The sequence below is a fragment of the Pseudophryne corroboree genome, chromosome 12, assembly GCF_028390025.1.
Source record: "Pseudophryne corroboree isolate aPseCor3 chromosome 12, aPseCor3.hap2, whole genome shotgun sequence".
NCBI lineage: Eukaryota > Metazoa > Chordata > Amphibia > Anura > Myobatrachidae > Pseudophryne > Pseudophryne corroboree.
In genome coordinates, this window is record NC_086455.1 from 120,258,893 (window position 1) to 120,388,474 (window position 129,582).

At 46.9% G+C, this 129,582-nt stretch overlaps 1 protein-coding gene across 4 annotated transcripts; it reads left to right on the forward strand.

Moving 5' to 3' along the window:
* The first annotated feature begins 15,339 nt into the window (after positions 1-15,339).
* SNAP23 (synaptosome associated protein 23) lies at positions 15,340-121,532 on the forward strand. 4 transcript variants are annotated; one of them, XM_063947929.1, is made up of 10 exons: positions 15,340-15,448; positions 61,487-61,639; positions 90,294-90,409; positions 92,885-92,926; positions 93,837-93,885; positions 107,708-107,825; positions 112,058-112,087; positions 115,314-115,460; positions 119,140-119,284; positions 121,366-121,532. In XM_063947929.1, exons 3-10 carry the CDS (start codon positions 90,353-90,355, stop codon positions 121,426-121,428), a joined length of 651 nt encoding a protein of 216 aa, XP_063803999.1. In that variant the 5' UTR covers positions 15,340-15,448; positions 61,487-61,639; positions 90,294-90,352; the 3' UTR covers positions 121,429-121,532. The 4 variants fall into 4 exon arrangements, with proteins under 4 accessions (XP_063803999.1, XP_063803998.1, XP_063804001.1 ...); XM_063947928.1 differs by lacking the exon at positions 61,487-61,639; XM_063947930.1 differs by lacking the exons at positions 15,340-15,448; positions 61,487-61,639 and adding an exon at positions 51,579-51,701.
* The last annotated feature ends 8,050 nt before the right edge of the window (positions 121,533-129,582 follow it).

Below are 129,582 nucleotides of genomic sequence, written 5' to 3' on the forward strand. Positions count from 1 at the left end.
TGTAAATGGCTCTTAACTCCAGGATATTTATGTGAAGTGATGTCTCCAGGCTTGACCACAAGCCCTGGAAGTTTCTTCCCTGTGTGACTGCTCCCCAGCCTCGCAGGCTGGCATCTGTGGTCACCAGGACCCAGTCCTGAATGCCGAATCTGCGGCCCTCTAGAAGATGAGCACTCTGCAACCACCACAGGAGAGACACCCTTGTCCTTGGGGACAGGGTTATCCGCCGATGCATCTGAAGAAGCGATCCGGACCATTTGTCCAGCAGGTCCCACTGGAATGTTCTTGCGTGGAATCTGCCGAATGGAATTGCTTCGTAGGAAGCCACCATTTTTCCCAGGACCCTTGTGCATTGATGCACTGATACTTGGCCTGGTTTTAGGAGGTTTCTGACTAGCTCGGATAACTCTCTGTCTTTCTCTTCCGGGAGAAAGACCTTTTTCTGGACTGTGTCCAGGATCATCCCTAGGAATAGAAGACGTGTCGTCGGGATCAGCTGCGATTTTGGGATATTGAGAATCCAACCGTGCTGCCGCAGCACTACTTGAGATAGTGCTACTCCGACTACCAACTGTTCCTCGGATCTTGCCCTTATCAGGAGATCGTCCAAGTAAGGGATAATTAAAACTCCTTTCCTTCGAAGGAGTATCATCATTTCGGCCATTACTTTGGTAAAGACCTGGGGCGCCGTGGACAATCCAAACGGCAGCGTCTGAAACTGATAGTGGCAGTTCTGAACCACAAACCTGAGGTACCCTTGGTGAGAAGGGTAAATTGGGACATGGAGGTAAGCATCCTTGATGTCCAGAGACACCATATAATCCCCTTCTTCCAGGTTCGCGATCACCGCTCTGAGTGACTCCATCTTGAATTTGAACCTCTGTATGTAAGTGTTCAAAGATTTTAGATTTAAAATAGGTCTCACCGAGCCATCCGGCTTCGGTACCACAAACAGCGTGGAATAATACCCCTTTCCCTGTTGCAGGAGGGGTACCTTGATTATCACCTGCTGAGAATACAGCTTGTGAATGGCTTCCAATACCGCCTCCCTGTCGGAGGGAGACGTCGGTAAGGCAGACTTTAGGAAACGGCGGGGGGGAGACGTCTCGAATTCCAATTTGTACCCCTGAGATACCACCTGAAGGATCCAGGGGTCCACTAGTGAGTGAGCCCACTGCGCGCTGAAATTCTTGAGACGGGCCCCCACCGTGCCTGAGTCCGCTTGTAGAGCCCCAGCGTCATGCTGAGGACTTGGCAGAAGCGGGAGAGGGCTTCTGTTCCTGGGAACTGGCTGTTTGCTGCAGCCTTTTTCCTCTCCCTCTGCCACGGGGCAGAAATGAGGAGCCTTTTGCCCGCTTGCCCTTATGGGGCCGAAAGGACTGCGCCTGATAATACGGCGTCTTCTTATGTTGAGAGGCTACCTGGGGTAAAAATGTGGATTTCCCAGCAGTTGCCGTGGACACTAGGTCCGATAGACCTACCCCAAATAACTCCTCCCCTTTATAAGGCAATACTTCCATATGCCTTTTGGAATCAGCATCACCTGACCACTGCCGCGTCCATAACCCTCTTCTGGCAGATATGGACAGCGCACTTACTCTTGATGCCAGTCGGCAAATATCCCTCTGTGCATCACGCATATATAAAAATGCATCTTTTAAATGCTCTATAGTCAGTAATATACTGTCCCTATCCAGGGTATCAATATTTTCAGTCAGGGAATCCGACCAAGCCACCCCAACACTGCACATCCAGGCTGAGGCGATTGCTGGTCGCAGTATAACACCCGTGTGAGTGTATATACATTTTAGGATATTCTCCTGCTTTCTGTCAGCAGGTTCCTTAAGGGCGGCCGTATCAGGAGACGGTAGTGCCACCTGTTTAGACAAGCGTGTGAGCGCTTTATCCACCCTAGGGGGTATTTCCCAACGTGCCCTATCCTCTGGCGGGAAGGGGTATGATGCCAATAACCTTTTAGGAATTATCAGTTTTTTATCGGGAGAAACCCACGCTTCATCACACACTTCATTTAATTCCTCAGATGCAGGAAAAACTACAGGTAGTTAGAGCCCCTGATGGTCTTTGAGACGCCTGGACAGGCACAAGCTGAGTAGCCGGCTGTCTCATGTCATCAACCATCTTTTGTAAAGAGCTGACACTTTCACGTAATTCCTTCCATAAGCCCATCCACTCAGGTGTCGACTCCCTAGGGGGTGACATCTCCATTATAGGCAATTGCTCCGCCTCCACATAATTTTCCTCCTCATACATGTCGACACAGTCGTACCGACACACAGCACACACACAGGGAATGCTCTGATAGAGGACAGGACCCCACTAGCCCTTTGGGGAGACAGAGGGAGAGTATGCCAGCACACACCAGAGCGCTATATATATGTTGGGATAATAAGAATTTACTTACCGATAATTCTATTTCTCGGAGTCCGTAGTGGATGCTGGGGTTCCTGAAAGGACCATGGGGAATAGCGGCTCCGCAGGAGACAGGGCACAAAAGTAAAGCTTTCCGATCAGGTGGTGTGCACTGGCTCCTCCCCCTATGACCCTCCTCCAAGCCAGTTAGGTACTGTGCCCGGACGAGCGTACACAATAAGGGAGGAATTTTGAATCCCGGGTAAGACTCATACCAGCCACACCAATCACACCGTACAACTTGTGATCTAAACCCAGTTAACAGTATGATAACAGCGGAGCCTCTGAAAAGATGGCTCACAACAATAATAACCCGATTTTTGTAACTATGTACAAGTATTGCAGATAATCCGCACTTGGGATGGGCGCCCAGCATCCACTACGGACTCCGAGAAATAGAATTATCGGTAAGTAAATTCTTATTTTCTCTATCGTCCTAGTGGATGCTGGGGTTCCTGAAAGGACCATGGGGATTATACCAAAGCTCCCAAACGGGCGGGAGAGTGCGGATGACTCTGCAGCACCGAATGAGAGAACTCCAGGTCCTCCTTAGCCAGGGTATCAAATTTGTAGAATTTAGCAAACGTGTTTGCCCCTGACCAAGTAGCTGCTCGGCAAAGTTGTAAAGCCGAGACCCCTCGGGCAGCCGCCCAAGATGAGCCCACCTTCCTTGTGGAATGGGCATTTACATATTTTGGCTGTGGCAGGCCTGCCACAGAATGTGCAAGCTGAATTGTATTACACATCCAACTAGCAATAGTCTGCTTAGAAGCAAGAGCACCCAGTTTGTTGGGTGCATACAGGATAACAGCAAGTCAGTTTTCCTGACTCCAGCCGTCCTGGAACATATTTTCAGGGCCCTGACAACATCTAGCAACTTGGAGTCCTCCAAGTCCCTAGTAGGTGCAAGGCACCACAATAAGCTGGTTCAGGTGAAACACTGACACCACCTTAGGGAGAGAACTGGGGACGAGTCCGCAGCTCTGCCCTGTCCGAATGGACAAACAGATATGGGCTTTTTTGAGAAAAAAACACCAATTTGACACTCGCCTGGTCCAGGCCAGGGCCAAGAGCATGGTCACTTTTCATGTGAGATGCTTCAAATCCACAGATTTGACTGGTTTTAAACCAATGTGATTTGAGGAATCCCAGAACTACGTTGAGATCCCACAGTGCCACTGGAGGCACAAAAGGGGGTTGTATATGCAATACTCCCTTGACAAACTTCTGGACTTCAGGAACTGAAGCCAATTCTTTCTGGAAGAAAATCGACAGGGCCGAAATTTGAACCTTAATGGACCCCAATTTGAGGCCCATAGACACTCCTGTTTGCAGGAAATGCAGGAAACGACCGAGTTGAAATTTCTTTGTGGGGCCTTCCTGGCCTCACACCACGCAACATATTTTCGCCACATGTGGTGATAATGTTGTGCGGTCACCTCCTTTCTGGCTTTGACCAGGGTAGGAATGACCTCTTCCGGAATGCCTTTTTCCCTTAGGATCCGGCTTTCCACCGCCATGCCGACAAACGCAGCTGCGGTAAGTCTTGGAACAGACATGGTACTTGCTGAAGCAAGTCCCTTCTTAGCGGCAGAGGCCATAAGACCTCTGTAAGCATCTCTTGAAGTTCCGGGTACCAAGTCCTTCTTGGCCAATCCGGAGCCATGAGTATAGTTCTTACTCCTCTACGTCTTATAATTCTCAGCACCTTAGGTATGAGAAGCAGAGGAGGGAACACATACACCGACTGGTACACCCACGGTGTTACCAGAACGTCCACAGCTATTGCCTGAGGGTCTCTTGACCTGGCGCAATACCTGTCCCGTTTTTTGTTCAGACGGGACGCCATCATGTCCACCTTTGGTATTTCCCAACGGTTTACAATCATGTGGAAAAAACTTCCCGATGAAGTTTCCACTCTCCCGGGTGGAGGTCGTGCCTGCTGAGGAAGTCTGCTTCCCAGTTTCCATTCCCGGGATGAAACACTGCTGACAGTGCTATCACATGATTTTCCGCCCAGCGAAAAGTCCTTGCAGTTTTTGCCATTGCCCTCCTGCTTCTTGTGTCGCCCTGTCTGTTTACGTGGGCGACTGCCGTGATGTTTTTCCCACTGGATCAATACCGGCTGACCTTGAAGCAGAGGTCTTGCTAAGCTTAGAGCATTATAAATTTACCATTAGCTCCAGTATATTTATGTGGAGAAAAGTCTCCAGACTTGATCACACTCCCTGGAAATTTTTTCCTTGTGTGACTGCTCCCCAGCCTCTCGGGCTGGGCTCCGTGGTCACCAGCATCCAATCCTGAATGCCGAATCTGCGGCCCTCTAGAAGATGAGCACTCTATAACCACCACAGGAGAGACACCCTTGTCCTTGGATATAGGGTTATCCGCTGATGCATCTGAAGATGCGATCCGGACCATTTGTCCAGCAGATCCCACTGAAAAGTTCTTGCGTGAAATCTGCCGAATGGAATTGCTTCGTAGGAAGCCACCATTTTTACCAGGACCCTTGTGCAATGATGCACTGTTTTTAGGAGGTTCCTGACTAGCTCGGATAACTCCCTGGCTTTCTCTTCCGGGAGAAACACCTTTTTCTGGACTGTGTCCAGAATCATCCCTAGGCACAGCAGACGTGTCGTCGGGATCAGCTGCGATTTTGGAATATTTAGAATCCACCCGTGCTGTTGTAGCAGTATCCGAGATAGTGCTACTCCGACCTCCAACTGTTCCCTGGACTATGCCCTTATCAGGAGATCGTCCAAGTAAGGGATAATTAAGACGCCTTTTCTTCGAAGAAGAATCATAATTTCGGCCATTACCTTGGTAAAGACCCGGGGTGCCGTGGACAATCCAAACGGCAGCGTCTGAAACTGATAGTGACAGTTCTGCACCACGAACCTGAGGTACCCTTAGTGAGAAGGGCAAATTTGGGACATAGAGGTAAGCATCCCTGATGTCCCGGGACACTATATAGTCCCCTTCTTCCTGGTTCGTTATCACTGCTCTGAGTGACTCCATCTTGATTTGAACCTTTGTAAGTGTTCAAAATTTTTTTTAGAATAAGTCTCACCTAGCCTTCTGGCTTCAGTACCACAATATAGTGTGGAATAATACCCCTTTTCTTGTAGTAGGAGGGGTAATTTAATTATCACCTGCTGGGAATACAGCTTGTGAATTTTTTCCCATACTGCCTCCTTGTCGGAGGGAGACCTTGGTAAAGCAGACTTCAGGAGCCTGCGAAGGGGAAACGTCTCGACATTCCAATCTGTACCCCTGGGATACTACTTGTAGGATCCAGGGGTCCTGTACGGTCTCAGCGCCATGCTGAGAACTTGTCAGAAGCGGTGGAACGCTTCTGTTCCTGGGAATGGGCTGCCTGCTGCAGTCTTCTTCCCTTTCCTCTATCCCTGGGCAGATATGATCTTATAGGGACGAAAGGACTGAGGCTGAAAAGACGGTGTCTTTTTCTGCAGAGATGTGACTTAGGGTAAAAACGGCGGATTTTCCAGCAGTTGCCGTGGCCACCAGGTCCGATGGACCGACCCCAAATAACTCCTCTTCCTTTATACGGCAATACACCTTTGTGCCGTTTGGAATCTGCATCACCTGACGACTGTCGTGTCCATAACATCTTCTGGCAGATATGGACATCGCATTTACTCTTGATGCCAGAGTGCAAATATCCCTCTGTGCATCTCGCATATATAGAAATGCATCCTTTAAATGCTCTATAGTCAATAAAATACTGTCCCTGTCAAGGGTATCAATATTTTTAGTCAGGGAATCCGACCAAGCCACCCCAGCTCTGCACATCCAGGCTGAGGCGATCGCTGGTCGCAGTATAACACCAGTATGTGTGTATATACTTTTTATGATATTTTCCAGCCTCCTGTCAGCTGGTCCTTGAGGACGGCCCTATCTATAGACGGTACCGCCACTTGTTTTGATAAGCGTGTGAGCGCCTTATCCACCCTAAGGGGTGTTTCCCAACGCGCCCTAACTTCTGGCGGGAAAGGGTATACCGCCCATAATTTTCTATCGGGGGGAACCCACGCATCATCACACACTTTATTTAATTTATCTGATTCAGGAAAAACTACGGTAGTTTTTTCACATCCCACATAATACCCTCTTTTGTGGTACTTGTAGTATCAGAAATATGAAACACCTCCTTCATTGCCTTTTACGTGTGGCCCTAATAAGGAATACGTTTGTTTATTCACCGTCGACACTGGATTCAGTGTCCCTGTCTGTGTCGACCGACTAAAGTAAACGGGCGTTTTAAAACCCCTGACGGTGTTTTTGAGACGTCTGGACCGGTACTAATTGTTTGTCGGCCGCCTCATGTCGTCAACCGACCTTGCAGCGTGTTGACATTATCACGTAATTCCCTAAATAAGCCATCCATTCCGGTGTCGACTCCCTAGAGAGTGACATCACCATTACAGGCAATTGGTCCGCCTCCTCACCAACATCGTCCTCATACATGTCGACACACACGTACCGACACACAGCACACACACACAGGGAATGCTCTGATAGAGGACAGGACCCACTAGCCCTTTGGAGAGACAGAGGGAGAGTTTACCAGCACACACCAAAAACGCTATAATTATATAGGGACAACCTTATATAAGTGTTTTCCCTTATAGCATCTTTTTTATATATTTCTAACGCCAAATTAGTGCCCCCCCTCTCTGTTTTAACCCTGTTTCTGTAGTGCAGTGCAGGGGAGAGCCTGGGAGCCTTCCCTCCAGCCTTTCTGTGAGGGAAAATGGCGCTGTGTGCTGAGGAGATAGGCCCCGCCCCTTTTTCGGCGGCCTCGTCTCCCGCTCTTAACGGATTCTGGCAGGGGTTAAATATCTCCATATAGCCTCCGGAGGCTATATGTGAGGTATTTTTAGCCAAAATAGGTATTCATTTGCCTCCCAGGGCGCCCCCCTCCCAGCGCCCTGCACCCTCAGTGACTGCCGTGTGAAGTGTGCTGAGAGGAAAATGGCGCACAGCTGCAGTGCTGTGCGCTACCTTTAGAAGACTGAGGAGTCTTCTGCCGCCGATTCTGGACCTCTTCTTACTTCAGCATCTGCAAGGGGGCCGGCGGCAAGGCTCCGGTGACCATCCAGGCTGTACCTGTGATCGTCCCTCTGGAGCTGATGTCCAGTAGCCAAGAAGCCAATCCATCCTGCACGCAGGTGAGTTCACTTCTTCTCCCCTAAGTCCCTCGTTGCAGTGATCCTGTTGCCAGCAGGACTCACTGTAAAATAAAAAACCTAAGCTAAACTTTTCTAAGCAGCTCTTTAGGAGAGCCACCTAGATTGCACCCTTCTCGGCCGGGCACAAAAATCTAACTGGCTTGGAGGAGGGTCATAGGGGGAGGAGCCAGTGCACACCACCTGATCGGAAAGCTTTACTTTTGTGCCCTGTCTCCTGCGGAGCCGCTATTCCCCATGGTCCTTTCAGGAACCCCAGCATCCATTAGGACGATAGAGAAAACACTATACAGAGTGTTTTTCCCCTTATAGCTGCTGTTTATATTATACTGCGCCTAATTAGTGCCCCCCCCCTCTTGTTTTACCCTTTTCTGTAGTGCAGGACTGCAGGGGAGAGTCAGGGAGACGTCCTTCCAGCGGAGCTGTGAGGGAAAATGGCGCCAGTGTGCTGAGGAGATAGGCTCCGCCCCCTTCTCGGCTGACTTTTCACACGCTTTTTATTAGGAATCTGGCAGGGGTTAATATACATCCATATAGCCCTGGGGGTTATATGTGATGTATTTTAGCCAGCCAAGGTGTTCATATTGCTGCTCAGGGCGCCCCCCCCAGCGCCCTGCACCCATCAGTGACCGGAGCGTGTGGTGTGCATGAGGAGCAATGGCGCACAGCTGCAGTGCTGTGCGCTACCTTGGTGAAGACTGATGTCTTCTGCCGCCGATTTTCCGGACTTCTTCTTGCTTCTGGCTCTGTAAGGGGGCCGGCGGCGCGGCTCTGGGACCGGACTCCGAGGCTGGGCCTGTGTTCGGTCCCTCTGGAGCTAATGGTGTCCAGTAGCCTAAGAAGCCCAAGCTGGCTGCAAGCAGGCAGGTTCGCTTCTTCTCCCCTTAGTCCCTCGATGCAGTGAGCCTGTTGCCAGCAGGTCTCACTGAAAATAAAAAACCTAAAACTAACTTTTCCTAAGAAGCTCAGGAGAGCCCCCTAGATTGCACCCAGCTCGGTCGGGCACAAAAATCTAACTGAGGCTTGGAGGAGGGTCATAGCGGGAGGAGCCAGTACACACCAGGTAGTCCTAAAGCTTTTCTTTTGTGCCCAGTCTCCTGCGGAGCCGCTATTCCCCATGGTCCTTACGGAGTTCCCAGCATCCACTAGGACGTCAGAGAAATATATATACTAGGGACAATAACATGGCATCCTTATCTAGGGGTTAAACCCATACTTGCCTACCTAACCCTCTCCATGAGGGAGAAAATGCTCTGTTCCTGGACTTTCCTGGTAATGTATGATTGCCATCACCTGTGGTGAGCTAGTTAATTGATAAGAAAGGTGTTTCACCACAGGTGATGGCAATCATACATTACCAGGAAAGTCCAGGAACAGAGTATTTTCTCCCTCATGGAGAGGGTCGGGTAGGCAAGTATGGTTAAACCACCGCTGATAAGGTATCTGACTACGCTGTTACAGCGCTATAAACCCATGCCGACACAATCGCCGGTCTGAGTAGTGTACCAGAATGTGTGTAAATGGACTTCAAAGTACTTTTACTGCATGCTATCTGCAGGATCCCTGAGGATAGCTGTTAAGTCAGCGCTACCTTTGTGGGTAAACGTGTCAATGCCTTGTACTCCCTAGGGGAAGATTCCCATCTTATCCTGGCCCCATTAGGGAAAGGATATTCCCTGAGAATTTTTTTTGGGAAGCTGCAGCTTCTTGTCTGGAGATTCCCGCTCTTTTCCTTCATGAGAGGAGGGAAATTTACCTCAGCTTTCTTCCCCTTAAACATGTGTACCCTCGTGTCAGGGACAGATGAGTCATCAGTGATATGCAAAACATCTTTTATTACAATAATCATATATTGAATACTTTTCTGCCAGTCTTGGCTGTACTTTGCATTATTGTAGACGACACTGGAGTCAGACTCCGTGTCGATATCAGTGTCTATTATTTTGGATAGTGAGCGTTGTGAGACTCTGAATGTCTCTGCGACATAGGGACAGACATGGGTAGATTCCCTGTCTGTTCACTAATCTTTTGTAATAAGTTCATCTTAGCACTTAATTTCACATATCCAATCAGGTGTCGGCGTTGTCGACGGAGAGACCATGCACCCACACAGATTTTCTCCATCTCTTCCTTAGGAGAGCCTTTTACCGCAGACATGTCGACACACACGTACAGACACACTCCACACACACAGGGAATCTCTTATCTGAAGACAGGTTCCCCCCTAGGCCCTTTGGAGAGACACAGGGGCAGATGTATTAACCTGGAGAAGGCGTAAGGAAGTGATAAACCAGTGATATGTGCAAGGTGATAAAGGCACCAGCCAATCAGATCCTAACTGTTAATTTACATAATTGAGCTGATTGGCTGGTGCCTTTATCACCTTGCACATATCACTGGTTTATCACTTCCTTATGCCTTTTCCAGGTTAATACATCTGCCCCAGAGAGAGAGAATGCCAGCACACACCCCAGCGCTATATAACCCAGGAAAAAACACAGAATGTTTACCCAGTAGCGCTGCTGTAATGTATAATCGCCAAATATGTGCCCCCCCTCTACTTTAAAACCCTCTTCACCGTGTGTCAAGCAGGGGAGAGTCCGGGGAGCTTCCTCTCAGCGGTGCTGTGGAGAGAAAATGGCGCTGGCGAGTGCTGAGGGAGAAGCCCCCTCGGCGGCGGGCTTCTGTCCCGCTCAAACTTACTAAAATATGGCGGGGGCTCTTTCATATACATGTACAGTGCCCACCTGTACATGTATATATACTTTTTGCCATAAGAGAGGTGTTATATTGCTGCCCAGGGCGCCCCCCCTGCGCCCTGCACCTTTACAGTGACCGGAGTGTGTGAGGTGTATGGAGCAATGACGCACAGCTGCGGTGCTGTGCGTCAGTGGCGTGCAGTGTGGTCAGTGGCTGGTGAGGCACTACAGCCATAATGTCCGCCGAATCCTGCCGATGACCCCTACCGTCGCCGAGCCAATGCCTCCTACTGCCTCTAGGCCGATGCCCACTGCCACCGCCAAATGCTTACAAACTCGCCCACCATCAACTGACCCAGTCTTCCACCACTAATTTGCATCTCACTTAGTGATGAGCGGGTTCAGTTCCTCGGAAACCGAACCCCCCGAACTTCACCCATTTTACACGGGTCCGAGGCATACTCGGATTCTCCCGTATGGCTCGGTTAACCCGAGCGCGCCCGAACGTCATCATCTCGCTGTCGGATTCTCGCGAGATTCGGATTCTATATAAGCAGCCGCGCGTCGCCGCCATTTTCACTCGTGCATTGGAAATGTTAGGGAGAGGACGTGGCTGGCGTCCTCTCCGTTTATTAATGTTGATGCAAATATTTGTGCTTATTGCTTAATTGTGGGGACTGGGGACCAGCAGTATTATATAGGAGGAGTACAGTGCAGAGTTTTGCTGATCAGTGACCACCAGTTTTATCCGTTCTCTGTCTGAAAAACGCTCCATATCCGTGCTCAGTGTGCTGCATATATCTGTGCTCACACTGCTTTATTGTGGGGACTGGGGACCAGCAGTATTATATAGGAGGAGTACAGTGCAGAGTTTTGCTGACCAGTGACCACCAGTATTATACGTTGTCTGCCTGAAAAACGCTCCATATCTGTGCTCAGCAGTGACGTGCGGTGAGGTCATTGGCTGGGGAGGCACATATTATATATATATATATATATATATATATATATATATAAAATTATATACACACACACACACACACACACACACACACACACACACACACACACACACACACACACATTATAGCACACTGAATGAGCCGAAATTCACATTGTAGCACACTGAATGATCCAAAATTCACATTGTAGCACACTGAATGATCCGAAATTCACATTATAGCACACTGAATGAGCCGAAATTCACATTGTAGCACACAGCATGAGCCGAAATTCACCTTGTAGCACACTGAATTAGCCGAAATTCACATTGTAGCACACTGAATGAGCCGAAATTCACATTGTAGCACACTGACTGAGCCGAAATTCACATTGTAGCACACTGCATGAGCCGAAATTCACATTATAGCACACTGAATGAGCCGAAATTCACCTTGTAGCACACTGAATGATCCGAAATTCACAGTGTAGCACACTGAATTAGCCGAAATTCACATTCTAGCACACTGAATGAGCCGAAATTCACATTATAGCACACTGAATGAGCCGACATTCACATTGTAGCACACTGAATGAGCCGACATTCACATTGTAGCACACTGAATGAGCCGACATTCACATAGTAGCACACTAAATGAGCCGACATTCACACTATACCACACTGAATGATCCGAAATTCACATTGTAGCACACTGAATGATCCGAAATTCACATTTTAGCACACTGAATGAGACGAAATTCACATTATAGCACACTGAATGAGCCGACATTCACATAGTAGCACACTAAATGAGCCGACAGTCACATTGTAGCACACTTAATGAGTCGACAGTCACATTGTAGCACACTGAATGATCCGAAATTCACATTGTAGCACACTGAATGATCCGAAATTCACATTTTAGCACACTGAATGAGCCGAAATTCACATTATAGCACACTGAATGAGCCGACATTCACATAGTAGCACACTAAATGAGCCGACAGTCACATTGTAGCACACTGAATGAGTCGACAGTCACATTGTAGCACACTGAATGATCCGAAATTCACATTGTAGCACACTGAATGATCCGAAATTCACATTTTAGCACACTGAATGAGCCGAAATTCACATTATAGCACACTGAATGAGCCGACATTCACATAGTAGCACACTAAATGAGCCGACAGTCACATTGTAGCACACTGAATGAGTCGACAGTCACATTGTAGCACACTGAATGATCCGAAATTCACATTGTAGCACACTGAATGAGCCGAAATTCACATTATAGCACACTGAATGAGCTGAAATTGTGACAGCAGGGACAGCCAGAGTGACGACAGGGAGAGAGAGAGAGTAACGACAGGGAGAGAGAATGACGACAGGGAGAGAGAGAGTGACGGCAATGACAGCAGGGAGAGAGAGAGAGAGAGTAACGACAGGGAGAGAGAATGACGACAGGGAGAGAGTGACGACAATGACAGCAGAGAGAGAGAGAGAGAGTAATGACAGGGAGAGAGAGTGACGAGAGTGACAGCAGGGAGAGAGTGACGAGAGTGACAGCAGGGAGAGAGAGAGAGAGTAATGACAGGGAGGGAGAGTGACGAGAGTGACAGCAGGGAGAGAGTGACGAGAGTGACAGCAGGGAGAGAGAGAGAGAGTAACGACGGAGAGAGAGTGATGAGAGTGACAGCAGGGAGAGAGTGACGAGAGTGACAGAAGGGAAAGAGTGACGAGAGTGACAGCAGGGACAGAGTGACGAGAGTGACAGCAGGGAGAGAGTGACGAGAGTGACAGCAGGGAGAGAGAGAGTGACAGTAGGGACAGAGACAGTAACGACAGGGAGAGAGGGTGACAGCAGCGGAACATTACCTGACTGTGGTCGGCGGAGGCACCCATGGGCAGCGGCGGTGAGGTCCCGCTGACGGTGACTGCCATTTGTTGCAGATGGCGGTGGGTGGCTGGCGGCGGTGAGCGGTGGGTGTCTGGCGGCGGTGAGCGGCGGGCGGCGGTGAGTGGCTGGCGGTGGAGAGCGGCGGCTGGCGGCGGTGAGTGGCTGGCGGCGGTGAGCGGTGGGTGGCTGGCGGCGGTGAGCGGCTGGCGGCGGTGAGCAGCGGGTGGTGGGCGGCTGAAGGTGGTGATCGGTGGGCGGCTGTGAGCTAGTACATATATATATATATTATATATATATATATATATATATATATATACACATACATGTGTGAACTGTGAATAGCCATGTGTCAGTCAGTGAGTCAGTGCCTAAATCATAGTAGCCAGCAGGACTCTCCTGACCTCAGGTGCTGCTGACTCTGTTCTGTGTGGCTTCCTGCAGTTCGGGGCTTCATTCAGGGTGCGCATGGGTGCCGGGGTGGCGCTCCAGTGATGTCACACGTCCTGACATCACACTATGTATGCGGTGCAGGGAGGCCAAGGCTAGTGAGCAAGCCTTCCCACTGCGCCGGTATGACCAGCGCACAGTGCCGCAGGAGCGGATTAAAAGGGGGTGGGTGGTCGCGGCCGCATGGACGGGGGGGGGGTTTGGTGGTCACAGCCGGGGGAAGGGGGGGGGGCTGATGTATCGAGCGTCCCTCCCACAGTGCACTCTCCAATCCGGACCTGACTGCCTCTATGCCCGCACCGCCTCCGCATATGCCCGCCCCGCAACCACCCAGTGATGATTGACAGCGGCTCCAGTGACGGAGCCGCTTGCCAATCACATCTCTCCTCACTGACAGGGGCGTGCTTTCATGGGTGAAAGCACGCCCCTGTGTCACAGCGGCACTTCTAATGGTGCCGCTTCTTCATTGATTTCCAACGGGCTTCTACAGCCCGCAGCATGGCCCCGCCCCCCGCTTTGTCCCCTGTCCCATTGACTGCTGGAGGCACCACTATCGGTGCCTCCCAAAGTCAATTTACAAGCCAAGTTGCTTTAAATACTATGAAGCAGATACTTATGACACAGAATGTGTCATAAGTATCTTCTTTATATTATTTTAATCATCAATGGAATCACTAATGGCAGGGGAGGCACTGCCTCCCCTGCCTCCCCTGACTGCACGTCCCTGCTGTGCGTTACCTCAGTGAAGCTCTGAAGGCTTCTGCCGCCTGAGACGGTTTCTCCTGGCTCTGTGAGGAGAACGGCGGCGCGGCTCTGGGGGTGGACGCCCAGTAAGAACCTGCGTTCACCCCCTCTGGAGCTAATGGTGTGCAGTAGCCGAGGAAGCAGAGCCTATCTTAGACAAGAAGGTCTGCTCCTCTCTCCCCAGTCCCTCGATGCAGGGAGCCTGTTGCCACCAGTGCTCCCTGTAAAAATGTAGAAAAAATCCAAACAAAAATGCTTTCTAGGCAGAGAACTCAGGGAGCTCCCTGCAGTGCACCCATCTCGCTCTGGGCACAGTGTAAAACTGAGGTCTGGAGGAGGGACATAGAGGGAGGAGCCAGTGCACACCTAGAATCCTAAGCTTTCTTAAAGTGCCCTATCTCCTGCGGAGCCCGTCTATTCCCCATGGTCCTTACGGAGTCCCATATATATACACATAGAATTGCATCATTTTGTTGTAAAACTAGAAAAACTATTTCACACTAATAATTACGTTTTGTGACAGACTTTGATGCCAACTAGGCAGCTAGTAATCATGCTATCATGCTAATGAGCATATTTTTAATTGGACCTGACCCAATGTCAGTCGACTCTGGACCAAACTGTGCCACACAGTAACTAAACTTACATTACCCCCCTTTTCCCCAGTGTAACCATCGCACGTGCACCCTGTCACTCCCTAATGCAGGATTGCCTGTCAGTGTCAGCCTGGTCATGCTGGGACGCAGAGCCACAGTCATTGGCTAAGGCTTTTCCTGCGCTCTCTTTACCTCACAATCATCCGTTTACTACTGTACATCCTTTCCACCCAGCTGTCCCCTGACCGACCGCCAGAGGCGCTATCAGACTCAGCCTGTCACTCACACTGCACGGACTCTGCTATTGGTCTCTCCTGTGCTGAGTGGTGATTGGTTAGAAGTGCGGACGGTGGGCGTGGCTTGGGAATTCTGTCTGAAATTGCTTCATAGTAGTTCACGGACAGTTTCCGGCGCCCATATTACTTTCTGGTGTCTGCTGAGCGGCGGGGGCTGCGGGACTGCGGGACTGTGACCCGGCCGGGGTGAGTAGTGTGGTGGTTACCTCTGGTGTTGCCTGGAGCTCAGCATAACATGGTGCGGACTCTGTGCATGCTTCCACTCACTGCTACAGTAGCTTTGCCACTTGTTACTAGGCTGAGACTGGCAGCTGGAGAACGACAAGTCCCAGCATGCAGCCACGGGTTCTCTTCCTCACAACTTCCGAAGTCTTCTGTATAGGATGTGTGGTAACAGCTGGTTATTGTGTCTCCTCTCTTCTGTACCTGGCTCATAATGTGCTGTATTCTGTATTTCTATTCTATTTCTCGCAGCAGGACAGGATTTAGGGGCTGACTGTGGGTAATGGGGCTAAGTGGTCCTCCTCATCTGTCACTGATACCCCCTAGCACAGAACTTTCTCAGTTATTAATGTCATTCCCTGTATTATGCTAGGGTGGTAACATACAGCCTGTGGAGCTGCATAGGATGTGTATTGGATGATGTCATTGCATAGTGGTAGGGGATGATGATGTCATTGCATAGTGGTAGGGGAATACCCTGGCAACACTTCATTTCCGGTATTTCTGCAGTTTGAGGCAAGAAGGTGGCTGGCTGTATGCCTGATTTATAACTTTACTTTCAAGACATATTGTTATCAGCTGTTAATTGTATGATTTCACATCTGCCCTATTTGTGCTTTTTACTTTAGAAATATCTATAGAAGGCATGTAGAAGTGTTAGTATATTTGTTTACAGTGAGGGACATTGCCTGGGCTGTGCTCAGAGAAAGTCTGAAACAGATATATGGTATAGTATGGAAATTAATGTTGTATTATGAAAATTGTTGTCCTCCGTATGACCTGTCATCCTAGTCTGAGACATGTAGCGAGCACCTGCCTCGCGTTTTCTAAACCCTTGGTGAAACTAAAATAAAATGTTAAAAAATAATTATATATATATATATATATATATAACATTTTTTTTTTTTTTTTTTTAAATGGCTAGCATGTACACTCTGTTGAGCACATTGTATGTTCTCTCCATGAAATGTAATATACTGAGGAGCAACAACTGAATAACTCAGTTGAGCGCCCCCCAAAAACATTAATTCTCCCCCATAGAGAGCGTTTTCAAATGGGGTTTTTATGCACACTCAAAGTTACGGGCACCCATCAGAGGAATTCAGTTGTTTCTCTGGTTGGGCGCCCATTGCTTTATATGTGCTTAAGTAGACCGGTTTTAGCCGTGAATAGCGGCTAATCCCGTCTAAAATCCTGGTTAGGGCGCCCAAACTCCCGTTTTGAGCTCCTAAACTTTGGACTTGGCACTCATTTCTTCTCACACCTCAGGAGGCTGCAAGAAGAAATGTCACTGACGCAGCTAATAGGCATCTAATGGAGCAACAATTGACTTCCTGCATTTTGGGTCCCCTAGTGGTAGCCGTGGGGGAAAACAATTGAATCGGCCCGATGGTCTGTCTCCACATAGTATGTGTGATAGATAGTGCCATGTACCCAGAGCATAGTTTCCCTGGTCATTAAAATTGGTGGATGGATAACATGTGCATTCGTCTCAATGGATCCTCAGAAACCATGCTGTGTTCTAAGGGTATGTGTGGTGTGTACCACTGCATAAGGATCCATGTATCCCCTTCCACTTACAATCCAGATGCTTTCTTCATGACTGTGACCTAGAGGCCTAGTTATGAAACCCAGTGGTGTAATGCTTAGCATTACTGCCTCACAGTACTGAGGTCATGGGTTTGATTCCCACCACGGCCCTAACTGTGTGGAGTTTGCATGTTCTCCCTTTACTTTCAGGGTTTCCTCCCACTATCCCAAAATATAGTAGTAGGTTAATTGGCTCCCGACAAAAATGAATCCTAGTATGTAAAATTAGGTAGACAATTACAGTTTCTGCTTAACGCTATATGTACAAATTACCTACGAAAAGGCTAATTAGCGCTTCAGACAGCAGTCCCTATAATGGTTGGTGGGGGCTACAGACTGACCCATGTGTACCAAACTCCAAAATTCTTGGCGTTTTCAGAATTTGGCCTCCGTGGTTAACGCCATCTTCCTATGGTGTAAACGGTTTTATGCCTGTGGAGGCATTTTCGCAGTAAAGGGATCTTACAGTTCTTCCCCTGGAGCCTCCGTCCAGCTCTGGTAACTGACATAGTGCGCACACACAGTGACAGACTCATAGGAGTAGTCTTTTAAAATGGAAGACTCCTCCGATGTGCCCGGGATATAACTCGCAGGGGCAGTGGGTCTCGCAATCACTGTACTACATACAGTAGCTGGGGAAAAAATGTGATGATATGGAATGAAGAAAAATCCCTGCACTATGGCAATTTTTATTAAATAGGCGTCATAATTTATATGGGTATGGGACTCGGGGTCGACAGTGTCTAGGTCGACACCTATTGATCGACAGTGACTAGGTCATCACAGGAAGAGGTCAACATGAGGGTTTTTTTTTTGTTTTTTTTGGTGTCGTTCTCTTCGTAAAGTGACGGGGAACCCTAATTAGTGCACACTGTCCCCTCGCATGGTCTTCGGGCAAGATTACCGTTCCCAATTGTAGTCCACGTGGATCGTAAAGTATGAAAAAGTTCAAAAAATGAAAGAAAAAAAAAGTGAAAAACTCATGTCGACCTTGTTCATGTCGACGTATGTCATGTGTCGACATAATGTCGACCTAGAGTCCGGATACCTATTTGTATGGCTTGAGGGATAATTTCTGAAAAATGTTGCTCGAAAACCATTTCTTCAGAATTCTTAATATGCAGCTTTACGTTGCACTCCTTCCACAGCCGGCTTATGTCTGGTAAATCCATACTGTACTTTGGATACTTTGAATTTTCTCATATGTTAGTTGAGAAAACTAAAATAAAAATCTTGTTACATTTCACATGTCTTTAACCACTGACCTTTTGGTTTTCTTTGCTGCCCTGAACTTAAAGATGTACGGCTAAATTTATTAGCCTCCGAGTCTGTGTTTTTTTTTTTTTTTTTTTTTAAAGCAGCAATCATTTACAAGGCAAAATCTTTTATGTTGGGTACACACTAGACATATAGGGGGAGTCCAATTGCGGTAAAAGTTCTTGTGCCTGTGTGTTAGCGTGGAAACAAATGCACTTTACATCAGTTTCTGTTCACACAAAACTGCTGTGCGAATTTGGCCTGAGAACAGGCCGTGAGGGGTGTGACATGAGGTGCTGTTTCCAAGACTTCATCCGCAATTTGTTTCCCCCTTATAAAACTTGTTCTAGTGACAGACTATATATTTGTAGTGTGGACAAACAATATGTCTGTGTACGATGTCCTTGCCATAGGTCAAAATGCTTGCCCAGTTGTGATGTTTGGCCTGACATTCCCAGCGCCAGTTGGTAAGTGTGTATTTACCCGGCCTTAGAAAAGCATAGAATTATAATTATAAAATATAAGCACATTATTAATTATAAAATATAAGCTGTCCTGTAAAGCTGCAAAAATAAAATTTTATACTTTTTTTTTTTTTACTGTTAGGGGGGAATTCAATGGCACCCAACAGAGCAATTCAATTGTTGCTCCATTCGTGCATGCAGCGGGGAGACTCCTTTCAGCTCACAGCCTGCTGAGGTGCAAACTTTAATGCGAGAAGACTCTGTGGTTTGGACCCTCAAACGGAGTTTGAGCACCCTAACCAGGACTTTAAACGGGTTAAGCCTCTATGGGCACTATTCAATTCTGAGAGAGTTGAACAGCGACTGGAATTAGCTCCCAGTGCTATTCAATACAGCCCAATGTAAGACGGAGAATGCCTGTTCTCCCGGACTAAACAGGGTGTTTTGTCGGAAGAACCTGCATTCTCCAACTTAAATGCCCGACACGATGCTGTTTCCTCCGTGCTAAGAGCAGAAATCGGCATCGCGCTGCCACACTTGTCGGATTTCTGCTCGCACCCCTCCGAGATAAAGTGGATGGAGGTAAAGTAGCAGCCAATCATCTCCTAACTGTCATTTTTCAAGCACAGCCTGTGATATGACAGAGATGGAGATGATTGGCTGGTACTTTATCTCTGCCCACGTTATCTAGTCTTAGCCAAGACTTAGTACATAGACCCCTAGTTATTCAAGGGGTGTATACAGTTGTTTTTCGCTGCTGCAGCTCCTGTCTAATGAGATGGGAATTGTTTGATTGTTTGTGTCACTGGGTGCGTGTGCTTATTTCTGATGATGCGCATGTATGCATCGGGATTAGACATGTAAAGCGACTAGATCCGTGTAAGCTACTGGGCGTGCTGCTGTTTGGGTGGCCAAAACCAGACTTTAGACTGATCTGTGCACGCACTTCAGGATACTGTGAACAGATATACATAACAAGTAATGGGCACCAGTGGCACAAACAATTGAACAGCTCCCATCACTTTATACAGCGGCTGCAGCTGCAAAAAAAAATCAATGAATTCTGTTCCCAAAGTATCATAGTGATTAATCATGTGTGACTTGTTGCTTTGGTAGAGTGAGCACAGATGATTTGTGTTCCCCTTTCCCCTGGCCATGAGGGCATGCAGTTATGTCGACATTAAGGTTGGCGTTCTGTATAGACTTATTGCACAATCACATTGTTGACATTTCATCAATGTCGACATGGTGAATGTCTACCTAATATACCGACTCCAGCTACAGCTAGGAGATGAGGTTACAGTGCCTGCTGAAACCAAATGCCACCAGCTTACAGTGGCAGCCATATCCACTTCCCTGAGAGATTCTGCAGTGGGAAGACTGAGTGAAAGGAGGACATCTGTGTGTCCTGGTTACAAAGGTACGAAACCTGCTATTTAAAACACATTGTTTAAATCCCCCTTACGGTTGTGCCCACATAGTCTCTTTTGTTGTTTAATTATGGATGCGTCTTGGTTCTGCTTTTATATATTTCTGTTTTAATTTGTTTACTATTATGTGGAAGTCGTTCATTGCATTTTGTTTTATAGAAAAAATATTCTTCATGTCTTTTGTAATTCGTGCTAGAGAATATGATGCGGGATTTTTATGGACATTTTATGAAGGTGCTAACATGACCCTAATACTAATATCCAAAGCCTGCTACCCTAAGGGTGGGTACACACTAGCACGTGTAGTGTGAAAACCCTATTGTGCACTCCCACTGGTCACATACCACATCTTCTGGTCAGCCGTGATGCACAGCCCACCGGGAAGATATTGCATGCGACGCTCTGCAGTGTATTGAAGGGCAGAACAAGATTTGGTTCGTTGTGTATTACATTGGGCTTGTGTGTAATGGCAATCCGCGGGGTGAAGAGAAATCGCCCCAACTGTCGGCCCGATTGCTGATTGTCCTAATATGTACTCACCCTATGACTGGGTACGCATTTAAATGGCCGGCAATCTTGCAGATGGTTAGGACGGATTCCCTTCATCCCTTCCCATCCAAGATTGCCAGTACAATCTCTCGTCCCGTCCTTCATTAACATGCACAGCTATACGATATCTTTTGATTGACCATGTAGCACTGTCAACCAAATGATCACACATGTGAACTGCAGGAGTGTTCATTCTTGTACAGGTTGAGTATCCCATATCCAAATATTCCGAAATACGGAATTTTTTGAGTGAGATCAGGGCCGTAACTACGTGTGTGCCAAGTGGGCCTGGCACACAGCGCAGTTGCCCTGAGGGCGCACGGCCAGCGGCATGTAATGAGTCAAATTGACTCATTACATGCCGCCTCTGAAGTCTGCGCCGTGTGCCGCCACCGCACTAGGGAGGAGAGCTCCATCCCAGCATCCACAGCAGCGCAGGGCAGCCAATATGGAAGGAGAGGGGACTGCTGCAGCGGCGCTTACTACCAATGAAATAGCGCTGCTGCTGCCCCAGTCCCCCTCCCTCCTCCTTCTCACCTGCCTGCACCGAGGGAGCTGCACGAGGAGCCTGACTGCCAGCGGGGAGATGGTAAGTTTTTCTCTCTCTCTCTCTCTCTCTCTCTCTCTCTCTCTCTCTCTCTCTCTCTCTCTCTCTCTCTCTCTCTCTCTCTCTCTCTCTCTCTCTCTCTCTCTCTCTCTCTCTCTCCGTCTGCCGCAATGTGTAAAAAGGGGGACTGGCTGCCGCAATGTGTAAAAAGGGGACGCTGGCTGCCGTAATGTGTAAAAAGGGGACGCTGGCTGCCGCAATGTGTAAAAAGGGGACGCTGGCTGCCGTAATGTGTAAAAAGGGGACGCTGGCTGCCGTAATGTGTAAAAAGGGGACGCTGGCTGCCGTAATGTGTAAAAAGGGGACGCTGGCTGCCGTAATGTGTAAAAGGGGACGCTGTCTGCCGTAATGTGTAAAAGGGGACGCTGTCTGCCGTAATGTGTAAAAGGGGACGCTGTCTGCCGTAATGTGTAAAAAGGGGGACGCTGTCTGCTGTAATGTATAAAAGGGGCTCTACCTGGTGTAGTGGCGCTACTGTGCAGCGTAATTTGAATAATGGAGACTACTGTGCACCGTAGTATGAATTGCTATTATTTTGTGGCCACGCCCCTTCCCCATGAAGCCACGCCCCTATATATTTTTTGCACGCCTGCGGCGTGCACTGCCCCTATCTTACATGGAGGGGCGCCAATGTCGTTTCTTGCACACAGCGCTAAAATGCCTATTTATGGCACTGAGTGAGATAGTGAAACCTTTGTTTTCTGATGGCTCAGTGTACACAAACTTTGTTTAATACGCAAAGTTATTAAAAGTATTATACGACCTTCAGGCTGTGTGTATATGGTGTATTTGAAACATAAATTTAATTGTGTGAATGTACACACACTTTGTTTGATGCACAAAGTTATTAAAATATTGTCTAAAATGACCTTCAGGCTGTGTGTATAAGTTGTATATGAAACATAAATGCATTCTGTGCTTAGACTTGGGTCCTATCACCATGATATCTCATTATGGTATGCCATTATTCCAAAATACGGAAAAATCCGGTATCCAAAGTACTTCTGGTCCCAAGCGTTTTGGGTAAGGGATACTCGTATGACAAATTGTGCTAATATCGTTTAGGTGTGTACCCGACCTAACACTAATACCCCATCCCTTACCCTTAATCCAAACCTTGACCCTATTACACTAGCACTAATACCCTAACTAAACATCCTAATCCATCTCTGACCCTAACCAGTATCAGACTGGGGCATGAGTGGCCCACGGGGTGTTTTCCTGTACCACTGTGGGCTATTCCAACCCTAACCCTAATAACCGCAGACTAGATGGACCAAATGGTTTTTGTTTGCTGTCAAATTCTATGTTTATATGTAATAAAGAATAGGGTTGACGTTTAATTTGGGCTATTTATCACTGGAGTAAATTAGAGTTTTAAGTAATCCCTATTTCTCTGACGTCCTAGTGGATGCTGGGGACTCCGTCAGGACCATGGGGATTAGCGGCTCCGCAGGAGACAGGGCACAAAAATAAAGCTTTAGGATCAGGTGGTGTGCACTGGCTCCTCCCCCTATGACCCTCCTCCAAGCCTCAGTTAGGTTTTTGTGCCCGTCCGAGCAGGGTGCAATCTAGGTGGCTCTCCTAAAGAGCTGCTTAGAAAAAGTTTTTAGGTTTTTTATTTTACAGTGAGTCCTGCTGGCAACAGGCTCACTGCAACGAGGGACTTAGGGGAGAAGAAGTGAACTCACCTGCGTGCAGGATGGATTGGCTTCTTAGGCTACTGGACACCATTAGCTCCAGAGGGATCGAACACAGGCCCAGCCATGGAGTCCGGTCCCGGAGCCGTGCCGCCGACCCCCTTGCAGATGCCGAAAAGTGAAGAGGTCCAGAAACCGGCGGCAGAAGACTTTTCAGTCTTCATGAGGTAGCGCACAGCACTGCAGCTGTGCGCCATTGTTGTCACACACTTCACACCAGCGGTCACTGAGGGTGCAGGGCGCTGTGGGGGGCGCCCTGGGCAGCAATGAAATACCTATACTGGCTAAAAGATACATCACATATAGCCCCTGGGGCTATATGGATGTATTTAACCCCTGCCAGGTCTCAGAAAAACGGGAGAAGAAGCCCGCCGAAAAGGGGGCGAGGCCTATTCTCCTCAGCACACAGCGCCATTTTCCCTCACAGAAATGCTGGTGGGAAGGCTCCCAGGCTCTCCCCTGCACTGCACTACAGAAACAGGGTTAAAACAGAGAGGGGGGGCACTTATTTGGCGATATGATTATATATATTAAGATGCTATAAGGGAAAAACACTTATATAAAGGTTGTCCCTGTATAATTATAGCATTTTGGTGTGTGCTGGCAAACTCTCCCTCTGTCTCTCCAAAGGGCTAGTGGGGTCCTGTCCTCTATCAGAGCATTCCCTGTGTGTGTGCTGTGTGTCGGTACGTGTGTGTCGACATGTATGAGGACGATGTTGGTGAGGAGGCGGAGCAATTGCCTGTAATAGTGATGTCACTCTCTAGGGAGTCGACACCGGAATGGATGGCTTATTTAAGGAATTACGTGATAATGTCAACACGCTGCAAGGTCGGTTGACGACATGAGACGGCCGGCAAACCAATTAGTACCTGTCCAGGCGTCTCAAACACCGTCGGGCGTTAAAACGTCTTTTCTCTGACGTCCTAGTGGATGCTGGGGACTCCGTCAGGACCATGGGGAACAGCGGCTCCGCAGGAGACAGGGCACAAAAGCAAAAGCTTTAGGATCAGGTGGTGTGCACTGGCTCCTCCCCCCATGACCCCCCTCCAAGCCTCAGCCAGTTAGATTTTTGTGCCCGGCCGAGAAGGGTGCAATCTAGGTGGCTCTCCTAAAGAGCTGCTTAGAGTAAAAGTTTTGTTAGGTTTTTTATTTTCAGTGAGTCCTGCTGGCAACAGGCTCACTGCATCGAGGGACTTAGGGGAGAGAAGTGAACTCACCTGCGTGCAGGATGGATTGGCTTCTTAGGCTACTGGACACCATTAGCTCCAGAGGGAGTCGGAACACAGGTCTCACCCTGGGGTTCGTCCCGGAGCCGCGCCGCCGACCCCCTTGCAGATGCCGAAAAGTGAAGAGGTCCAGAAACCGGCGGCAGAAGACTTTTCAGTCTTCATAAGGTAGCGCACAGCACTGCAGCTGTGCGCCATTGTTGTCAGGGGGGGGGGGCGCCCTGGGCAGCAATGATAGTACCTTATTCTGGCTAAAAATACATCACATATAGCCCCTGGGGGCTATATGGATGTATTTAACCCCTGCCAGGTCTCAGAAAAACGGGAGAAGAAGCCCGCCGAAAAGGGGGCGGGGCCTATTCTCCTCAGCACACAGCGCCATTTTCCCTCACAGAAATGCTGGTGGGAAGGCTCCCAGGCTCTCCCCTGCACTGCACTACAGAAACAGGGTTAAAACAGAGAGGGGGGGCACTTATTTGGCGATATGACTATATATATTAAAATGCTATAAGGGAAAAACACTTATATAAAGGTTGTCCCTGTATAATTATAGCGTTTTTGGTGTGTGCTGGCAAACTCTCCCTCTGTCTCCCCAAAGGGCTAGTGGGGTCCTGTCCTCTATCAGAGCATTCCCTGTGTGTGTGCTGTGTGTCGGTACGTGTGTGTCGACATGTATGAGGACGATGTTGGTGAGGAGGCGGAGCAATTGCCTGTAATGGTGATGTCACTCTCTAGAGAGTCGACACCGGAATGGATGGCTTATTTAAGGAATTACGTGATAATGTCAACACGCTGCAAGGTCGGTTGACGACATGAGACGGCCGGCAAACCAATTAGTACCTGTCCAGGCGTCTCAAACACCGTCAGGGGCGTTAAAACGTCCTTTTACCTCAGTCGGTCGACACAGACACGGACACTGACTCCAGTGTCGACGGTGAAGAAACAAACGTATTTTCCTTTAGGGCCACACGTTACTTGTTAAGGGCAATGAAGGAGGTGTTACATATTTCTGATAATACCCTTTTTTGTGGTACTTGTAGTATGTGGAGTGTGAAAAAACTACCTGTAGTTTTTCCTGAATCAGATAAATTAAATGAAGTGTGTGATGATGCGTGGGTTTCCCCCGATAGAAAATTATTGGCGGTATACCCTTTCCCGCCAGAAGTTAGGGCGCGTTGGGAAACACCTCTTAGGGTGGATAAGGCGCTCACACGCTTATCAAAACAAGTGGCGGTACCGTCTCCAGATAGGGCCGCCCTCAAGGAGCCAGCTGATAGGAGGCTGGAAAATATCCTAAAAAGTATATACACACATACTGGTGTTATACTGCGACCAGCGATCGCCTCAGCCTGGATGTGCAGCGCTGGGGTGGCTTGGTCGGATTCCCTGACTGAAAATATTGATACCCTTGACAGGGACAGTATTTTATTGACTATAGAGCATTTAAAGGATGCATTTGTATATATGCGAGATGCACAGAGGGATATTTGCACTCTGGCATCAAGAGTAAGTGCGATGTCCATATCTGCCAGAAGTTGTTTATGGACACGACAGTGGTCAGGTGATGCAGATTCCAAACGGCACATGGAAGTATTGCCGTATAAAGGAGAAAAAGACAACGTCTTTTCAGCCTCAGTCCTTTCGTCCCCATAAGGGCAAGCGGGCAAAAGGCCAGTCATATCTGCCATGGGATAGAGGAAAGGGAAGAAGACTGCAGCAGGCAGCCCATTCCCAGAAACAGAAGCCCTCCACCGCTTCTGCCAAGTCCTCAGCATGACGCTGGGGCCGTACAAGCGGACTCAGGTGCGGTGGGGGGGGGGGTCGTCTCAAGAGTTTCAGCACGCAGTGGGCTCACTCGCAAGTGGACCCCTGGATCCTACAAGTAGTATCCCAGGGGTACAGATTGGAAATTCGAGACGTCTCCCCCTCGCAGGTTCCTGAAGTCTGCTTTACCAACGTCTCCCTCCGACAGGGAGGCAGTAGTGGAAACAATTCACAAGCTGTATTCCCAGCAGGTGATAATCAAAGTACCCCTCCTACAACAAGGAAAGGGGTATTATTCCACACTATATTGTGGTACTGAAGCCAGACGGCTCGGTGAGACCTATTCTAAATCTGAAATAGTTGAACTCTTACATACAAAGGTTCAAATCAAGATGGAGTCACTCAGAGCAGTGATAGCGAACCAGGAAGAAGGGGACTATATGGTGTCCCGGGACATCAGGGATGCTTACCTCCATGTCCCAATTTGCCCTTCTCACCAAGGGTACCTCAGGTTCGTGGTACAGAACTGTCACTATCAGTTTCAGACGCTGCCGGTTGGATTGTCCACGGCACCCCGGGTCCTTACCAAGGTAATGGCCGAAATGATGATTCTTCTTCAAAGAAAATGGACGATCTCCTGATAGGGGCAAGGTCCAGAGAACAGTTGGAGGTCGGAGTAGCACTATCTCAAGTAGTTCTACGACAGCACGGGTGGATTCTAAATATTCCAAAACCGCAGCTGTTTCCGACGACACGTCTGCTGTTCCTAGGGATGATTCTGGACACAGTCCAGAAAAAGGTGTTTCTCCCGGAGAAGAAAGCCAGGGAGTTATCCGAGCTAGTCAGGAACCTCCTAAAACCAGGAAAAGTGTCAGTGCATCATTGCACAAGGGTCCTGGGAAAAATGGTGGCTTCTTACGAAGCGATTCCATTCGGTAGATTTCACGCAAGAACTTTTCAGTGGGATCTGCTGGAAAAATGGTCCGGATCGCATCTTCAGATGCATCAGCGGATAACCCTGTCTCCAAGGACAAGGGTGTTTCTTCTGCGGTGGCTGCAGAGTGCTCATCTACTAAAGGGCCGCAGACTCGGCATTCAGGACTGGGTCCTGGTGACCACGGATGCCAGCCTGAGAGGCTGGGGAGCAGTCACACAGGGGAAAAATTTCCAGGGAGTGTGATCAAGTCTGGAGACTTCTCTCCACATAAATATACTGGAGCTAAGGGCAATTTACAATGTTCTAAGCTTAGCAAGACCTCTGCTTCAAGGTCAGCCGGTATTGATCCAGTGGGACAACATCACGGCAGTCGCCCACGTAAACAGACAGGGCGGCACAAGAAGCAGGAGGGCAATGGCAGAAACTGCAAGGATTCTTCGCTGGGCGAAAAATCATGTGATAGCACTGTCAGCAGTGTTCATTCCGGGAGTGGACAACTGGGAAGCAGACTTCCTCAGCAGGCACGACCTCCACCCGGGAGAGTGGGGACTTCATCGGTAAGTATTCCACATGATTGTGAACCGTTGGGAAAGACCAAAGGTGGACATGATGGCGTCCCGCCTGAACAAAAAACTGGACAGGTATTGCGCCAGGTCAAGAGACCCTCAAGCAATATCTGTGGACGTTCTGGTAACACCGTGGGTGTTCCAGTCGGTGTATGTGTTCCCTCCTCTGCTTCTCATAACCAAGGTACTGAGAATTATAAGACGTAGAGGAGTAAGAACTATACTCGTGGCTCCGGATTGGCCAAGAAGGACGTGGCACCCGGAACTTCAAGAAATGCTCACAGAGGACTCATGGCCTCTGCCGCTAAGAAGGGACTTGCTTCAGCAAGTACCAGGTCTGTTCCAAGACTTACCGCGGCTGCGTTTGACGGCATGGCGGTGGAACGCCAGATCCTAAGGGAAAAAGGCATTCCGGAAGAGGTCATTCCTACCCTGGTCAAAGCCAGGAAGGAGGTGACCGCAAAACATTATCACCACATGTGGCGAAAATATGTTGCGTGGTGTGAGGCCAGGAAGGCCCCACGAAGAAATTTCAACTCGGTCGATTCCTGCAAACAGGAGTGTCTATGGGCCTCAAATTGGGGTCCATTAAGGTTCAAATTTCGGCCCTGTAAAATTTTCTTCCAGAAAGAATTGGTTCAGTTCCTGAAGTCCAGAAGTTTGTCAAGGGAGTATTGTATATACAACCCCCTTTTTGTGCCTCCAGTGGCACTGTGGGATCTCAACGTAGTTCTGGGATTCCTCAAATCACATTTTAAACCGCTCAAATCTGTGGATTTGAAATATCTCACATGGAAAGTGACCATGCTGTTGGCCCTGGCCTCGGCCAGGCGAGTGTCAGAATTGGCGGCTTTGTCTCACAAAAGCCATATCTGATTGTCCATTCGGACAGGGCAGAACTGCGGACTCGTCCCCAGTTTCTTCCTAAGGTGGTGTCAGCGTTTCACCTGAACCAGCTTATTGTGGTACCTGCGGCTACTAGGGACTTGGAGGACTCCAAGTTGCTAGATGTTGTCAGGGCCCTGAAAATATAGGTTTCCAGGACGGCTGGAGTCAGGAAAACTGACTCGCTGTTATCCTATATGCACCCAACAAACTGGGTGCTCTTGCTTTTAAGCAGACGATTGCTCGTTGGATTTGTAGCACATTTCAACTTGCACATTCTGTGGCAGGCCTGCCACAGCCTAAATCTGTCAAGGCCCATTCCACAAGGAAGGTGGGCTCATCCTGGGCGGCTGCCCGAGGGGTCTCGGCATTACAACTCTGCCGAGCAGCTAAGTGGTCGGGGGAGAACACGTTTGTAAAATTCTACAAATTTGATACCCTGGCTAAAGAGGACCTGGAGTTCTCTCATTCGGTGCTGCAGAGTCATCCGCACTCTTCCGCCCGTTTGGGAGCTTTGGTATAATCCCCATGGTCCTGACGGAGTCCCCAGCATCCACTAGGACGTCAGAGAAAATAAGATTTTACTTACCGATAAATCTATTTCTCGTAGTCCGTAGTGGATGCTGGGCGCCCATCCCAAGTGCGGATTGTCTGCAATACTTGTACATAGTTATTGTTACAAAAATCGGGTTATTATTGTTGTGAGCCATCTTTTCAGAGGCTCCGCTGTTATCATGCTGTTAACTGGGTTCAGATCACAGGTTGTACAGTGTGATTGGTGTGGCTGGTAGGAGTCTTACCCGGGATTCAAAATCCTTCCTTATTGTGTACGCTCGTCCGGGCACAGTATCCTGGCTGAGGCTTGGAGGGGGGTCATGGGGGGAGGAGCCAGTGCACACCACCTGATCCTAAAGCTTTTGCTTTTGTGCCCTGTCTCCTGCGGAGCCGCTGTTCCCCATGGTCCTGACGGAGTCCCCAGCATCCACTACGGACTACGAGAAATAGATTTATCGGTAAGTAAAATCTTATTTTTACCTCAGTCGGTCGACACAGACACAGACACGGACACTGACTCCAGTGTCGACGGTGAAGAAACAAACGTATTTTTCTTTTAGGGCCACACGTTACTTGTTAAGGGCAATGAAGGAGGTGTTACATATTTCTGATACTACAAGTACCACAAAAAAGGGTATTTTGTGGAGTGTGAAAAAACTACCTGTAGTTTTTCCTGAATCAGATAAATTAAATGAAGTGTGTGATGATGCGTGGGTTTCCCCCGATAGAAAATTATTGGCGGTATACCCTTTCCCGCCAGAAGTTAGGGCGCGTTGGGAAACACCCCTTAGGGTGGATAAGGCGCTCACACGCTTATCAAAACAAGTGGCGGTACCGTCTCCAGATAGGGCCGCCCTCAAGGAGCCAGCTGATAGGAGGCTGGAAAATATCCTAAAAAGTATATACACACATACTGGTGTTATACTGCGACCAGCGATCGCCTCAGCCTGGATGTGCAGCGCTGGGGTGGCTTGGTCGGATTCCCTGACTGAAAATATTGATACCCTTGACAGGGACAGTATTTTATTGACTATAGAGCATTTAAAGGATGCATTTGTATATATGCGAGATGCACAGAGGGATATTTGCACTCTGGCATCAAGAGTAAGTGCGATGTCCATATCTGCCAGAAGTTGTTTATGGACACGACAGTGGTCAGGTGATGCAGATTCCAAACGGCACATGGAAGTATTGCCGTTTAAAGGAGAAAAAGACAACGTCTTTTCAGCCTCAGTCCTTTCGTCCCCATAAGGGCAAGCGGTCAAAAGGCCAGTCATATCTGCCATGGGATAGAGGAAAGGGAAGAAGACTGCAGCAGGCAGCCCATTCCCAGGAACAGAAGCCCTCCACCGCTTCTGCCAAGTCCTCAGCATGACGCTGGGGCCGTACAAGCGGACTCAGGTGCGGTGGGGGGTCGTCTCAAGAGTTTCAGCACGCAGTGGGCTCACTCGCAAGTGGACCCCTGGATCCTACATGTAGTATCCCAGGGGTACAGATTGGAAGTTCGAGACGTCTCCCCCTCGCAGGTTCCTGAAGTCTGCTTTACCAACGTCTCCCTCCGACAGGGAGGCAGTAGTGGAAACAATTCACAAGCTGTATTTCCAGCAGGTGATAATCAAAGTACCCCTCCTACAACAAGGAAAGGGGTATTATTCCACACTATATTGTGGTACTGAAGCCAGACGGCTCGGTGAGACCTATTCTAAATCTGAAATATTTGAACACTTACATAAAAAGGTTCAAATCAAGATGGAGTCACTCAGAGCAGTGATAGCGAACCAGGAAAAAGGGGACTATATGGTGTCCCGGGACACTCCATGTCCCAATTTGCCCTTCTCACCAAGGGTACCTCAGGTTCGTGGTACAGAACTGTCACTATCAGTTTCAGACGCTGCCGGTTGGATTGTCCACGGCACCCCGGGTCCTTACCAAGGTAATGGCCGAAATGATGATTCTTCTTCAAAGAAAATGGACGATCTCCTGATAAGGGCAAGGTCCAGAGAACAGTTGGAGGTCGGAGTAGCACTATCTCAAGTAGTTCTACGACAGCACGGGTAGATTCTAAATATTCCAAAACCGCAGCTGTTTCCGACGACACGTCTGCTGTTCCTAGGGATGATTCTGGACACAGTCCAGAAAAAGGTGTTTCTCCCGGAGAAGAAAGCCAGGGAGTTATCCGAGCTAGTCAGGAACCTCCTAAAACCAGGAAAAGTGTCAGTGCATCATTGCACAAGGGTCCTGGGAAAAATGGTGGCTTCTTACGAAGCGATTCCATTCGGCAGATTTCACGCAAGAACTTTTCAGTGGGATCTGCTGGACAAATGGTCCGGATCGCATCTGCAGATGCATCAGCGGATAACCTTATCGCCACGGACAAGGGTGTCTCTTCTGTGGTGGTTGCAGAGTGCTCATCTGTTAGAGGGCCGCAGATTCGGCATACAGGACTGGGTCCTGGTGACCACGGATGCCAGTCTGAGAGGCTGGGGAGCGGTCACACAGGGAAGAAACTTCCAGGGAGTATGGTCAAGCCTGGAGATGTCTCTTCACATAAATATACTGGAGCTAAGAGCGATTTACAATGCTCTAAGCCTGGCAAAACCCCTGCTTCAGGGTCAGCCGGTGTTGATCCAGTCTGACAACATCACGGCAGTCGCCCACGTAAACAGACAGGGCGGCACAAGAAGCAGGAGAGCAATGGCAGAAGCTGCAAGGATTCTTCGCTGGGCGGAAGATCATGTGATAGCACTGTCAGCAGTGTTCATTCCGGGAGTGGACAACTGGGAAGCAGACTTCCTCAGCAGACACGATCTACACCCGGGAGAGTGGGGACTTCATCCAGAAGTCTTCCACATGATTGTGAACCGTTGGGAAAAACCAAAGGTGGATATGATGGCGTCTCGCCTCAACAAAAAACTGGACAGGTATTGCGCCAGGTCAAGAGACCCTCAGGCAATAGCTGTGGACGCTCTGGTAACACCGTGGGTGTTCCAGTCAGTGTATGTGTTTCCTCCTCTGCCTCTCATACCAAAAGTACTGAGAATTATACGGCAAAGGGGAGTAAGAACGATACTCGTGGCTCCGGATTGGCCAAGAAGAACTTGGTACCCGGAACTTCAGGAGATGCTCACGGAAGATCCGTGGCCTCTACCTCTAAGACGGGACCTGCTTCAGCAGGGACCGTGTCTATTCCAAGACTTACCGCGGCTGCGTTTGACGGCATGGCGGTTGAACGCCGAATTCTAAGAGAAAAAGGCATTCCGGAAGAGGTCATTCCTACACTGGTCAAAGCCAGGAAGGAGGTGACTGCACAACATTATCACCGCATTTGGAGAAAATTTGTTGCGTGGTGTGAGGCCAGGAAGGCCCCCACGGAGGAATTTCAATTGGGTCGATTCCTACATTTCCTGCAAACAGGATTGTCTATGGGCCTCAAATTGGGGTCCATTAAGGTTCAAATTTCGGCCCTGTCGATTTTCTTCCAGAAAGAATTGGCTTCAGTTCCTGAAGTCCAGACTTTTGTAAAAGGAGTACTACATATACAGCCCCCGGTTGTGCCCCCAGTGGCTCCGTGGGACCTTAATGTAGTTTTGGATTTTCTCAAATCCCATTGGTTTGAGCCACTCAAATCGGTGGATTTGAAATATCTTACATGGAAAGTAGCCATGCTACTGGCCCTGGCTTCAGCCAGGAGAGTGTCAGAATTGGCGGCTTTAGCGTATAGAAGCCCATATCTGATTTTCCATTCGGACAGGGCAGAACTGCGGACGCGTCCTCAGTTTCTGCCTAAGGTGGTATCAGCGTTTCACCTGAACCAGCCTATTGTGGTGCCTGCGGCTACTAGCGATTTGGAGGATTCCAAGTTGCTGGACGTTGTCAGGGCATTGAAAATATATATTTCAAGGACGGCTGGAGTCAGAAAATCTGACTCGCTGTTTATACTGTATGCACCCAACAAGCTGGGTGTTCCTGCTTCTAAGCAGACGATTGCTCGTTGGATTTGTAGCACAATTCAACTTGCACATTCTGTGGCAGGCCTGCCACAGCCTAAATCTGTCAAGGCCCATTCCACAAGGAAGGTGGGCTCATCCTGGGCGGCTGCCCGAGGGGTCTCGGCATTACAACTCTGCCGAGCAGCTACGTGGTCGGGGGAGAACACGTTTGTAAAATTCTACAAATTTGATACCCTGGCTAAAGAGGACCTGGAGTTCTCTCATTCGGTGCTGCAGAGTCATCCGCACTCTCCCGCCCGTTTGGGAGCTTTGGTATAATCCCCATGGTCCTGACGGAGTCCCCAGCATCCACTAGGACGTCAGAGAAAATAAGATTTTACTTACCGATAAATCTATTTCTCGTAGTCCGTAGTGGATGCTGGGCGCCCATCCCAAGTGCGGATTGTCTGCAATACTTGTACATAGTTATTGTTACAAAAAAATCGGGTTGTTATTGTTGTGAGCCGTCTGTTCAGAGGCTCCTACGTTTGTCATACTGTTAACTGGGTTCAGATCACAAGTTGTACGGTGTGGCTGGTATGAGTCTTACCCGGGATTCAAAATCCTTCCTTATTGTGTACGCTCGTCCGGGCACAGTATCCTAACTGAGGCTTGGAGGAGGGTCATAGGGGGAGGAGCCAGTGCACACCACCTGATCCTAAAGCTTTATTTTTGTGCCCTGTCTCCTGCGGAGCCGCTAATCCCCATGGTCCTGACGGAGTCCCCAGCATCCACTACGGACTACGAGAAATAGATTTATCGGTAAGTAAAATCTTATTTTCTCTAACGTCCTAGAGGATGCTGGGACTCCGTAAGGACCATGGGGAATAGACTGGCTCCGCAGGAGATAGGGCACTTTAAGAAAGCTTTGGATTCTGGGTGTGCACTGGCTCCTCCCTCTATGCCCCTCCTCCAGACCTCAGTTTTACACTGTGCCCAGAGGGAAATGGGTGCACTGCAGGGAGCTCCCCTGAGTTCTCTGCCTAGAAAGCATTTTTGTTTGGATTTTTTCTATGTATTTTACAGGGAGCACTGCTGGCAACAGGCTCCCTGCATCGAGGGACTGAGGAGAGAGGGGCAGACCTACTTAAATGATAGGCTCTGCTTCCTCGGCTACTGGACACCATTAGCTCCAGAGGGGGTGAACACAGGTTCGTCCTGGGCGTTCACTCCCAGAGCCGCAAAGCCGATCTCCTCACAGAGCCAGAAGAAACGAAGTCGGAAGACGTCTCAGGCGGCAGAAGCATTCAGAGCTTCACTGAGGTAACGCACAGCACTGCAGCTGTGCGTCATTGCTCCACACACCTCACACACTCCGGTCACTGTAAGGGTGCAGGGCGCAGGGGGGGCGCCCTGGGCAGCAATATAAACACCTCTTATGGCAAAAGACTATATACATGTACTGGTGGGCACTGTACATGTATATAAAAGAGCCCCCGCCATTTTTTAATAACTTTGAGCGGGACAGAAGCCCGCCGCCGAGGGGGCGGGGCTTCTCTCTCAGCACTCACCAGCGCCATTTTCTCTCCACAGCACCGCTGAGAGGAAGCTCCCCGGACTCTCCCCTGCTTACACACGGTGAAAGGGGTTTTTGAAGGAGAGGGGGGGGGGGGCACATATTTGGCGTTTTATTTACTACACAGCGCTACTGGGAAAAAGCATTCTGTGTTCCTTTCCAGGGGTATAGCGCTGGGGTGTGTGCTGGCATACTCTCTCTCTGTCTCTCCAAAGGGCCTTAAAGGGGATACTGTCTTCAGAAAAGAGTTTCCCTGTGTGGGTGAAGTGGGTCGATGCGCGTGTGTCGACATGTTTGACGAGGAAGGCTCGCTTAATGTGGAGGGGGAGTGCTTGAATGTCAGGTCGCTGTCGGCAACGCCGACACCGGACTGGGTGGATATGCTGAATGTCTTAAATGCAAATGTAAATCTACTGCATAAAAGGTTAGACAAGGCTGAAGCTAGGGATCAGTCAGGTAGCCAGACCATGCCTGTCCCTGTGGCGCCAGGACCTTCGGGGTCTCAGAAGCGCACCATATCCCAGATCGATGACACGGATACTGACTCTAGTGTCGACTATGAAGATGCAAAATTACAGCCGAAGGTGACAAAAGGTATTCGCTACATGATTATTGCCATTAAAGAAGTTTTGCATATTTCTGAGGAACCCCCTGTCCCTGACACGAGGGTACACATGTATAAAGGGAAAAAGCCTGAGGTCACTTTTCCGTCCTCATTTGAGCTAAGCGAATTGTGCGAAAAGGCTTGGGAATCTCCAGATAGGAGACCACAAGTCCCAAAAGGATTCTTATGGCATATCTCTTTCCACAAACGGATAGGATACGATGGGAATCTTCGCCTAAAGTAGACAAGGCGCTGACACGCTTATCCAAAAAGGTGGCACTGCCTTCTCAGGATACAGCTTCCCTCAAGGATCCTGCTGATCGCAAGCAGGAAATTACCATGAAGCACATTTACACACATTCACGTACTATTATTAGACCGGCTATGGCGTCGGCCTGGGTTTGTAGTGCTGTCGTGGCATGGGCAGATTCCTTATCTACGGAGATTGACACCTTAGATAGGGATGCCATTTTAATGACCATAGAGCATAGCAGAGATGCTGCCTTGTATATGAGAGATGCTCAAAGAGACATTTGTTTATTAAGCTCCAGAATAAACGCCATGTCTATTTCTGCTAGGCGACTCTTGTGGACCCGACAGTGGACGGGAGACGCCGATTCAAAGCGGCATATGGAGTCCTTGCCTTACAAGGGGGAGGAGTTGTTTGGAGACGGCCTCTCGGCCCTTGTTTCTACTGCTACGGCCGTTAAATCAAATTTTTTACCTTATGTTCCCCCGCAGCATGCTAAGAAGGTACCCCATTATCAAATGCAGTCCTTTCGTTCCAATAAGAGCAAGAAGGTACGGGGATCGTCCTTTGTTGCCAGAGGTAAAGGCAAGGGAAAAAAGCTGCACACAGCTAGTTCCCAGGAGCAGAAGTCCTCCCCTACATCTGCAAAGTCCACCGCATGACGCTGGGGCTTCCTGGGGGGAGGCAGATCAAGTGGGGGCACGTCTTCGGTTTTTCAGCCACGTCTGGGTTCACTCGCAGGTGGATTCCTGGGCATTAGAGATTGTTTCTCAGGGATACAGACTAGAATTCGAAGACTTGCCTCCTCGCCGGTTTTTCAAATCTGTTCTGCCGGCTTCCCCGTCAGAGAGGGAGCTAGTGTTAACCGCAATTCAAAAATTGTATATTCAACAGGTGATAGTCACAGTTCCTCATCTCCAACAAGGAGAGGGATATTACTCAACCCTGTTTGTGGTCCCGAAACTGGACGGTTCGGTCAGACCCATCTTAAATCTAAAATCCCTGAACCTGTACTTGAAGAGGTTCAAGTTCAAAATGGAATCACTCAGGGCGGTCATCGCCAGCCTGGAGGGGGGGGATTGGATGGTGTCCCTGGACATAAAGGATGCATACCTTCATGTTCCGATATTCCCCCCTCACCAGGCGTTCCTGAGATTTGCCGTACAGGACTGTCACTACCAATTTCAGACGTTGCCGTTTGGGCTTTCCACTGCCCCGAGAATTTTCACCAAGGTAATGGCGGAAATGATGGTGCTCCTGCGCAAGCAGGGTGTCACAATTATCCCATACTTGGACGATCTCCTCATAAAGGCGAGATCTCGGGAGAAGTTGCTGGACAGCGTGTCTCTGTCCATGAAGACGTTGCAAATGCACGGCTGGATTCTCAATATACCGAAGTCCCAGCTAGTCCCTGCAACGCGTCTGACCTTTTTGGGCATGTTTCTAAACACAGACCAGAAAAAGGTTTTTCTTCCGAGGGAAAAGGTTCAGGAGCTTATAGCCCTGGTCAGGAACCTATTAAAGCCAATAAAGGTTTCAGTGCACCTTTGCACAAGGGTTCTGGGGAAGATGGTGGCTTCACACGAGGCCATCCCCTTCGGCAGGTTCCATGCGAGAACTTTTCAATGGGACCTCTTGGACAACTGGTCCGGGTCCCATTTACAAATGCATCAAAGGATCACCCTGTCTCTCAGGACCAGGGTATCTCTCCTGTGGTGGCTGCACAGTGCTCACCTACTAGAGGGTCGCAGGTTCGGCATTCAGGACTGGGTCCTGGTGACCACGGACGCAAGCCTCCGAGGCTGGGGAGCAGTCACACTGGGAAAATTTCCAAGGTCTCTGGTCAACTCTAGAGACTTGTCTCCACATCAGCGTCCTGGAGTTGAGGGCCATATACAACGCCCTACGTCAAGCGGAGGAATTGCTTCGGGAAAAACCGGTACTGATTCAGTCAGACAATGTCACGGCAGTGGCTAATATAAACCGCCAAGGCGGAACAAGGAGCAGAGTGGCCATGGCAGAAGCGACCAGGATTCTACGCTGGGCAGAAGGCCATGTAAGCGCACTATCAGCAGTGTTCATCCCGGGGGTGGACAACTGGGAGGCGGACTTCCTCAGCAGGCACGACCTGCATCCGGGAGAGTGGGGACTTCATCAAGAAGTCTTCGCACAGATCACGGGTCGGTGGGGACTGCCTCAGATAGACATGATGGCATCCCGTCTCAACAAAAAGCTAAAGCGGTATTGCGCCAAGTCAAGAGACCCTCAGGCGGTAGCGGTAGACGCTCTGGTGACACCTTGGGTGTTCAGATCGGTCTATGTGTTTCCTCCTCTTCCTCTCATACCCAAGGTGTTGAGAATAATAAGAATAAGCAGGATCAGAACAATCCTCATTGTTCCAGATTGGCCACGGAGGACTTGGTATCCGGAGCTGCACGAGTTGCTCACAGAAGATCCGTGGCCTCTTCCTCTGAGGCAGGACCTGCTGCAGCAGGAGCCCTGTCTGTTCCAAGACTTACCGCGGCTGCGTTTGACGGCGTGGCGGTTGAACGCCGGATCCTAGCGGAAAAAGGGATTCCGGAGGAGGTCATTCCTACCCTGATCAAGGCTAGGAAAGACGTGACATTGAAACATTATCACCGTATATGGCGAAAATATGTTTCTTAGTGTGAGGCCAGAGCTGCTCCTACGGAGGAGTTCCATTTTGGCCGTTTACTTCACTTCCTTCAAACAGGAGTGAATTTGGGCCTAAAATTACGGTCCATAAAGGTCCAAATTTCGGCCTTATCCATTTTCTTTCAAAGAGAATTGGCCTCTCTTCCTGAAGTACAGACTTTTGTGAAGGGGGTGCTGCATATTCATCCTCCTTTTGTACCTCCGGTGGCGCCTTGGATCTTAACGGGTATTACGTTTCCTCAAGTCACCTTGGTTTGAACCACTCAAAACAGTGGAGTTGAAATACCTCACGTAGAAAGTGGTCATGTTGTTGGCTTCGGCAAGGCGTGTTTCAGAATTGGCGGCTTTATCACATAAAAGCCCATACTTTGTTTTTCACGTGGATAGGGCAGAGTTGAGGACTCGTCCTCAATTTCTGCCAAAAGTGGTCTCATCTTTTCATATGAACCAACCTATTGTCGTGCCTGTGGCTACACGGGACTTGGAGGATTCCTAGTCCCTGGATGTGGTCAGGGCTTTGAAGATTTATGTGACCAGAACAGCTAGGATCAGGAAGACTGAAGCTCTGTTTGTTCTGTATGCGGCCAACAAGGTTGGCGCTCCTGCTTCAAAGCAGACTATTGCTCGCTGGATCTGTAACACGATTCAGCAGGCGCATTCTACGGCAGGATTGCCATTGCCTAAATCGGTTAAGGCCCATTCCACTAGGAAGGTGGGCTCTTCCTGGGCGGCTGCCCGAGGGGGTCTCGGCATTGCAGTTGTGCCGAGCAGCTACTTGGTCGGGGTCAAACACCTTTGCAAAGTTCTATAAGTTTGATACCCTGGCTGAGGAGGACCTTCTGTTTGCTCAATCGGTGCTGCAGAGTCATCCGCACTCTCCCGCCCGTTTGGGAGCTTTGGTATAATCCCCATGGTCCTTACGGAGTCCCAGCATCCTCTAGGACGTTAAAGAAAATAAGATTTTACTTACCGGTAAATCTATTTCTTGTAGTCCGTAGAGGATGCTGGGTGCCCGTCCCAAGTGCGGACTTCTTCTGCAAGACTTGTATATAGTTATTGCTTACATAAGGGTTATGTTATAGTTTTATCGGTTGAACCGTGGCTATGTTGTTGTTCATACTGTTAACTGGGTAGTTTATCACAAGTTATACGGTGTGATTGGTGTGGCTGGTATGAATCTCGCCCTTAGATTTACAAAAATCCTTCCTCGTACTGTCCATCTCCTCTGGGCACAGTTCCCCTAACTGAGGTCTGGAGGAGGGGCATAGAGGGAGGAGCCAGTGCACACCCAGAATCCAAATCTTTCTTAAAGTGCCCTATCTCCTGCTGAGCCCGTCTATTCCCCATGGTCCTTACGGAGTCCCAGCATCCTCTACGGACTACGAGAAATAGATTTACCGGTAAGTAAAATCTTATTATCACGAGTCTGAATTATTTTATAAAGGTTTAAGTAATGGGCGCCCATCAGAGCAATTTAATTGTTGCGTTTATCAGACGCCCATTACTTTTTAAGTGCCCAAACTGATGGGGTTTAGCTACAAATAGCAGCTACTCTCCTCTAAAGTCCTCAAAATATGCAAAAGTGTCTTGTAATATCTCTACTAGAGTGGTAGACAAAATATCTGTAGCATTCAGGAGCCAACAATCCAAATATATTTCACAGTTAGATATTTTGAATAGACACAGATAATGTGCTTCCAATTAACTTAATAGAATTGACTCCTGGAAATGAAGTCCCAGCAACCTGTGTGTGTATTGTGGCTTGGTACCTTTAATTTGATCAGCATTTGTTTATTATATACCATTAGATGAAGTGTATACATTATAATACACAGTTTGAAGTTATTTGATACTATTGTGTGGTTCTAAGCTACGTGGCCTAGAGTGTGGTGACACCCCTTCTAATTAGTGTGATTGGCCATTTCAGGCACACCCATTGCTAACAGGTGCGTCAAATCCTTTATACAGACACTCAATCTCTATAGTCAGACATTAGCAGTAGAATGGGTTGTACTGAAAAGCTCAGTGACTTGTGACACCATTATCGGAAGCCGTCATTTCAACAAGTCATATTTTCTCTTACGTCCTAGAGGATACTGGGGTCCATTTAGTACCACGGGGTATAGACTGGTCCACTAGGAGCCATGGGCACTTTAGGAATTTGATAGTGTGGGCTGGCTCCTCCCTCTATGCCCCTCCTACCAGACTCCGTTTAGAAAATGTGCCCGGAGGAGCCGGTCACTCTTATTGAAGCTCCTGAAGAGTTTTCTGCATTTATTTTATATGTTTGTTATTTTCAGGCAGGGCTGGTTGGCACCAGCCTGCCTGCTTCGTGGGACTTAGGGGAGAGGGAACGGCCTCTTGAAGGGTTAATGGTCCCGTTCCCCGCTGACAGGACACTGAGCTCCTGAGGGAACTATTCACAAGCCCCACCACGACGAGTGTACATTCCCGCAGCACGCCGCCACCCCTAACAGAGCCAGAAGAATGAAGAGTGGTGAGTACTGAGCCAGCATCCTGGTTAGCGGGGCGCCGGCCATTATGGTGGCACGAGGGTACGGAGACGTACAGCTTCTAAACGGGGCGGAATGTGTCTCCAGACTGCGTCTCATTACACTGTACACGATGCCCATACTGGCAACACAGCCTTAAAACGGTTTCTGTCCATTTTTAAGCACCAAATTCCTCAGCCAGTATAAAAAAAGCGGGAAGACCACGCGCCATTGAATTGGTTAGCTTGGCTTTCCTCTTGTTGTGTGTGCTGGTTCGGAATGAGTCTGGTAGGAGGGGTATAGAGGGAGGAGCCAGCCCACACTATCAAATTCTTAAAGTGCCCACGGCTCCAAGTAGACCTGTCTATACCCCATGGTTATAAATGGACCCCAGTATCCTCTACAGACTACGAGAAAAGGATTTACCGGTAGGTAATTAAAATCCTATTTCTCTGACGTCCTAGTGGATGCTGGGAACTCCGAAAGGACCATGGGGAATAGCGGGCTCCGAAGGAGGCTGGGCACTCTAGAAAGATTTATGACTACCTGGTGTGCACTGGCTCCTCCCACTATGACCCTCCTCCAAGCCTCAGTTAGATCTTGTGCCCGGCCGAGGTTGGATGCACACTAGGGGCTCTCCTGAGCCTCTAGAAAGAAAGTATAGAATTAGGTTTTTTATTTTCAGTGAGACCTGCTGGCAACAGGCTCACTGCAGCGAGGGACTAAGGGGAGAAGAAGCGAACTCGCCTGCTTGCAGCCGGATTGGGCTTCTTAGGCTACTGGACACCATTAGCTCCAGAGGGATCGACCGCAGGCCCAGTCCTTGGTGTTCGGTCCCGGAGCCGCGCCGCCGTCCCCCTTACAGAGCCAGAAGCAAGAAGAGGTCCGGAAAATCGGCGGCAGAAGACATCAGTCTTCACCAAGGTAGCGCACAGCACTGCAGCTGTGCGCCATTGCTCCTCATGCACACTTCACACTCCGGTCACTGAGGGTGCAGGGCGCTTGGGGGGGGGGGGGGGGGGGGGTGGCGGGGGGGGGTCGCCCTGAGCAGCAATAAAAACACCTTGGCTGGCAAAAATACCACAATATATAGCCCCAGAGGCTATATATGTGGTAAATACCCCTGCCAGAATCCAGAAAAAAGCGGGAGAATAGGCTGCGGAAAAGGGCGGAGCTATCTCCCTCAGACACACTGGCGCCATTTTCTCTTCACAGTGCAGCTGGAAGAAAGCTCCCCAGGCTCTCCCCTGTAGTTTTCAGGCTCAAAGGGTTAAAAAGAGAGGGGGGGCACTAAATTTAGGCGCAATATTGTATATACAAGCAGCTATTGGGGAAAATTCACTCAGTTATAGTGTTAATCCCCACATTATATAGCGCTCTGGTGTGTGCTGGCATACTCTCTCTGTCTCCCCAAAGGGCTTTGTGGGGTCCTGTCCTCAATCAGAGCATTCCCTGTGTGTGTGCGGTGTGTCGGTACAGCTGTGTCGACATGTTTGAGGAGGAGGCTTATATAGTGACGGAGCAGATGCCGATAAATGTGATGTCGCACCCTGTGGGGCCGACACCAGAGTGGATGGTTAGGTGAAAGGTATTAACCGACAGTGTCAACTCCTTACATAAAAGGGTGGATGACGTAACAGCTGTGGGACAGCCGGCTTCTCAGCCCGCGCCTGCCCAGGCGTCTCAAAGGCCATCAGGGGCTCAAAAACGCCCGCTCATTCAGATGGCAGACACAGATGTCGACACGGAGTCTGACTCCAGTGTCGACAAGGTTGAGACATATACACAATCCACTAGGAACATCCGTGACTTGATCCCGGCAATAAAAAATGTGTTACACATTTCTGACATTAACCTCTAAAAATGGGTTTTTATGTTTGGGGAGAAAAAGCAGGCAGTGTTTTGTTCCCCCATCAGATGAATGAATGAAGTGTGTGAGAAGCGTGGGTTCCCCCTGATAAGAAACTGGTAATTTCAAAAAAGTTACTGATGGCGTACCTTTTCCCGCCAGAGGATAAGTTACGCTGGGAGATATCCCCTAGGGTGGATAAGGCGCTCACACGGTTGTCAAAATAGGTGGCACTGCCGTTTTAGGAACGGCCACTTTCATACCTCCCAACTGTCCCGATTTTCGCGGGACAGTCCCGTTTTTTGGGGTCTGTCCCACTGTCCCACCCGCGGGCCGCAGTGTCCCGCGGTGGGGGGGGGACAGTTGGGAGGCTCAGTCTCTCGCTGCCCTGCTTAGCAGAGCAGCGGTGAATAGACGCTGTGCGCATGCGCACAGCGTCTATTCATTGTAGACAGAGGGAGAGGGGGCATGCCAGCGGCTCACGGAGCGCTGGGCATGCCCCCTCAGTGATGAAATCGGGGGCGTGGCTCGCGATCGCGGGTCTTCCCGTGAAGCCACGCCCCCTTTGCATAGACCACGCCCCCTTTTCGGGAGCGCGCGCGGCTTAGCCGCGCGTGTGTCCCTCTTTCGAGGCAGCCAAAGTTGGGAGGTATGCACTTTGAAGGTACCTGTTGATAAAAAGCAGGAGGCTATCCTGAAGTCTGTTTTTACACACTCGGGTACTAGACTGAAACCTGCAGAGCGTGCTGCTGCAGCGTGGTCGGTGACCCTGTCAAACATACTTGTTTGCTAACATGAGAACATATTAAACACGTCGTCTTATATATGAGGGATGCACAGAGGGATATTTTGCCGGCTGGCATCCAAAATGAATGTAATGTCCATTCTGTCAGGAGGGTATTAGAGACCTGTCACTGGACAGGTGATGCTGACTTTAAAAGGCGCATAGAGATTCTGCCTTATAAGGGTGAGGAATTATTTGGGGATGGTCTCTGGGACCTCGTATCCGCAGCAACAGCTGGGAAGAAATATTTTTACCTCAGTTTTCCTCACAGACTAAGAAAGCACTGTATTATCAGGTACAGTCCTTTCGGCTTCAGAAAAGCAAGCGGGTCAAAGGCGCTTCCTTTCTGTACAGAGACAAGGGAAGAGGGAAAAAGCTGCACCAGTCAGCCTGTTCCCAGAATCATAATTCTTCTCTCGCTTCCTCTGAGTCCACAGCATGACGCGGGGGCTCCACAGGTGTAGCCAGGTACGGTGAGGGGCCGTCTCAAAAATTTCAGCGATCAGTGGGCTCGCTCACAGGTGGATCCCTGTTTCATTCAAGTAGTATTTCAAGGGTACAAGCTGGAATTCGAGATGTCTTCCCCCCGCCGTTTCCTCAAATATGCCTTCCCGACAACTCCCTCAGGCAGGGAGGCTGTGCTAGAGGCAATTAATAAGCTGTATTCCCATCAGGTAATACTTAAGGTGCCCCTACTTCAACAAGGACGGGGTTACTATTCCACACGGTTTGGGGTACCGAAACCGCATGGTTCGGTGTGACCCTTTTTTATATTTAAAATCCTTGAACACATACATAAAAAAATTGAAGTTCAAGATGGAATCGCTCAGGGCGGTTATTGCAAACCTGGACGAGGGGGATTACATGGTATCCCGGGACATCAAGGATGCTTTCCTGAATGTCCCCATTTACTATCCTCGCCAGGAGTACCTCAGATTTGTGGTACAGGATTACCATTACCAAGTCCAGACTCTGCCGTTTGGACTGTACATGGCACCGAGGGTGTTACCAAGGTAATGGCCGGAATGATGATACTCCTTCGAAAAATAGGAGTTTTTAATTATCCCGTACTTGGACAATCTCCTTATAAGGGCGAGGTCCAAGGAGCAGTTGCTAGTCGGGGTAGCACTATTTTGGAAAGTGCTACAACAGCACGGTTGGATTCTAAACAGTCCAAAGACACAGCTGTTTCCTACGACACGTCTACTGTTCCTGGGGATGGTTCTGGACACAGACCAGAAATAAGTGTTTCTCCCGGAGGAGAAAGCCAAGGAGCTGTCATCTCTAGTCAGAGACCTCCTGAAGCTAAAACAGTTATCGGTGCATCATTGCACGCGAGTCCTGGGAAAAATGATAGCTTCCTACGAAGCAATCCCATTCGGCAGGTTCCATGCAAGAACTTTTCAGGGGGACCTGTTAGACAAGTGGTCCGGATCACATCTTCAGATGCATCGGCTGATAACCCTGTCTCCAAGGACCAGGGTATCTCTACTGTAGTGGCTGCAGAGTGCCCATCTTCAAGAGGGCCGCAGGTTCGACATACAGGACTAGGTCCTAGTGACCATGGATGCCAGCCTTTGAGGCTGGGGGGCAGTCACACAGGGAAGAAGCTTCCAGGGACTTTGGTAAAGTTAGGTGACTTCCCTACATAAATATTCTGGAACTGAGGGCCATTTACAATGCCCTGAGTCAGGCAAGGCCTCTGCTTCAAAAGGCCGGTCCTGATCCAATCAGACAACATCACGGCAGTCGCCCATGTAAACCAACAGGGCGGCACAAGAAGCAGGATGGCGATGGCAGAAGCCACAAGGATTCTCCGATGGGCGGAAAATCATGTGTTAGCACTGTCAGCAGTGTTCATTCCCGGAGTGGACAACTGGGAAGCAGATCTTCTCAGCAGACACGACTTCCACCCGAGAGAGTGGGGACTTCATCCAGAAGTCTTCCAAAGGATTGTACACCATTGGGAAAGGCCACAGGTGGACATGAAGGCGTCCCGCCTCAACAAAAAGCTATAAAAGATATTGCGCCAGGTCAAGGGACCTTCAGGCGATAGCTGTGGACACTCTGGTAACACCGTGGGTGTAACAGTCGGTTTATGTGTTCCCCCCTCTGCCTCTCATACCAAAGGTACTGAGAATAATAAGAAGGCGAGGAGTAAGAACGATACTCGTGGTTCCGGATTGGCCAAGAAGAGCCTGGTACCCAGAACTTCAAGAAATTATATCAGAGGACCCATGGCCTCTGCCGCTCAGACAGGACCTGCTGCAGCAGGGGCCCTGTCTGTTCCAAGACTTACCGCGGCTACGTTTTGATGGCATGGCGGTTGAACGCCGGATCCTAAAGGAAAAGGGCATTCCGGAGGAAGTCATTCCTACGCTGATTCAAGCCAGGAAAGATGTAACTGCAAAACATTATCACCGCATATGGCGGAAATATGTTGCTTGGTGTGAGGCCACAAAAGGCCCCAACAGAGGAATTTCAACTAGGTCGATTTCTGCATTTCCTACAAGCAGGAGTGTCTATGGGCCTAAAATTAGGCTCCATTAAGATACAGATCTCGGCTCTGTCGATTTTCTTCCAGAAAGAATTAACTTCAGTACCTGAAGTTCAGACATTGTAAAAGGAGTGCTGCATATTCAGCCCCCGGTTGTGCCTCCAGTGGCACCTTGGGATCTCAACGTGGTGTTGAGTTTCTTAAAATCACATTGGTTTGAACCACTAAAAACCGTGGATCTAAAATATCTCACGCGGAAAGTGGTCATGTTATTGACCTTGGCTTCGGCCAGGCGTGTATCAGAATTGGCGGCTTTGTCATATAAAAGTCCTTATCTGATTTTCCATATGGAGAGGGCAGAATTGAGGACTCGTCCCCAGTTTCTCCCTAAGGTGGTATCAGTTTTTCACTTGAACCAACCTATTGTGGTGCCTGCGGCTACTAGGGACTTGGAGGATTCCAAGTTACTGGACGTAGTCAGGGCCTTGAAAAATTATGTTTCCAGGACGGCTAGAGTCAAGAAAATTGACTCGCTATTTATCCTGTATGCACCCAACAGGCTTGGTGCTCCTGCTTCTAAGCAGACTATCGCTCGCTGGATCTGTGACACGATTCAGCAGGAGCATTCTGCGGCTGGACTGCCGCATCCTAAATCAGTGAAAGCCCATTCCACAGGGAAGGTGGGCTCATCTTGGGCGGCTGCCCGAGAGGTCTCGGCTTTACAACTTTGCCGAGCTGTTACTTGGTCAGGGGCAAACACGTTTGCAAAATTCTACAAATTTGATACCCTGGCTGAGGAGGACCTTGAGTTCTCTCATTCGGTGCTGCAGAGTCATCCGCACTCTCCCGCCCGTTTGGGAGCTTTGGTATAATCCCCATGGTCCTTTCGGAGTTCCCAGCATCCACTAGGACGTCAGAGAAAATAAGATTTTACTCACCGGTAAATCTATTTCTCGTAGTCCGTAGTGGATGCTGGGCGCCCATCCCAAGTGCGGATTGTCTGCAATACTTGTAAATAGTTATTGCTAACTAAAGGGTTATTGTTGAGCCATCTGTTGAGAGGCTCAGTTGTTTTCATACTGTCAAACTGGATATAGTATCACGAGTTGTACGGTGTGATTGGTGTGGCTGGTATGAGTCTTACCCGGGATTCAAAATCCTTCCTTATGTCAGCTCGTCCGGGCACAGTGTCCTAACTGAGGCTTGGAGGAGGGTCATAGTGGGAGGAGCCAGTGCACACCAGGTAGTCATAAATCTTTCTAGAGTGCCCAGCCTCCTTCGGAGCCCGCTATTCCCCATGGTCCTTTCGGAGTTCCCAGCATCCACTACGGACTACGAGAAATAGATTTACCGGTGAGTAAAATCTTATTTTTCTGCCTGATAGAGCTTCTACCAGTCACCTGTAAGTGCTGTTACTGCTCATCCATGAAACGGGACCACTGACTGTTGACAGCAGATGTCGGCAGGAATGTGTAGACCACATAATTATTGGACTCCAGAGCAGCTCTTAGCAGTGAGGAATTGCGTCATGTAGTGTATACGATATCGCCTCATTGAGAGTCACCATTCGTTGAATGTCATTGACCATATAAAGTCATAGAGGGGATTTCAGTCATTTGGGTGGCTGTTAGTAATGGGCGCCCGACATAGCAATTCAATTGTTTCTCCGTTTGGCTGTGACTGCTGCAGGTGCACACATTTCTGTTCGCAGCCTCCTGAGGTGGTGATCAGAAATCGCTGAAAAGTCTGTGGTTTGAACACTCAAACGGTAGTTTAGAACCCCAGCCAGGATTTTAGATGGGTTTAGCTATGTATTGTGGTGCTTTTGGGAGTCGAGTGCTATAATTAATGGGCAAAACAAGTGACCCCTCCCCCAACTGTAATTTTAATTTAGTTACAAAATTCTGAGGTGAATTCTAAAATTATTTGCAAGTAGCAAGGTGATTTATCCTATATAATAAAAGGTTAACTCTGCTCCTCACCTCTTGGGGGGGAATTCAAGTGCTTTGTGCGCCGACGGCCACTAGAAGGCATCCAACAGACTAGTGTAATTGTTGCTCCATTTGGGTGCGCACAGCCCCCAGCGCTGACATTACTGTTATGTTCCGTTATTTTGATGGGCTGGTAACTAGCTCTTTATAATACACAAGCTTTCTTATTGGACACTGAAGAGATGACATCAGAACTTCTCAAATATAAGCCGAAAAAGTAACCCTGTTTATTTTTTGGGCTGCGATAACGGAGGTGTTCAATTGTTTTACCGCTCAGACATGACTGCATTACTTGTGCAGAGCAACACGGGTCCTTTTCCCGTTTGAAAGGGTCAACCTGGGTCGAAATTCCCAGAAATTGCGACCCGGGTTGACCCTTTTACACAGGAGAAATACCTGGGTTGATTGGCAAATTACTTGGTAAAACTGCTTCATCCGGTAATTAGGTTTTCTGTGTGAAAGGGGGGGGGTAAGGCTGTGGCCGACCAAAACGACCCGGAACTCAAATGCCAGGATTTACAGGTTTTTCTGTGTGAAAGTGGTATTCCAGAATAACGTGGTGTGCTTGGCTCTGCATGGTAGATGCTGTTCTCTGAGGGATCGAATAATGGTTTAAACTTGTGCATGCTCTTCCATGAAGCTGTTTAACTCTTCCAGCTCCAAACTGCTCACCGCAGAGGGAGTAATGTTAGATTGGCCCGCACGCCTGAATCTGCAGCTGTGATGGCTGCGTGTACAGAGCAGGGAGTGGTCTCACTGGTGTCACAACTGACATCCTAGACACACTGTACACACTGCTCTGTCACACATACTGATCAGACTTTAAAGGGGAAATGTATCCTTTTAATAAATGGCTTTTATTTTTCTACAAATTCTTACTATACATGGAAATATTATTTCCACCAGCACAAATAATACAAAATATTCCGATGCTTGCATGATCGATATACAGCAGCTTTTTTGGTATATTATTAGACCACAAGTTCGCCCAGCAGACGAACTGTAAGGGTATCGGTCGTTGGGTCAACACAACTTAGGTCGACATGTACTAGGTCAAAATGTCGACATAAGGGTTTTTGTTTTTTTACTTTTTTTTGGGGTCGTTTTCTTCGTAAATTGATGGGGAACCCCAATTAGTGCACCATGTCCCCTCGCAGCTTCGGGCAGGTTACCGCTCCCAATTGTAGTCCACATGGATCGTAAAGTATGAAAAAGTTAAAAAATTGAAAAAAAAATTGAAAAACGCATGTCGACCTAATGACCGTATCCCCACTGTAATGTAGAAAATAAATATTCCCATGCCTGGTCGTACCCGTATTGTGTACATGGTACCCAGTGGTTAGGCAATATTAATACCATATCTGTATAATATGTTTGTCGGTGTTCTCACTAGTACTGCAAATCTGTTTGTACAGTATCTAGCAAATAAAAGCATCAGGATTCTAGTCATATTTTGAATTGATACAAACATTCAATCTTGCAGGCCTTAGTCAAGTGTCCCAAAATCTCTGCATGTCCCTACACTAGCATGTATGCCTAACACTGTCAGATCGCAGTTAAATGTACCCAATTCTTAGGTGCAGAGGGTAACATCATGACCATAATGTGCCTCTGGCCTTTTAGACAAGCTAGCTTCTATTATTGCTTCTCACACTAGGGGGGATATTCAATTAGCCACGGTAATTTACCAGGGCTAATTGTCCTGCCGGGTTCTATCTAATTAGCCCTAATAAGCCGGCATGAGCGGCGGCTTATCGGGGGTTACCTGATGCTGCATCGGGTGCTGGCTCCTGACGGCTCCCGGTGCAGCGCTGACTTCCTTCGGTCACATTACCGCTCCCCATGCTTCAGGCAGGCGAAACCAATCCCCTAAAACAGCCCCGTTTTCACCGTTTCTACCGAGAACACACAGGTTTCACTGAACCTGTGTGTTTTAGTGAACTCGGCTTTTTGTTTTACGGGAGATCCATATTGAATAGCCTGTTTGAAAAATAAATAAATTGGTGAAACATCGGAAAAAAAGCATGTTTTTCGGACCCTATGTTAATTCACCTATAATTTGATATCCCCCTAGGTATATTACTTCTCCACGTAATGGTCGCAATAGATCTACTGTAGATAATTAATTTGAATGACCCCCTTTAATGATTATGCAAGCTCTGATCTGTTCACTTTCATGCAGATTTAATGTAAACTTTTAAACGTGACCAATGTGTGTAAATGGTTATGTGCACAAGTCCTGATAGTGAGAGTTTGAGCTCCAGTTTCATATCCACTAACTAAAGCCTTTCAGCAAGATCTTAATGCATTGTTGTGACTGATAATTATTTATTGCCCGCTTTTATAAAGCTCAACATATTCCATTGCGTTTTACAATTGGAAACAACAGTGATAAAACAAAACTGGGTAATAACAGACAGACACAGAGGTAGGCAGGCCCTGCTCGCAAGCTTATAATCTATAGGGCCCTCTTCCCTCATGTGCTTACCCTTTTCTTACTTTAATAATCTTCAGCTGCACCAAATCCAGCAGTCTTCTGCCACCTGATACGTATTCCAGTGTCATCTGCTGATGTAGCTATGTTTTTATTTACCCTGTACTTGTCCTATACTGTCATCAACTGTAAGTTGCTGTTTTCCTGTTTGATTATTTGTTTATGTACTCTGTAATTGGGCGCTTCGGAACCCTTGTGGCGCCATATAAATAAAGGATAATAATAGGGAAATAGCACCTGTCCTTGTGTATCAATGCCTATCTATTGCATAATGGTCCAGCCAGAGTGGAAAGGCTGTTGGTGGGCTGTGTTATCTAGTCGCACTGCAATGTTGGCCAGGGGTACGGATGATGTGAAAGTGAACAAAGAGAAAACATGTGAAGATATGTGTGAACTCTACAGAGGGAATTAGATATGATGTTGTTGTTGTTGTCATCCTTTATATGGTGCCACAAGGGTTCCGCAGCGCCCAATTACAGAGTACATAAATAATCAAACAGGAAAACAGCAACTTACAGTTGATGACAGTATAGGACAAGTACAGGGTAAATAAACATAGTTACATCAGCAGATGACACTGGAATAAGTATCAGGTGGCAGAAGACTGCTGGATTTGGAGCAGTTGAAGATTATTAAAGTAAGAGAAGGATAAGCACATGAGGGAAGATATGTAATTGGATAGGAAAGCTTATGAAGTTTATGTGGGCGGTTCCAGAATTTTACAAGCATGCCTGAAGAGGTACATTTTTAGGGAATGATTGAAGGTTTGGAGACTAGAGGAGAGTCTTGTTATACATACAAGGGCATTCCATAGAGTGGGTGCAGCCTGAAAAAGTCCTGCGGTGGTGAATGGGAGCGAGTAATGAGTGTGGATGAGAGATGTAGCTCTTGTGAAGAGCGAAGAGGTTGGGTTGGGAGATATTTTGAGATAAGCAAAGAAGTATAACCAAAATTGGTGTCGTTTGGTTAATGGCCTTGTATGCGAGTGAAAGTATTTTATATTGAATGCGATAGAATACAGGTAACCAATGACAGAGCAGATCAGCAGACAAGGAACGTCTAGCAAAGAAGAGTAGCCTCACAGTTGCATTCAGAATGGATTGTAGAGGGGAGAGTCTTTTTTTGGTAATACCAGTAAGAAGACTATTGCAGTTATCAATGCGGGAGATAATGAGAGCATATATTAGCATTTTTGCAGTGTCTTGTGTAAGGTATGGTCGTATTTTGGATCTGTTTTTCTTTTTAGATGCATGTTAACATGATTTTGAGACCGTTTGAATGTGGGGAACAAAGGACAGTCAAGGATGAGACCAGGGCACCGAGCTTGTGGGGTAGGGTTGATTGTCGAGTTCTTATGTGTCTTTAACTGTTGGGCATTTTCTTTTTCCTTTATTGTTTAGTTTTGTGTTTTGATATTAGAGGGATCCAGTCAGGCCTATTCATCTTGAAGAAACAACTTGAAGCTGTGGGAAGGCCTTGCAGTATCTCCTAATGAAAATACAGGAATCCAGAGCAAACAATAGGCCCTTTATACTTCTTAGCGTGAGTCCTTTTAAATGTGATGTGTACTCCAACAAAATGTAACTTGAGAATACCTCCACTTAATAAGGTAGTTGGGCAGATGTGTAGCATCTGAAAACCCAAAGAGCCACCTTAGTGTACATTTCTCCTCGCACCTTAAGAAGCTGCAAGAAGAAATGTTATTCCCACGTCTAAATGGAAAAACAATTGACTAGCTCCATTTTGCACCCCCTAGTGGTATTCGTGGGAAAATACAATTGAATCGCCCCATTGTATGGGGGCGATTCAGTTGTTTTAACAGGTGCCCATCAGCAATTCAGTTGTTGCGCTGATGGGGCAAAATATTTGAATTGCCCCCATGTGGGGGTGGGGGGGCATTTGTTTCTCCCCTCGGCCACCACTAGTTGGCACCCAATGGAGAAGTTCAATTGTTACTCCGTTCGGGCGCACTGAAATGTGTGAAAACTGCACTTGTGTGATTGTGAGCATCAGTGTAACCGGGTTTAGCTGCTTTATGCTGCTAAACCCGACACTAATAGGCGCGTAAACAACATAAATTAAATATCGCCCCTGTGATCTCCCGTCACTTTTAGACAAGAGATTGGGCGGCAATATCAGTTGAATTCCCCCCCCCCCCCCCCCATATGTCTAAATCATGCAAGTTGCTTTAGAATATGTTACATATTCTGTTTTTTAAGTAAAGCTAGGAACTAAAAAGAAATAAAGGAGCAAATTTGCACCTTGGCAAAACCATGTTGAACTGGGGGGACACGACAGCAGATGTAAAATGTATATAGTTGGCCATGGGGTTTTGTCCTTACTGAATTCTAAATTCGAGTGTAGAAACAAATCTGCCCTGTATTTGTGCAGAAGCAGCCAGTGTTGTACCTGCATGCAGTAACAGTAAATGCATTTGCCCCCCTTGCATTGCAACATGGTTTGTCTAGAACAGGCATGTCCAAACTGCGGCCCTCCAGCTGTTGAGAAACTACATATCCCAGCATGCCCTGACACAGTTTTGCTGTCAGAGATGCTAAAGCTGTGTCAGGGCATGCTGGGATATGTAGTTTCTCAACAGCTGGAGGGCCGCAGTTTGGACATGCCTGGTCTAGAAGAAAATTGCTCTTTTTATTTTCTCCAAACTCTCTAGACGCCATAGGGGCAGATTCAATTGTTTTTGAGCACCTCTAATTAATGGGCATCAGAGTTGTTCGGTTGTTTTTGGGTGCCCTTTTACTTATTGTGCTTGTGGCGCCCAAAAGCAACTGCTTTAGCCATGTAAAGAGCTTAAGCCTATCTACAGTACTGTTAGGGCACCTAAACTCTCATTTGGGTGGCCAAAACATGGACTTTTCTGCAGATTTCTGCTCCCCACCTCAGGAGGGTACGAGCAGAAATATCAGCGGCTGCAGCATTTGCGGCTGTTGGCAGCAACCATTGAATTGCTCAGCCGAGGTTCACTCTAATAGGTGCCACTGTTAAGAGTAACCTACCAAATGTGTATGAGCTGCTTGGTGTCACTCAGTCACATGCAACAGATGCTTAATTTTGTTCGATATACATCCAAATAACGTAGAGTGGATATATGCAAGCACAAAGGAAAACACTTGGCATGGAGGTATGGAAATGATTATCAGTTCAGACTGCATGGTGACAGAGAACACAGGACTGTACCGAAAGCACAAAGATTTGTCATAATTCAATGGAAGTCTTCTGCTTATCGGCTTGTTTTGTCAGACCCTGTTTGATCTGTGTCCATGCCTCCTGTTCATGTGGTGTTTGTTTCCTGCCGGGTTTGTAGCGTTCAGAATTTCCACATGCCCTTGTTTATTTAGCTTCTTGAAGCATTAATGTGAGAATATACAATGCAGATGTCTGTAATACAATACAGTATGTCCTGTCCATATAGAAGAGCCACATGTCCGTCCAGTTCTGGAGTGCGACCTCTCTTCCTCCTCTGCCATTTCCTGTTTATTGTTCAACTTCTGATATGAAGCTGTTCTACCTTATTCATGCACATACAACATATCAGTAGCTGTTCTAGCACTCATTAACTACTCCTTTTTCCTTCTCCTTTTTCTGTGCTTTATCGCAATAATTGTGCAAAGTCTTCTGTGTGTCATGGCTAAGGTCATACAGATGGTTTCCTTAGCAATTTGGTTCAGAAGCAGCCAGACCTGGATTTGTAGAGAGGACGCAGAGACCCAGGCCTAACACAGTAGCATTACAAGTAAGGCAGCCGGCAAATAACAGGGGAGAAGCTAGCCCATGCAAAAGGGCGCCCACTGCGATCATATCTTTTGCGCACAGCACTGCATGATTGCAGAAACATTGGTAACACCGATGCACAATTCACATCAGGTTGCCACGCAAGCTGCTATCCCAGGACGCACAGGCTTCTCCAGTAGCAAGTGTGATCGTAGCTGCTAGTATATGCATGCCCAGAAAACTTAGTCCGAACGGCCATGACATACCTGTGTTTGCAGGACCACTCTCTGTTACCGCCCCCCAAACGCTGACTTCCTGTCACTCATTTTGCAACAAAAATCTTGCTGCGACTACACTAGCGAAGCACTCGCTGCGTGTGCGGACTGCAAAAACATCGATTTATATATGTACAGCAGCCGAATTGTTGGGGTAATTCAGAGTTGATCTCAGCAGCAAATTTATTAGCAGTTGGGCAAAACCATGTGCACTGCAGGGGGGGCAGATATAACCTTTGCAGAGAGAGTTAGATTTGGGTGGGTTATTTTGTTTCTGTGAAGGGTAAATACTGGCTGCTTTATTTTTACACTGCAATTTAGATTTCAGTTTGAACTCACCACACCCAAATCTAACTCTCTCTGCACTTGTTATATCTGCCCCCCTGCAGTGCACATGGTTTTGCCCAACTGCTAACAAATTTGCTGCTGCGATCAACTCTGAATTAGGCCCTATGTCCACATCTGACTGACCCTCAGGGTTATCTATCGTCGGATGTCCTTACTTTATTGGCTATTGTAGGCCTTTGTGCAACTTTTACTAATACATTGCTTTATGTTTTGTGCATGCCAGCATTGAGTATAGAGTTATTGAAGAGCTTTGTGAGACAAGTAGTGTTCCCTGCTCTCGCACCGCAAATTTCACCCATCATGTACTTTATATGGGGAATGAATATTTGGTATCCTACATGTTAAACAGGGAATGCTTTCCGAAAGTCCGTGATATTGATAATGGCTCTCGCCACATTAGCTCTTGGAGAAACTGAAGGGGAGATTGAAATTTTATTTTTTGGGAGCCTATATTTGCTTTTGCCTGTCACTTTAAACGGGGTGATATGCAAATGTCCGTTCCGGAGACGGGCACCCATTTTTTCTGCACTTCTCACACCCAAACTGGACACTTGTTGAACATTTCTGTTGTGCAGAAATGTGTCTCCCGTGGCTAATGGGCGCCCTAACTGAGCGACTATTGAATTGCTCCTTTGGGAACCATTAGTCAGCACCGACAGGGAAAAACAATTGAATCACCCCCTAAAAGTAATTATAATTTCTTGTGTTGCATTATGTTAACAATCCAATAAGCGAGAATTTCAAAACCCTGCTGTCTCTTATAACTTCAGTCCATGCCTAATACACTCCATGGGGGCGATTCTGTTTTGTAAAGCACATGTCTAAAGTGACCGGAACTATTCAATTGTTTGTTCGACCAGGCCCGCGCTGGTTGCGTTGACTGCATTCTTGTACCTAACAGCGGCATATGATGTGCTAAGTTGCAGCACTTGTGCCCAGGCCAAAGCCCTACTTTACATGGATCTCTGCTCGCACCTCAGGAAGAGTGCAGAGTTAGGGCTGGTCGTCCCAAAACAATTGAATTAGATACCAAATTGGCCCCGCCATGGATGTGATATTTATACTCCTTAAGGCCAATTTTAACAAAACTCTCTCCTTATGGACCTCCAGACAATCACTGCAAAGGACAAATTGTATGATAATTGAAAAATGTATGCTAACAGTGTCCTGTTCCACTGCAGTTGTGTTCAAAAGTAAAGTGTAATGGTGTGTAGTCACCTTACTTGTTAAGGTGATCTAGTCTGTTCAGTCGATCATTAGCAAGGAGATCTTGCAGAATGGTAAATGGCTGGAGGAAGACATCCACAGGAAAAGCTTGTATGGATATAAGGGGTTCGGTCCCATAACTACATCCCAATATAAGATGGGGTTAACCCAAAGTGTCCAATACATTTTCTTAACGCGTTTCAATGTGGAATGAACCCACAACTTCTACAGAAACGTGTCTCAAGTTGTGGGTCCACAATGAAAAGTGTTGAACGTTATTGGACCATTTGGGACTAAAGGGCTCCATACACTAGTACGATAATGCCCGATTTTATCAGATTCCGATGTTTCGGGCCGATAAATCGGATGAAAACGGGCAAATCGCATGTGCTTTACTTCCAATTTAATGCACGGTCCCGTGAGCATCGGATCGGAGCCCCTAGATCGGAAGTGCTGCAGTAAAGATATCTTTGATCCCACATGCATTGCATGGGTTCGCATACGATACATCGTATGCAAAAGGACTGCATACGATTTATCGTATGCGATACTGCCGCCTGGGAATTTGCCGGGCGGTTCAAGGGAAATCTTATGCGATTTGAGGGTCCTCCGACATGTCCCTGTAGTGTATGGGGCCCTTTACACTATCTTCTGTTTGGACCAGCTTTTCCTGCGGGTATCTGCATACACAGTCAGACATAGGGGGTCATTCTGACCTGATCACACACTGCAGTTTATCGCAGCGCAGCGCTCTGGTCAGAGCTGCGCAAGCGTCTGCGCCGCAGTGTGCCAGCACATGCCACGCGGCCGAAGGCCGTCGCTGAGCTACAATCACCTCTGCTTGATTGACAGGCAGAGGCGGTCGATGGGGGGGGAGGGAAACGGCGGCATTCGGGCGCCGTTTTGTGGGAACAGTCCGGCCAACGCAGGCGTGGCCTGACCGCGTGTGGAGCGGGCTGCAGCGGCTGTGTGACATCACGCAGCCGCTGCGGGCTGGGCAGCGACGAGTAGCTCCCGGCCAGCACGCTAAAGCTGTGCTGGCCGGCAGCTACTCCTAAAGTGCAAAAGCGGCGATGCTTTTGCACTTCTGCAGGGGGAGAGGCGGCACTGACATGCGGGGCGGGATAGCCCTGTGCTGGGCGTCCCCTCTCATGTCTGTGGACATGATTGTAGCCCTGGATGACCGCCATAGATCTTAATGCTAATCATTGGCTGCATCTTAACAAGCTGGTAACATTCATCCTATTTGCCGGGTAATAGCCGGATAACTGATCTTTATGTGCACATAACTGCCTGCCTATGATAACTTATACCCCTTTCACATCGCACAAATAACCCGGTATCGACACGGCATATTGCCGTGTCGAAACGGGTCAGTGTGCGATGTGAAAGCGCCTTTGCCGAATTAGCGGGTCGCCTGACCCGGTAATTCAACCCGGTTAAAAAGAAGGGTTATTACCGGGTTGAATACCGGGTCAGGTGCAGTGTGAATGGGAGCCGTTTCGATGCGACACGGCTCCCATTCACAGCATAGGGAGAGGCGGCGCAGGAGATGAGCTCATCTCCCAGCGCTGCCTCCACCCCCGCCCCTGCTGCTGCTGCGCCCCCTGCGGCTATGGCAACCGACCCGGTATATTGCCGGGTCGGAAAGCCAGCAGAGGAGAGCAAATGCCGGATCCCACCCGGTAAGGACACGTTTCTCTTACCGGGTAGGATTCGGCATTTGCGATCTGAAAGCAGCATTAGTGACTGACATTATTGTGACCTTCATTACCCTCAGTAAAGGGTCTCCTTGCTTTCCTGCAATTTCCTGTTCAGATTAGTGTTCTGATATTCATATATATTTTAAATATTTTTAAATGTGATATTTATTGTGGCATACTGTTGCGTGGTGTATTTCTTATTAAAAAAAAGTTTCATTATGTTAATCAGCCAAGCTGTATGCATTGATTTTATATGCTAATATTTTTATTTTACGTGCTATAATAACATTAGAGTTATTCTTTCTAAATCCTTGTACCACTAAGTACCATAGTTAGAAGACACAGGACATCTGTCCGATAGGCATTCTTGTTTAATCGTGTATATAATTCTTCAAATGCACATCTTGAGTTTGTTATATTTAATCTTTGAATTATGGCCCTCATTCCGAGTTGTTCGCTCGGTAAAAATCTTCGCATCGCAGCGATTTTCCGCTTAATGCGCATGCGCAATGTTTGCACTGCGACTGCGCCAAGTAAATTTGCTATGCACTTAGTAATTTTACTCACGGCTTTTTCATCGTTCTGGCGATCGTAATGTGATTGACAGGAAATGGGTGTTACTGGGCGGAAACAGGCCGTTTTATGGGCGTGTGGGAAAAAACGCTACCGTTTCCGGAAAAAACGCAGGAGTGGCCGGAGAAACGGAGGAGTGTCTGGGCGAACGCTGGGTGTGTTTGTGACGTCAAACCAGGAACGACAAGCAGTGAAATGATCGCAGATGCCGAGTAAGTCTGGAGCTACTCAGAAACTGCTACGAGGTGTGTAATCGCAATATTGCGAATACATCGTTCGCAATTTTAAGATGCTAAGATTCACTCCCAGTAGGCGGCGGCTTAGCGTGAGCAACTCGGAATGACCTCCTATGTTAGTTCAGAGTAGCTTATTGCAGAAATTACATGTGTTGGTATTAGAGCTTTGTGTTGTCTTTGTGCAGACTGGTTTCCATAGAATTGATATTCACTAAACCTCTTTGAATTCTGGTATTAAAGGATATGTCTTTGTATTAGTTCTAAGCAATGCATTATAATAGGATGGGGTAGAATCTTCCTAGATACATCCCTGTAACATTCGTGCACCCACTCACTGATATTCTAGCTCTGCAACAAGTACCTGTTTTATTCTGCCCTGGCCACACAGGTAGCCTCCGTCACCAAGGCCGGTGCAAGGTCTCTCTGCACCCAGGGCAAAGTTTCAGCCTAGCGCCCCCCTAATCTGCAAACCTCCCCCCCTCACCACCTCCCGAAGGGATGACATTCAAGAACTTTTAAAATGAAAAGATAAGTTGTATTATGTATAAATGTTAGGTGGTATGCATGTTAGGAATCAAATAGGACACTGAGGCCAGTGTCACTTTTATGCTGAGTGATATACATCTGGTGGGGATATTTAATTGTATGTGTATGTATACATATATACACACCTACATATACTTTTATGTTCCTGTGTTTTCTCTAATGTGCTGTGCAGACACCCCACCCTTTGTGATCACGCAGAAACCGCCATGGGTTACTTACCTTATGTTCTTTTCCCTCATCATTGGCATGGTTCCTCTTACAGGTGGCAGCAGCATTACAGCGACACTGCTGGGTGCAGACATGTAGTCAGGTTCAACTTGCTGCTGGAGAGCCGGGATCCAGGGGCCTGCAGGAGGTGTATCAGGCTATGAGGAGCTACCATGGGGGCGCCCCTCGGGAGCCATAGTTACATCTGTCTCGTATGTGCCTTCACATGACTTGATGATACACATGTCAGCACGGAGGAAGCGCCGAGGCAATATGCAGCGCAGCCTGATAGCTGCAGCTGTACCTAATTAGACCTGCAGCCGCTGCCAGTGCAGTGTCAAAGGAAGGTGTCTCGTACAGAGACCTCCTTCAATTTATTGCTTGATGAATTCAGTGGCGCCCCCCAAGAACCGGCACCCCTAGGCAGCCGCCTAAAGCTGCCTAATGGAAGAGCCAGCCCTGTCCGTCACACAACATATCACTGTATCCACATTGCAGTACTTTAGGCTGTATCTGTACAGCTCAGGCTTGAAGCACACTGCAATATCCCATGCCTAAGCGGGCTTGTGACAATGGGTGCTTAGAGTATGTTGGGGAATCCAGCGCATAAACTAGGTGCTTGCCAGAACATAGTACCAGCAGGTAATGTAGCAGGTAATGGTTATGTGGCTGGCACACTGGTGTGAGGAACTAGATGGACACTACCTGCAAGCAAATATAACACATATGCAAAGAAGTCAAATGCCCGGGCACACAAGTACACGTGCCAATACCCTTAATGATGTGCTTAGGTGCTGAAGCATGAGCTCACAATAATGAATCCATGTAATACCAGGCATGTGGGTGCCTTGTTGCCGGCTACTTCATTTCTGCTGTGTTTGTTTTCCCATTATGCTGATGTTTTTGTTCTGTCGTGGAAGTCTCTCTTCCTCTTATGCGTCATCTGTAGATCTAATCGTGATTAAGCTACCGTTTCACATCTGATTAAAGAGAGATACAGCTGCCCAGGGAGATAATCGCAGTATGCACCCAGTCAGTGCTTCTCTGACCCTGTGCTGTGATGGCGTGCAGCAACAAGCTGCTAGGGCAAAGCAGCAAACTGAGATAAATGGTGGATGTGCAATATCCAGCTACCCGCTCAGTCTAGGTCGACCACTATTGGTCGGCAGTAAGTAGGTCGTCAGGGACATAACAAAAGGTTGACATGAGTTTTTGCACTTTTTTGGTGTCGTCTTCTCCGTACAGTGACCGGGAACCCCAATTAGTGCACAGTGTCCCCTCGCATTGCTCGCCATGCTTCGGGCAAGGTTTCTCGCTCCGCTACTGCTGCGCTCGGCACAGGTTACTGTTCCCAGTTGTAGTCCACGTGGATCGTAAAGTATATGAAAAAGTCCAAAAAAAAAGAATTTTTTTATTTGTCGAACTTTTGTCATGTTGACCTAGAAAACATGTCAACCTACTTGCTGTTGACCAATAGTGGTCGACCTAGAGACCGGATACCGCTCAGTACACCAGTGCTATGCCAGTATCCATTGTGGCACCAATAGAAGAAACACTTTACAGTTATATCCTCAGTGTGTAACAGTGCATTATACCCTCATGCATTTATATATGCGTGTCTGAATATAGTTGCGATTTTAAAGGGAACACCTAATTAACTTATGGCATATACTTCTGGGGCTCACATCCCAATGGACCACAATCTAATGTCTGTTAACCATCTCCCTGTATCCATACTGGGATGTGTTAAAAAATCCCAATCATTCTGAATCCTGACAGTCAGAAGACAGACAGCGGGATTGCAACAGATACTGGAGGCAAATACCAGGGGAGGGTTAGGCATTTGGGGGGTTAGGGTTAGGCTGCAGGGGATGGGAGGTTAGGGTTAGGCTGTGTCTGAGGGGTGGATTAGGGGTAGGGTGAAAATACCAGGATCTGTCACGATTCCACTGTGTCTTCTTATGGTCAGATCCCATCTGCTGGGATTTCATACCCAACCACCTATACCATGCCTTAGGTGTACAAATGGGTCCACGGTTATCTTGACTAGTTTTCTGCGCCTAGGCACAACATGACTTATTAGCATAAACCAGTGATGGCTAACCTTGACTCTCCAGCTGTTGTTGAACTACACATCCCAGCATGCCCTGCATCAGTTTTTAGCATGGCCAAATAGCAAAACTGTAGCTGGGCATGCTGGGATGTATAGTTCAACAAAAACTGGAGTGTCAAGGTTAGCCATCACTGGCATAAACACTTCATCTATTGTTCTCAACTGCAATACAATACAGAGAACAATACAGCAGGGGATTAAGTCTGACTGGCCAGTCTCAGTTAATCCTATTAAAGGTCAAGATAAACAAGGACCCATCAGTAGTACATAAGGTATAATTACAAACAGATGGCAGCATGTTGGAGATATTACTGCACAATGTATCGAGCAAACTCCATTATTAATCATGGCTGCTCATGTACAGACTGGCATGACTTTTATTTCCTTTCAGACAAATGTGGTCTACCTAGCCAGTGATGTCACAGTGTACACAGAACACAGGTATCCTGAGAGAAACTGGTTAAGCTGGGAGTGAGAAGTGTGTTGCAGGTTATACATATGTGACTTGAATCGGCAGAAGATCCCTGTATAATGGAAGAACAATGTAAGATTTAGCACTAGAATATATCAATATCACTCTCCTGGAGACTGCATCTAATAGAGAAGGTACTTGTGGGTCTATTTACTAAGCCTTGGAAGTACCAGCCAATCAGCTCCTAACTGTCAATGTCACAGGCTGAGTTTGACAGTTAGGAGCTGATTGGCTGGTACTTTATTTCCAGTGACTTTATCTCCATATGAGGCTTAGTAAATAGACCTATAGCAAACCTATAGTAATGCTGCCATATTATGTTTTATGTTCAGTTTCATTTGTGCAAAGGGGGTAGGGGACAGAGTAGATCACGTGCACATGCTGTCATCCACTCAAAGCACCATAGATGTCTGTTTTGGGAAAGGGTGACATAAATAATAGATCCTGCACTCATAAAAATATTTCTCCTTCATCCACTAGGGGACACTGTAAAGCTTAAGATAGTGGGGTATAGATTGTGGTAGATGGAGCCGGCACTTTAAGAATTTAAACATGTGACTGGCTCCTCCCCCTCTATGCCCCCCCTCCAGACCAGTTTATCTGACATGGCAGAATAATACAACACACCCATATACTGTATCAGTAAAATAAGAAATGCTGTTGTTGTTGTTGTGTTTATATTATATATATATATATATATATATATATATATATATATATATATATATATATATATACAGGTTGAGTCTCCCTTATCCGAAATGCTTGGGACCAGAGGTATTTTGGATATGGGATTTTTCCGTATTTTGGAATAATTGCATACCATAATGAGATATCATGGTGATGAGACCTAAATCTAAGCACAGAATGCATTTATGTTACATATATACCTTATACACACAGCCTGAAGGTAATTTTAGCCAATATTTTTTATAACTTTGTGCATTAAACAAAGTGTGTCTACATTCACACAATTAATTTATGTTTCATATACACCTTATACACACAGCCTGAAGGTCATTTAATACAATATTTGAATAACTTTGTGTATTAAACAAAGTTTGTGTACATTGAGCCATCAAAAAACAAAGGTTTCACTATCTCACTCTCACTCAAAAAAGTCCGTATTTCGGAATATTCCGTATTTCGGAATATTTGGATATGGGATACTCAACCTGTGTGTGTGTGTGTATATATATATATATTTATTTATTTTTTTAAATACACCTTTATGAAACAGTTGTGCAATGATTTCCAATGAGTTAAAGCTACTAATCACAAGATTATCTAATAATATATAACGATCACTATAGTAGTGGAATAGTTTTTTAAAAAACTATTAATATTGTGCATAACTGTTTTTGGATAGGATAGGGTTTAATTCTGTATTAGTAGTACCGTCGCCCTGCCCCATCTTCACTACTGTCTCTTATTGAGCAAGGACTGGGCTCGTGAGTGAAGCTCGGAGGGTCATAAAGTAGAGAAGAAGAATTAACTTGATTTGACAACTTTTGCATCAGGTGGACTGTTCTGCCCAATGCAGGTAGAACAGGGTCAGTCTGCTACATGGTCTCGATCCTTACACTGCAGGAAAGAGCTTCTAGACCAGGAATTTTTGGAGCGACTGAGGGATATGCCACATTTTGAGATGAGTGGTGAGGCTGAAAGGTGTTGGGGCTATCCGAAAGGAGCGAGATGTTTGAGGGTATATGGTGCTCTGGAGCACTTGAGTGGCTTCAGTGAGTCGACTTTGATTTCCTAATTTTAAAAATAATTTCTGCAGACCTGCTTTTTACTTTGTAGGTTTGCTTGATAGTCTAAAGTCACTTGTGTCTGTAGCTTTTTGTGTGATAATTATTCGTGCTGGGCAAAGTCTTTGGTGGCCCAGCCGTTTAGAGTAACTTCCCTGGTTTAGGGCCTTATTCAGAGTTGGATGCAATATGTTTGCGATACCGATGTTTGAGCTATTTATTGTTGCACTGCGCATAAGTCTTGATGGTCTTGCGACAGCGGTCACAGTGCAAATTTGGATGCCGTTTGACAGTCTGTGACCGTTTGTGGGAGGTAACGGGTGTTGGCAACTCAAATGCAGATTCAGAGGCATGTCTCAGACTGCATTGTATGCAGTTGTAAAGGTTCCGGAAACTTACTTGCTACAGACATTCCTATGGCGTATCTTTGTACACAAGTGGCGGATCAGAGACGCCATCAGTTGGTGTCTTTGCACAAATCCCTGTGGCTGCGTCATTGCCATATTTCTCTATCGTCCTAGTGGATGCTGGGGTTCCTGAAAGGACCATGGGGAATAGCGGCTCCGCAGGAGACAGGGCACAAAAAGTAAAGCTTTAGGATCAGGTGGTGTGCACTGGCTCCTCCCCCTATGACCCTCCTCCAAGCCTCAGTTAGATTTTTGTGCCCGGCCGAGAAGGGTGCAATCTAGGTGGCTCTCCTAAAGAGCTGCTTAGAAAAGTTTAGCTTAGGTTTTTTATTTTACAGTGAGTCCTGCTGGCAACAGGATCACTGCAACGAGGGACTTAGGGGAGAAGAAGTGAACTCACCTGCGTGCAGGATGGATTGGCTTCTTGGCTACTGGACATTAGCTCCAGAGGGACGATCACAGGTACAGCCTGGATGGTCACCGGAGCCTCGCCGCCGGCCCCCTTGCAGATGCTGAAACGAGAAGAGGTCCAGAATCGGCGGCAGAAGACTCCTCAGTCTTCTTAAGGTAGCGCACAGCACTGCAGCTGTGCGCCATTTTCCTCTCAGCACACTTAACACGGCAGTCACTGAGGGTGCAGGGCGCTGGGAGGGGGGCGCCCTGGGAGGCAAATGAAAACCTTTTTTGGCTAAAAATACCTCACATATAGCCTCCGGGGGCTATATGGAGATATTTAACCCCTGCCAGAATCCGTTAAGAGCGGGAGACGAGGCCGCCGAAAAAGGGGCGGGGCCTATCTCCTCAGCACACAGCGCCATTTTCCCTCACAGAAAGGCTGGAGGGAAGGCTCCCAGGCTCTCCCCTGCACTGCACTACAGAAACAGGGTTAAAACAGAGAGGGGGGGCACTAATTTGGCGTTAGAAATCTATAAAAAAGATGCTATAAGGGAAAACACTTATATAAGGTTGTCCCTATATAATTATAGCGTTTTTGGTGTGTGCTGGCAAACTCTCCCTCTGTCTCTCCAAAGGGCTAGTGGGTCCTGTCCTCTATCAGAGCATTCCCTGTGTGTGTGCTGTGTGTCGGTACGTGTGTGTCGACATGTATGAGGACGATGTTGGTGAGGAGGCGGAGCAATTGCCTGTAATGGTGATGTCACTCTCTAGGGAGTCGACACCAGAATGGATGGCTTATTTAGGGAATTACGTGATAATGTCAACACGAGCCAAGGTCGGTTGACGACATGAGACGGCCGACAAACAATTAGTACCGGTCCAGACGTCTCAAAAACACCGTCGGGGGTTTTAAAACGCCCGTTTACTTTAGTCGGTCGACACAGACACAGACAGGGACACTGAATCCAGTGTCGACGGTGAATAAACAAACGTATTCCTTATTAGGGCCACACGTTAAGGGCAATGAAGGAGGTGTTACATATTTCTGATACTACAAGTACCACAAAAGAGGGTATTATGTGGGATGTGAAAAAACTACCGTAGTTTTTCCTGAATCAGAAAAATTAAATGAAGTGTGTGAGGATGCGTGGGTTCCCCCCGATAGAAAATATGGGCGGTATACCCTTTCCCGCCAGAAGTTAGGGCGCGTTGGGAAACACCCCTTAGGGTGGATAAGGCGCTCACTCGCTTATCAGAACAAGTGGCAGTACCGTCTATAGATAGGGCCGTCCTCAAGGAGCCAGCTGACAGGAGGCTGGAAAAATATCATAAAAAGTATATACACACATACTGGTGTTATACTGCGACCAGCGATCGCCTCAGCCTGGATGTGCAGAGCTGGGGTGGCTTGGTCGGATTCCCTGACTAAAAATATTGATACCCTTGACAGGGACAGTATTTTATTGACTATAGAGCATTTAAAGGATGTATTTCTATATATGCGAGATGCACAGAGGGATATTTGCACTCTGGCATCAAGAGTAAGTGCGATGTCCATATCTGCCAGAAGATGTTTATGGACACGACAGTGGTCAGGTGATGCAGATTCCAAACGGCACAAAGGTGTATTGCCGTATAAAGGAAGAGGAGTTATTTGGGGTCGGTCCATCGGACCTGGTGGCCACGGCAACTGCTGGAAAATCCACCGTTTTTACCCTAAGTCACATCTCTGCAGAAAAAGACACCGTCTTTTCAGCTTCAGTCCTTTCGTCCCTATAAGAGTCATATCTGCCCAGGGATAGAGGAAAGGGAAGAAGACTGCAGCAGGCAGCCCATTCCCAGGAACAGAAGCGTTCCACCGCTTCTGACAAGCTCTCAGCATGACGCTGAGACCGTATAGGACCCCTGGATCCTACAAGTAGTATTCCAGGGGTACAGTTTGGAATGTCGAGACGTTTCCCCTGCGCAGGCTCCTGAAGGCTGCTTTACCAAGGTCTCCTCCGACAAGGAGGCAGTATGGGAAAAAATTCACGAGCTGTATTCCCAGCAGGTGATAATTAAAATTACCCCTCCTACAACAAGAAAAGGGGTATTATTCCACACTATATTGTGGTACTGAAGCCAGAAGGCTAGGTGAGACCTATTCTAAATCTAAAAAAATTTGAACACTTACAAAGGTTCAAATCAAGATGGAGTCACTCAGAGCAGTGATAACGAACCGGGAAGAAGGGGACTATCTGGTGTCCCGAGACATCAGGGATGCTTACCTCCATGTCCCAAATTTGCCCTTATCACTAAGGGTACCTCAGGTTCGTGGTACAGAACTGTCACTATCAGTTTCAGACGCTGCCGTTTGGATTGTCTACGGCACCCCGGGTCTTTACCAAGGTAATGGCCGAAATGATGGTTCTTCTTCGAAGAAAAGGCGTCTTAATTATCCCTTACTTGGACGATCTCCTGATAAGGGCAAAGTCCAGGGAACAGTTGGAGGTCGGAGTAGCACTATCTCGGATACTGTTACAACAGCAGGGGTGGATTCTAAAGATTCCAAAATCGCAGCTGATCCCGACAACAAGTCTCCTGTGCTTAGGGATGATTCTGGACACAGTCCAGAAAAAGGTGTTTCTCCCGGAAGAGAAAGCCAGGGAGTTATCCGAGCTAGTCAGGAACCTCCTAAAATCAGTGCATCATTGCACAAGGGCCATGGTAAAAAAAATGGTGACTTCCTTCGAAGCAATTCCAGTCGGCAGATTTCATGCAAGAACTTTTCAGTGGGATCTGCTGGACAAATGGTCCGGATCGCATCTTCAGATGCATCAGCGGATAACCCTATATCCAAGGACAAGGGTGTCTCTCCTGTGGTGGTTACAGAGTGCTCATCTTCTAGAGGGCCGCAGATTCGGCATTCACTTTTGGATGTTGGTGACCACGGAGGCCAGCCCGAGAGGCTGGGGAGCAGTCACACAAGGAAAAAATTTCCAGGGAGTGTGATCAAGTCTGGAGATTTTTCTCCACATAAATATAGCTAAGGGTAAATTTATAATGCTCTAAGCTTAGCAAGACCTCTGCTTCAAGGTCAGCCGGTATTGATCCAGTGGGATAGAACATCACGGCAGTCGCCCACGTAAATAGACAGGGCGGCACAAGAAGCAGGAGGGCAGTGGCAAAAACTGCAAGGACTTTTCGCTGGGCGGAAAATCATGTGATAGCACTGTCAGCAGTTTTTCATTCCGGGAATGGAAACTGGGAAGCAGACTTCCTCAGTAGGCACGACCTCCACCCGGCAGAGTGGGAACTTCATGGGGAAGTTTTCCACATAATTGTAAACCGTTGGAAATTACCAAAGGTGGACATGATGGCGTCCCGTCTGAACAAAAAACGGGACAGGTATTGCGCCAGGTTAAGAGACCCTCAGGCAATAGCTGTGGACGTTTCTGGTAACACCGTGGGTGTACCAGTCGGTGTATGTGTTCCATCCTCTGCTTTTCATACCTAAGGTACTGAGAATTATAAGACGTAGAGGAGTAAGAACTATACTCATGGCTCCGGATTGGCCAAGAAGGACTTGGTACCCGGAACTTCAAGAGATGCTCACAGAGGACTTATGGCCTCTGCCGCTAAGAAGGGACTTGTTTCAGCAAGTACCTTGTCTGTTCCAAGACTTACCGCAGCTGCGTTTGACGGCATGGCGGTGGAACGCCGGATCCTAAGGGAAAAGGCATTCAGGAAGAGGTCATTCCTACCCTGGTCAAAGCCAGAAAGGAGGTGACCGCACAACATTATCACCACATGTGGCGAAAATATGTTGCGTGGTGTGAGGCCAGGAAGGCCCCACGAAGAAATCTCAACTCGGTCGATTCCTGCATTTCTTGCAAACAGGAGTGTCTATGGGCCTCAAATTGGGGTCCATTAAGGTTCAAATTTCGGCCCTGTCGATTTTTCTTCCAGAAAGAATTGGCTTCAGTTCCTGAAGTCCAGAAGTTTGTCAAGGGAGTATTGCATATACAACCCCCTTTTGTGCCTCCAGTGGCACTGTGGGATCTCAACGTAGTTCTGGGATTCCTCAAAACACATTGGTTTAAAACCAGTCAAATCTGTGGATTTGAAGCATCTCACATGAAAAGTGAACATGCTCTTGGACCTGGCCTGGACCAGGCGAGTGTCAATAATATTGGTGGTTTTTTTCTCAAAAAAGCCCATATCTGTTTGTCCATTCGGACAGGGCAGAGCTGCGGACTCGTCCCCAGTTCTCTCCCTAAGGTGGTGTCAGTGTTTCACCTGAACCAGCTTATTGTGGTGTCTTGCGCCTACTAGGGACTTGGAGGACTCCAAGTTGCTAGATGTGGTCAGGGCCCTGAAAATATAGGTTCCAGGACGGCTGAAGTCAGGAGAACTGACTTGCTGTTATCCTGTATGCACCCAACAAACTGGGTGCTCTTGCTTTTAAGCAGACTTTTGCTAGTTGGATGTGTAATACAATTCAGCTTGCACATTCTGTGGCAGGCCTGCCACAGCCAAAATATGTAAATGCCCATTCCACAAGGAAGGTGGGCTCATCTTGGGCGGCTGCCCGAGGGGTCTCGGCTTTACAACTTTGCCGAGCGGCTATTTAATCAGGGGCAAACACGTTTGTAAAATCCTACAAATTTGATACCCTGGCTAAGGAGGACCTGGAGTTCTCTCATTCGGTGCTGCAGAGTCATCCGCACTCTCCCGCCCGTTTGGGAGCTTTGGTATAATCCCCATGGTCCTTTCAGGAACCCCAGCATCCACTAGGACGATAGAGAAAATAAGAATTTACTTACCGATAATTCTATTTCTCGGAGTCCGTAGTGGATGCTGGGCGCCCATCCCAAGTGCGGATTATCTGCATTACTTGTACATAGTTACAAAAATCGGGTTATTATTGTTGTGAGCCATCTTTTCAGAGGCTCCGCTGTTATCATACTGTTAACTGGGTTCAGATCACAGGTTGTACAGTGTGATTGGTGTGGCTGGTATGAGTCTTACCCGGGATTCATAAATCCTTCCTTATTGTGTACGCTCGTCCGGGCACAGTACCTAACTGAGGCTTGGAGGAGGGTCATAGGGGGAGGAGCCAGTGCACACCACCTGATCCTAAAGCTTTACTTTTTGTGCCCTGTCTCCTGCGGAGCCGCTATTCCCCATGGTCCTTTCAGGAACCCCAGCATCCACTACGGACTCCGAGAAATAGAATTATCGGTAAGTAAATTCTTATTTTTAACAGATCTGCTGCGTGCAAATATTCCATTGCAAATGCAACTGCATCCACCTCTGAATCAGACCCTTATGGGCCCTACACACTGCGCGATATTAGTGAAAGATATGAATGATCTCGTTCATATCTTTGAGTGTGGAGGCACCAGCGATGAACGATGCGCGGCCCAGCGCTCCATCATCGCTGGTGCCCCGTCGCCTGTGCATGCAGGCCAATATGGACGATCTCGTTCATATTTGCCTGCACTTCTATGGAGCCAGGCGACGGGGGGAGTGAAGAAACTTCACTTCCGCCCGTCGTCCGTATCCGCCGTCGGGCAGCTCGGCGGCGGATCGCGCAATGTGTAGGGCCCATTAGTCCTCACCTAGAGAGTCTGATCACAGTAGGAACAGCACCCTTACACAGTCTCTATATACTGTAGAAGGATGGTTCCCTGACTCATGTGGGGGACATTATTTGCCCTGCAGCCCAGACCCTTGAGATCTTTAAAATCAAAGGATGGTATAAATTGGTTTACTCCATACATTTATTATTCTGAAAAATATTTCTCATCCCTATATTATCAGTGTTATCACATTAATGTCTTTACATACTCTAGGACCTCAGAGTACTTCATACAATTATTTTTCACTGTATTGTGAGGTTGGGACACTGAAGCTGCTATTCCGCAGGTGCCTGGGAATGCTGACCAACTATTGTATGCTCTTAAGATCTTTAATATGGTCGGTAGTAGAAGAATATTTCCTCATACCACCTAACAGATGTGACAAGATGAGAATTTCTAAAGACGATCACTACTAGAGTCCTAGAATTCAGGTTTAATGCTACACGCATTCAGTCATACACCACCAAATGTAAAGTAATCTGCTTCTAAAAAGAAAATGATCCTAACGCTATTAGGAATATCCCTTTAAACCTAGCTATTACAAAATATACACCTGAAGAACCAGCTGAACCTCATTCTGCAAACAGACTTGTAACATAACAAGGAGATGGACCTATAACCCTGATTGATAAATGATCAAAATCAAATACCATCTGGCAATAGAATTTATAGCATGCTTGGAAAATAATATGATTCCATGTGCCACCAGTAAATTAACAGAACATCTCATATTCCATATACCAGGGTACATCCTATAATCTTAAGTTATGACGCCACCATTCTTTCCATATACACGTCGGTGATTAAAAGAATGTTGTATATTGCGTATAGTTAAGAATGTCCCTGTCTTGCTACATGACCCAAAGTTGTAACCAATAACTGAAATGTGTGAAAACTCCGTGGTTAACCAGGACTGTAGACTGGTTTAGTTGCTTTGCGTGGCTACACCCGGCACTATGGGCGTGTGCATATGGCACATGCATGCCCAGTGGGTAGGGAGACCATTGAATTGCTTCGGTGGGCGCCCATTACGTTTTGAGCGACAACAAACCATTTAAGTTCCCACCATAGAATGCGGAATAATTTCCTGGACCTATGTTTTAACATGTTCGCGGCACCTGAAAACAGTCTATATATCAGGCTTGGGGAAAAATTTTTTTTAACTGCAGCCTGTGGCTACCTGTGATTAGTGCAGGAGATCGGTTAGCTCACAATAAATTGCTACGACTAATTGAGTTCCTCCAATATATGTATAAAGATTTGATAGAATTTTTATCCATAGTTATCTGGATTATGTTTTACTTCCTATTACCTTAACTATAGGTGTTGCACTTGTTGTTGTTGTGTTTTTTTTTCCTTTTTTTGTTAATTCAGACATTATTCCTGCTTGCCAAGCTAGCACATATATTTAGAATACAAACTGGTTATCTGGTTTTGCACATAAACCGATCCACATTCGCCTTTATATGTTTGTTAGAGGAAAAACCTATATCGATAGAGATCACTGACCGGGTAAGTGACATTAAATACCCTGCAGGGGGATGAAAAGTAGGCAGCATCAGTAAAATGCTTTCTTGCTCTATTATGTACTATTACAACTGTTGGTTTGTTATTGGGCAGTACTGTAAGGGTGTGCTGATTTAAATTGCATGATTTAAAAAAAAAAATCAATGGGCAGTATTCAATTCTTTTCACCTCCTTCCACACCCGTTCTGCTTCTGCTGACAGGTGTGATATCATAATTTCAGCTCGCTACCCCTGGGGCAGTGAGGGCGCCCAACCCTTTATGCATCTAATCCTGATTACTATGGACGCAATATGCACGATAACTGGGATCACTTTAGAAAGGAGATTGGGCGGTATTCAAATGATATATCACGCCCAATGTGTTAAAATTAGCTTTGAAAATTAAAATTTATCTTACGTCCTAGAGGATACTGGGGTTCATTTAGTACCATGGGGTATAGACTGGTCCTCTAGGAGCCATGGGCACTTTAAGAATTTGATAGTGTGGGCTGGCTCCTCCCTCTATGCCCCTCATACCAGACTCAGTTTAGAAAATGTGCCCGGAGGAGCCAGTCACGCTTATGGAAGCTCCTGAAGAGTTTTCTGCATTTATTTTCCATGTTTATTTTCAGGCGCCTGCTTCATGGGACTTAGGGGGGGAGGGAGGGGAACGGCCCAACCTCTTGAAGGGTTAATGGTCCCGTTCCCAGCTGACAGGACACTGAACTCCTGAGGGAACTATTCGCAAGACCCACCACGGCGAGCGTACATTCCCGCAGCACGCCGCCACCCCTAACAGAGCCAAAAGAATGAAGAGTGGTGAGTACTAAGCCGGCGTCCTGGCTAGCACGTCGCTGGCCATTATGGCGGCATGAGGGTATGGAGACGCACGGCTTCTAACCAGGGCGGAATGCGTCTCCAGACACAGTACACAGCTGCGTCTCAGTACACTGTACAGAGTACCCACACTGGCAAAAACAGCCTTAAAACGGTTTTCTCTCCATTTTAAGCACTAGATTACCTCAGCCAGTATTAAAAAAAAAAAAAAAAAAGCGGGAAGACCGCGTGCCATTGAAGGGGTGGGGCCTTCACTATGAGTGGATCCAGCGCCATTTTCCCTCTGCAGTGGACACAGACGCTGACTGACAGGGACGTGCAGCTCCTCCGGAGAGACTCCAGATTACCTCAGCGGTACCAGGGGGTCATAACAGGTGGGGAGCGATTATTAGTGTACTAAATCCCCTATGAGTGTACTTACTCTGCGACCTGGCTAAGCTTGGCATTAGCGATAAGGGCGCGGTGGGGGCTGGCTCCAAATAACCGTCTCCCTGAAGGGCTCTTTGTGGGTTAATTGTGCTTAACCTTTTCGTGTGTGCGTGTGTGTGTGTGTGTGTGTGTGTGTGTGTGTGTGTGTGTGTGTGCTGTCACATTTACATTGTCAGGCAAAGAGTGTGTTTCTTGTACAGCGGAGTGTTCCTCTTCACCATGGGGCTCACTACTGGGTACTCAGGGCAGTGTACTTTTCCAGAATGGCGGGGGCTGAATCGGAGTGGGTTAATTCCATTAAGGTAATGATCTCAAATATTTCTACAAAACTATACCGCAATGAGAGAGACGCAATACTTAAGACAGACTGTGGATGAGTTTATGAATAGAGACTCTGTCCCCAATCCAGCGTCTCAATCCCCTCCCATTTGTCCGCAAAAACGATCTCTGGCCTATATCCTGCGGTCTGACTGGCGGGTCAGACATGGAGGGGGTGAGGTGGATTTGGAAGGGGGGGATGCTACTCTGTCACAGGGAATAGAGGGTCTTATAGAGGCTATCAGAGATGTTCTGCAAATTCCTGATAGGGTGTCAGAGGAGTGTGAGGACTCTTATTTTAATGTAAAAAAGAGGTCCTCAGTCACTCTTCCTGCGTCAAAGGAATTGAATACCCTGTTTGAAGAACCGTGGGTTAATCCTGATAAGAAGTTTCAAATCCCTAAAAGGTTGCTCTCCTCTTTTTCCTTTTCCTTTGGAGGAAAGGAAAAAATGGGAAAATCCACCGATAGCGGACGCATCAGTCTCTAGGCTGTCACAAAAAATTGTATTGTCTGTCCCTGGTGCAGCCTCTCTTAAAGACACGGCTGATCGTAAAATTGAGACTACATTGAAATCATTCGGGGTCATTCCGACCAATTCGCACGCTGCTGTTTTTCGCAATGGTGCGAACGGGACGGTTCTGCGCATGCGCGGCGGCCGCAATGCGCAGGCACGTCGTGGGCAACGACAAGAAGAACGAAGAAAGCGATCGCAAGAAGGTTGACAGCAGGAAGGCGTTCCGGGGTGACAACTCGGTTTTCTGGGAGTGGTGAGTCCAACGCAGGCGTTTGCAGGGTGGGTGTCTGCCGTCAATTCCGGGACAGGACAGGCTGAAGACATTGCAGCGGGTGGGAAAGTTGAAAGCTGCTCGGAAACTGCACAAAATATTTTTGCATAGCACGGCTGCACAAGCGTTCGCAGCCTTGCTATGCAAAAAAGGCCTCCCCCATAGGCGGCTTCTGGTTGATCGCATGGGCAGCAAAAAGTTGCTACCTGCAATCAACTCTGAATGACCCCCATTGTACACAGCTGCTGGGGTGGTCCAGAGACCTACTATTGCATGTGCGTAAATCACAAAATCCATTGCTAAATGGTCATGTAACCTAACTAAGGGGTTAGATTCCTTGTCTAGGGGGGATGTTTTACTCCTGCAGCATATACAGGACTCTGCAAACTTTATGGTGGAGGCCATAAAAGAGATTGGTTTGCTTAATGCACGCACCATTGCTATGGCAGTGTCAGCGCGCAGGGGCTTGTGGCTACGCCAGTGGACTGCTGATGCGGACTCCAGGAAAGGCGTGGAAGGCCTACCATTCACAAGAGAGTCCTTGTTTGGAGACTAACTAGACAAATGGATCTCAAAAGCTTCTGCGGGTAAGTGTATGTATCTTCCTTCCGCAGCTCCCCCAGCCAGGAAAGCTTATTTAACTTCATATTTACAGTCCTTTCGGACAGCCATGTTTAAGGGAAAATCCAGTGGTGCTTCTACGGCCTCCAGAGGCGCAAGAGGTAAACCATGCAAACCAGCAACTGCAGGTGCTCAGGAACAGAGATCAGGCTCTGCTTCCTCAAAGCCTTCAGCATGACTGTGGACCGCGATGCCTGGAGGACTGTCAGGTGGGTGCCAGACTAAAATTATTCAGTCACATCTGGTCAAGTTCGTGCCGGGATCCCTGGGTCATAGATCTTATTTCCCAGGGCTTCAGACTTGAGTTCCAAGAGCTCCCACCTCACAGATTCTTCAAATCAGGCTTACCAGCTTCACAGGAGGCAAGTATAACTTTACAGCAGGCCATCCAAAAGCTAATACAGACTCTTCTGCAGGCCACTTATCTTCACGATCGGGCCCTTCAGGTCCAGTCGGACAATGTGCCGGTAGTGACGTACATAAACTGACAGGGCAGAGCAGCAATGTCAGAGGTGTCAAGAATTCTCCTCTGGGCAGAAAAAAAAACGCTGCGGCATTGTCGGCGTTCTTCATTCCGGGAGTAGACAACTGGAAAGCAGACTTCCTCAGCAGACACAACCTGCACCCGGGGGAGTGGGGCCTTCACCCGAAAGTCTTCTGGTGCTTGACACGTCGGTGGGGATATCCACAAATCAACATGATGGCCTCTCGTCTCAACAAGAAGCTCAAGCGGTATTGTTCCAGGTCGAGAGGACGTGGCGGTAGACACTGACGACTCCATGGGTCTATCAGAAGGTGTACGTGTTTCCTCACCTTCATCTGGTCCCAAGAATTCTCAAAGAATAAAAAGGGAAAAGGTTCAAAGAATACTTATTGCCCCGGACTGGCCAAGAAGGGCCTGGTACGCGGACCTTCTGGAGATGCTCCTCGAAGATCCGTGGCCTCTTCCTCTTCGCGAGGATCTTCTGCAACAGGGCCCGTTAGTCTATCAGGACTTACCGTGGATACGTTTGACGGCATGGAAGTTGAACGGCTGATTCTAGTCAGAAGAGGGATCCCTAACAAAGTTATCCCGACTATGATCCAAACCAGGAAGGGGGTAACGTCTAAACATTACCACCGTATTTGGAAGAAATGCGTCTCTTGGTGTGAGAGCAGAACTTATTCTGCAGTGGAATTTCACCTGGGACATTTCCTGCTTTTTCTGCAGTCAAGTATGGATGTGGGCCTACGTCTGGGCTTCATAAAAGTTCAGATTTTGGCCTTGTCCATTTTCTTTCAAAAGCAATTGGCTTCTCTCCCTGAGGTCCAGACGTTTTTGAAAGGGGCTCTGCGCATCCAACCTCCCTTTGTGCCTCCCACGGCACCTTGGGATCTCAATTTGGTCCTGCAGTTCCTCCAATCGGTCTGGTTTGAACCATTTACAGGAGGTGGACGTAAAATATCTTATGTGGAAGTCCGTCACACTGTTGACCTTGGCTTCAGCAAGACACATGTCAGAGCTGTGGGCTTTGTCTCACAAGAGCCCCTATTTAATTTTCCATGAGGACAGAGCTGAACTCAGAACTCGCCAGCAATTTCTTACGAAAGTGGTGTCTGCGTTTCACATCAACCAACCTATTGTGGTTCCGACACTTCCGCTACTTCAAAGTCTTTGGATGTTGTGAGGGCTTTGAAGGTATATGTAAAGAGGACAGCTCGTCACAGGAAATCCGACTCGCAGTTCGTTCTATATGATCCCAATAAAATTGGGTGTCCTGCTTCAAAGCAGTCTATTGCACGCTGGATCAGGCTCACTATCCAGCATGCTTATTCCCCGGCAGGTTTGCCGGTTCCAAAATCTGTACAGGCCCGCTCTACTAGATCGGTGGGTTCTTCCTGGGTGGCTGCCCGGGGTGTCTCGGCTTTACAGCTCTGCCGAGCGGCTACTTAGTCTGGTTCGAACACGTTTGCTAAGTTCTACAAGTTCGATACTTTGGCCTCTGAGGACCTTCAGTTTGGTCAACCAGTTCTGAAGGACCCTCAGCACTCTCCCACTCGGTTTGGGAGCTTTGGTACATCCCCATGGTACTAAATGGAACCCCAGTATCCTCTAGGACGCAAGAGAAAATAGGATTTTATTTACCTACCGGTAAATCCTTTTCTCATATTCCATAGAGGATACTGGGCGCCCGCCCAGTGCTTCGTTCTTCCTGCACGGTTACTTGGTTAAATATTGTTCAGGTGTTGCTGTTCCTGTTTAAAGTTGGGTTAGCATAGCTTTCCTCTGTTTTTGTGTGTGCTGATTCGGAATCTCTCCACTATCTTTATCTATCCTTCTCTCAAATGATGTCCGTCTCCTCGGGCACAGTTTCCTAGACTGAGTCTGGTAGGAGGGGCATAGAGGGAGGAGCCAGCCCACACTATCAAATTCTTAAAGTGCCCATAGCTCCTAGTGGACCCATCTATACCCCATAGTACCAAATGGAACCCCAGTATCCTCTACGGACTACGAGAAAAGGATTTACCGGTAGGTAATTAAAATCCTATTTTTTTACAGTACTGTTTCAAGACATTACTCTTCTGCGCTACTTAAAATTTTGTATTTGATTCTGGGCTATCCTCTCTGAGTTCCCTGTTGGCCATAACTGAGTAAACAATATACAAAAATAGTGTGCTGGCGCCTCTATAGTATTGGTGTAAATAGACCAATGTTGTCACTTGTCAAAAAGTAGCTCCTTAGATTCTACAATAAGCAGCTTCTAATATGGTAAAATACAAACACTAGTCAAGTCCCAAGCAAAAGCAACCCAGTTTAATGACCCCTTGTTTAGCCATGATGTTGTATCAACAGTGGTACCAATAGATTGGTGAAAAATGCACATTGGTTCAGAAACTGCAGTTGGTAATGAAAATATCACGGTAGCCATAGATGGGATGAAGTTAATTTGCCGGCGGTCGGGATCCCGGCATGTCAGGATACTGACACAGAAATCCTGACCCCAGACAATGCCGACAGCCGGAATCCCTGCTAACCAGCTATTCTCATTCGTGGGTGTTAGACACCCATAAAGTGGGAAAAGAACCTGTAGCGAGTGCAGGGAGTCTCCGAGCCTGCAAGGGGACTGTTTGCGCTCGCCCCGCTGCCGGCATACTGACAGACGGGATGCCGTTGTCGGTTCAGTGCATCCGGAAAGTATTCACAGCGCTTCACTTTTTCCACATTTTGTTATGTTAGTCGAGGTGAAAAAAGGTTTGTTTGTTTTTTGAGATTTTTGCTAATTTATTAAAGTGAAAAAAAACAAGAAATCACATGTACATAAGTATTCACAGCCTTTGCCATGAAGCTCAAAATTGTGGTGCATCCAGATTCCACTGTTCATCTTTGAGATGTTCCTACAGCTTAATTGGAGTCCACCTGTGGTAAATTCCATGAATTGGACATGATTTGGAAAGGCACCTGTCTATATAAGGTCCCACACTTGACAGTGCATGTCATGTGTTCAAAGGAATTGTCTGTAGAACTCTGAGACAGGATTGTCTCGAGGTACAAATCTGGGGAAGGGTACAGAAAAATATCATCTGCTGCTTTGAAGGTCCCAATGAGCACAGTGACGTCCATCATCCATAAATGGAAGAAGTTCAGAACTACCAGGACTCTTCCTAGAGCTGGCTGGCGGACTAAACTCAGCGATCGGGGGGAGAAGGGCCCTAGTCAGGGAGGTGACCTAGAACCCGATGGTCACTCTGTCAGAGCCACAGCATTCCTCTGTGGAGAGAGGAGAACCTTCCAGAAGGACAACCATCTCTGCAGCAATCCACCAATCAGGCCTGTATGGTAGGGTGGCCAGACGGAAGCCACTCCTTAGTAAAAAGCACATGGCAGCCCGCCTGGAGTTTGCCAAAATGCACCTGAAGGACTCTCAGACCATGAGAAACAAAATTCTCTGGTCTGATGAGACCAGATTAAACTCTTTGGCGTGAATGCCAGGCGTCATGTTTGGAGGAAACCAGGCACCGCTCATCACCAGGCCAATACAATCCCTACAGTGCAGCATGGTGGTGGCAGTATCATGCTCTGGGGATGTTTTTCAGCGGCAGGAACTGGGAAACTAGTCAGGATAGAGGGAAAGATGAACACAGCAATTTTCAGAGACATCCTGGATGAAAACCTGCTCCAGAGTGCTCTTGACCTCAGACTGGTGCGACAGTTCATCTTTCAGCAGGACAACGACCCTAAGCACACAGCCAAGATATAAAAGGAGTGGCTTCAGGACAACTCTATGAATGTCCTTGAGTGGCCCAGACTTGAATCCGATTGAACATCTTTGGAGAGATCTGAAAATGGCTGTGCACTGACGCTTCCCATCCAACCTGATGGAGTTTGAGAGGTGCTGCAAAGAGGAATGGGCGAAACTGCCCAAATATAGTTGTGGCATCATATTCAAAAAATACTTGAGGCTGTAATTCCTGCTAAAGGTGTATAAACAAAGTATTGAGCAAAGGCTGTGAATACTTATGTACATGTGATTTTATTTTTAATAGATTTGCAAAAATGTCCTACACTTTTTTTCATGTTGTCATTATGGGGTGTGTGTGTGTGTGTGTGTGTGTGTGTGTGTGTGTGTGTGTGTGTGTGTGTGTGTGTGTGTGTGTGTGTGTGTGTGTGTGTGTGTGTGGAATTTTGAGTGGAAAAAATGAATTTATTCCATTTTGGAATAAGGCTGTAACATAACAGAATGTGGAAAAAGTGAAGCGCTGTGACTACTTACCGGATGCACTACCGACCGTCTGTGGGATACTGTTGTTAGGTCGACACAACTTAGGTCGACAGTCATTAGGTTGACCAATGAAGCTCGACATGGTCATTGGGTCGACATGTACTAGGTTGACAGCTCAAAAGGTCGACATGAGTTTCGCTTTTTAAAAATGTTTTGGATTTTTCATACTTAACGATCCACGTGGACTACGATTGGAAAGGTAACCTGTTCCGAGCGAAGCGAGGTACCTTGCCCAAAGCATGGCGGGACGAAGTGAGCCCTGCGAGGAGACATTGTGCACTAATTGGGGTTCCCCGTCACTTTACAAAGAAAATAACGCCAAAAACAGTCAAAAACCCCATGTCGACCTTTTGACCTGTCGACCTATTGTCCCTGTCGACCTAATGACTGTTGATCTAAGTTGTGTCTATCCAACGACCCATGCCCCCGTCTGTGTATCCTACTGATCCCCAGTAGAGCAATTGCTACAGATGCAGCATCATCAGCTTCAGTAGAAAGAATATTTTCCACATTGGGTTTGGTGCAGTCTAAACTGAGAAACCCCTTGGGTACTAACAAAGCTGCAAAACTTATGTTTCTTTTTAAGGCGTTTAATAAACCTAATCTAAGGCTTATTCAGATTTACAAATCATGCAAGGCAATTGCCAACTATTGTAACTTTTAACATCATTGCTGTTTCTTTGCTTTTGCATTTTGTGATGTGTGTAGTTTGCGTTCTGTTGCCATGTTTCATAGGGGTCGATTCAATTCAGCAACAGTTGAATAGCGCTGGGAATTCGCTCCCGACGCTATTCAATTCAGCTAAAGTTAAGTCGGCGAATGCCCGTTCTCGCGGACTTAACAGGTTGTTTTGTCAGGAGAACAGGCATTCTCCAACTTAACTACCAGCGGCGATCGTGCCGGCCGTGCGACAGCCCTTTTGTCGGTTTTCTTCTCTCACCCCCCGGGGGTGAGAGAAGAATTCCTGACAATTGAGGGTAACTAGTCGCTGTATTGAATAGCGCCGGGAGCTAACTCCCGGCGCTATTCAACTATTGCTGAATTGAATCGACCCCATAGTGACACTATCAAGTCATTTAAATTAAATATGTGAAAGTTACAGTATTTCAGATTAACTTTTATTTATGCCTTTGTTTATTTGTTTACTAGATAATTTTGTTTTATATAAAAATCCAATTTAAATAAAAAAATCCAATGTTTGACACTTTTTTTTTTTTTTTAAACCTTTTTTTCACACCCTGCTGAGTATTACTGATGGGTGGAACTGCTGCTGGCAGGTGGGACAACAGTTACAGCCACCTAATCACATGGAACATGTGGGTGCTGTGAATAATACCGGTCTGAGGTGTAACATTTGATAGTGGGCCTCTGTCCTAGGGACTGTGCTTACTGTCTGACCTTTCCTAGAGCATAGCACCAAGGGAGTGGGCTCGCTACTTTGTGCTAGTTCACAAGTACTGTGCTGAAGATCTCCTCAATAAACCAGAGATGTCCATTGTAGGTAAAGATTTTAACTTTTTTCTTTTCTTTTTTTTAATATAGTTTTTAATTGTGATGTCTCCAGCATGTCTAGCCAGTTAACCCATAGGTGGATAAATATATAATATTGGGGCAGAGTTTACAAAAAGCAATATTCTTGTTATCACTCGTTACAAATGGTAATGGTGCTCCAGGCGATCGGCTTCGGTCACTTTTCAAACACATGACAGGAGCTGATTGGCTGAAGCACCATTTATCATTCGGAACGTGTGATACTAAGAATATTACTCATTGTTAAATCTGCCCCATACTCGAGTAAACAACCAGTTATTGTGTTTAAGTGCTTTGCCTGCCTGTCTTATGGGATAATTGTCCAACCTTTGGCTAATCTACAGTTGATGCAATGTGATCTAGTTCTTCTCCTTAGAGACAAGTTGTCTTGTAGAATTTAAAGAACACTTGTGGGGTGTGTGAAATGTTTTCTGTTGCCCACGCACACAAGACACTGCGAGACCATACTTACGTCCTGCTGGTTGTGTGTAGTACAGTGTAGTCTACAGTTTCTCTACGTGACATCTGCCATGACAGTCATATCACATTCTCATTACCATGTGTGCTTTATTCAAAACTAGTGTCCAATATTACCAAGCCCTGCAATTTATTTAATTAGGAATTAATTCTGTGTGCATATATCTACTGTACATTCACTTTCACAGCCTATGTATCTGAATAAGCGAGGAGGATATGTGTGACACCCAGAAAATAGGACAATCGCGTACCTGTAGCATTATAACTACAACTCCCACAATGATTTTCCATTGGGATGGTCTAAGTTCTTTTATTTTACTATCTTAAACCCAGAGCCGGCCCTAACCAATATGATGCCCTAGGCAAGATTTTGACTGGTGCCCCCTAGCACTGCCGCCATAGGTGTGTGCAGGGGTGGGTGCCTGGTGCGCACAGGCACCCCCTAATGTCTGGCAGCCCGATCTCACATGCCTGATGCAGCGATCGCCGAGCAGGCTGATTACTGTCCCCTCTGCGCTGCACCCTGTCAGGACTGCATTACCGACCGGACACCTGGGTTAATCAAGGGTGCCACTGCCACCGGCTTTCAAACTCCCGGCTCCACCTCCATGTACAAAAACAGTGTGATGTGACGTTATTACGTCATGCTGCTCGCATGCTCACCCGTCACACCCGCCACATGCCAACCTCTCTCCTTCTATGCTATGCCAACGCCAGCCACTGACAATGTATCTGCTTTATTAGGATTGGTACAAAGGTGGATATTTTATATGCGTTGACCATCAATAGATGGTGCTAGACACGCCCAAAAGGCGGTGCTAGACACCCCTCCAACGGTGCACCCCCTAATAAAATGTGCTGCGCACGCCAGTGACAGCCGCTAGTTCTGCAGGAGATGCCTGGCATGAGTCAGCTGGCAGCTCTGCTAACGTCGGGTACCTTTTGCTTACGAAAATGCATCTTATTTGCATTACTATGTGGCTAGGGTGCACAAGCAGCTTCTGCTGATTAAAATGACATGCAGCATGCCTATATTCTGACTGCGACTGTATCTGCATACGAAATGCTACACTACAATGATTTTCAGGAATACAGTGCAATGTAGCATTTCGTATGCAGATACAGCCGCAGTCACACACAGAATATAGGCATGCCGCATATCATTTTAATCAGTAGAGGCTGCTGGTGCCCCTAAGCATACCAAATGCCCTAGGCATTTGCCTAGTTTGCCTATGCCTAAGGCCGGCTCTGCTTAAACCCCTTTTTTCACTGCTGCAAAACAACCCAGGGTTACGGCTCGGTGGAAAAGGGTCCTTGAAAAATAACACTGGTCCAGTAAACCAGGAAAAGTCCCATTTAAAAGCGCATGGAGCGCCGGTAAAGGGAAGACTCGCCACTAACCAGGTCCATCCTGTGGCTTGAAACACCGGTTTTAGGTGGAAAAGGTGTTTAACTGTAGTGCAGTGGTTCTTAGCCTCACCTCTTATACACCTTTCACACCGCACAAATAACCCGGTATCAACCTGGGTCAGCGTGTGGTGTGAAAGGGGCATAGCCGAAATCCCGGGTCTCCTGACCCGGCAATTCATCCCGGGAATAAAGTAGTGTAATACCCGGACTGAATACCGGGTCAATGGCAGCGTAAACGGGCTCCCGGGTCGATGCGTCCCGGGTCCCGTTTACTATAGCAGGGAGAGGCGGCGCGGAGATGATCTCATCTTCCAGCGCCACCTCCGCCGCCGCCTGCGCCCCCTGCTGCTATGGCAACCCGCCCGGCATATTGCCGTGTCTGGGAAGCCTGCAGCGGCGGCCAATGCCGGATCTCACCCGGAAAGGACCAGTTTTCAATTCCCCGGTGGGATCCGGCATTGGCAGTGTGAAAGCGGTATAAACTACTCCTAACAGGTCATGCTTTCACGGTTTCTGTCTGTGGAAGAAGGTGGGATTATTACTGGCCCAGCTAAATAGATTACCTAACCTGTGCATAGTTAAAGAAATCCACAAAACATGGCCTGTTGGTGGTACTTGAAGACTAGAATTGAGAAAACCTGCTATAGAGTTGGATATCTGTGCCCAATCGTTGTCACAATACATGGATCTGTATGTCTAACTTCCCTATATTACCATAGATGACTGCTTTACAAGCTTCTAGATGTTTAGTTTATTCTGCGTACCATATCTATGTACTGGAAAGCCTGTGTCACTTGGGACATAGTGACCCATTTAGTGGTCTTATATTTGCTGGTCATGTTTTGCAGGGTATCCGTTCAGATGGTCGACCATGTTATGGTCGACAGTCATTAGGTCGACCACTATTGGTCGACATTGACATGGACACATGGTCGACACATGAAAATGGTCGACACATGAAAGGTCGACAAGCGTTTTTTAACTTTTTTTTCTCTATCGTCCTAGTGGATGCTGGGGTTCCTGAAAGGACCATGGGGAATAGCGGCTCCGCAGGAGACAGGGCACAAAAAGTAAAGCTTTTTCAGATCAGGTGGTGTGCACTGGCTCCTCCCCCTATGACCCTCCTCCAGACTCCAGTTAGATTTTTGTGCCCGGCCGAGAAGGGTGCAATCTAGGTGGCTCTCCTAAAGAGCTGCTTAGAAAAAGTTTAGCTAGGTTTTTTATTTTACAGTGATTCCTGCTGGCAACAGGATCACTGCAGCGAGGGACTGAGGGGAGAAGGAGTCAACTCACCTGCGTGCAGGATGGATTGGCTTCTTGGCTACTGGACATCAAGCTCCAGAGGGACGATCACAGGTACAGCCTGGATGGTCACCGGAGCCGCGCCGCCGGCCCCCTTGCAGATGCTGAAGTCAGAAGAGGTCCAGAATCGGCGGCTGAAGACTCCTGCAGTCTTCTAAAGGTAGCGCACAGCACTGCAGCTGTGCGCCATTTTCCTCTCAGCACACTTCACACGGCAGTCACTGAGGGTGCAGGGCGCTGGGAGGGGGGCGCCCTGGGAGGCAAATGAATACCTATAAAGGCTAAAAATACCTCACATATAGCCCCTAGAGGCTATATGGAGATATTTAACCCCTGCCTGATTTTTCTAAATAGCGGGAGACGAGCCCGCCAGAAAAGGGGCGGGGCCTATCTCCTCAGCACACGGCGCCATTTCCTCTCACAGCTCCGCTGGTCAGGACGGCTCCCAAGTCTCTCCCCTGCACTGCACTACAGAAACAGGGTAAAACAGAGAGGGGGGGGCAAATTTATGGCGATATTTTGATATAACAAAGCAGCTATAAGGGAGCACTTATTATAAGGCTATCCCTGATATATATATAGCGCTTTTGGTGTGTGCTGGCAAACTCTCCCTCTGTCTCCCCAAAGGCTAGTGGGTCCTGTCTTCGTTAGGAGCATTCCCTGTGTGTCTGCTGTGTGTCGGTACGTGTGTGTCGACATGTATGAGGACGATATTGGTGTGGAGGCGGAGCAATTGCCAAATATGAGGATGTCACCCCCTAGGGAGTCGACACCAGAATGGATGCCTTTATTTATGGAACTACGGGATAGTGTCAACACGCTAAAGCAGTCGTTTGACGACATGAGGCGGCCGGACAATCAATTAGTGCCTGTCCAGGCGACTCAAACACCGTCAGGGGCTGTGAAACGCCCTTTGCCTCAGTCGGTCGACACAGACCCAGACGCAGGCACTGACTCCAGTGGTGACGGTGACGATTCAACCGTATTTTCCAGTAGGGCCACACGTTATATGATTTTGGCAATGAAGGAGGCGTTACATTTAGCTGATACTACAGGTACCACTAAACAGGGTATTATGTGGGGTGTGAAAAAACTACCTATAGTTTTTCCTGAATCAGAAGAATTAAATGACGTGTGTAATGAAGCGTGGGTTGCCCCTGATAAAAAGCTGATAATTTCAAAGAAATTATTGGCATTATACCCTTTCCCGCCAGAGGTTAGGGAGCGCTGGGAAACACCTCCTAGGGTGGACAAGGCGCTAACACGCTTATCTAAACAAGTGGCGTTACCCTCTCCTGAGACGGCCGCACTTAAAGATCCATCAGATAGGAGGATGGAAAATATCCAAAAAAGTATATACACACATGCAGGTGTTATACTACGACCAGCTGTAGCGACTGCCTGGATGGGCAGTGCTGGGGTAGTTTGGTCAGAGTCCCTGATTGAAAATATTGATACCCTGGACAGGGACAATATTTTACTGTCGTTAGAACAAATAAAGGATGCATTTCTTTATATGCGTGATGCACAGAGGGATATCTGCACACTGGCATCACGGGTAAGTGCTATGTCCATTTCGGCCAGAAGAGCTTTATGGACGCGACAGTGGACAGGCGATGCGGATTCAAAACGGCATATGGAAGTTTTGCCGTATAAAGGGGAGGAGTTATTTGGAGTCGGTCTATCAGATTTGGTGGCCACGGCTACAGCCGGGAAATCCACCTTTCTACCTCAAGTCACTCCCCAACAGAAAAAGGCACCGACTTTTCAACCGCAGCCCTTTCGTTCCTTTAAAAATAAGAGAGCAAAGGGCTATTCATATCTGCCACGAGGCAGAGGTCGAGGGAAGAGACAGCAACACGCAGCTCCTTCCCAGGAACAGAAGCCCTCCCCGGCTTCTACAAAAGCCTCAGCATGACGCTGGGGCTGCTCAAGCGGACTCGGGGACGGTGGGCGGTCGTCTCAAAAATTACAGCGCGCAGTGGGCTCACTCGCAGGTAGATCCCTGGATCCTGCAGATAATATCTCAAGGGTACAGGTTGGAATTAGAGACAGATCCACCTCGCCGTTTCCTGAAGTCTGCTTTACCAACGTCCCCCTCCGAAAGGGAGACGGTTTTGGAAGCCATTCACAAGCTGTACTCTCAGCAGGTGATAGTCAAGGTACCTCTTCTACAACAAGGGAAGGGGTATTATTCCACTCTTTTTGTGGTACCGAAGCCGGATGGCTCGGTAAGGCCTATTCTAAATCTGAAGTCCTTGAACCTGTACATAAAGAAGTTCAAGTTCAAGATGGAGTCACTCAGAGCAGTGATAGCGAACCTGGAAGAGGGGGACTTTATGGTATCCTTGGACATCAAGGATGCGTATCTCCACGTTCCAATTTACCCCTCACACCAGGGGTACCTCAGGTTCGTTGTACAAAACTGTCACTATCAGTTTCAGACGCTGCCGTTCGGATTGTCCACGGCACCTCGGATCTTTACAAAGGTAATGGCCGAGATGATGATTCTTCTTCGAAGAAAAGGCATATTAATTATCCCATACTTGGACGATCTCCTAATAAGGGCGAGGTCCAGAGAACAGCTAGAGATGGGATTAGCACTGTCTCAAGAAGTGCTAAAACAGCACGGGTGGATTCTGAATATTCCAAAATCCCAGTTAATGCCGACAACTCGTCTGCTGTTCCTAGGGATGATTCTGGACACGGTTCAGAAAAAGGTTTTTCTCCCGGAGGAAAAAGCCAAGGAGTTATCCGACCTTGTCAGGAACCTCCTAAAACCAGGAAAGGTGTCTGTACATCAATGCACAAGAGTCCTGGGAAAAATGGTGGCTTCTTACGAAGCAATTCCATTCGGCAGATTCCACGCAAGAATTTTCCAAAGGGATCTGTTGGACAAATGGTCAGGGTCGCATCTTCAGATGCACCTACGGATAACCCTGTCTCCAAGGACAAGGGTGTCTCTTCTGTGGTGGTTGCAGAGTCCTCATCTATTGGAGGGCCGCAGATTCGGCATACAGGATTGGATACTGGTGACCACGGACGCCAGCCTGAGAGGCTGGGGAGCAGTCACACAAGGAAGAAACTTCCAGGGAGTATGGACGAGCCTGGAAACGTCTCTTCACATAAACATTCTGGAACTAAGAGCAATATACAATGCTCTAAGCCAGGCAGAACCTCTGCTTCAGGGAAAACCGGTATTGATCCAGTCGGACAACATCACGGCAGTCGCCCATGTGAACAGACAGGGCGGCACAAGAAGCAGGAGTGCAATGGCAGAAGCTGCAAGGATTCTTCGCTGGGCAGAGAATCATGTGATAGCACTGTCAGCAGTGTTCATCCCGGGAGTGGACAACTGGGAAGCAGACTTCCTCAGCAGACACGATCTTCACCCGGGAGAGTGGGGACTTCATCCAGAAGTCTTCCACATGCTGGTAACCCGTTGGGAAAGACCAATGGTGGACATGATGGCGTCTCGCCTCAACAAAAAACTGGACAGGTATGGCGCCAGGTCAAGAGATCCGCAGGCAATAGCTGTGGACGCGCTGGTAACGCCTTGGGTGTACCAGTCGGTGTATGTGTTTCCTCCTCTGCCTCTCATACCAAAAGTATTGAGAATTATACGGCAAAGAGGCGTAAGAACGATACTAGTGGTTCCGGATTGGCCAAGAAGGACTTGGTTCCCGGAACTTCAAGAGATGATCACGGAAGATCCGTGGCCTCTACCTCTAAGGAGGGACTTGCTTCAGCAGGGTCCCTGTCTGTTTCAAGACTTACCGCGGCTGCGTTTGACGGCATGGCGGTTGAACGCCGGATCCTAAAGGAAAAAGGCATGCCGGAAGAAGTCATTCCTACTTTGATTAAAGCAAGGAAGGAAGTAACCGTGCAACATTATCACCGAATTTGGCGAAAATATGTTGCGTGGTGCGAAGATCGGAGTGCTCCGACGGAGGAATTTCAACTGGGTCGATTCCTACATTTCCTGCAATCAGGATTGTCTATGGGTCTCAAATTGGGATCTATTAAGGTTCAAATTTCGGCCCTGTCGATTTTCTTTCAAAAAGAATTGGCTTCAGTCCCTGAAGTCCAGACCTTTGTTAAGGGAGTGCTGCATATACAGCCTCCTGTGGTGCCTCCAGTGGCACCGTGGGATCTCAATGTGGTTTTGGACTTTCTAAAATCTCATTGGTTTGAACCACTAAATAAGGTGGATTTGAAATATCTCACTTGGAAAGTGACCATGCTTCTAGCCCTGGCTTCTGCCAGGAGAGTATCAGAATTGGCAGCTTTATCTTACAAAAGCCCATATCTGATTTTCCATTCGGACAGGGCAGAACTGCGGACTCGTCCGCATTTTCTCCCTAAGGTGGTGTCAGCATTTCATCTGAACCAGCCTATTGTAGTGCCTGCGGCTACAAGTGACTTGGAGGACTCCAAGTTACTGGACGTTGTCAGAGCATTAAAAATATATATTGCAAGGACAGCTGGAGTCAGAAAATCTGACTCGTTGTTTATATTGTATGCACCCAACAAGATGGGTGCTCCTGCGTCTAAGCAGACGATTGCTCGTTGGATCTGTAGCACAATCCAACTTGCACATTCTGTGGCAGGCCTGCCACAGCCTAAATCTGTAAAGGCCCACTCCACAAGGAAGGTGGGCTCATCTTGGGCGGCTGCCCGAGGGGTCTCTGCATTACAACTTTGCCGAGCAGCTACGTGGTCAGGGGAGAACACGTTTGTAAAATTTTACAAATTTGATACTCTGGCTAAGGAGGACCTGGAGTTCTCTCATTCGGTGCTGCAGAGTCATCCGCACTCTCCCGCCCGTTTGGGAGCTTTGGTATAATCCCCATGGTCCTTTCAGGAACCCCAGCATCCACTAGGACGATAGAGAAAATAAGATTTTACTTACCGATAAATCTATTTCTCGGAGTCCGTAGTGGATGCTGGGCGCCCATCCCAAGTGCGGATTATCTGCATAAATTGTACATAGTTATTGTTAACTAATTCGGGTTATTGTTGAAGGAAGCCATCTTTCAGAGGCTCCGCTGTTATCATACTGTTAACTGGGTTTAGATCACAAGTTGTACGGTGTGATTGGTGTGGCTGGTATGAGTCTTACCCGGGATTCAAAATCCTCCCTTATTGTGTACGCTCGTCCGGGCACAGTACCTAACTGGAGTCTGGAGGAGGGTCATAGGGGGAGGAGCCAGTGCACACCACCTGATCTGAAAAAGCTTTACTTTTTGTGCCCTGTCTCCTGCGGAGCCGCTATTCCCCATGGTCCTTTCAGGAACCCCAGCATCCACTACGGACTCCGAGAAATAGATTTATCGGTAAGTAAAATCTTATTTTTCTTTTGGGGAACTTTTCCATACTTTACAATCCACGTGGACTACGATTGGAACGGTAATCTGTGCTGAGCGGCAGCGGAGCGAAGGCACCATGCCCGAAGCATGGCGAGCGAAGCGGTGCACTAGTTGGGGTTCCCCGTCACTTTACGCAAAAAACGACACCCAAAAAAGTTAAACGCATGTCGACCTTTTCATGTGTCGACCATGTGTCCATGTCGACCATGTCAATGTCGACCAATAGTGGTCAACCTAATGACTGTCGACCATAACATGGTCGACCATTCATACCAGAACCGTCTTGCAGCTACTTATGGTACCATATAATATTTTAGAATACAGTAATGACATATAGCCTTTTAAATAAATACCAGTACATAATTAAACGATATGTGTATTTTAGTAGTTAGTGGCAGCCTTCGCTGACACTTTCACTTCCCTGGTATAAAAAAACCTGTTATAAAAAGAATAATAATGCTGAATGAAACATTAAATGTATCACAGATGTTGGCACAAATATAATGTGCCTACATACGGATTTGTATCTTGAAAAAGCTGATCAAGTTTAGCGCGGGTCCTGCAGATGGTGGAGTGAGGAGCCATTTTCCTTGTTCATTTTAGCTCATACAAGAAGGAAACTCAGAAGTAGCCAATAACCCCTGTGAGATGGAATCAAAATGATCAGTATGGCCAAAAACAATTTGATTATATTATTGACATAGATATTATCTCTTCAGTTATTTGTTCTGCTTTGTAAACTGAATATGATGTATTGCACATAGCATATGTGTAAACATGAGTATATATACATAAATATATGCATTGCTCCTCTCTGGATAGTGATACTCTGTAAAATATTATGAGAAATCGTGGTCTGCGGATCTTTCCTTCTCCAACACTGCTGTCACTGCAGGAAGATCTGGTTCATCAGTCGGATGCACCTTGGTCCTTTAGGAGTCCACACACGAGTCCTGCTAATACAAGACCACCTCATCTGCTGGGGGATCAGTCACAGGCTAGCACTTTTTTTTTTTTTTTTTTTTTCCTTTTTCCTTTTTTTTTTAAATTTAACGTTAAATATTGGATTAGTAAATTATGGAGGACAAAAACACAAATTGGGGAAGAAAGTGCTAGAAATACATGAACCTATGGCTCTGCATATGATGGAAATTTATTTTTGGGAGTGTTTCGTAGTTAATCCGTCTGTATTATTTTGACAGAACTCTGAGGAAGAACATTCTGATTTTACACAACTGTAGCTGCCAAATATCAAACCACCATGGAGGAAATGTCGGTAGAAGATATCCAGATGAAGGCCAATCAGGTCACAGATGAGGTAAGTACAGTATGTCCAGTTATTAAAGCAAGCACACACACACACACACACACACACACACACACACACACACACACACACACACACACACACACACACAGCATTTTTGTTGTTGCTGCTCCTAATGAAACTTAAAGATCCACAAGAATACTTGCTTGTCACAACTTTTGCTTCCCTGCCTCTCATGGAGGAATTCAGTTAGCCCTGCTAATTTAAACGGGGATGAAAAAGGTAGGTCGCCTCGAGCTTTAGCGCCTGGGGCTATTCAATTACAGACCCTTATTCTCACCTGTTAAATGTATGTGTTTTTGGGGGTTAACACTAAGAATCTGGGATAAATTCCTGGACCTATGTGTTAATACTGGTGCGGCACCTGGAAACAGGTCCTTTTATTTATTTATTTTTTATTGTTTTACTATCTGTTCAGATGTGAAAAGAAATCCGCGTTAAGTGCAGCCTGCGCGGGCTGCCTTGAGTGACTAAATGAATAGCCCCCAGGGGGATCCGTTAGCCTGTGGTAAATTACTGCGGCTAATTACATTTCATCTTTAGTGGTACTAGATGACTGTTAATAAAACCAGTCACTTCTAAAATAGATCTAACATTGCTGAGGGGCAGATGCACATCTATAGTCCCAGTTAAAAAAAAATAAATAAAAAAAAATAAATAAAAATAAATAACTTGCAATAAATATATAACACCTTTTCCAGCTCATTCAAATAATCATAGAAAACTGTATTTTCTCTTTAAAAAGAAATAAAAAAATCCTTACTTGTAAAAGACAATAAAACGACTAAGAAAACGGTTATTGGCATTTGATGCATGCATTTTACTAAGGTCCTGCGGGGTGAATGGCTCCAGTTGTTTTAAAGTGTCCTACACAGTTCTTTTTATTTGTCTGCATCTTGTGACTGTTATTAGTAGCTTCTGTATATGACTAATTTCTGATTTGGTATGGCATTATTTACCTAGATGCAAACCTTTACTGTGGCCATCGCACAGCTCTTTCCTCGGTGTGGTGTCACACTGCATTACAGTTCTGTATTCCAGTGCGGTCATGCACTGCTGTTGTACTGGGGGAAGTGTGTTTTCTGTAGTAAATCAAGACTTTAAATCCCTCACTCATGTATGCAGCCCTTTTCATGAAACACCTGGACGGTAATTGTGCTAGAATCATAGGTTTGTTGTAGCTAACAAAAATGAAAGGCTTGTGTTGTATTTCATACATTAAACATTTACAAAGTGTTGGACAAAGAGGTTTCATACACTTTAATACAGTGGTGTTCAACCTTTTCTGCACTAAGGGGTACATTTACTAAGCAGTGATAAGAGCAGAGAAGTGAGCCAGTGGAGAAGTTGCCCATGGCAACCATTCAGCACTGAAGTAACATCTATAATTTGCGTACTATAAAATGATACAGAGCTGCTGATTGGTTGATGGGGAAATTTCTCTACTGGCTCACTTCTCCGTTCTTATCACTGCTTAGTAAATGTACCCCTAAGCCAGCAACCATGGATTAAGGGGGTCATTCCGAGTTGATCGCTCGGCCGATTTTCGCAGTGCAGCAATCAGGTGAAAAAAAATGACATTTCTGCGCATGCGTATCCCCCGCAATGCGCACGTGCGGCGTACGGGTACAAAGCTCTTTGTGGTTGTGCTCGGGTTCTAGCAAAGTTTTCCTTCGCACTGGCGGCCGCAAGAAGATTGACAGGAAGAGGGCGTTACTGGGTGTCAACTGACCGTTTTCAGGGAGTGTTTGCAAAAACGCAGGCGTGTCTGAAAAAAACGCAGGCGTGGATGGGCGTTCGCTGGGCGGGTGTATGACGTCAAATCCGGACACGAATAGGCTGAAGTGATCGCAAGCGCTGAGTAGGTTCAGAGCTACTCTAAAACTGCACGAACTGTTTTTGTAGAGCTCGGCTGCACATGCGTTCGCACTCCTGCTAAGCTAAAATACACTCTCCAGTGGGCGGCGGCACAGCGTTTGCACGGCTGTTAAAACTAGCTAGCGAGGATCAACTCTGAATGACCCCTAAATGTGAAGGAAGGTTTGGTGCACATGTGGGATTGGACGGAATGCTGAGATCACTTCTTAGCAGCTGGAAGGTCTGAGTAGTATGTGGTGACATTTTGTGGAAGTTGAGGGGTCTCCGATTTTTACTGCTGTTAAGGGTAATGTGTGGCCCTTTTATGGGTATTACTGACAACCTTCACACACAACAAATTGACTTGAGATGGGTCTAATTGTTCTTGTGACTCGGCAGGAATACGTACCACAGAGTGGTAGGTAAACTAATGGTAAGCCAGAGTAATTGAGCTGGGGACTTCTTTCCCTCTGTAGTTACTGTTGCCTGAAAAGATCTGCAAAATGATGTGACTATGGCATGCTGACTTTCACCGTTAGTGAGAAAGGACATGTTAGTATATCAGCACTGTTAGTACAACACGGTTACAATTCTCTCCTCTTTTTCTAGTCTCTAGAGAGCACACGCAGGATGCTGAACCTGGTGGAGGAGGTAAGAGAACAGGTGTATTGTGCCCATGTTCCCAATAACCCTTGTACTGGTGGCCATATGAAGAAGACCTGCAGTGGCTTTCTATGTACAGCAGGGAGTTCATTAGCCATGCATTTATGTCTAGTGGTTTTAGTGAAAGCGTGATGCCCGGCACATGATGATCAGCAGGGTCCTATACATTTTGTCTTTTTAATAAATAACATACAGATTTCAGTACAGCAGTGACCATCAGTAGGTGATGTGCTTCCTCACCATGGTATAACCCTCATATGGCTACAGTAATATCTTGCCAACTCTTTTATTTGAGGGTTTTTTAATTTCTCGCATTTTTTTTATGTCGTTGTCTTCCTGGTATTGTATTCTCTACAGCCATATTTAATAACCTAGTAGAAGTGGCAGTGACATGCTGTAACTCCTAGCAGCCTTATGCTGAAAGAGCAAGTTACACTGATGAAAGCACGTTTATCTGTAATTGCTCTGGCAGTGATATTTATTCATTCCTTAGCATTATAATACTGTGAATGAAATGTAAGCTTTCAGGAGCAGGGCCCTCTTTCCTCATGTGCTTTTAAATCTCTTACTTAACCTATCCTCTTTTCAATACTCCCTTTGATGGCACCGAATCCCTCGGTTTTCTGCCGCCCTGATACTTTTTTTCAGTGCAGTTTAGTGACGCAGCTATGTTTACATACCCTGTACCTGTCCTATATTGTATTGAACTGTAAGTCACGGTCTTCAGGTTTTGCTTATTTGTTTACTCTGTAATTGGGCGCTGCGGATCCCATGTGGCGCCATGTAAATAAGGGATAATAATAATGATACATTCTGTATTGTTCAGTGATCCGTTTCCCTGTAAGTACAGTTTGCTGCTTCCCTTATTCCCATTTTAATAGTGAAATCTGTGTTCCAGAGTCAAGATGCTGGAGTGAAAACGCTCACAATGCTGGATGAACAAGGGGGTGAGCATATTTGGCTTTTTCCTATCTTTACTATATATATATATATATATATATATATATATATATATATATATATATTATACACATCTACGTCTCGACGTGAGTGAGCGAATAGCAGTGGGGTAAATTTACTCAGATGGGAGTTCTATTTAAGATGAGATGTTGCCCATAGCAGCCAATCAGATTCCAGGCATTATCTTCTAGAACAGGAATGGGGAACCTTCGGCCCTCCAGCTGTTGTAGAACTACACATCCCAACATGCCCTGCAACAGTTTTTGCATGTCCAAATAGCAAAATTTTGCAAGGCATGCTGGTATGTGTAGTTCAACATCAGCTGGAGAGCCGAAGGTTCCCCATCCCTGTTCTAGAAGGTGCTAGATAAATGAGAAGTAGAATCTGATTGGTTGTTATGGGCAGCATCCCATCTTAAATAGAACTCCCATCTTAGTAAATTTACCCCAGTGTGTCAGATGGATCCAGGGGTGTGATGTTGAGGGAGTTCTGTATGAAATGACTGTGACTGGAGGCCAGTTTGTTTTGGCATTCTAGAGAGCATAGTAGAAGCATGAAACGGCTAGTTGTAGATAAGGTTGGCAGGATTGCAGACATGTAAGGGGATTGGAGATTTAGGACAGGAGGAAGGGTGAGAGAAGAATGTGGGAATAAGACCGGGCTCTTGGTTTGGAGAGAGGTTTATTGGTGGTAGATCTATGGATGGGGAAGGGGGTGGTGGGCGTTCGGGAGAGACTAGATGAGTGAGTGGGGCAGAACTTTGTGTAGGTCGAGGGGACAGAGCATGGTTTAGGAATTGGGCATTGGATGGGAGGTTGATGTGAATGAGAAAGGAACTAGTGAGGGGGAAAGTATTAAAGAGTGCAGAGAGGGAAAAGGTCAGGAGTACACAAGCAAGGTACAGAAAGTCGGCAAGCACTGAAGAACTTGGACTTTTCAATAGTAATAAGAGGAATTAAACAAGGCCAGTTGGAGTGAAGAGCTGTGCGCTAGCGTGCAGTGATAAAGTACATAAACGCAGTGGGGCGGAATAAAAGTTAAGTATGGTAGAATAAATACACTAGGTATCGTATAAGAGAGAGTGGTGAGTGAGTGCACAATGGAGCATAGCTGAGCTAGAACAGTTGTGTGCAGTGCTATTTCATGTCTTACTGCTTATTAATGGTTCCATGATGGATGGCAGGTTGCAAATATTGGCTCACAAGCAAAGCTACAGAATAAATATGTTTATGAAGGACATACTCCTTAAATTTAGTAAAAGTAAAATATTATTTCTCTAACGTCCTAAGTGGATGCTGGGACTCCGTAAGGACCATGGGGAATAGCGGCTCCGCAGGAGACAGGGCACAAAATAAAAGCTTGAGATATCAGGTGGTGTGCACTGGCTCCTCCCCCTATGACCCTCCTCCAAGCCAGTTAGATTTTTGTGCCCGGCCGAGAAGGGTGCAAACTAGGTAGCTCTCCAGAGCTGCTTAGAATAAAAGTTTAGTTAGGTTTTTTTTATTTTCAGTGAGTCCTGCTGGCAACAGGCTCACTGCATCGTGGGACTAAGGGGAGAAGAAGCGAACTCACCTGAGTGCAGAGTGGATTGGGCTTCTTAGGCTACTGGACGTTAGCTCCAGAGGGACGATCACAGGTTCAGCCTGGATGGGTCACCGGAGCCGCGCCGCCGTCCCCCTTACAGAGCCAGAAGAGACGAAGGTCCGGTGAAAGCGGCGGCAGAAGACATCCTGTCTTCAAGACTAAGGTAGCGCACAGCACCGCAGCTGTGCGCCATTGCTCTCAGCACACTTCACACTCCGGTCACTGAGGGTGCAGGGCGCTGGGGGGGAGCGCCCTGAGACGCAATATAACACACATATACCTTAGCTGGCAAAAGGAATACATCACATATAGCTCCAGGGCTATATGGATGTATTTTTTCCCCTGCCATTTTACACAAAAAAGCGGGAGTTAAGGACGTCGTGAAGGGGCGGGGCCTATCTCCTCAGCACACTGGCGCCATTATTCCCTCACAGCTCCGCTGGAAGGACGGCTCCCTGATTCTCCCCTGCAGTACTGCATCTGATTCAGGGTAAAAAAGAGAAGGGGGGGCATTTTGGCAGCAAATAACTAGATTAACAGCAGCTATAAGGGATTAACACTTATATAAGGTTATCCCTGTATATATATATATATATATATATATATATATAGCGCTGGGTGTGTGCTGGCAGACTCTCCCTCTGTCTCTCCAAAGGGCTAAGTAGGGTCCTGTCCTCTATCAGAGCATTCCCGGTGTGTGTGCTGTGTGTCGGTACGCGTGTGTCGACATGTATGAGGAGGAAAATGAGGTGGAGGCGGAGCAGTTGCCTGTGTTAGTGATGTCACCCCCTAGGGAGTCGACACCTGACTGGATGATTGTGTTTAAGCAATTAAGTGATAATGTCAGCAATTTACAAAAAACTGTTGACGACATGAGAAAGCCGGCAAATCAATTAGTGCCTGTTCAGGCGTCTCAGACACCCTCAGGGGCCCTAAAACGGCCGCTACCTCAGTGGGTCGACACGGATCCAGATACAGATACTGAATCTAGTGTCGACGGTGACGAGACAAACGTAATGTCCAGTAGGGCCACACGTTACATGATCACGGCAATGAAAGAGGCATTGAACCTTTCTGACACTACAAATACCTCAAAGGCGGGTATTATGTGGGGTGTGAAAAAACTGCCAATAGTTTTTCCTGAGTCTGAGGAAATAAATGAGGTGTGTGATAAAGCGTGGGTTTCCCCCGATAAAAAACAGCTAATTTCTAATAAGTTATTAGCACTATACCCTTTCCCGCCAGAGGTTAGGGCACGGTGGGAAACACCCCCTAGGGTAGATAAGGCGCTCACACGTTTATCTAAACAAGTAGCGTTACCGTCCCCTGATACGGCCACCCTCAAAGAACCAGCTGATAGGAGGCTGGAAAATATCCTGAAAAGTATATACACACATACTGGTGTTATACTGCGACCAGCAATCGCATCAGCCTGGATGTGCAGTGCTGGAGTCGCATGGGCGGATTCCCTGACTGAGAATATTGATACCCTGGATAGGGACAATATTCTGTTAACTATAGAACATTTAAAGGATGCATTGCTATATATGCGTGATGCGCAGAGGGATATTTGTACCCTGGCATCAAGAGTAAGCGCAATGTCCATCTCTGCCAGAAGAGCATTTTGGACCAGACAGTGGTCAGGGGACGCAGATTCCAAACGGCACATGGAAGTATTGCCGTATAAGGGGGAGGAGTTATTTGGGGCTGGTCTAACAGACCTGGTGGCCACGGCAACGGCTGGAAAATCCACCTTTTTACCCCAGGTTACTTCACATCAACAGAAAAAGACACAGTCTTTTCAAACTCAGTCCTTTCGTTCCCATAAGTACAAGCGAGCAAAAGGTCACTCTTTTCTGCCCAAGGGCAGAGGAAGAGGAAAAAGGCAGCACCATGCAGCCGCTTCCCAGGAGCAGAAGCCCTCCCCTGCTTCTGCCAAGTCTTCAGCATGACGCTGGGGCTTTACAAGCAGACTCGGACACGGTGGGGGCCCGTCTCAAGAATTTCAACGCGCAGTGGGCTCACTCGCAAGTGGATCCCTGGATTCTACAGGTAGTATCACAGGGGTACAAACTGGAATTCGAGGCGTTTCCTCCTCATCGGTTCCTGAAGTCTGCTTTACCAAAGTCTCCCTCCGACAGGGAGGCAGTTCTGGAAGCCATTCACAAGCTGTACTCCCAGCAGGTGATAATCAAGGTACCCCTCTTACAACAGGGGAAGGGGTATTATTCCACACTATTTGTGGTACCGAAGCCGGACGGCTCGGTGAGACCAATATTAAATCTAAAATCTTTGAACACTTACATAAAAAGGTTCAAATTCAAGATGGAGTCACTCAGAGCGGTGATAGCGAACCTGGAAGAGGGGGACTATATGGTGTCGCTGGACATCAAGGATGCTTATCTCCACGTCCCAATATATCCTTCTCACCAAGGGTACCTCAGGTTTGTAGTACAAAACTGTCATTATCAGTTTCAGACGCTGCCGTTTGGATTGTCCACGGCGCCTCGGGTCTTTACCAAGGTAATGGCCGAAATGATGATTCTTCTACGAAGAAAAGGCATCTTAATTATCCCTTACTTGGACGATCTCCTGATAAGGGCAAGAACCAAGGAACAGTTAGAAGTCGGAGTGGCACTATCTCAGGTAGTGCTAAGTCAGCACGGATGGATTCTAAATATTCCAAAATCGCAGCTGATTCCAACGACACGTCTACTGTTCTTAGGAATGATTCTGGACACAGTCCAGAAGAAGGTGTTTCTCCCGGAGGAGAAGGCCAGGGAGTTATCCGAGCTAGTCAGGAACCTCCTAAAATCAGGACAGGTCTCAGTGCATCAGTGCACAAGGGTCCTGGGAAAAATGGTGGCTTCTTACGAAGCGATTCCATTCGGAAGATTCCATGCAAGAACTTTTCAGTGGGATCTACTGGGAAAATGGTCCGGATCGCATCTTCAGATGCATCAACGGATAACCCTGTCGCCAAGGACAAGGGTGTCTCTCCTGTGGTGGCTTCAGAGGGCTCATCTACTAGAGGGCCGCAGATTTGGCATTCAGGATTGGATCCTGGTAACCACGGATGCCAGCCTGAGAGGCTGGGGAACAGTCACACAGGGAAGGAATTTCCAGGGCTTGTGGTCAAGCATGGAAACATCTCTTCATATAAACATTCTAGAACTAAGGGCCATTTACAATGCCTTAATTCAAGCAAAACCTCTGCTTCAGGGTCAGGCGGTGTTGATCCAGTCGGACAACATCACGTCAGTCGCCCACATAAACAGACAGGGCGGCACGAGAAGCAGGAGGGCAATGGCAGAAACTGCAAGGATTCTTCGCTGGGCGGAAAATCATGTGATAGCACTGTCAGCAGTGTTCATTCCGGGAGTGGACAACTGGGAAGCAGACTTCCTCAGCAGACACGACCTTCACCCGGGAGAGTGGGGACTTCACCCAGAAGTCTTCCACCAAATTGTAAACCGTTGGGAAAGACCAAAGGTGGACATGATGGCGTCACGTCTAAACAAAAAACTGGACAGATATTGCGCCAGGTCAAGGGACCCTCAGGCAATAGCAGTGGACGCTCTGGTAACGCCGTGGGTGTACCAGTCAGTGTATGTATTCCCTCCTCTGCCCCTCATACCGAAAGTATTGAGAATCATAAGAAGGAGAGGAGTAAGAACTATACTCGTGGTTCCGGATTGGCCAAGAAGGTCTTGGTACCCGGAACTTCAAGAGATGCTCACGGACGAACCGTGGCCTCTACCTCTAAGACAGGACCTGCTACTGCAGGGGCCTTGTCTGTTCCAAGACTTACCGCGGCTGCGTTTGACGGCATGGCGGTTGAACGCCGGATCCTGAAGGACAAGGGCATTCCAGAAGAAGTCATCCCTACTCTGGTAAAAGCCAGAAAGGAAGTAACCGCAAAACATTATCACCGCATTTGGCGTAAATATGTTGCGTGGTGTGAGGCCAAGAAGGCCCCTACACAGGAATTTCAACTGGGTCGTTTCTTGCATTTCCTGCAAACAGGACTGTCTATGGGCCTAAAATTAGGGTCCATTAAGGTTCAAATTTCGGCCCTGTCGATATTCTTCCAGAAAGAACTGGCTTCAGTACCTGAAGTTCAGACATTTGTGAAAGGGGTGCTGCACATACAGCCTCCTTTTGTGCCTCCAGTGGCACCTTGGGATCTCAATGTTGTGTTGAGATTTCTAAAATCACACTGGTTTGAACCATTGTCTACGGTAGATTTAAAATATCTCACGTGGAAGGTGTCGATGCTGTTGGCCTTGGCTTCAGCTAGGCGTGTGTCAGAATTGGCGGCTTTATCATGTAAAAGCCCTTACCTAAATTTTCATTCTGACAGGGCGGAATTGAGGACTCGTCCTCAATTTCTACCTAAGGTGGTTTCTGCATTTCACCTGAACCAACCTATTGTGGTACCGGCGGCTACTAGGGACTTAGAGGACTCTAAGTTGCTGGACGTTGTCAGGGCCTTGAAAATATATGTTTCCAGGACGGCTGGAGTCAGGAAAACTGACTCGCTGTTTATCCTGTATGCACCCAACAAGCTGGGTGCTCCTGCTTCAAAGCAGACGATTGCTCGTTGGATTTGTAGTACAATTCAGCTTGCACATTCCGTGGCAGGATTGCCACAGCCAAAATCAGTAAAAGCCCATTCCACAAGGAAAGTGGGCTCATCTTGGGCGGCTGCCCGAGGGGTCTCGGCTTTACAACTTTGCCGAGCAGCTACTTGGTCAGGGGCAAACACGTTTGCTAAATTCTACAAATTTGATACCCTGGCTGAGGAGGACCTGGAGTTCTCTCATTCGGTGCTGCAGAGTCATCCGCACTCTCCCGCCCGTTTGGGAGCTTTGGTATAATCCCCATGGTCCTTACGGAGTCCCAGCATCCACTTAGGACGTTAGAGAAAATAAGATTTTACTTACCGATAAATCTATTTCTCGTAGTCCGTAGTGGATGCTGGGCGCCCATCCCTAGTGCGGATTGTCTGCAATACTTGTATATAGTTATTGTTACAAAAAAATTCGGGTTGTTATTGTTGAGCCATCTTTTCAGAGGCTCCTTTAAATTTATCATACTGTTAACTGGGTTCAGATCACGAGTTGTACGGTGTGATTGGTGTGGCTGGTATGAGTCTTACCCGGGATTCAATATCCTTCCTTATTATGTACGCTCGTCCGGGCACAGTATCCTAACTGGCTTGGAGGAGGGTCATAGGGGGAGGAGCCAGTGCACACCACCTGATATCTCAAGCTTTTATTTTGTGCCCTGTCTCCTGCGGAGCCGCTATTCCCCATGGTCCTTACGGAGTCCCAGCATCCACTACGGACTACGAGAAATAGATTTATCGGTAAGTAAAATCTTATTTTAACTGTCAATTTTACATTGTCATATTTAATACATTTTGTAGTCTTTAAATCTGGTTAATCATTGTATTCAATCTTCAGGGAACTCTAGGACTGGGTAGATTTATCCACCGTCACACCGATAGAGCGGATGGTTTGGCAAGTGTGTATGACTGAAAGATACACAAACCAGATTTTCCCCAGCACAAGAGGCATTAGCAATAAGATTTGAAAAACTACATGGTAGTAGCCAATTCAGAGATCTTAGTTACATATATTTGCAAAAATATGCTAAAGTCTCCAGGCCAACCTCAAGGGTACCGTAGGGTGGATGGTACCAGGATCCCGGCACTTGGGATCCCGGTGGTGAGAATACAGACAGTGGCATCCAGATGCGCAGAATCCTGACACCTGTAGGTGTGTATTTTAAACCTTAACCCCCCTCCCCGGTGGTGCCTAACCCAGCTTAGTGCCTTGCCCTCCACCCCGCTGCCTAACCTTAACTATGCTGCGTAAACCTAACCACCAGATCTCTGAATTTTCTACTACCAAGTTATTTCGCTAGCATCCATAAGGGAAATTGGGGAGACTTGGTACGATGGGGAGCTGGTGCACTTTAAATTTCTTCAGTGGGTGTGCTGGCTCCTGCCCTCTATGCCCCCTCCCACAGGCAGTTTAGAAAAAAGTGCCCCCAGGAGATGATGCACATCTCTGCAGCTCCATAGAATTTTCTTCAATTTATTTGAAACTTTTAATATTTTCGGTATGCTGTTTGGGCAACAGCATACCTGCACCGTGGATAAGTTAGGGAAGGGGGTCGGTCACCGGCCTTGCGAGGTGCAGAGCCGCTTCCCTGCTGCAGGACCACCATTCTGAGAGGTTGGCTGTTCAGCGGGGCACTGCGCCTTGGCTGTCACAATCGCAGCACGCCGCACACCCCTAACATGTGCCTGAAGGTGACGTCTGTGGTGAGTACAAACCGGGGGCCCTGCTCGGGGGGTCCCCCAGTTCAAAGTGCGACTGCCCGTGGGCACGGCAGGTGTATCGCAGAGGCCGGTCATAGCAGGTTGCTGGATGACCCATGCCATTCATACGTGCGCTACTCAATTTCAGGGGGAACTCTCCGGGGATATGCTTCTAGTCACTATGGTGAATCTCCTCAAGCACATTTACGTGTGTGTGACTCGCATAAGCAGATGGGGAATATTAATGCTAGGACTTCTGCCATGGCAGTGTCGGCGCACAGGGCTTTGTGGTTGCGTCAGTTGATAGCGGACGCAGAATCAAAGCGCAGTGTGGAATCCCTCCCCTTTTCTGGGGAATGGCTCTTTTGGGTTGAGCTGGATACGTGGATTTCCAAAGTCACTGCTGGGAAATCCATGTTTCTCCTCTCTGGGGCCCTGCCGGCTAGGCATTCCTACCCGGGACCGCCTGTTCAGTCCTTTCGGTCCAACAGATTTCGATCTAGGGCCGGAGGTGCCTCCAGTGCGAATAGAGGCATCAGAAGTAAGTCAAAAAGACCCGCCACCACCGGTTCTCAGGAACAGAGCACCAGTTCTGTTTCCACTAAGCCCTCAGTTTGACGGTGCCCACCAACCCCGAGGAGATCTCGAGGTGGGAGCTCGACTGCGTCACTTCAGCCGCGTCTGGGAAGGCTCCTGCCAGTATACATGGGTAAGGGAACTCATTTCTCAGGGCTACAAGCTGGAGTTCGACGGTGCTCCTCCCCAGTGATTTTTCAAATCAAGCTTACCAGCTTTGGAGGATACGCAAGTTACGTTGCAGCAGGCCATCCGAAAGTTGGTCCAGTCCCACATCATTGTTCCAGTACCGATACCACAATGAGGCAGGGTTTATTACTCCAACCTGTTTGTGGTACCAAAGCCGGACGCCTCAGTACGGCCCATTTTGAATCTAATGTCTTTGAACCCTTACCTAAAGGTTTTCAAGTTCAAAATGAAATCCCTGAGGGCAGGGATTGTGGGCCTGGAAGAACAGGAATTCCTGGTTTCTTTGGATATCAAGGATGCCTGCCTTCATATTCCCATCTGGCCACCTCATCAGGCTTATCTGAGGTTTGCCCTACTGGATGATCACTACCAGTTCCAGGCACTATCCTTTGGCCTGTCCACGGCTCCGAGAGTATTCACAAAGGTGTTGGCAGAGATGATGCTCCAACTCCGGGTCCAGGGGGTCCATGTTGTCCCTTACCTGTAAGATCTTCTGATAAAAGCAAGATCCAGGGAGCTTTTATTGCTTCATATCAACCGCACTATCCAACCTCTGTCACACCATGGGTGGATTCTCAATCTGCAGAAGTCCCACCTGGAGCCGATTCAATGGTTCCTGGGGATGGGGATGTTGCTGGATACGGTGGCCCAGAAGGTGTTCCTCCCGAAGGACAAACGAGACAACTTCAGGAGATGGTCCACATGGTGTTCCGACCTACTTGAGTATCCATCCATCTTTGCATCATTGTTGGGAAAGATGGTCGCCTCATACAAAGCGATCCAATATGGGAGGTTCCATGCCAGAACATTTTATGTGGATCTCCTGAGCAAGTGGTCCGGATCACATCTACAGATGCACCGGATGATTCGGCTGCCACCTCAGACCAGGATTTCTCTCCTGTGGTGGCTGCAGTCCACCAACCTACTGGAAGGCCAGAGTTTCGGGATTCAGGATTGGACTCTCCTCACGACGGATGCGAGTCTGCGAGGATGGGATGCTGTCACCCAACGTGCACAGTTCCAGGGCAGGTGATCGGCCCACAAAGCCCTACTTCCAATCAACATTCTGTAACTTCAGGCGATCTACAATGCTCTGCTTCAGGCCTCTCCTCTGCTCACGGATCATGCGATTCAGGTTCAGTCAGACAATGCGACAGCAGTGGCGTACATCAATTGGCATGGAGGGACAAAAAGCAGACCCTGTATGCGAGAGGTGTCAAAGATACTCCTCTGGGCGGAAAGAAATGCAAGAGCGATGTCTGCAATCTTCATTCCGGCAGTGGACAACTGGGAAGCGGACTTCCTGAGTCGTCACGATCTCCTCCACCCGGGGGAGTAGGGTCTCCACTATCAGGTGTTCCAGCAGATCATCCACCGGTGGGGCTGTCCGCAAATAGACATGATGGCTTCTCGTCTCAACAAGAAGCTTCACTGGTATTGCTCACAAACCAGGGACCCTCAGGCCAGGGCTGTGGATGCACTGACGTTTCCTTGGCCTTACTGGCTTGTCTACCTGTTTCCTACGATTCCATTGCTCCCAAGGGTGCTCAAGCGAATCGAAAATCAAGGAGTCCAGGTAATTCGGATTGCCCCAGACCAGCCTTTGAGGGCGTGGTACGCGGATCTTCTGGAAAAGTCTGTCAAAGACCCTTGGCCTCTACCACTAAGAAGCGATCTTCGTCTACCCGGACTTACGGCGACTTCGTTTGACGGCATGGAGGTTGAGTGGAACATCCTGGCTCGTAAAGGCCTTTCCAAGAAGGTTATTACTACCATGGTTAAGGTCAGGAAATCTGTAATGTCCGAACACTATCATCATATCTGGAGAAGATATGTCTCTTGGTGCAAGGAACGTATCCAAGTAAGTGTGAAAAAAGAGAGTTGGAGCGCAGAATGAATCCAATATATTGTTTTATTTAAAATATTAATATGTCATCCACATAAAAATGCAATACATGAACTAGCCTAAGAATAAACAATTGATATTATATAAATGTAAACGAGACTGCCATATCTCCTGAACAAATATGAATAAAAAACCTTTAATAAACCCTTTCATTTCCTTCTGATGAAACGGCCAGCGTTGTGGGCCGAGAAACGCGTTAAGGTACTCCTTTGAAGGACCTCATTTGGACTGCTATATTCTCCTGACACCAGATTTCAGCTCTCTCCATTTTCTTCCAGAGGATGTTGGCACTGTTGCCAGAAGCTCAGACCTTCTTGCAATGGGTACTAGACATACAATCTCCTTTTGTGCTGCCTACGGCACCCTGGGATTTGATTGGGGTGTTGTAATTTCTACAGTCCTCCTGGTTTGAGCCTCTGATGACAGTAGACGATAAGTACCTCACGTGGAAGACAGTGATTTTACTGGCCCTGGCTTCTGCTAGACGTGTCTCAGAATATCGTGTAAGAGCCCATACTTGGTCTTTTACGAGGGCGGAGCTCAGGACTAGGAAACTGTTCCTGCCGAAGGTTGTCTCTGCGTTTCATCTGAATCAACCTGTTGTGGTCCCGTCCAGTTCTGACGCTTCTGCTCCTCCAGACGTTTTGGATGCTGTGCAAGCCTTGAAGATCTATGTCAAGCAAACTACTTGGATCAGAAAGACAAATTCCTTGTGCGTGTTCTATGATGCACAGAAAAAAGGTTGTCCTGTTTCAAAGCAGTCCATAGCTCGTTGGCTTAGGCTTACTATACAACAGGCCTATGTGTCGGCAGCCTTACCTGTTCCTAAGTCTCTGAAGGCCCACTCTACAAGCTCAGTGGGCTCTTCCTGGGCAGCTGCCCGTGGAGTCTCGGCCTTGCAACTATGCCGAGCTGCTACCTGGTCGGGGAAGAACACTTTTTTTTGTAAAGTTCTGAAAGTTTGATACCCTGGCCAAAGAGGATACCCTGTTTGGGCAGGCGGTGTTGCAGAAGTCTCTGCACATTCCCGCCCTTTCTGGAAGCTTTGGGACGTCCCCATCGAACTTAGTCTCCCCAATATACCTTATGGATGCTAGAGAAAATAGGATTTTATGTACCAGTACATGCTTTTCTCGTCGTCCATAAGGGATATTGGGCCTCAGTGCGCTGACTTTTCTGCAGGTTCTCTGTTATGTGGTTACCTATTTAGCTGTTGCTGTTATTGTTACCAGCCGTTGCTGGTGTTATATGTTTGTGGTGTGCTGTTATTAAATCTCACCACTCTTTGTTATCATGTTCCTTCTCTCATATGTCCTTTCTCCTTCGGGCACTGTTTTACATCTAACTGCCTGTGGGAGGGGGCATAGAGGGGAGGAGCCAGCACTCCCAGTGAAGAAGTGTAAAGTGCACTGGCTCCTTTGAACCCCATCTATACCCCATCGTACTAAGTGTCCCCAATATCCCTTATGGACAACGAGAAAAGGATTTACCAGTAGGTAATTAAAATCCTATTTTTTCAAACCTTATTGCAAGTGCCCCTTGGTGTGTTGGGGAAAATCTGCTTTGTGTACAGTGCATCCGGAATGTATTCACAGCGCTTCACTTTTTCCACATTTTGTTATTTTACAGACTTATTCCAAAATGGAATAAATTCATTTTTTCCCTCAAAATTCTACACACAATAACCTGTAATGACAACGTGAAAAAAGTTTTTTTTGAGATTTTTGCAAATTTATTAAAAATAAAAAAATCAGAAATCACATGTTCATAAGTATTCACAGCCTTTGCCATGAAGCTCAAAGTTGAGCTCGGATGCATCCTGTTTCCACAGATCATCCTCGATATGTTCCTACAGCTTAATTGGAGTCTACCTGTGGTAAATTCAGTTGATTGGACATGATGTGGAAAAGCACCACCTGTCTATATAAGGTACACACTTGACAGTGCATGTCTATGCACAAATCAAGCATGAAGTCAAGGGAATGGTCTATAGACCTCCAAGGCGGGATTGTCTCGAGGCACAAATCTGGGGAAGGGCACCGAAAAATATCTGCTGCCTTGAAGATCCCAATGAGCACAGCGGCCTCCATCATCCATAAATGTAAGAAGTTTGGAACCACCAGGACTCTTCCTAAATCTAGCCGGCCGTCTAAATTGAGCGATCAGGGGAGAAGGGCCCTAGCCAGGGAGTGACCAAGAACCCGATGGTCACTCTGTCAGAGCTACAGCATTCCTCTGTGGAGAGAGAAGAACCTTCCAGAAGGACAACCATCTCTGCAGCAATCCACCAATCAGGCCTCTATGGTAGAGTGGCCAGACGGAAGCCACTCCTTAGTAAAAAGCACATGACATCCTGCCTGGAGTTTGCCAAAATGCACCTGAAGGACTCTCAGACCATGAGAAACAAAAGTCTCTGGTCTGATGAGACAAAGATTGAACTCTTTGGCGTGAATGCCAGGCGTCATATTTGGAGGAAACCAGGCACCGCTTATCACCAGGCCAATACCATCCCTACAGTGAAGCATGGTGGTGGCAGCATCATGCTGTGAGGATGTTTTTCAGCAGCAGGACCTGGGAAACTAGTCAGGATAGAGGGAAAGATGAATGCAGCAATATACAGAGACATCCTGGATGAAAACCTGCTCCAGAGTGCTCTTAACCTCAGACTGGGGCCACGGTTCGTCTTTCAGCAGGACAACGACCCTAAGCACACAGCCAAGATATCAAAGGAGTGGCTTCAGGACAACTCTGTGAATGTCTTTGAGTGGCCCAGCCAGAGCACAGACTTGAATCCTATTGAACATCTCTAGAGAGATCTGAAAATGGCTGTGCACCGACGCTTCCTATCCAACCTGATGGAGCTTGAGAGGTGCTGCAAAAGAGGAATGGGCGAAACTGCCCAAAGATCGGTGTGCCAAGCTTGTGGCATCATGTTCAGAAAGACTTGAAGCTGTAATTGTTGCCAAAGATGGATCAACAAAGTACAGAGCAAAGGCTGTGAATACTTATGTACATGTGATTGCTTAATTTTTCATTTTTAATAAATTTGCAAAAATGAAAACTTTTTTCACGTTGTCATTGTGTGTAGAAATGTGCACTTTAGGGTTCCCGGAGTACAGTATTTTGGAAACACCGCTAAGAAAAATAAGACAAACAGTATAACACTAGTAATTGGTGGCCTGCAGAAAAATCACAGCCGCCTTTACTGTAATTGTATTTGCAGAACAACTGAAACGCGTCGAGGAAGGATTGGATCAGATAAACAAAGATATGAGAGAGGCAGAAAAGAACCTAACAGAGCTGAACAAGTGCTGTGGACTTTGTATCTGTCCTGGAAAGAGGTCTGTCCCCATCTGTCTTTTCGTTTTTTTTTGTTTTTCCATCCTTTTTGAATTATTTTTTTTCAGTCCTAAAATGTGGCTAAGTTTAGGCTCATTGACTTATGCATAAGCTTATTAGTGCTTGCGTTATGTATGTGAGTTTAGTGATTCATATGACAGTTGTCAATGTGCACATATAAATGCACTTATGTGTAGAATTGTAGATGAAAGTTACAAATATGTCCCGTAAAAATTCAAAGGATGAGACTGAGCTGAAGGGCCTTAGATGTGGCGGAGAATGTGCTGTCCGCTGTCCCACAAAGCCTCTATAAATGCTACCTATCCCTGCCTTTATTTCTATTAAATAATCCTCTTCCACAAAATTGAATCTCATTACTGCTCTGAAGACAGCATTGGAATGTCCTGATTACATCCACCCCCTCCCAAACGACAGGTGCAGATTTTTTCCCCCACTTTTCCTTTTTTATGCTCCTATCTTGTCCTTCAAATCCAGGTAAAGTTAGCTACATTGACGCAACTATTTGCTGTGATTTGGGCATACATGTTTCTACGTCAATTTTTTTTCTTATATATTACATGTATGTATTCTGTGTGTTTTGCTTTTTTTGTGTTTTATATACAGACTGTTTCAGAAAACGGACTATTGAAGTACAAAAACTATAACTAGAGAATATGAACAAAACTCTCAAAAGTATTGAATGTATGTGTAGTTAAGTCTTTCTCATCTTTAATATTTCTCCCAGAGGATACACCAGATATTTTTTATTTCAAATGTTTACAAATTTATATTTCACATATCAAATAAAATTAAACCGTAGGTATAGAAAATATATTTCGTATAAAAAAAAATATTAGGTCCATGGAGCGTTGAAACCAAAATTGTCAGGATGCTTTTTGAATTTGGGATATACAGATATTTGAGAATGCAGCCTATGAATTAACCAGGAACCAGTAGCTAACTAGGTGCTTATTAATTGACTGCTATAGTGCAAATGTAGAAAAAAAAATAGCAGAAAAATGTGGGTACCAGGGATCCCTCGCTTTAGAAAATTGGGGTCCTACTCCACTGTTTCTGGGTCCACGATTTATACTTTAGAGCTCCCCATATGCCATCAGACCACATGCCCTACACATACTGCACACTATGGAGAGCCACTGTTATATAGATGCTGAGGCAGTACTGAGTGTAGGTAGGGGAGTAAGGTTAGATGGCTGCTGTGGCAGTACTGGGGGTAGGGAGGGGAGTAAGATTAGATAGATGTTGGGGAAGTACTGGGGGTAGGGAGGGGAGTAAGATTAGATGGCTGCTGTGGCAGTACTGGGGGTAGGGAGGGCAGTAAGGTTAGATAGATGTTGGGGAAGTACTGGGGGTAGGGAGGGGAGTAAGGTTAGATAGATGTTGGGGCAGTACTGCGGGTAGGGAGGGGGTAAGGTTAGATAGATGTTGGGGCAGTACTGGGGGTAGCGAGGGGAGTAAGGTTAGATGGCTGCTGTGGCAGTACTGGGGGTAGGGAAGGGAGTTAGGTTAGATGGCTGCTGGAGCAGTACTGGGGTAGCGAGGGGAGTAAGGTTAGATAGATGCTGGGGCAGTACTGGGGGTAGGGAGGGGAGTAAGGTTAGATAGATGATGGGGCAGTACTGGGGGTAGCTAGGGGAGTAAGATTAGATGGCTGCTGTGGCAGTACTGGGGGTAGGGAGGGGAGTAAGATTAGATAGATGTTGGGGAAGTACTGGGGGTAGGGAGGGGAGTAAGATTAGATGGCTGCTGTGGCAGTACTGGGGGTAGGGAGGGCAGTAAGGTTAGATAGATGTTGGGGAAGTACTGGGGGTAGGGAGGGGAGTAAGGTTAGATAGATGTTGGGGCAGTACTGCGGGTAGGGAGGGGGTAAGGTTAGATAGATGTTGGGGCAGTACTGGGGGTAGCGAGGGGAGTAAGGTTAGATGGCTGCTGTGGCAGTACTGGGGGTAGGGAAGGGAGTTAGGTTAGATGGCTGCTGGAGCAGTACTGGGGTAGCGAGGGGAGTAAGGTTAGATAGATGCTGGGGCAGTACTGGGGGTAGGGAGGGGAGTAAGGTTAGGTAGATGCTGGGTTAGGGAAGGGAGTAAGGTTAGAAGGCTGCTGGGGCAGTACTGGGGATAGCGAGGGGAGTAAGGGTAGATGGCTGCTGTGACAGTACTGGGGGTTGGGAGGGGAGTGAGGTTAGATAGCTACTGGGGACAAGGGGAAAGTTAGGGGCATGCAGTGTTGGGGGTAGGGAGGGGGGTAAGTTTAGCTAGCTGCTTGGAAGTAGTAGGGCATGGAGGGGTTTAGGGACCTTGCTGTGGGAGTAGGGAGGGGTAAGGACTGGGGCAGTTGGGGCAGGACTGGGGACAGTAGTTACCTCCTTCCCACTGCTTGGAGCTCACCGCTATGTCCTCCACAAAGGTGCCATCTAGTATACTGTTGTCAGCCTCTAGTTTGAACTTGCTGCCCCAGCTTGTCCCTCAGTACCCAAGTGTATACCTATAGCTCCCTCCTGGCCCAGGAAGTGTCTACTTCTCAAGCCTCCTGTGTGCAGAAAGCTGCCTGAGCGAGTTAGAGATGGAGTACTGGCTGCTTGAGGGTCTCAGCACCGCTGACCTGATGGGGGAAACAACGCTGTTGCAGCTGGGAAAGTCTCAGGTTGGCTGACTGAGAAGGTGTTCAGATCCTGAGGAGATGAGGTGTGAGCCTTGTAAGAAGGGTAGCTGAATTCCAAGGCTGAGCCCAGGGAGGAGGATTCCTGATGCAGAGTCTGGAGCGTTTGATTCAGATTGCAGACCTGGGCGCTGGTGTGCAGGGAGGTCTCAGGCAGTGACTGGATGGGGAGACACTGAGGGTTGCTATTGACTGTGGCGCACACAGGCAGTAAGTCACAGCGGCTCCGCAGACCCGCTCATTTTTCAAAACGAAGTCCCTCACTGCCTGTAATGTGTTGCTGTGTGGGGTTATTCAGAGTTGTTAGCAAACCAAAAAAGTAAGCAATTGGGCAAAACCATGTTGCACTGCAGGTGGGACAGATGTAACGTGAAGATATATTTAGATTTGGGTGGGTTATATTGTTTCTTTGCAGGGTAAATATTGGCTGCTTAATTTCTACACTGCAATGTTAGATTTCAGTTTGAACACACCTCACTCAGGGGCAGATTTATTAAGCCTGGTGAAGTGATAAAGTGAAAGGTGATAAAGCACCAGCCAGTCAGCTCCTAACTGTCATTTTTCAAACCCAGCCTGTGACATGGTAGTTAGGAGCTGATTGGCTGGTACTTTATCACTATGCAATTTATCACTTCACCAGGTTTAATAAATCTACCCCACAAATCTAAATCTCTCTGCACATGTTACATCTGTCCCCCCTGCAGTGCAATATGGTTTTGCCCAATTGCTTACTTGATTGGTTTGCTAACAACTCTGACTAACCCCCTATATCTCTTAAATGCGATCTCTGGAAAATATCTCTTAAATGCGATCTCTGGAAAATTAGATTGCACGCTTCATTGTGACAGGGGCTCCTGGATATAAATACTGGATAATGTGTATAATAATCCAGTCATAGTAATTATGCAAATAGTTTATTGTGCTAGTCAGTTCAGGTATGTCAGACAGCGGTGGGAACTAAAGCTGGCTATACACTGTAAGGATTTCTGTCCAACCATCCAAGTTATTGGATGGTTGGAATGGAAATTTGGTAATGTATGGGATAGATGACAATTGCCCACTTGCTCCCAAACACTGGAATACAGGTCTGACAATTGTCCCCCTTTATGCTTGGAGAGGCAGCCTGGGAGGAGGAAAGGGGTGTGTTCCGGTACAGTAAGGGCGTGGTCATGTAGTTTAGGCAGACAAGCACGGAGACTTGTATCACTGATTGCAGATGACTGAGGGCTGAGTACACAATGAAGATGCCAGCCCTAGGACTCCTGATTTAGCCGATGAGGCGGTGTTTTTTTCCATTGATTGTTTATGTATTACGTGATTTTGTGGGTGGGAGCGGATTGGATGGGAACATTTTTCAGTGCACAATGACTACAACCAACACTAGTATATTTTAGTGAACAAAAAATGTAAATCCTACATTCTATTTCTAGGTAACACTTATTGAGTAGCTTTTCATTTATTGTACTTTGCTTTCTTACTAACAAAGCATAACCTGGCTGCGTTGTTTACTCGTTTCTTGTTTTCTCATCTCTCCTTTCTGCCTACTAACCCAAAGGATTCTTGGCAATCTGAAGTATCAGCTAAGGTTGGTGGTAAAGGAGTGTAGCCAAATTTACCAGCTACCTGTTTATAAGGGGATGAGTAACTGGCTTGCATGTCTTTCCCGAGCTCTAGGGCACTGCATGCTTCCAATCCTAGTATCATCATATAGTATGTGTTCCAGTGCCTGCTGCCTGTGTCTGTATCGGCTGTCCGTTTTACAGTGTGCAGTACATATTGCACATTTTCATTGAGTCACAAATTTGTTACCTTTAACTAAAGTGCAGCGGTCATCACTGTAGGACAGTCACGGCCATGTTTGTTTGTTTGTGTAAAAGCAGAGCTAGAATGTTGATGAAATATCTGAGTCCAATACACCAGCTAAAATACAGTCCCCGAACACAGCAGGACTCTGATGTGATGTGTGTGGTCATGTGATCAGTGGTTTGGCTATGTAGATTTTATGGGGTATATGCAATTCACGGCGAATCGCGGCAAATTATCGCCGTTTTTTAATTCGACGCAATTCGACAGGTGAATTCCGGCAGGTGGCTGCCGGAATTCACCATATTCAATGAAAAACGGATTCGACAGTTCCGCGGGCGAAAAACGGCCGATTTGCCGGATATTGCCGCGATTTTTAAAAAACGGGAAAAAACGGGAAAAACCCGTTAAAAAAATGGCGTGGGGTCCCCCCTTCAAAGCATAACCAGCCTCGGGCTCTTCAAGCTGGTCCTGGTTCTAAAAATGCAGGGAAAAATTGGGCAGGGATCCCCCGTATTTTTTAAAACCAGCACCGGGCTCTGCGCCTGGTGCTGGTGCAAAAAATACGGGGGACAAAAAGAGTAGGGGTCCCCCGTATTTTTTACACCAGCATCGGGCTCCACTAGCTGGACAGATAATGCCACAGCCGGGGGTCACTTTTATACAGTGCCCTGCGGCCGTGGCATTAAATATCCAACTAGTCACCCCTGGCCGGGGTACCCTGGGGGAGTGGGGACCCCTTCAATCAAGGGGTCCCCCCCCCCCCCAGCCACCCAAGGGCCAGGGGTGAAGCCCGAGGCTGTCCCCCCCCCCCCCCCCCCATCCAATGGCTGCGGATGTGAGGCTGATAGCCTTGAGTAAAATGACAAGAATATTGTTTTTTCCAGCAGTACTACAAGTCCCTGCAAGCCTCCCCCGCAAGCTGGTACTTGGAGAACCACAAGTACCAGCATGCGGGAGAAAACCGGGCCCGCTGGTACCTGTAGTTCTACTGGAAAAAAAATACCCAAATAAAAACAGTACACAGACACAGTGACAGTAAAACTTTATTACACACATACTTACCTATGTTGACACGCCGACTGCCACGGTCTCCGACGATCCGAGGGTACCTGTGAAAAAAATTATACTCACCTTCCAGCGTCCAGAGGTACATCCACGTCCAGAGATACATCCACGTACTTGTTAAAAAAAAAAAAACGAACACCCGTGCCATGCCGGACTGAAAGGGGTCCCATGCTTTCACATCAGACCCCTTTCCCCGAATGCCGGGACACCACGTGACTCCTGTCACTGAAGTCCCTTCAGCCAATCAGGAAGCGCTACTTCCGTGGCGCTCACCTGATTGGCTGTGCGCTGTCTGAGCTGTCAGACAGCGCATCGCAAAGCCTCTCCATTACTTTCAATGGTGAGAACTTTGCCGTCTGCGGGGTTTACCCGCGGTCAGCCGCTGACCGGCGGGTGACCTCACCGCTAGCCGCTAAGTTCCCACCATTGAAAGTAATGGACGGAGCTGTGCGATGCGCTGTCTGAGTTCAGACAGCGCACAGCCAATCAGGTGAGCGCAACGAAGTTGCGCTTCCTGATTGGCTTTAGAGACCTTTCTGTGACAGCTGTCACTGAGAGGTCTGTCTGCATTCGGGGATAGGGGTCCCATGTGTCAACATGGGACCCCTTTCAGTCCGTTGGTCGGGTGTCCGGTTTTTTATTTTGCCAAGTACGTGGATTTATCTCTGGACCATGGCTGAGGTGAGTATATTTATCTTTTATTTTCAGGTGCCCCTGGATTCTACTTGGAGAAGAGGACCGATGTCTGCGTGTGAACATAGGTAAGTATGTGTGTGTCGACGTATGAAATAAAGTTTTACTTTCACGGTGTCTGTCTCCTGTTTTTATTTGGGTATTTTTTTTCCAGTAGTACTACAGGTACCAGCGGGCCCGTTTTTCTCCCGCATGCTGGTACTTGTGGTTCTCCAAGTACCAGCTTGCGGGGGAGGCTTGCTGGGACTTGTAGTACTACTGGAAAAAACAATATTCTTGTCATTTTACTCAAGGCTATCAGCCTCCCATCCGCAGCCATTGGATGGGGGGGACAGCCTCGGGCTTCACCCCTGGCCCTTGGGTGGCTGGGGGGGGGGGACCCCTTGATTGAAGGGGTCCCCACTCCCCCAGGGTACCCCGGCCAGGGGTGACTAGTTGGATATTTAATGCCACGGCCGCAGGGCACTGTATAAAAGTGACCCCCGGCTGTGGCATTATCTGTCCAGCTAGTGGAGCCCGATGCTGGTGTGAAAAATACGGGGGACCCCTACTCTTTTTGTCCCCCGTATTTTTTTGCACCAGCACCAGGCTCAGAGCCCGGTGCTGGTTTTAAAAATACGGGGGATCCCCTGTCAAATTTTTCCCCGCATTTTTAGAACCAGGACCAGCTCGAAGAGCCCGAGGCTGGTTATGCTTTGGAGGGGGGACCCCACGCCATTTTTTTCAGGGATTTTACCATTCCATCCGCACACAAAAAAAAATATATATATATATTATTTTTAAAAATATATAAATAATACTTGTGCCTCCAAAAAAGACAAACCAAGTACCTAATCCCTTCTAATATAAATAGATATGATATTACCAAGAAAAAAAAACACAAAAAAAACATGTTTTAAATTTTTTTTATTAGTTTCACCATCCAAAGTGTGGCGGATTGAAAATGACGAATTTACTGTCTAAAAGCACTGTTGTCGAATTTCCAAACTTCCATTGAATAGACTTTGGTCGAATTGCAGCATGTGTATCATTGCAAAAAAGTAGAATTTGTCAAAAGTCGAATTTCAAAAAGTCGAATTTTGAAAGTCCGTTTTTTTGTCGGAAAGTACTGAATTGCATTGTCGAATTATTTTTTTTGGCGAAAAAATCCCGAAATTCGACAATTTCGGGAATTCGACCGCAATTGCATATACCCCTATGTCTCTATGTCTCAGCAATGCATAATTACAGCCTTATTTTTTTTATAGGTCAAAGAACTTTGAAACTGGGGATGTGTATAAAAAGACGTGGGGAAATAAAGAGCCAGGTACAGAAGATGTTGTTTCAAAGCAGCCTTACCAGGTGAATGGCCAGCAGCAGAGAGGTGTCGGGCAGAGTGGACCATATATAAACAGGTATTTTTCTCATGGAATGTATGCAATCTTGCTTTATAAGAATTGATAACACTCCGTTTTTATATTGTTTGTACTGTAAAATACCAGGGCATAGTTTTTCTGTTCCAGCCTTTGACGTTTGGAATGTTTGTGTACAGAGTAATGAGCACCTGTCTAGATGGCTGATACGATAAATTATACTGTTGCTTCATTATAGCCCATAGTACTCTGCAGTGTCACAGTCCAGTACACTCCCAGTTGTAGAAGGTAGGATGTTGCTGTATTGCATTATGTATGTACAGTGCATCCGGAAAGCATTCACAGCGCTTCACTTTTTCCACATTTTCTTATATTACAGCCTTATTCCAAACTGGAATAAATTCATTTTTTTACCTCAAAATTCTACACACAATACCCCATAATGGCGTAATTATTATTATTTTTTATGTTTTGCAAATTTGATTACAAATAAAAAAAACTAAGAAATCACATGTATATAAGTATACACAGGCTTTGCCATAAAGCTCAAAATTGAGCACAGGTGCATCCTGTTTCCACTGATCATCCTTCAGATGTTCCTACAGCTTAATTGGAGTCCACCTAGTGTAAATTCAGTTGACTGGACAAGATTTGTAAAGGCACACACCTGTCTATATAAGGTCCCACACTTGATAGTGCATTTCTGAGCACAAACCAAGCATGAAGTCAAAGGAATTGTCTGTAGACCTCTGAGACAGGATTGTCTCGAGGCACAAATCTGGGGAAGAGTACAGAAAAATATCTGCTGCTTTGAAGGTCCCAGTGAGCACAGTGTCATCCATCATCCATAAATGGAAGACGTTCGGAACCAGCAGGACACTTCTAGAGCTGGCTGGCCGTCTAAACTGAGCGATTGGGGGAGAAGGGCCCTAGTCAGGGAGGAGACCAAAAACCCGATGGTCACTCTGTCAGGGCTGCAGCATTCCTCTGTGGAGAGAGGAGAACCTTCCAGAAGGACAACCATCTCTGCAGCAATCCACCAATCAGGCCTGTATGGCAGAGTGGCCAGATGGAAGCCACTCCTTAGTAAAAAGCACATGACAGCCCACCTGGAGTTTGCCAAAATGCACCTGAAGGACTCTCAGACCCTGCGAAACAAAATTCTCTGGTCTGATGAGACAAAGAATGAACTCTTTGCCGTGAATGCCAGGCGTCATTTCTGGAGGAAACCAGGCACCACTCATCTTCAGGCCAGTACCATCCCTACAGTGAAGCATGGTGGTGGCAGCATCATGCTGTGGGGATGTTTTTCAGCGGCAGGAACTGGGAGACTAGTCAGGATAGAAGGAAAGATGAATGCAGCAATGTACAGAGACATCCTCGATGAAAACCTGCTCCAGAGCGCTCTTGACCTCAGACTGGGGCGACAGTTCATCTTGCAGCAGAACAACGACCCTAAGCACACAGCCAAGATATCGATGGAGTGGCTTCAGGACAACTCTGTGAATGTCATTGAGTGGCCCAGCCAGAGCCCAGACTTGAATCGGATTGAACATCTCTGGAGAGATATGAAAATGACTGTGCACCGACTCTTCCCATCCAACCTGGTGGAGCTTGAGAGGTGCTGCAAAGAGGAATGGGCGACACTGGCCAAAGATAGGTGTGCCAAGCTTGTGGCATCATATTCAAATACACTTGAGGCTGTAATTGCTGCCAAAGGTGCATCAACAAAGTATTGAGCAAAGGCTGTGAATACTTGTGTACATGTGATTTCTTTTTTATTTTTAATAAATTTGCAAAAATCTCAAACCCTTTTCTCACATTGTCATTAATGGGGTATTGTGTGTAGAATTTTGAGGGGAAAAATTAATTTATTCCAGTTTAGAATAAGGCTGTAACATAACAAAATGTGGAAAAAGTGAAGCACTGTGATTACTTTCCGGATGCACCGTCCGTACGTACACAGGGAATGTGGCAATACAGTATAATGTCATGTCCATGGATGAACTCCTTATATCTGATCCAGATAAATATGGGGAACTTAGTGTTGTCTGTCACTCCTGGTTAGTGTTTAATTAGTCCAGAAGTTCTGCTGCTGCCTATCTCTAGGTTAGAATCTCTGCTCCATGTTTGGTTTGTTTCTGTCCATTTATTTGGTTCAGTTCCCCTGCTACAATGCCAGCTCACTACCCTCCCGCTCATTCAGGGGCAGATTTATTAAGCCTGGAGAAGTGATAAAGTGGAAAATGATAAAGCACCAGCCAATCAGATGCTAGCTTCCATGTTATAGGCTGGGTTTGAAAAATGACAGTTAGGAGCTGACTGGCTGGTGTGTTATCACCTCCACTTTATCACTTCACCAGGCTTAATAAATCTGCCCCTCAGTCTCCTGTTAGGTCTCCCCCTCTCCCACTGTCCTTGCTCACAATTTGATAACTATGCCTTTTGGCCCTCCGGTTCTGTACAGGCCTCACATGTACCCTGGGTCAGCCTGGACTTCTTCGGTAGAAGGAGCAACAGTATCTTCTCATAATCTTATAATTGACACTTGTTTATGAAAGCAGCCTTTTGTTATGAGCCCATTTGATTTGTATGTTTCAATTGTCAACCTTTTTAATCATAGTAAATATTTTAATGTTTGAGATCTGTTTATGTAGAAAATGGTTTATTTATTTAGTTTGGGGCTGACACTGAGAGGCTGTTTCTATTTGTGTTGTGATGAGTTTCCTTGTAATTACATGAATGTATTTCTAAACTACTTGCTGTCTGTAGGGCTTTGTTTCCCATCCTTTTTAAAATGGATTTTGAATAAAACTATTTTTAGCCTTTTGTACCCAAAATAATAATGTTCATTCAACATGCCACATGTTACAAATGACTAAAATGGAGGCATACGTGAGAGATTGTTGTCTTGCTAGTGCTTTGCAGGTGTTCTCCTGTGTATTGGGATTGCCCACCCACTCCTGAACCTTGATGCAAGATTAATTATATGGTATCTGTGGTGTTCACTAAGTGTTTGACTGTCTATTGAATGAGCAGGCCACTGGACCTGACGCAAATGGCAAATATTTTCTTATAAACTATTTCCTATGTATATAAGATTTCTTGGAGGATAATTTTACATGGAAAGTGGAGTCCTAAAGTTTTATACTATACGGTTCTTCCTCGTCGAGTAACAGCAAAATTGTCATTACAGTTGGTGAACTTATTGGTATTGTATGGCATCTGTGCTGAGAAAAGGCCTAGCATTAGTAAAAGGGGGTGGCATAAAAAGGGAGCACTGCAATACTATTACATGGAACATGGAGTCTGCATAGTTTGGTGGGACCCCCAATATGTGCAGCAGCCAGCAAGTTGCTTGTTGTCACTCCTGCATTACATAATAAACAAATGAAGAGGCCATGTAGAACCCACTAACGGGGTCTAGAACAGTGCTTCCCAAACTCTGTCCTCAAGGACCCCCAACAGTTCACGTTTTCCAGGTCTCCTCACAGAATCACAAGTGAAATTATTAGCTCCAGCTGTGGATCTTTTAAAATGTCAATGAGTTATGAGTACACCTGTGCACCTGCTAGGTGACCTGGAAAACATGAAATGTTGGGGGTCGATTTTTGGGAACCACTGGTCTAGAAGACTGATTAAAAAAAAGTATTTACTAATAGTTTTTGTAGACTGTGTATATATATAGCATTCTCATTTCTAAGCACCTGATTTCTGGTAGGGTAACCAATGATGCCCGGGAGGACGAGATGGATGAAAATCTGCAGCAGGTTGGCAGCATGTTAGGAAACCTGAAGAATATGGCTTTAGACATGGGCAACGAGATTGACACCCAGAACAAAATGATTGACAGAATTAATGATAAGGTGAGTGTCCAGGCCATGCTGCATGGGGAATTATTTGGGTGCTTACCGTCTCCTCTAGTTGGTTCATGGATTTTTACTTTCTTGCTGCTGGTTGTAAAACAGAAGCTTCCAACTCTGTTCTGCGCAGAGAATAATACCGTGCAAAATCTGGAGCTTGTAGGTGGCCATTCAGGTGCGGTTGTGTTTGTTATCACTGCTGCTTCCGTGATAGCGTTGTATGGTGATACAGAAGATATCTATTACAAGCAGAAGTCTCCTGCTGCAGTAATGATCAGAACAGCATTGGATCTCTTACCCACCATCGGGCGGCTTACAGTACCCGTGGTGCCGCGCAAGCTGCCCATCACAGAGGCCAGGAAATCTCCATCCTACAACTGAGATACCAGACCACTTCCCACCCCCTAAACAGCGACACACCTCCATTTTTACAAATGGAAGCCGGCCCTCCGGATGGCAGCAGACTCAATCACGGATTTTCTGCTGCCTTCTTGCTACTGACATCGCAGGACCAGTTTGTGTACACACATAACTGGTCCTGCGCATTCACGAAGTACTGAACAGTGATTCTTTGCGCATGATAACGCACTTACAACCAAAGCTGAATGACTCCTTTAGTGCCATGGTGCATCAAAGACTCCAAAGAATACTGCTCTGGTACCCTCCTGGGTACAGTGAATACCAACACCTATTGAAGCAAAAGGCAACACTCATGGCAACTGGAATAGTAGAATCACATCACACACCATGTGTTAGCTTGTTCAACGTTTCAGTCACTCCAGACTTATCAAGAACATATAAAATATTACAACATATGTAAATATTAAAATGATATTAACATATATTAATATAAGTATTTATAAATAATATTTTAGATTCAAGTGCCCGTGTGAGCAGTACTTAAACTAATTTAAATGATTAACTTTTTGTATGTGTTTGGGTAGTCCCCACCCTTCATCTTTTTTTTCATGTTCCACCTCAGACACTATATAACCTAGAAATGGCCAAACATGTAAAGCCTTCAACTCTATTTTATACTTTTTCCATATGGGGGAAAAAAAAATCTTTAAAGACATAAAATAGGACCATGTATAACCCCTTTACACCCTGTACAGCATGGCGGAATACATACTAATTACCGACAGCTGGGATGCTGGCTGTCAAGACACTGACAGCTGCATCCCGGCCGCCAGTATGTCGGCAGCGGGGCGAGCGCTAGAAAGCCCCTTGTGGGCTCACTGCACTCGCCACAAATTTTGTTCTCCCTCTATGGGTGTCGTGGACACCCACAGAGGGAGGATAGCCTGGCTCGCTGGTATTCCAACGGCGGCATTTCACAGTCTGTCGGGATTGCGGCGGCATTGTGACCACCAGGATCCTGACTAGCTCTATCCCGGTTGCCTCCCCAGCATGGCTATCTGTATCCCGGTTGCCTCCCCAGCATGGCTAGCTGTATCCCGGTTGCCTCCCCAGCATGGCTAGCTGTATCCCGGTTGCCTCCCCAGCATGGCAGTTGCATTTGGCAGCACCTTGTATCCTTCCCACAAGTTTTATTTAAATTATTATTATTATTATTATTATTATTATTATTACTATTATTTACATTTTATCTATAAGGCGCCACAAGTGGTTTTCAGCGCCGTACATACAACACACATTAGAATAATTCTGGGTACACAGAACTTAAAATTACAGAAAAACTAAAACAGGTGACAGGTAACCGTAAGCCGAGAGATTTGCTTTCTATCACACATAACGGTTCTATTGGTGATAAGCCAAGGTAACACTTACAAAGTAGGATAATTCCAGCAACTTGAATATTGCTATACTGTACTTGCATTTATTAGCATTTCCAGAACACAGATGGGGAGAACTATCCAAACTGACGGGATTGGTGCTTGCTGTAAGCTGTAGATAGGAGGGTTTGAGTAACATGAGGCATAAATGAACAGTTGCACTGTCATTAGTATATGTGTGGAGAAAGGAAAAGACCTTATTAAAGAACGCATATCCGCATGGACAACCCCCTCCCCCCTTATGCATTGATAAAATCTGGTAATTATTATTTATTTTTTATTTTTAAGGCAACGACTAACCGAGATCGTATCGAGGTGGCCAATACCAAAGCTAAGAAACTTATTGAGTGAAGAAAGCAAGACTTTTCCTTCCATCTGTTTAAGCTGTTGTTTTACCATGTCCGCTCAGTATCACAGATGAGAGGTTTCAGGGAATGAATTGGCTTATTACCCTGCTCTGTTGTGCTCTGTGTATTATTTGCTCATTCACTATAGCATCTGTCCGTCTTCCGGACAGTGTAGGTTATTCTACCTTTATATGTGATAGCTCCACACCCCTAGTGGTTCATTACTCCTAAGTGAAATAATTTTGCGTCTCCACTACACTATTTAAATGTCCTCTCTAGTAGTTGTGATGTCACTCATGTAATTCCCACCATACGTTTAATGAATGAAGGATCTGTTGGGGTTAATTTTCATATGTATCTAAGTAGTGCATAATGAAAATCTGTTGTGTCCTATCCCCATCCCCTTAATATTTACGTTGGCACAACTGAGAATAGATTGTAGGGCAAAGCAATTTCAACCAATGAAAGGCAAGCACGTAATTGTTTGCGCTAATGCAGCACCACAGCTGGCAATATTCTCTGCAAACTCCAGTCCTGGTCAGTGAGATGTTCAGTATTGAATGGACTGGTCTTCTAATTAGTACACCTTACTATTGTAATTAAGGAGTGGGATTCATTAGCCAATCACTCCCCATCCCCCCCTTTTTTTTTTCTTAAACAAAGTATGAGTTATCTCTGCACTAATGTCTCAGCTCTCTTTTAGTTATGTTTCCAACTACTATGTACATCTCGTAAAAATGTCACTTTTAAAATTGCCTTATTAAAGTAAATGTGTTCTAATCCTCCCCAGCCAATATTTGTTTATGAGGGATGGGAGTTTACCTAAGCAGCTCTTCCATTGCTGTACAGCTATAAGATCAAGACCAGCCGGAGAGTCACCGGTTACCATCCACACCCACTACTCATATAGTGTAGTAATGTGTGCTGGACTGATTCCATCTGGCAGCTGGGTTTTATTTTTCCCTAGTGACAGGAGGACCGATCGCTAGTACCTGTACTCCATGCTGGTGCTTTGGTAACTAAGACTGTGTAACTATTTGTAACATTCACAAATCTATCAACTGATTAATGTTTTGAAGCTTGAAACGTCATCAGAAGATTAACGCCAACACTGCATGAGCCTTAAAGGGGTTTAGAGATAAAGTTTTACCTTGTTTTCAGCTGCTGCAGACCGCCGTAGAGTTATTTTGTGGACCGTACTAAAGGCTCATTCTACTTTGAGAACTTACATTTTGGGTGGGAGTTTGTAAGCCTTAGGATGTAATAGCAGCAGAACTACCTCAGATGTTGTAACTAACTGCCTGGGGGCTACATTTAAAACGGATTGGTAAAATTGTACTTCATTAGTGGTGAATTTTTTTTTTTTCCCCCTCTTGTATATCCCAGTTACTGTAAAGAACCACGTGCCTGAATACAACACCGATATTCTTTTTAAAAGTCTTATACTGTTATTTCAATGGTGATCAAAATAACTGCAGCAATTTTGTTTCAGGGAAAAAATTTACGGCGTAAACAGCCCAAATAAATTTAGAGAAGTCTTTAACCAAGCAGTGTTTCTGTCTAATAACCAGACAGCCGTTGTGTGTCTCTGCTGTCGCAGGTAACTAGTAAATGGACAACTGCAATACATTTACTACAAAACACTGACCACACCAAGACAGAGGGGCGTACACTCCCTGCTGCTGAATAAACTATTGCCCCCATTACATTAGTTTAATGCACATACGGGAGAATAACCTGAAAGTGGTTAAAATAGAAAGTAAAATGACTTTACAAAAAAAAAAGCTATAAACCACTACTATGGGCCGTATTCAGTTAGAGTTGGAAACTGCTGTCTTTTGGAGATACGTCCGTTTCCGACTGGAATAGGTCAGAAGGGGTTCTGACCTATTCAATCCGGGCATAGTTTTCCGACAAGTCTGGAAATCCGACTTGTCGGAATACACGCGGCTTGCGTGTATTGTCGGACGTGGGGCCAAACCAGACTGGTTTTTAGCCCCGTTTCCGACCAGTGTCAATCCGAATTAAAAAAGTCAGATCGACACTGTTGGGATCGGGCCAAACCTGTCGGGTGTGGCCCGGCATTGAATAGAGTGCTGTCGGGTCCTTTCCGTCGGAAAGGACCCGACAGCTATTGAATACGGCCCTGTGTAGTAAAAACATGTTCACCTGCTTAAAACCAAAAGGTGGTGTTTTTCTTTCTAACCTTAATTTTAAGAACTACTTTTCTGTAGCTTATGTAATTTATGGAATTCCTCCCCCCTCCTCAAGAATGTGATGATAATTAGATAAATTACATATGGACTGCCAAGGACTTCAGTCGTTATGTAACAAATTATATTTGGCAACGCATACATTTACATATTTTCCAAAACAATTCGCTATATGCTTGTACCTAAGTAGCCTTATATGCGTCTCACTGTCATATCAACATGTTCATTTTATACCATATTGACCAAACATTGGGGGTAATTCTGAGTTGATCGCAGCAGCAAGTTTGTTAGCAATTGGGCAAAACCATGTGCACTGCGGGGGGGGGGGGGGGGGCAGACATAACATGTGCAGAGAGAGTTAGATTTGGGTGGGTTATTTTGTTTCTGTGCAGGGTAAATACTGGGTGCTTTATTTTTACACAGCAATTTAGATTTCAGTTTGAACATGCCACACCCAAATCTAACTCTCTCTGCACATGTTATATCTGTACCTCCTGCACTGCACATGGTTTTTCCCAACTGCTAACAAATTTGATGCTGCGATCAACTCAGAATTAGGTCCATTGCCACATAACTGCCCCTAAGCATTTGGCTTCCTTTAGTGCAATTATGTGATTGCATATATTACAGGGTCTAGCCTATTTTCAGGTAATGGGTAAACATGTTTTGTGCCTTTTATAGGAACAGCCAGTATTTATGAGAGATACAGTTGAACTGTACCCCACAAAACCCGAACTGGAACAACATATATTAAGAGGTTAAGCAGAAAGTCAACAGTTCTTATAGGTCTCAAAATACTAAATAGTAGCACAACCTGTAATAGCCAAATAGATAAAGTAGTGCCTTTTGGCTGAAGATTTACTTCAATCTGTGAAGAAAAAGAAAAAAATATATATATACACAACCACATATACTGCTAGTTAGACCCAGTGCCTTATTATTCCTGAAAGCTGGAAAGTATAAATATTTATAAACATTTTAAATTGTAAAGGTGTGTTTTGTTTTTTGTATATAAACTTATTGTGCCCTGGTAAATGCCTGTATAAAGTGTGAAAACCTTTGCCTTAATGGGGCTTGTACCTACTCCGTCCTGTACATGCCAAACTCTGCTTTAAAAGGGCAGCAGCCCACAACCAGTTGGTCCTCATGGAAGTCAGGAATTGGTGTCTAGAGATATGGAATATGTACATCCCCATTCCTTAACTTGGTTCAGTGAATTCTGCCTTCTGCAGATTTTGTTGTCATGAATGTACTTTTTAAATAATATTTTCAGCACCATTTTATTGTAGTCTTCCTTCCCAAGTCTGTTCATGTTGATTGTATTAAAATCCAAGATGAACGTACCACAAATGAGCCTTCCAATATTCCTTAAAAAATGTTTTTAATGCTAACCTCTAATAAAGTGGCTGCAAATAACCCATTCTCTTGTGATTCTTAGTTACTGATTCCAGACTGTATAATTGATGAATGTGATTGTCTGATATAAGATAATGCAGGATCGGATTGCTACGACTTGGATACTGCATTTGGCACACTTCCACCCTTATAGATATGAATGAGATGCCCCAGGTGTATGTCTGTGACCCATGTTTCAGATCAACTGGTTTCTATGCGCTGTTTTGTCCTTCTCTTGCCACTTACGGTATCTAGTCCATCATTTTTAATTTTATTACATTTTGATGTTTTTTTTTTTTTTACATCAGAACAGGAATGGAAAGAAAGAGAGAATGAAACCCCAACAGTGTGGGTACAGCATCAAGTAGTGCATGAGTATAAAATGTGCATTCGGAGTTAGACACCTTCAGTAGAATATTCAAAAATACATCATAAGCTGAAGATGCTATTATAGGAAACTTAAGAGGGAGGAGGCCAGAAGGTTGCTGCACCTAAAAAGGGAGTGTAGAGAGAAAAGAGGGAATGCTAATAATGGACGGACATTGTAGAGACCAAAATGGCTAATGAAATCCATTATGCCAGGAACAGTTAGGACTAGATACGGTCATCATTATAGGAAACACAGGAACTCCCAGATACTGGAGAACATATATCATTCATGTAAAGTGTGATGTGTGTGCATATGTATGGATGTGTGTGTGTGTGTGTGTGTGTGTGTGTGTGTGTATATGGGTCTGTACTTCAGGAAGTACCGCCATGTGTTTATGGAAGAAAATAGAGATGAAATCTGAACTTAGATGGAGCCTAAACGCAGGCTTTATTCACTCCTGCTTGCAGGAACAGTAGAAACCGGCCCAGACGAAATTCCACAGAAGAACATTTTCGACCCTCTCAGCAAGAAACATATTTCTTCCAAATACAGTGGTAATGTTTGGAGGTAACCACCTTAAGGGCCTGAACCATCGTGGAAACCACCTTGGAGGGAAGACCCTTCCTGGTTAAAATTTCCCTTCTCAACCTCCAGGCCATCAAAAGTAGATGCTGTAAGTCTGGATAGATGAATGGTCCTTGAGAAGCGGCAGAGGCCAGGGTTCCTCCAACGACAGGGTCAGGAGGTCCGCATACCAGGCCCGACAAGGCCAATCCGTGGCAATGAGAATTGCCTGAACCCTTTCCTTTTTGAGTCTTTTCAGAACTCTTGGAATTAGCGGGATTGGAGGAAACTGGTAAACGAACTGGTAAGGCCATGGCGCCGTCAGAGCGTCTACCGCAATCGCTTGCAGGTTCCTCGTTCTGGAGCAGTAACGATGGAGATTCTTGGTGAGACGAGAAGCCATCAGGTCTATCTGTGCACAACCCCACCGGTGAACAGGTTGTTGAAACATCCTGAGAATGGAGGTCGTGCCTGCTTAGGAAGTCCGCTTCTCAGTTGTCCACTGCTGGAATGTAAATTGCTGAGATGGCCCTTGCGGTGGCTTCCACCCAGAAGAGTATTCTTGACACCTCTCGAATAGCGGCTCTGCTTCTTGTTCCTCCCTGCCGGTTGATGTACGCCACTGCCCTGGTGTCTGATTGCACCTGGATGGCCTGATTCCGAAGGAGGGGTGAGGCCTGTATCAGAGCATTGTAAATTGCCCCGAGTTCCGGGATGTTGGGAGGCCGGCATCTGTTGTCAACAGCGTCCATGACTGGGTGTTGAAACTCCGACCCTCCACCAGATAGGGGACTTGTAGCCACCATAGCAGGAATATCTGTGCTTTCGGTGACAGGGTTATATGCTGATACATGTGCAGGTGAGACTCCGACCATTTGTCCAACAAATCCAGTTGAAACGGTCGTGCATGGAACCTGCCGTACTGTATCGCCTCGTAGGCGGCCACAATCTTGCCCGGCAGGCGGATGCACAGATGAATCGAGACCACGCAAGGTTTCAGCATTGACCGGACCATAGACCGAATAGTCAAGAACTTGTCCATAGGAAGGTAGACCTTTTGAGACCCTGTATCCAGGATCATCCCTAGGAGCTGGATTCTCTGAGACTGTTCCAAGTGAGATTTCTGGAAATTGAGTATCCAACCTTGATCTGCAAGCAATCAAGTAGTCATGTTGACACTGTGCAGTAGCTGTTCCCTGGACACCGACTTTATCAGCAGATCGTCCAGGTATGGATTTATTTGGACACCCCTCATACGCAGTTGTAGCATCATGACCGTTGTGAATACCCTTGGGGCTGAGGAGAAACCGAAGGATAAGGCCTGAAACTGGAAATGTTGGTCCAGAATCGCAAACCTGAGGAACGCTTGGTGAGGGGGCCATATTGGGATATGTAGGTATGCGTCCTTTTACATCCAGGGACACCAGAAACTCCTCCAGATTCGCTATTACTGCTCTTAGATATTCCATCTTGAATTTGAACACCCGAAGATACGGGTTCAGGGATTTGAGGTTCAAGATCGGTCGTACAAAGCCATCTGGCTTCGGAACCACAGAGACTTGAGTAAAACCCCTTTGTGTGCAGCTGAGGAGGCACTGGAACAGCAACTCCTGTAGAAAGCAGCTTTTGCACTGCCTGCTGTAAGGAAACCCTGGCTTCCTGTGAAGCTGGTAAGCCTGACCTGAGGAATCTGAGAGGAGGGAGTTCCTGGAATTCCAGGCGGTATCCTTGGGATATGAGGTCCCTTACCCAAGGGTCCCGGCAGGACTCTGCCCATATGTGGGTGAAGTGTTGAAGGCGAGTACAGTACCTACCTGAAAGTTGCCTTGCTGCTGAGGCCAACCGTCACGCGGAGGGCTTTGTGGAAGAGGATCCTGAGGCCTGGTCCGCAGGTCCAGAAGCTGCTGGTTTATGGGACTTACCACGAGATCCTCTAGCAGCATTGAAGGCACCTCTGGCCTTGGCTCTGAATCTGGCCACCCGAAAAGGACTGCAGGGAGGGTCCAGGATAGAGATGCCTAGCAGGTGGCGGGGCAGATATGTAGATTTCTGCAGCGGGGTACATTGATTTCCACAGGGAAACATTGGGGTGTGGAGATGGATCTTGATCCAAGCACCAACAAGCTAAAGCTTTAGACTGTCCCAGGATGCATTGGGGCCTCCTCTATAACCCTGCCTCCAGGCACTGTGAGCTCAGTTTCGAGTTGGTGCCCTGTAGAGCAGGTCACTTAACAGGGGGCTGCACTGGGCAGCCCTGAAAAAGCTTTTAGAAGACTTCAAGAGCTGCAGCACTTACATGTAAGGGTGACATTCTGTGCTGCGGCTCCGTTACCTCCCCAGCTGTGTCGCATACTCCCGCTGGCTCTGTTCCCAGGTACTTGTGGTGGAGACGCTCCGGCTTAGGCACACAGTAGCAGACACACTCCTGGTTCGTTTGGCTGCTACAGAAGGGAGGAGGTAAGAGGGTACCCCAGACAGGACCCGCCACTAAATCGTGTTCCGATCTCAGTCTAAGGAGACGGACTGCGACGCTGGCGTGGACACTAACCGAGCAGGGACCCCACTATATACAGCAGGGCATAGGAGTACAGGTTGGGTGTACTAATGCCCACTTTATTAAGACTCCGTAGTACCAGGAGGTGAGGACCAGCATAGGGGAGAAGGCGCTTGACCTGTAGCCCCTCCCTAAGCTTCGGGCGCCATCTACTGCTGGTGTTTCCACCTGGAGCTGCCTCACACTCTCCCTCACTCCCTGACTGAGACGCTGTGTGCCATCTTCTAAGAATGTATAGTTAATGTTCTATGGAAAACATTTAAGGAGCGCTCCTTAAATGTTTTCCATAGAACATTAACTATACATCTTTTGATTAAGGCATCCAGTTGCCCTGTAGGAGCTGCTATTATACCAATTATTCTATATCAGGTGTTTTCTTGAATTAATTTATTAGCGCCCGATTTAACAGGGTAGTTATTGCCCTTGCTTTCCATCTTCTAAGAATAGCTGCGACTGAGCTCCGGGACTGCAGGGCAAGGTGTGCTCTGTAAATCTGCCTGTATATCAGCGCTATGATTTTACACATACTTTAGTATTCTACATGTCGATATAAAGACAGCGTTAGTTAAGAACATGTGTACCTGTGCCAGAATATATTGTACGAGTATTCTGATACATACATCATCCGGTCTCAGACTTATATATTTACTAGTCCAGTGTAGTTGTATTGTCTGACTAAAATAATTATCTGCATCGTCACTGTGACTGTGTGTGCCTGTATCTGCTTTGTGGATTTCACTTTCAGTGTATCCCAGCTTTAGCTATCACTGTATTCTGTACCCTAAGGGACTAGGTGCATCTGGGTCCATATATATTGCGTTACAGTATTTACCGTTAAGTGTATTCTACTGTGTACTCAGTCACATACTGCCGGATTTATTCGCTGGTGTTGTGTACTGTGTACGCAGTCACATTGTACCGAACTTATTCGCTGGTGTTGTGTACTGTGTGTGCTGTCACATACTATGGGATTTATTCGCAAGTATTGTACTCTGGCTGTATCGTACTCATACAGTCTGTGCTTGTATTCACTGAAAATGTCTAACACAAAGGGCGGTAAAT

Bases quoted from the DNA above. Each gene is read 5' to 3' on its own strand.
- SNAP23 (XM_063947929.1), top strand. From the start codon at position 90,353: ATGGAGGAAATGTCGGTAGAAGATATCCAGATGAAGGCCAATCAGGTC. The intron at 90,410-92,884 runs GTAAGTACAGTA...CTCTTTTTCTAG, and splicing joins CCAATCAGGTCACAGATGAG to TCTCTAGAGAGCACACGCAG. The intron at 119,285-121,365 runs GTGAGTGTCCAG...TTTATTTTTAAG, and splicing joins TTGACAGAATTAATGATAAG to GCAACGACTAACCGAGATCG.